Genomic DNA, 144,179 nt, shown 5'->3' with positions numbered 1-144,179 from the left:
GGGAGAGCTAATTAGTCTCGAGTGATAAAAAAGCATGCATCTTTATATTGACAAGGGAAAAATGAATTTGTCCCCAATAGTTTGTTTTCCATCTATGCTCTGAGTAATGAACCCCTTTGAATATTATTAATCAGTCTTCCTTTCCTTGTCAAAAATGGAAATTCTTTGATTCAGTACTGGTAATTATGTTATTCTGGTATCTATTCATTGGGAGAGAATATCCAGAAAAACATTATTTGTAATACTTTTTGATGTTACATTGGAGCCATAAAACATCAAAACCAAATAACACCATGTCGCAAAGACCTAGGAGAAACAAATAATTATCAAAGATTATGATATGTGTTTCCCAACAATTACAACAATTAACCTTTCATTGTGCTTATTCTGAGTACTATTCCAATGAAAGGAATTATATTCATTTTACAAATCAATCAAATATTTTTGTTTAATGTAAAATGAACATTTCATGTACAAAGTCCATTAATTGGCTTAACAAACTATAAAATGACCTGTAACTCTAAGGCAGTTGTAATAATTATTAGCATGTATTGCATCCTAAAAACAAACAGCAAAGCTCCATGAATCATAGCTTTGACAGACAATGCTGTTGTCACGGTCCTCTATTATTAGGAAGGTAGTGGAAGAATATGGGAGTCCATCATTGAATAACATAAGTGATAATGTTAGGCAGATTTGTTATTCTGTGCCTAGCTTAACAGGAATTAAGTATAATGTAGAATAATAAAACTTTGGCCAGTGCTCCTTAAGACAGAGAATGGATTTGCTTACCTCTGCTTGACTGGATAATTAATAATTATAATAATATTATTAATAATATTAATAATAATAATAATTAATAATAATAATATTCCCAATTTACCCTCATTGGTCTTTTCTAATTCTAATAAAATATGTAAAATTAAATAAGATTTTAAGTATCCTTCTATACTCCAATACTGTCGTTATCTTGGCATAGGCATTCTTTGCACCAAACCATATTTCAACTTTTTTGATTTAGCATGTTGTCCAGAGAAGTTGTAAAAGACTGTTCCCATGCGTCCAACCTTTTATTTGAAACTCTGAATTCCAGAGTCTGGGATTTTCTCCAATAAATATAAACAACTATAATAATTGTCAACATCTCCTGAAATGAGTTGAGTTAAGATTCTGGTTTAAACCTAATATTTTGACACAAGTGTAGGGAAAATACTAAAGAAGAAGGTAGGAAATAAATGGAGATATAATATTATGATAAAGATTTTAGCTAGCATTTTGTTACAGTCATTCATTTTGATAGTATTTTATTTTTTCCCAGTTACATGTCACAACAATTTTTAGCATTCATTTTTACAAGATTTTAAGATCAAAAATTTTTCTCCCTCCATCCTTCCCCTCCCCTCTTCCTAAAAAAATGTAGGCAATTTGATAGACATGCTATCATGTAAAATATATTTCCATATTAGTTATAGTTGCGAAAGCAGAAATAGATCAAAAGAAAAAAATGAAGACAAATAAAGTAAATGAAAAAAGTATGCTTTGATCTTCATTCAGAGTCCATCAGTTCTTTATCTGGATGTGGATAGTGTTTAATAAGATATTTCTGGAACCAGTCTCCAACCTGCGAATGCTCAGAAGCACACAAAGTAGGCCTACAGATGCTAGTGCCAGTAATCAAGAAGTTTAATTAATCAGTTTCAGAGTGAGGAATGTTCTCATAGCTGAATTAAAAGCATAGGTTATATGCTTAAATTGCAAGTGCGGAAGGAAGGGGAAGGTGGATTACAAACAATTGTTTAGTTGTTTCTCATGAGAAACTCACAAATCCCACAACGCAATAATTCTAGAGTCAAGTCTTTAAGGGTTACGACCACCTCCCCTAGGGTACAGAACCAGAGTTCTGTGATGAAGATAGATTCTATAACCTTTGATTCCCTTAGCTTAAGGTCCAGTGATTGTGAGCATTGTTAATTTTGATTAAGCAGTTTAAACTGCATTGTAAACTCTTACTCCCAAGCTCTTGAGAAAACTAAATTATTAGTAAATTTGTTACCCATATCATATCAATTAATACATAAATTATGAATTCCAATTGGAATAGCAGTTTCTTTCATGAATGCTTTGTATAAAATATGCATTGAATAGGGTGAAATAGGCATTTAAATAATCCACCACTCAACTAAGGAAAGAAATCCCAAAATAAAAACTCCAAGGAACATTATACCAGATTACAGAAATATCAGGTCAAGGAAAAAAAAAAACTGCCAATCGTCAGAAAGGAACAATTCAAATACTGGGGAACCACAATCAGGATTACATGGGATTCAGCAGCTGCAAACATTAAGGGGTCAAAGTTCATAGAACATGATATTTCAGAAGGCAAAGGAGCTAGGACTACCACCAAGAATTATTTACCTGGTGGAATTAAGCATAATACTCTAAGCGGAAAAAGTGGTACTTCAATGAAATAGAAAGATTTCAAGGTTCATAAAGAGAATACCAGGATTGAACAAAAAGAAATTGATCTCCAATATCAAGACCCAAGAGAAGCCTAAAAAGGTATAAATGAAAAAGAAAACATAAGGGATTCAATGGAGTGAACTGATTACATCTCTACATGAAAAGATGGTACTTATAATTCATAAACATTGCACCAATAACCATACAGCTAGAAGGAATATGCATAAACAGAGGGTAGGTGTATAAGGCAAATTTGAGGGAATGACATAAAAAACAAAGGGAAGAGAAAGAGGAGTACACTGGGTGCAGAAGGAAGAGAGAGGATGAGATAGATTATTTGACATGAAGAGCAATGACAAACATTACCACGAAGGGAAGGATGGGATGATAAATGATGGGCGTCATTGGAGCCTTACTCTCATTGGTATTGGCTCAAATACTGAATAATATATATAATCAATTAAAGATAGAAATCTTTCTTACCCAATAGGAAAGTAGGAGGGAAAGAGATTACATAAAAACAGGGTTTGGGAGACAGATGAAAGGAGAAATGACAGAAAAGAGGGTAGACCAAGGGAGGCAATAGATAAAAGCAAAACACAGTTGAGGAGAAAAAGGGTGAAAAGAGAAAGAAGACAAACAGGAGGAAGAATAGGATGGAGGGAAATACATAGGTAGTGATCATAAATGTGAATGTGAATGGGATGAATTCTCCCATAAAATGGAAGTGGATAATATTGTGGATCAAAAACCTGAAATCCTACAATATGATGCTTACAAGAAATATCCTTGAAGAAGAGAGATACTTACAAAATGAAGGTAAGTGATTGGGAGACTATATTATGCTTCAGCTGAAGTAAAAAAAAATAAAACTAGCAAAGTAGCAATTCTCATATCAGACAAAGCAAAAGCAAAAATGCACCTAATAAAAGAGATATAAGGAAGGAAATTGCATCTTGCTGAAAGGTCCTGTAGACAATGATGTTATATCAATACTAAACATATATGCACCATGTGGTATAGTATCCAAATTCTTAAAGGAGAATTTAAATGAGTTGCAAGTTCACGAACAAACTTGAGATAGAGAACATTACAGAAGTTAAAAGAGATAATTTTCATTATATTAAATTAAAAAGCCTATGCAGAGGCAGAGCCAACATGATTGAGTAAAGGCAGGGACTTTCCTGAGCTCTTCCCAAAACTTCTCCAAATACCTTTAAAAAATGACTCTAAATAAATTCTAGAGCGGTAGGACCCATAAAAAGATGTACTAAAATAAATTTCCAGCCCCAGTCGACTTGGAAAGTCAGCAGGAAAGATCTATTTCACCAGGGGGAGAGAGGAGTACAGTCCAGCACAGGCTGTACCAGCACAGACCCAGCCCCAGCAAACCCAGAACAGGCCTCAGGGTGACTGAATCACCGGCAGTAGTGGCAGTCTCCAGACTTCTCAGCCTACAGAAGCCAAAGACAACTTAGAAGTTTGGCAGGAAAGGTCTGTAGCACATTGGTAAGAGTGGAATACAGTCCAGCTCAGGCCACACCAGCACAACCCTGGCTACAGCAAACCAGGAATAGGCCTTTGGAGCCACTAATCTGCAGCGACAGTTGCAGCTACTGTCACTGCTTCCAACACTCTCAGCGCACAGACAATAAGGCGGCTGAACAACTGGTCAGAAGGAGATTACCGAGGTCTTTTTGCTGAGGAAGGACTCAGTTTCCTAGCCCGTATTTGGATCTGGGTCTCAATCCTGGGTGGCAGTCCCAAGGCAAGGAGGAGAACTAGTTGAGCAGAGCTTGTGGCCATAGTGGAGAGGGACCCTCCTCACATTTCCAGGGCAGAACAGAGTGCTTGGGGTCACTCACAGACAAGGGCATAGGCCATGAGAGGAGTAAACCCTTCTGTTTAAATCATACTATCTTGGTAGAACTGAAAATTTACAAGTCCCTATAAGTATCTCTGAAAACAGCTGCACAAAATCCCTGAAGCTTGGGACAGTACACCCTCCACACCAGAAGCAGAGCCCTCCCTTAACAAAGAGTTAAAAGGCCTAAGGCCTGGGTGGGAAAATGAACAAAAAATGGGAAATAAAAAAAAAAAAACCTGACATTTGAAAGTTACTATGGTGACAAGGAAGATAAAAACATACACTCTGAAGAAGACAAAGTCCAAACCTCTATAACTAAAGCCTCCAGGAAAAGTATGAATTGGTCTCGGGCCATGGAAGAGCTCAAAAAGATTTTGAAAAGCAAGTAAGAGAAGTAGAGGAAAAATTGTGAAGAGAAATGAGAGTGATTCAAGAAAATAATGAAAAAAGAATTAACAGCTTGGTATAGGAGACACAAAAAATACTGAAGAGCAATTGGGAACTATGCCCAAAGGGCAACCAAATTGTGCATACCCTTGGATACAGCAAGACCACTACTTGGTCTGTATCTGAAAGAGATCATAAAAAAGGAAAAGAAGACTTACCTGTGCAAAAATATTTATGGCAGCCCTATTTGTGGTGGCACAATACTGGAAATCGAGGGGATGTCCATCAATTGGGGAGTGACTGAACAAATTGTGGTGGTTAGTTGTTTTGCTTCATCTTCAAAGAGGACCAAAATGACATCACTATGCTAGAGTCAAGTTTCAATGTGTCCAACTGTGGCTGATCAGACCAATATAATCTCAGAATGCTGTACCACAGACCTGGCACAAATAATTCATGTGAACATTTGGAGTGGATTCTTTAAATCTGAGTATCCTGTAGTTCTTTGAGCTGTTTCAATTCTGCTTCGATCATAGAGCACAGAACCTTTTCTGATGTGGGTACACCATTCTGAGCCATCCTGTGTCAGTGTCTCATATATCACACAATCAATTCCAAGGGTCTTAAGAGAGATATTAAGAGTGTCCTTTTATCACTTTTTCTGACCATCATGTGAACACTTGCCTTCTGTGAGCTCTCGATTGAAATAGTCTTTTTGGCAACATACATTTTGCATTCAAATAAAGTGGCCAGACAATTGGAGTTGCACTCTCTGATGCAGAATTTGAATGCTTGGCAGTTGAGTTCCAGTAAGGACCTCAGTGTCTGGTGTCTTATCCTGCTAAGTGATCTTCAGAATCTTCCTAAGACAATTCAAATGTAAGTGATTCAGTTTCCTGACATGGCACTGATATAGTATCCAAGTTTCACAGACATACAATAATGAGGTCAGCACAATGTCTCTGTAGCCCTTCAGTTTGGATGTCAGTCTAATACCTCTTCTCTCCCATACTTTTCTTCAAAGCCTCCCAAATATTGATCTAGCTCTGGCAATGCATGTGTCAACCTCATTATCAGTGTGCATATCCCTGGCTCAACAAGCTGTTGTAAATGAATGCAATGGAATATTATCGTGCAATAAAAAATGATGAACAGGAACATTTCAAGAAAATCTGCAAAGACTTGTACAAACTGATGCAAAGTAAAATGAGCAGAACCAAGAAAACATGGTATACAATATTAGCAACAATGAGTGATGATCAATTTAGAAAGACTCAATTTTTCTCAGCAACACAATGATCCAAGACAAGTACAAAGGATTCACAAAGTAAAATTCTATCCATATCTTGGTAAAGAACTGATGGACTTTGAATGCAGATTGAAGCATATTTTTTTTACTGACTTTATCCTTTCTTGTGTTTTTTTTTCCTTTTGATCTATTTCTTCTTCCACAACCATGATGAATATGGAAATAAGTTTTACATGAGAGCATATGTGTAAACTATATCCAACTGCCCCCCATTTTCAGAAGAGGGGAGGGGAGGAAGGGAGAAAAAATGGAATTCAAAATTTGTAAAAATGGATGCTAAAAATTTTCTTGATACGTAATTGTGGGAAAAAATAAACTACTATTTGAAGTGAGAAAATAAAATAAAAGTTCAACAGTAAGCAACACATCTGTGATCTCCTCAATGTGGGTACTTCCTCCAGAGATGCAGATTGCAAACCTTCCATGGCAGCCAAATGTTATTAATGACATTATTTTTGATCCAGAATACTACTGTGAAACACATCAAAGACATTCTTAAATGCTTTTGATCCTATTACAAGGAATTAAGCTCTTTTTTAAAAGCACAAAAAATGTTGAAATTGACAACTGGAAAAAAATATTACTTCTCTTCTAAAAGGAACCATTAATGTGGCATTGCAAACATCAAAACTTACTCTTTGATATTAAGTGCATTTTGGAAATATTTATTTATTGCAGGATTACTTTAAATCCATTTCTATTTCCAAATGGAGAATTATAAGATATTAAGATTTTTATTAAAACACTTTTCAAAATGACTTTTTCCAGTAACTGCATATGAACAAAGAAGCAAGAGAACACTGTATACATTAACAGAAATATTGTATGATGACTAACTGTAAATGACTTAGCTATTCTAAGTAATACAATCATCCAATGCAATTCTGAAGGACTTCTTTCCAGAGAAAGAACTGTTGGAGTCTGAATGCAGATGAAAGCATCATTTTTCTTTATTTTCCTGGCTTTTTATCCGTTTGTATTTCTTTCACAGCATCACTAATATGGAAATGTTTTGTATGACTACATATGTATAACCCATGTAAAATTGCTTGCCTTTTCATTGACAGTGGAAGGGAGGGAAAGAATTTGGAACTCAAAGTTTAAAAATGAGTGTTAATGATATTTTACAGTTGGGGAAAATAAAGTATTAAATGAAAGAAAAATTCTGCAAATACATGTTACAATACAGAGTGTTGTTATTGAGTTATGTATGACTTTCTGACCCTATCTGAGGTTTTCTTGGGAAAGAAACTGGAGTGGTTTTCCATTTCTTTGTCCACCTTATCTTATAAATATAAACTGAGGCAAACAGGGTAAAGTGACTTGCTCATTGTTACACATGTAACATCTGAGATCAGATTTAAACTCAGATCTTCCCTGACTCAAAGTTTGGCACTCTATCCACTGTACCACCTAGCTACTTACCTACAGAGTAGGTAAAGATATTTACTACAATCAAATTCATCACAGGTTTAAGAGATGTTTTCCAGGCTTATGGCAATGATGTATCACTCGATTCCAGGGATTTTCCCTAGGAGAGGCTCAGAAGAGTGATATTTTAAGTCACATCGGAAGACAATTTACAATGGTCATAGAACCAAAACTTTTTAGAACTGGATTGGAATGAATGAATAAATAAGTTCATGGATGGATTGGTGGATAAATGAATGAGCAAATGGATAAATGTTTGTACATATGAACAAATGAATGAACAAAATTTTCTGCATTTACTATTTGTGAAGCATTTTGCTAAGTATTTAGGATAATGATAGAAAAGGAAATCAAGTTTATGAGTTTGTGGAGCTCACTAACTGATGCAAAACATATATATGAGAGAATTCAGCTTCAGAATAGATAGAAAAATCCAAAAGTAAATAACAAGGTCCAGGAGACCCTAGGCTATATTAATTGGTCAGATGACAAAGTTTAGAGATTGCAATGATAGGGCAAATATCAAGGTCAGGAAATTTTAGAATACTGTGGTAGATCAAGTTGTAAGAAATGGATGCCTCCATCTTGATTAATTGAAAATGTTTTACCTATCCAACTGCTGTGAATAATCCTGTCCTCTATTCTTGGTGAAGGTTTATGGAAATCATTTATTCTCACTTCCTTTGAAGCAAATTAGGGAACATAACTTACTAAAGAGAAATAACTTACTGAAAGTCATGCAGGTAAGAAATAGTACAGCTGAGATTCAAACCTATATCCTCTGATTCATGACCATGCGGTCCTGGCACTTCCCTTCTGCGTCCATTGGCAGTGCATTATTCCACTATGAGTGAACTAGCATACCTTCCTAAGATCTAGGATAACTATGTCAAATGTTTGCTTTAGCAGCGGGATGCTACATAAGAGACTCTTTGGTCTAAGGTATTAGGGGCTACATTTTACTAAATATTTGAATTGAAAAATTGAGGAGAATAAGTGATAAATTTCTTCAATTATGATAAGAAATGATTTAAAACCCCTGCTACTTGCTAATTGCTTTATTCACTATAACACTGTGAGGCAAGGAATGAAAAATAACATTGTCCCCATTTTACAGATGAGGAAACTAATATGAAAAGAAATGTGCCCTTACAATAAAGAGATATTTAGGTATCACCGTATCTAAGGTCTCAATATAATCCCTTGACTCAAGGCTCGGGATTTTCTACCTATACAATCCTGGCTCATTAAGGGTTGTTTAGATGATTGGAGTTTGAGTCAGAAGACCTTTTATCTCATTAAAAATGAAATATGGCATGGGAGAGAAGCTATCCCCAGAGAGCTAAAAAGGACAGCTATCATATCTACTAAAGAGGAGTGCTCAATGATTTAATTTAAAATTTATTTTTACAGGGAAGTTTGGTCCTTTTCACAATTTGTTGCTGCTTTTTTGTGTGCTGTAATGCTTAAGGGAGAAGAATCATGGGCTCATAGAAAGAGTGATGAACTTGTAGTCATGCAAATCTTGGGTTCAAATTTTGACTTTGGCACCTAACACCTGTGAAATTTTGGGCAAAGTCATTCAGGTGGAGTCTCAGTCTCCTTATTTGTAAAATTAGAATGTCTGTGGTACCTACATTACAGTGCTGGTGCAAAAATGTACATTAAGTTTAGCAAGCATTAAAGTAGCTTGTTTATTTAAGTTATTATATGCCTTTATTATTTTTATTTTTATTATTGAAGAAGCAAGAAGTAAAATAATACTGAATTTTATCTAAGAAAGGTAAGTTTGAGCTCTTTTGCTGCCTCACTTTTAGTTTCCTTGATCTGAAGGGAATCATTATCTATGACTTTCACAATAATTTTTAATTTTATGGACATACTCAATAATAGAGATTCAGGAAAGAAACTACCCATGGAATAAAAGACTATGTTTACAGAATATCTCCTGACTCTTCTGCCAAGCAAGGTGTATGTGGACAATGATGTGGACTGCACCAGTATTCACTTAACTGGCTAAAACAGAAATTCATGTAGCTTGTTTTATAGTGTTTCCAATTTATTTTGCCTTTTATCTTTCAAAACAAAGTCATTTCTCAAAACACTCCATTCACCTCATTTCCCTTTCAAAAATGAAAAAAAAGTTAAGCAAAAGTATCAGGAAAACCAAACATAATAACTAGTGAAACTTTTCATACCTGAACTCCCCTCAACATATGTTAGACAGTAGAGAAAAGTGGGCTTTTTCATGTGTTCTCCAGGACCAAGATTTTTGAGTATAATTAATCTGAGCCCAGTTCCTGCTACTTTTTCCCAATTACAATATGGGAGACATTGAGGATATTCCTGTCCTGTTTCTGCTTTCTTTGCTATATCTCATTTCATTAAAAAAAGTCTTCCCAAAGTTCATTAGTTTCTCATATTCTTATTCCCTTATAAGACAATATTTGTCAAAATCCTGCAGCAAAAATATGTTTAGTTATTCCCTGATGATTATCCATTTTCCTTTAACATTTTTCTTTCTTTTTCAGCTATAGTCGTGCATTTGCCTATCTGGGCAAAATGGAGGACATGCTATTACAGGAGCATGTATTGAGCATATTGTAACTAAACATTATGAATATTTTTTGAATATGTGACATCCTTTTTTTCCTTTCTCTGATCTCCTTTCAGTACATTGCAGAGTAATCAAATTGCTGAGACAAAGCATGTAAAGAGTTTAGTGTCTTACTTTCCACAATTGCAAATTTTTTTCTAAAAATCTTAGATCAATTAACTGTTACACCAATCGGGCATGACTGTTCATACTATCTCACTGAAGCTCAATGATTGACTATTTCTAAACTTTTTTAAGTTTTAAAATATGCAGAGTATTAGATAAAAGCAGAATGTTATTCATCTTTATTTTTATTAACATTGCTGACTTATTTTGATGGTTACTGATAATTTATAATTCTTTAGATATTATTTGACATATTAACTATTGGAGAATATTAGTATTCTCTATTTTTGCCAGCCTTATGTATATACCTATGTTTAAAACCATACTTTTCAAAGAAATATAATACATATCTTCCACAGTGGGTAAGATTTTTTTATTTTTTTTAAATATTGTTGAACTAAATTTCTTTTTGTACTTTTAAACTATATTATTATGATTATTCATTCTGTGTTTCTGAGCTTTTTTATCATTATTTATGAAGAGATATTAAAGATAGGGGTAGGAGTTCTAGACTTGGGGTCGTTGAACTTAGGTTCAAATACTATTAAAATTCTTACGAAGTATGCAAATATCACCAAGTTAGTTAACCTCTTTGCCTCATCTATAAAATAAAGGTATTATATTTCACATTATATTAGATTATTTAGACTTACTTACCTTAATGCCACTCACCTCTATGTGAGCTTTTATTCTTAAGCTACAATGATGAAGTATTTGAATTTCCTGGCAAGTAAGAAATTGATAGAGGATCACAATATTCTTGTTGGAAAATGGGAAATAAAATATTGATCTATTTCTTTTGGTGGCTCTAAATAGAAATTTTCCAGTTACTGACTCACTTTACTACTTTAGAGAATCCTTCCTGATATCAATTCAATTTAACAACCTTTCATTAAATTAATACAGATTAATAGATAGTATACTCTGTATGTATTGTAGTACAGATGAACTTACTTAAACACACTTATGTCTCTATACATATACACATGCACATGCAAATCTGTATGTAAATACATGCACATAAATATGTGTGGATAGGTATATGCACAAATACGTACATGTATATATGTGCATGTGTGTATCTGTATGCATGTGTGTATATATGCATATACACAGTGAGAGAAAAACAGCTGAAAAGGTCAAAGTTGTCCATAAGAAATAAGAAAAATATTTAGCAATGTTTTCTGATAACTGCAAATGGAAATGTCTGAATTTTTCGAATGTTCTTTTTAAAATATTCTTTGCTATGGAGATTTACCATTGAAAAAGGCAGGAAAATGGCCAATTTATAGTTTAAACTAAATATAAATAGGTACATAGAAACTGAATAGCTTAGAGTAAATGATAAGTTAGACCTAGAAGTAACAGGTACATTGATTTCCCAGCTTACAACAAGTATTGCTTTATGTGATTAATAAGTATCCATATACATTATTTCTGAAGGATCTTGTAGACAAGGGGTAATGAAATACTTATGACAATCAAATGTTATCTCTATTTTGAAAGTAGAGAAGAGGATGGAAGTTGTATTCTAGATGCTGGTAAACTATAATTTCTGGGGAACTCGTGGGACATGGAATTATAGGTGCATGTATTGAGCATGTTGTAACTAAAGTTTCATTTTCCAACAGATGGAATAGTTTCATTTCAAATAGGTTCTAATAAACCAACCTATTTTAAAAGATGTGAACAGTAAATTAGTAAATGAAGGGCATGCCATAGGTAGAATTTACTCATATTTAACAAAGAATTTGAAAAAAAAAAATCTTTCAATGTGTCACTTACTTTTAGATATTTTCCCTAAGGAGGTAATAGATTTGCACAAGCCCAAAGCATTCAGTCTTTCCATAAAAGCCCTTTCACAAAGAGCTATTTTCTACAGTCACTAAATAATATATTATTACAGAATAATAACAATAGGATAGTGACTTGAGAAGGATGGTTTCTTCTGAAATTCATCTGATGATGATGACATTAATATTAATGATGTTGATACTGCCTTGCATATCTATTTCATTTTATGACTTTCAAAGTGTTTTTAGATATACTGTTTGAAATAATCTTGATGTTAACTTTTGGGGCAGCAGTTTTGGTAACATTCACACAGCACACAAAAGCAAGCTGAAGCACAAAAAATTAAATCTTTTTTGCCTGGCTATATAATTTCTCTGTGATAGAGCCAGAAGTAGAATTCAGGGAGAGTCAACTTCTGCTTCCAACATATTGCCTCCTCACTCATTTGTAGAGGAATAAAAAATATGATTATATGCAGAAAGACAGGAATATATTGGTATATTTGTTGGTCTAGGCTTACAAATCTAAACATGCAAGAGATATTAGAGATCACCCCTCACATTACAGATGAAGAAAGTGATGACCAGAAATGATAAGTTACTTGCTAATTGCAACATATGTAATAAGTGTTGAGATTTGAATCTATCTTCTGAATCTATAGCCCACATTTCCTCCATTGTAACATGTTTCCACACTGAAAAACCAAAGCTAGCTAGAGAGATAGTATATTGGGTTCAGGAGCTTTTTTAGGTTCATATAAATCTGCCTAGTATTTCAATCAATTGGAGCAATCTTCTTGGCACCTATCATTCTTAAAGACACTAGAACCTCCTAATACTGTCTTATCACCACCATCCCCGACCTGGAATAGTTATGCCTGGGGTATGTTCTAGTTCATGCTCAAATTTAAGTATATAAAATGCTATATTCACCAACTAGCCTGTCTCATTTTTCCAGTAAACAGATTTCAGCTTGCTGCTGCAGTGGGAAGGAGCTGATCGATATTCCGCAATGAAATGCGGAATGAAATGCGTGAAAGGAGAATGCGGCCTGGTGGATGAAAAGGCAATGAAATGGGTTACTTCTTACCACTACTAAATGACTCTCTAAATCTGGAATTTTAAGCATCAGTTAATTGAGGAGATATTTTAGGTAATACATATTCCTGAAGTTGTGTGATAGAGGAAATTTCTTGCACCTAACAAATTTAATTGAGCAGCTACTCTGTGTAGGACAGTTCAAGAAAGACAAAATTGGGTAACACATGACTTTTGCCCTTTTGATGCTTAGAACACAGGAGGAGGCAAAAGATATACATGTGGGAAATAAGAAAGGTTAAGCAGAAGACATTTGTTAATTGACGAATGTCTGGTATGGCTCCTGTAATATAATCATTCAAGAAATGGAGAAAATATAAAGGCTGATAATTGAGGGAAAGTTCTACACAGAAGAAAGAGAGGAAATAACCTGGCCCTCAAAAGAATAGTCAGAGTCTGATAAGCTGAGAAGAATGGAGAAAGTTTTGTAATGTGGGAAATGACACCCTGAGCAAAGATAGGCATACAGAAATGTGCCAAGAAGTAAGGAAGTCTCAGGTGGGATAATTTATAATGTCTGTTTTCTATCCCATATCTTCCCTGAAGGCTGCAATTCTACTGTTAGGAAATTATGATCAGAGAAAAAATAAATATTACATAAGGTGTTAAATATTGTTCCTATTGGCATTGAGAATAAGAATGATTTGATAGTTTTACCAGAAGTCTTTACCTGGTAACATATTTCCATCTAAATATCTAAGAAAAATAATCATAACATTTTAGTATGGTTCTTGGCAGATAGGAAGCACTTCATAATCACTTACTGAGTGATTTTGACTTTTTTCGCAAAAGAATAAAGACTATTTTGATAGATATATTAAAGAATGTTGGGGAGTGAAGTGAAAACATAAAATGTAAAATGTAGGAGGAATATGTCTGATCATGACATTCAAATTTTTCTTCTTTGCTGAAAGAGGAACTGAGACCATAGACGAAAAGTCATTGGCTCATTCTCAATTTATTGTTTCTGCAGGCAGAAGAAAGAACTAATGGCAAGGAACAATCTCACGGTTGTGGTGGAATTCATTCTTCTGGGATTTTCTGATCTTCCCAAACTCCAAGGTTTTCTCTTTGCAATTTTCTTAAGCATCTATATAAGTATACTGATAGGAAATGGTCTTCTCATTGTTATAACCAAGATTGACCCAGGTCTTCAAACCCCAATGTATTTTTTCCTTGGCAACTTTTCCTTCTTGGAAATATGTTATACATCAGTCACTCTCCCTAGAATGCTGGCAGATCTATGGACCCAAAAGAGAACTATTTCATTCCTAGCCTGTGCTGTACAAACTTGCTCCCTTTATATTCTGGGAGGGGCAGAGTGCTTGCTCCTGGCTGTGATGGCTTATGATCGTTATGTGGCCATCTGTAAGCCTCTCTACTATCCTCTCATCATGAATCGTAGGGTATGTATCCAACTGGTTATGGCGTCCTGGATGATTGGGATCCCAGTGTTGGTAGAGGAGACCTATCAGATTTTCTGTCTGAATTTTTGTGGTCCAAACAAACTAAATCATATTTTTTGTGATGCCCCACCATTACTGGAGTTGGCCTGTGGGGACACATATAGAAGAGAGGTCTCTGTCCATGTTGCTGCATTGGTGTTTGTCATAACACCCTTTCTGTTGATAGTAACATCCTATGTCAAAATCATAACCACCATTTTGAAATTGCCTTCTACCTCAGGGAGATCCAAAGCCTTTTCCACTTGCTCCTCCCACCTCACGGTTGTGGGCTTATTCTATGGGTCTGGAAGTATTGTGTATTTGCGGCCAAAATCCAGTCACTCAGCAGGATCAGTCAAAGTGTTTGCTCTTTTCTACACCACTGTGACCCCAGTGTTCAACCCCTTGATATACAGCTTGAGAAATAAAGATGTCATTGTTGCACTAAGAAAACTATTTCCTAAGTGAATTAGGTCATAAAGCCATGGGCAAAACATATAAACTTTGGTTTCCTTTTATTTTATTTCACAGTTCCTACAAAAAAAAATACACATCTGTTTGTTTTTTTTTCCATTGCAATGAAAATGCACATAATTTAGAATTAATAAGGAGACTCTATTTGAAAAAATGAGACACCTGCCTAAAATTTCCACTTTCTTTTGCTAGACTGTGAAGAAGTTGAACAAATCACTTTTTCCAAAATAATGACAAATATCAACAGACACCTTGAGTGCAATCATACTATGATTTCTACTACTTTCCCAATGTCTCATAAACTTTCCCAAAAAACAAAACAAACTTTTTTTAAAAAAGTTAAATTTAATTGTATTGTAGAAGGGGGGGGGGGAGAGAGAGAGAGAGAGAGAGAGAGAGAGAGAGAGAGAGGAAGAAGGAGAGAGAGATTCAGCTAGATACATAGGCAGAGCCAAAGAAAGATACAGTTAGATAAAAAAAGAAGATAGAGACAGAGAAAAGGAAACAGAAATAGAAACATGAATTTGCTTAGTAAAGTAAATCAAGGAACCTGGAAGCTTTTAAAATTTTACATATCTTCACCATATTGCTAATAAGTTGTTTTATTAGCCTAATTTGCTCTTCTAGAGCAAATCTCTCTCTCTCTCTCTCTCTCTCTCTCTCTCTCTCTCTCTCTCTCTCTCTCTCTCTCTCTCTCTGTCTCTCTCCATTTAAAAATGTTTTCTTTCCACATGGTTTAAAATATTCTGTAATAGTGGAAAGGTTTTCCTCCTATAAGTGCACTCTGGATCTCTTGACAGTCTATGTAACTCAGAAGACATAGAATTCAATGAAAAAACATTTTATACAAATGTTAAGAAATAAGAATGAATGACTCTATGAGTATGATTGATAGTATAACTGTTTCTTCATCTTTATAATAGAGATTCATGGCATACTAAATTTATAAGACACTTTGGAATCTGTTATAATTTGCACTGGAAAAAAACTCCACTGGCGATGAAACTTCCTTTATTCATAAATGTTTTACTAAAACAAGTTCAGTTTGTTGTTGCAGTAGGGTCTATGGTCCAGTGCAACTCAAGGTAATCCATTCCCCTTCTGAATGGCTCTTTTTATTAAGAGATTTCTTTCTTATATCAAGCTTAAAGTTGTTTCTCTGTAATTCTAACCCTTTCCTTATCCATAATGCTCTCTAGGGTCAAGCTGAATACATCTATAATCCTCCCTCCCTCATATATAAAACCTTTACATTCATGAAGACAACCATCATTCATCCTTTCAGTCTTCTGTATTTTAACCACTCCAAGTTTCTTAAATCTCTGATTCTGAATTCTGTGGCAGATTTTATGCAGTCAAAACTTTCAATAGTTTTTATTGCCATAATATTTCCTTATTGACAATGAAATGTGAAACAACAAAACTATTTAGATGTTTATCTCATTTTCTTAAACTAACCTGCTATCCAATCACACTTCAAAAAAATCTCAAATATTGTGCATATTTTTTTAACCAAAGTACAAGTTTTAAATGTATCTCTAACTTTTTTTTATTGGATCAAATTCTAGTCTGAATAAATTTTCTGCTTTTCCTATTGGATCTGCTGATTTCACCCACTGATTGGTAGGTCACTGTAAATTCTCTCATTGGGAAACAGAAGATGAGGTGATCTGACTCCTTCAGTGACTGAACTCCTCTTCTTAGCTTTGTTTGATCTAAGGAAACAATCCGAACAAATACCATCTCTGTTTTCATTATTGCCACAGAATGATTTTTGAGCTTATAGGCAAGATAGTGTTATAAGTTTTTTAAACATAATTCCTCTCTATCTATCTATATCTATCTATCTATCTATCTATCTATCTATCTATCTATCTATCTATCTATCTATCTATCTATCTATCTGTCTATCTATCTATGTATCTTCAACACGTATATATGTATTTATCTAACAAGTGAAAGAGATATGGACTGAGAAATGGAGATGGAGATAGAGAAAATATTTCTAACGTCAAATATGGAACCTTGAAGCTTTTCAAAATTTCTTATACCATCCCCACAATAGCAACTGAGTACTTTGATTTCTATGTTTTTTTTTAAATAGCAAATCAGTGTAACTATCTAATTATATATGTATATGTGTATGTACATACATGCATATATATATTCATAATATATGAATATATATGTATATGTGTTTACACACACACACACACACACACACACACACACACACACACACACACTCATACACAGCCTTTGTCTGTATAGGGGCAGTCAGGTGGTCCAGCGGCTAGAGTGCCAAGCCTGGAGTCAGATGACTCTTCTTCCATCATTCAAACCCAGCTTCAGACACTTACTAGCTGTGTGACCCTGGACAAGTCACTTAACCCAGTCTGCCTTGGCTTCCTCACCTGTAAAATGAGATGGAGAAAGAAATGTCAAAGCACTTCAGCATCTTTGCCAGGAAAACTCAAATGTGGTCACAGAAAGTTAGAATTGATTCAATTGAATAAATAATAAATTAAATAAATGTGTGTATTTATATACGTGTGTGTATGTATATGTGTGTATATGTATATATAAACACACATAAATATATATGTGTATACGAAGAAATGGATTTACTTTAAAAGGGCATAGCCATAAGTGTGTACATATATGTGAATCACGTGTGTGCACTTGTGTGTGTGTGTATGTTTGTACATATACACATATATACAACACAGAGCTATATACATACTGTTGTTGTTGTTCCATTATTCACTTGTGGCTGACTCTTTGTGACCTCATGGACTTGTTCATAGAGATTATTTGGGGAACAGGGCAATTGGGCTTAATTGACTTGTCGAAGTTCACACAGCTAGTACATGTGTTGTGTCTGAGGCTAGATTTGAACTCAGGTCCTCCTGAGTCCAGGGCCGGTGCTCCACTCACTGTGCCACCTAGCTGCCCCTCATTTCTTGACAAAGTTACTGGAGTGGTTTGACGTTTCTTTCTTCAGTGTGTCTGCATTTTACACATAGGGATCTGAGGCAAACGGGATTTAAGTGACTTGCCCAGGGCCACACAGTGAATAAGTACGTGAGGTCATATTTGAACTCAGATTTTCCCATCTCTGGGTTCAGGGTTCTAGGCACTGTCTTAACAAACTGACACTAATGTGCATAGATATGCACACATATACATACATTTGTCAACACACATGTCTATCTTAGATTCATATATAAATGTAAATATACCTTGTGTGTATTTGTGCTTATATATGAGTACATATAAAAATAACATACTTTGTGCATACAATCACATATACATTAGATATAACATATTTTGTGTATAGTATATTGCATAAACTATACATTTATATATACTATATATAATGTACTATGTGTATGTATATGCATACACATACACCCCTCTCTCTCTCTGGTGTGTGTATACAAACATATGTAAACACGCATAAAATATGTGTGTAACATACTATACTTAATATATCTATATCTAGATAGGTTAATTTTCTATGTATAAACTGTATATAATTACATATACCTAAATCGTTTGTATGTACACATGTATCTATATATGTACATAGATTCATGCATATATGTTATGCCATATTCAGAAAACAGAGTATAAAATATTTAATTCACTCTAAAAAACTATATGTTGTAATATATATCACTAGATAGATACATAGATACTATGGCATATATAGAGTAAACACTGAAATATATTCATGTATATGTCTATATACATATGTATATTTGTGCACATATATGCATATATAAACACATGCATACATGTGTTCATGTGTATATATGTGTGAATAAGATGTTTCTGGTATACAGTTGTGTGTATAAATATAAACGTGTGTGAGTATTTATTTTATACATACATATATAATATTATATATGTGTGTGTGCACACACACATCACCCTATTTACAGTATACTAAATATATTTCTTATATACATTAATGTTATAGATATGTGGAGGTATGAAAACACAGTATGCACTTATGCTAATGGACACAATGCATTTGTGTATAATGCTCATTCATAACATATATACAGTATCCAATGTGTAGGCAATAAACAAGAAGAACTTGAGGTCCTAATAAATAGAAGAAAATTTGTCCTATTGGTTTCTCAGACACTTAGTGAAATGTAACGCATATTTAACCAAGGTTCGATGAATAGGTTTGTTGTTCATCCTTTGTTCTCAAAGAGGACTAATGACATCAGGAGGGTGATGTCGTGATTTGCAAGTGAAATGAATTCCAGTAAGGCAGAGCTATGAAAAGTCCTCAGCATCATTTTCTCCTCCACAGTCAATAGAGTCTAGTGGCAAGACATTGGTCAGGATGATGGGCAATAGTCCCCTATGAATAGGCATGCCTTACTCAGAAGAAATAGAATTGATAAAATGTTACAAGCATATTAGGATATTTTGTAATCAGAAATCAGAAAAGGGTGAGCATCAGAGGATATGTACATATAGGTACATGAAGAAATATACATGAATTTGAAATGTACATGTAGGAATATGGAGAAATAAAGACATTATTGGACTGTACTCTAGATCACATAGACAGAAACAGGGACACTATAATACATTTGGAAACAGGTCACAATCCAGGAATGGAGATCTAATATATTAGTGGTAAAGGAATTTCAATTCTCCAGATATTGACTCTTTTCTCTGTCTGTCTGTCTATCTCTCTCTGTCTCTACGTCTTTATCTCTCACTGTTTCTCTCTCTACACCCCCCCCTTCTCTCTCTCTCTCTCTCTCTCTCTCTCTCTCTCTCTCTCTCTCTCTCTCTCTCTCTCTCTCACACTCTCTCTCTCTCTCTTCAGTAGCAGAGTGACACAGTCCAAGGGACTTTAGGATATATAAGTTGGTCAGATGTCAAAGGGCAAACAATAAGGCCAGAACATTTTAGAACATAGTGGAAGGTCAAGTGATAAGGCCTGGCATTCCTCCAACTTGACTAGTCAGTGATGCATTGCCCATCCAAGTGTTCTTTTTCTATTCTTGGTGGAGGACTATGGAGATCATTTACCCTGATCTGCCCCTTTAAAGCCAGTTGGGGGACAGAGAAGAGCAATATCTTACTGAAAATCACCCAGGAAAGAAAGAGTAGAATTGAGATTCAAACCCTTATCCTCTGATTCATAATCATGTGTTCCTAGCACTTCCCCTATTCTTCCACATGCTATAATGTGCCTTTCCAAGATATAGGATAATTATGCCAAAAGTTTCCTTTTGGAGTAGGAAGCTACAGAGGAGATAGTTTGGTCTAAGGTACTGGGGGCTGCATTTCTCCCAGTATTTTAATAACAAAAAATTAATGGAACAATTGCTTAATTCCCTCAATTATAACAATGAAAACAGCTAAGAAATAACACTCCTTGCTAACTGCTTTTCTCACTATAACACTACGATGTAAAGAATGAAAAATAACATTTCTATTTTATAAATGAGGAAAAAATATGAGGAAAAGAAGTAACCTTATAATAATCAGAAATTTAGGTATCACAAGAACTAGGGGGTCAATATATAGTCCCAATGGATAAGGGTTTGTCCTCATTAAGGGTGTTTAGATGATTGGACTTTGAGCCAGAAAACCTTCTCTCTCATTACAGAATAATACATGTCATGGGAAAGTAATGATCTCAAGGGAAGAGAGAAGGGCAGGAATCATTTCTTCTAAAAAGGAGGGCTAAATAACTTCACCTAAAAGATAATTTTTAGAAGGGAATTGGATCCCCAATGTGGAGTTTCTTGGTGCATTTCTGTATGTTGTAATGATTAAGGGAGATGAATTATGGAAAGACTGTTGAACTTGCAGTCATGAGAACCTCATTTTCAAATCTTGACTCTAGAACTGAACAGCTTTGGAATTTTGGGAAAAGCAATTGACATCATTTGAGTCTCAGTCTCTTCATCTAAAAAATCTGAATTTCTATGCTACCCATGTTACATTGTAAAGTGAATAGTTTTGTAAACATTAAAGTCCCTTATGGATGTAAGTTATATGCCTCTATTCTTTTCAATACAATCATTGAAGGAGGAAGGAGATGAATAATATGACTTAATTCCATTAAAAAAGGTAAGTGTGAACTCTTTTACTTTCTCATCCTCAAGTTCTTTGGTCTGAAGGGGATATGAAGGATCACTTATCTATGATCTTTGTGATAACTTTAATTTTATGATCCTACTCAGAGATAGAGATTCCAGAAAGAGATTACCCAGGGAATAAAAGATTCTGTATATGGAATATTCCAAATATCTTTACCAACAAAAGAATGTGTAGGGGAGGCGAGAGACTTCACCAGTACTCACCAAAGTGGCTAAGTATTGAAATTAATGTCGTTTATTTTATAACTGAATCATTTTTTGCCTTATATTTTTTAATCTGCAATCATTTCTCAGAATATTCTACTCATTTAATTTCTCATTTAACAAAGAAAAACAGTTAAGTGAAGGCAATCATCAAGGTAACCACACAAAATAACTAATTTAATATTCTACATTTGCACTCCTCTTAACCCACATTGGTCAAAGGAAGGAAGTAAGCTTCTGTTCTCCAGGACTCAACTCCTGTTAATGCTTCCTCCTCCCTCCCCTCACCCCCACAACTTACAATAGAATAGTTAAGGCTTAATAAGAAATGAGGCAGAGAATGGCTTCTTTCCTCTTTAGTTGGGCCAAAGTTTATGAAGAGTTTGGTGGCTTTTCATGCATAGTTCCAATTGCTTTGGCAGAATGCTTGGGTTACTTAAGAGCTTCACCGCTAGAATATCATTATTCTTATTGCCTCACTGAAGCTCTATATTTGACTGTTTCTAAACGTTTTCCTCTTAGACAATTTGTTGTGTATAAGGTAAAGACAGAGTTGTATTTATCTTTTTTCTTATTAGTGATTTATTTGGATGGTGATTGATATTTATAATACTCCTTTTCATATTATTTGACACATTAACTCTTAGGGCATAGATGCTAATATTCTTTATTTTTTTGCCAAATGTGTGTGTCTGTGTGTGTGCATGTGAATGTTTACACATATATACATATAGAAACATGTAAATATGTGTGTATATATGTGTGTATATATGTGTATATACGTATGTGTGTGTAATAGACTTTTATAGAAAATTACATTTTTTCTAGTGAATAGTTTATTTTTATTCAAATTTCACTGAATTTTTAACGTAGTCAAAATTGTAGATGTAATAGATGTTGTCTAGGTAGGAGTGGTCAGCTAGGTAGAGCAGTGGACAGAGTACTGGGCCTGAAGTTAGAAAAACCCATTTTGGAGAGTTCAGATCAAGCCTCAGACACGTACTAGCTGTGTGACTGGGGACAAGATACTCAGGTCTGTTTGCCTTAGTTTTCTCATCTGTAAAAATCAGGTAGTAGCAAATCACTCCAGTATCTTTGTCAAGAAAACCCCAAATGAGGTCACAAAGAGTTGGACATTACTGAAATGAATGAACAACATGTAGGAGTGCTAGTCTTGTTTTCAGGAGAATCTATGCTGAATTGCTCTGTCCAACTCTATAATATATGTGAAACCAGGCAAATAAATTAACCTTATTTCCTTATCTATATAATGAAGATATTTCATTTTATTATATTAATTTGATGTTACTCACATTATTATATTTTTGTATTGCTGACATGAGAATTGATATTAAATGAAAAGTCATGATATGAAATTTCTTTACAAATTTTAAAGAATTATGACAATGTTATTTCTTACCGCAATTTCTCCTGAACCTATAGATATGAACTATACTTCATTTTTTCTCTTCCTCCATTAATAATCTCAAACACTAGTATCCCCAAAAGTGATATTTTATGCTTAGGTATCAATTTGCATAATGCTTCTATTTAAATTATTGATTTTAATGATAGAGTATTTGAAATTCCTCACAAGGAGTTGATCAAAGGATTGCAAGATTCTTGTTGGAAAGTGGGAAGGAAAAATGTTGTGCCACATTTTTAATGGCTCTAAGTTAGAATTTTCAGGTTATTATCTCAATCTACCATTTCAGAGAATCACTCCTGGCTTCAACTCAATTGAATCAACATACAATAAGGACCCACATAGGCATGTGCGTTTATGAAAGTTGGAAAGGCCTTATTAGATTTATAAAAATTAGAACAATGTTTAGAAATATTTTGTGATAATAGAAAATTAAGATGCCTAAATTTTTCAATGTTCTTTTGCTTTTGTCCTTGGCTATGGAGACTTTGGAAAAGGCAGAAAAATGGCCATTTGAAGATTTAAATTCTCTAAAACTAGGAGTATAGAAATTTAAACTTTAGAGTTACTGATAATTTATTAGAATTAAAAGACCCATAGAGAATATCAAGATTATGAGAAAGAACTATCTTATATGATTAGTAAGTAATCAAATCCAATTATTTCTGAAGGATCTTGGAGACATTAGGAATAATAAAGGGCTTTAGAAAATCAAATGCTATCTCTATTTTGAAAGCAGAGAAGAATGTGGAGATTGTTTACTAGATGTTAGCAAACTCAACTTTGATTTCTGGGGAAAATGTGTGAAATACTATTATAGGAGCAGATATTGAATATATCAAAACTAAAGTGTCATTTTCAAACAGAAGGTGTGGTTTCATTGATAAACTAACTTATTTTTCTTTCTTTCATGTTTTCTTCTTGGAGATGCAATCAAGGTTAAGTGACTTACCCAGGGTCACATAGCTATTAAATATCAAGTGTCTGAGGCTGGATTTGAACTCAGGTCTTCCTGACTCCAGGGCCACTGCTCTATCCACTGTGCCCCCTAGTTTCCCCAAGCCTGTTTCTTTCTTGATACGATTACTAAACTAGTAGATGCAGGTAATGTTCTGGGTAACATTCACTTATATTTAGCAAAGCACGTGAAAAGTTTTCATTATGTAAATTACTCCTTGACAGACTCTCTAAGGAAATCAGGAATAGGAAAAGGCCCAATATATACAAGGATACTTATAAAAGCTCTTTCACAAAGAACTACTTTCTGTAATCACAAAATAATATACTGTTATCAGGGAACACTAACACAATTGTTATTTGAGTTTATAATTTCTTCTGAAGTCCATCTAATGATGATAAATGACAGTTCTGGTAATAGTCAAACATCACACAAAGGCAAGATGAAGCAAAGAAAATTACATATTTTAACCCGGCTACACAATTTCCATGTGATACAGCCAGAAGTAGCATTCAAGGTCAGTCAACTTCTTCCAACACATAAGTGTATACTGACTTCACAGAAATAAAGAGTATGACTAAATGCAGAAAGGCAGGGATGCCATTGATGTATTTGTTGATCTAGACTCAAAGATCTAAAGATGGAAAGGATCTCAGAGGTCACCCCTCAAATTACAGATGAAGAAAATGAGAATCAGAAATGGTAAGTTAATTGTTATTTGCACCATAAGTAAGAATATTAAATATTGGGATTTGAACCTATCTTCTTAATGCACAGCCAATGTCTCTTCCATTGTGATTTGTTTCCACATAGAATAATCCAAGCTGGCTAGAGAGGTAGCATATTGGGTTTAGAAGATTCTTTTTAAAAAGAAAAGTAGAAGATTTTTATAGGTTCCTAACTTCTCTCCATATTTCAATCAGTGGTATCAGTCATCTTGGCAACTACCACCCTTTAAACACATAGTATTTTTCTAATATTCCCTGATTACCCCTGCCTCCTACATGGAAGAGCTATGCCTGGGCTATGTCCAGTTCAGGCTCAAGTTGAAATATATGAAATATTATAATTTACCAATCTGCTGTTTCATTATTCCTGGAAACAGATTTCAAGTGCATGTGCAGTGCGAATGAGCTAACCAAGGTTCCATATAAAAGTGTTAAAGGAGACTATAGTCTGATAAATGAAAAGATATTAAAATAGGATAATTTATTGCTACTACTGCATAAATCTCTAAATCTATCATTTTAAGCATCTCTCAGTAAGGTAGACATTTTAGGTGACTACATATTCCTGAAATCATATCATAGAGGAAATTTGTTCCACCTAACAAATTTTTATTGAGAAGCTGTTATGAGTGAGATGCAGTTTAAGAGAGACAAAATTGTATGAGGCATGCTGTCTGCTTTTGAGACTTGGAATACAGTAGGAGGCTCAGGATACATATATGGAAAAGAACACAGGTTAAGTAGATGGCATTTACTAAATACCAAATATCTGGTGTGGATTCTATAAAACAGTAATTTCAAAAAGAGAAAATATATACAGCTGGATATGGCCACAAAATTTTATTCAAAAGAATAGAAGAAAGTAAAGTGGACTTTGAAAAAAATGATAGGATTGTGATAATATGAGAGAAAGACAGAGAGGGAGGAAGAGAGGGAGGAGGGAGGGAGAGAGAGAGAGAGAGACAGAGAGAGAGAGAGAGAGAGAGAGACAGAGAGAGAGAGAGAGAGAGAGAATAAAACTAAAGTTAGACAGGTTGAAAAGTACAAAGCAAAAAAGGAATATCCTACTTGGGATGATTCACAATACGTCCTTTTTGCTATATACCACATCTACATGGATGCTATAATTCCTGCTGTTTGGACATTACTATAAAAAAAAGTTAGGTATATGGTAGGATGGCTTTCCTGTTGGCATTGATGAAATTAAAATTTTACACATTTTTTTAGTTATTTTTCTCTGGTTCCAAATTTCCATCCAAATATCCATGGTTCTTGGTAGATAGGAAGCACTTTATAATCACTTATTGAATAATTTTTTACTTTTCCCCCAAAGAATAGACAAGGTCTTAAAGGATATAACAGATAATTTTGCGGAGGGAGATTAAACCATAATATATTAAACCCAGGAAGGAAGCTGACAGATCACATAATCTAAACTTCCCTTATTTGCTGAGAGAGAAACAGAGGACCAGAGAAAAAAAAGTGATTAGCTGGCTTTGAATTTATTATTTTCACAGGCCAAAGAAGGACACAATGGCAGAGGACAATGTCACAGTTGTGATGGAATTCATTCTCCTGGGATTTTCTGATCTTCCCAAACTCCAAGGGATTCTCTTTGTGATTTTCTTAGTCATCTACCTAAGTATACTGATAGGAAATAGCCTCCTGATTTTCTTAACCAAGATTGACTCAGGTCTCCAAACTCCCATGTATTTTTTCCTTGGAAACTTTTCTTTTTTGGAAATTTGTTACACATCAGTCACTCTCCCCAGAATGCTGGCAGATCTCTGGACACAGAAGAGAACCATTTCATTCCTAGCCTGTGCTGTACAAACTTGCTTCTTTTTTATTCTGGGTATTGCAGAATGCTTGCTCCTGGCTGTAATGGCTTATGATCGTTATGTGGCCATTTGTAAACCTCTCTACTATCCTCTCATCATGAATCACAAGGTATGTATCAAACTGGTTATAGCTTCCTGGATGATTGGGGTCCCAGTACTGATAGAGCAGACATACCAGATTTTCTCTCTAAACTTCTGTGGTCCTAACAAAATCAATCACATCTTCTGTGATGCCCCACCTTTATTCAAATTGGCCTGTGGAGACACATATAAGATAGAAGTCTCCGTGCATGTTGTTGCTCTGCTATTCATCCTAACTCCTTTTCTGTTGATACTTGCATCATATGTCAAAATCATAACTACCATTTTGAAATTGCCTTCTACCTCAGGAAGATCCAAAGCCTTCTCCACCTGTTTCTCCCACCTCATGGTTGTGGGCTTATTCTATGGGTCTGGAAGTATCGTGTATTTTCAGCCAAAATCTGGTCACTCAGCAGGATCAGTCAAAGTGTTTGCTCTTTTCTACACCACTGTTACCCCATTGTTTAATCCTCTGATATATAGCTTGAGAAATAAGGATGTCATTGCTGCACTGAGAAAACTACTTCCAAAATGAATCAAGTCATGAAGAAATTAGCTAACTATGAAAACAATGGTTTTCTCTTTTTTCATTCCATAATTCCTACAAAAGTGCACATTTACTTATTTTTCCATTATGGTTAAAATTCGCTGAAATGAGAGCCCTTCAAGGATTCTATTTGAACACCTCCCTAAAACTGCCTTTCTTTTGCTTGACTGATGTTGAACAATTTGCTGTTATTAAAATGATGACAAAAATCAACAAACACTTTTAGTTCAATCTCACTCTGATTTCTACAACTTTCTTAGTAACATAAATTTACCTCTTCAAAAAATAGCATTGTGTGATAGAAAATAAAGAGAGGGAGGCAGGGGGAGAGAGAGAGAGAGAGAGAGAGAGAGAGAGAGAGAGAGAGAGAGAGAGAGAGAGAGAGAGAGAGAGAGATACATACAGATGGACAGGGAGAGAGAAAAATAGAGAGAGAGGGAGGGAGAGAAAGAAAAAAATCAGTCAGATTTGTAGGAAGAGACAAGGAATGACAAGGCATTAGAGAAACAAAGCAAACCAAAAAACATAGACAGAAGTGGATACAAGAAAAAAATAGAAAGATCAATTTGCTTGCAAGGGTAAATTCAGGAATTTTGAAGCTTTTAAAGTTAATTTCCCTTCACCACAGTGTGGTTGGATTGTTTTGATTATTAGATCAATTGTGTGCTTTTAGAGCAAATCGCTGTATATTTTCATGTAAAGTGTTTTTTTTCTGCATGTTTTTTTTTAATTCTGAAATAATGGAAAAGTTTTCATCTTCTACATACATTATAGGTCACTATGTAGTCTATCAGAAGACAGAATTTAATGAGGAAATTGCATTTCATGCAATTATAAAGAAAGAAGTGAGTGACACTATGGTTATGATTGATAGTGATACATGTTCTCTATGATGTAAATTTATGGAATATTAAATATATAAAAGATTTTGGAGCCTATTTGTTAAAATTTGTACTGAAAAAAAAAAGAACTCCATAGGTTGCAAGAGACAGATTTTTCACAACAGTTTATTAAAAATTTCCAGTTAGTTGTTGCAATGTGTTATGAAATGCCTTTTTTACATCAAACCTTGAAATTGTCTCTGCAGTTCTAAACCTTTCCTTATTCATTATGCCCTCTTGACTCAAGCTGAAAATGTCTAATTTCATTCCTTCATACCAAAGGCTTTCAAATTCATGAAAACATCTATCATTTGTCCCTTCAGTCTTCTCTACATTAACTACCCCGGTTTCTTAAACCAAAACTTAAATTGTATCAGTGATGAGGTGATGGGACCTGGACCCTAAAAGGAAAAAAAAATATCTTTGAAAGCAACCAAGTCCCTAAACTTTCCCATATATTTCAGCAGCCCAAATCACTGAAGTGTCCCCCAAGGCAACTGTTCCAACCCAGCCCACATATATCATTTGCTTACTTGACAGTCCTTTCATAGTTGCCTTTTGCCCACCCCAGACCACTTCATGCCCTTCACTATTGCTCTTGGACCACCTAGGTCTGTGAACCACTCCTTCATCTCTTCCAGATCTTTTCATAATCCCCTTTTTTGTATATAGTTATCAGTCTCAATCCCATTAAGTTGCAGATTCCCTAAGAATTTCACCTGTTTCTATTGGCTTTACAATAAACCTAGTGATTTTTCATTCCAGGCAGATGCAGTCCCACACCCTGACATGTTGGGGTTCCCAGAACCCTCAAACTGCATCACCTTGAAACCCCACATTTCCCTGTTCACATTATTCTGGATACTTACTAGCTTACTAGAAGTTTTTTTTTTTTTTTCTCAGAAGTGGAATGCAAAATGGAACATCAATTTACAGTGATGGTCGGACAGAGTGTGCTCAGATATGAGTTCTGGGATCTATGACACATTTTATGCAGTCAAGGATTTCAGTTCCTTCTATTGCTATAATATTTCTCTATTGACAGTGAATTTTCAGGCAAAAAAAATTCTATTTGCCTTTTTCTTTCTTTCTCAATTTCTTAAACTAAGTTGCTACCTAGTCACAGATCAAAATACTTTTCAATATTGCAAATAAAAAAAATCTTTTTTTAATCCAAGCACAAGTTTTAAATATAGCTCTAACTAATCACACAAATTCTAATATGAATATATCCTTTGTTTTTCTCTTTGGATCTGCTGATTTATTCTACTATTTGTTAGCCTCTTGAATACTCTGTCATTTTGAACCAGAAGGTGAGATGACCTGATTCATTCAGCATGTGGGCTCTTCTGAATTGCTGTGGTTGCTTTAAGGATATAATCAAAATAAATGCCATTAATGCTTTCATTTTTGTCACTAAATGATATGTGAGATATTATAGGCAACATGAAAAATAATGTTTTAACTTCATTTTTGTAAAAACACACTCTCATTCTCTGTCTTTGTCTCTCTCTAGGTCTCTCTCTCTCTCTCTCTCTCTCTCTCTTTCTCTCTCTCTCTCTATCTGTATCTTTCTCTGTATTATATCAGGAGGAATATTTTTGTCACTTTCATAGCAAAATTTTAAATTACATTTGGGATAGTGGGGACAATTTATACATACAAAAGCAATGTTTTATCTCCTTTGCTATATTCAATCTGAGAAGATATGCCTGGCATTATTGATTTAAGTTGTAAGTGTGGATTTTGTTATTTTTTAATTTAATTTAAAGTTTTGTTTCATTCTGTTTATACTCTCCTTGGGTCATCTGTACTGAAGATGCTGTGGATCTTCCATGTCAAATGACATGCACAATTGAATGCTATTTTTTCAATGTTTCCAAATTGTTTCAGGAATTCTTTGAATATTTCACAACTACTCCAACACTATATTAGTATGCCCTTTTAAAGATAGTCTGCAAAGAGCAGAGAGGGAGAGCAAATGAATTTACCTACGAGGTAGTTTATCATTATTAGTAAAATATTAATTCATGCAAGTAAGAAATAAAAAGTACCTCAGGAGCTATATAGATTAATATATGTATGACTAGCAATTCATTCTACAGTATACTGCATAATAAAATATTTGTTTGAAATTATAACCCTGTAAACAAATAAAGATTGTTATCGTTTCTGCTCTATTTTTTTCCTCCAGGATATGAAACCCAATTTGCATCGACCAAATTATAATATTTATGTTCTTCACCCTCCTCGTTATGTTCATCAATTACCCTCCATATTTTCAGTGTCCTTTTAAAAATGTGGTTGTCAGAAATGTTAAAACATAGCAGATCAAACATGATGAGTATAATGTACAAAGACTTTTTATCCAATAGTCCTATGTTATATGCCCCCTCAACGAATCCTGTGTGTTAAAACCTAGGTTTTAAGCCATAAAGATGAGAGGTTATTTACATTCTTAAAGATCCCTCACTTGTTCCATTCATTCCAGCGTATTTTCATTCTATATCTCTCCTCCCTTGTGTAGCTGAAGTCTTTGAGAAATCCCTGTACAACTAGTGTCACCATTGTCTTTCTCACTCTCTTTTTAACTTTGCTGTCTGGCTTTCAATATCATCATTCCAAAATAATTATTTTCATCAAAATTATCAATAGTTTCTTAATTGTGAAATACAATGATCTTGTCTTTATCAAGATCTTTTCCCCCCAAGCTGCAGCCTTTGGCTAGTTGATCACCCTCTTCTCCTTGATACTTATTTCTCTCTGAATTTTTGTCACCACTATCTTCCCAGTCACTCAGCTGTCAAGCTAAGTTTCATCCTCAACTTTTCACTCTCCTCCCATATTGAAACTATTCCCAAATGATTTCAATTTTACCTTGGCAACATTTATTCTACATATCCCCCCTTTTTTTTTCTTCTGATACTGTCACCATGACTCCACTATTTCAATAATCTTCTGGCTGTTCTCCTTGCATCATTATCTCTCCCTACTGTAGGCCATCCTCCACTAGACTATCAAATTGACCTCCTTAAAGGGCAAATCTTTCTCTCTCTCTCTCTCTCTCTCTCTCTCTCTCTCTCTCTCTCTCTCATGCACATGTGCATGTGCTTGTGTACACACACACACACACACACACACACACACACACACACACACAAACATACCATTAAATAAACTTCAATGTTTCCCTAGAACCTAATGGGGAAAATACAAAATATTCTGTTTGACTTTAAAAACTAATCATAACTTGTAGGCAATATGGAGTCAGCCAGTAGCCAAGGAGAAAATGAAGTAAGGGAGAGAAACTAATAGAAGGGCCAATCTGTCAGAGAATATGGGAAGGAATTTAATCACTTGAGGAAATAGAAAGGTTTGCAAGATACGCCATCTCATTGTCTGAGAGAGGGGTGAAAGTTAAGATGGTTTCACAAAGCGTCTGTGAGATATAAGTTGAAGAGGAGAAAAGAAGAGGAAGATCTTGGTGAACAGTTTTAATTTTTTTCCAGGCAAACATAAAACAAAGTTTGCAGCTGAGGATCTATGGGTTGGGGCAAGGGGGAGGTTATGCAAGGTTTAGTGAGGGATGAAAATATTTTGAAAAGCAAATCTGGTGAGTGAGGAAGTGGGTTAATTAGGAGGTTTGATAGGATTACCTTTGTTGTTCACAAGAACAAACACCAAAATCTGAAATAGTTTTAGTAGGAGAGAGAGCCAGAAAGAAGATGTGACACATTGGACAAATCATTGTGAAATTATAATACATAGAGTTCAGAAGATGGTGCAAGAACATTTACCTATTTGGCTTCAAGTAGGCAGGAGGTAGTCTCTGAAAGAGAGGAAGTTTTTGATGTATATCGGCAGGTGAATTTAATTTGGGGAACCAAAATTCAGGTTTTCAGTGGACCCAAGACCAGATTTTAGGGCACCCAAAACAACCACTGGGTGGAGTTTCAACATTCCTTCCCTCCCTTCAGTTTTCCTCACCAGTCTCTGAGATCAACCTGATCACTCCAGTAAGCTTTTTAGTTTAAACATTTTCTAGCCACATTAAACTTGGTTCAAACAATAAATTTGCAATGGACTCAACATAATTTAATGATTTTGTCTAGCTTCATTTACATTAAGAGCAAAGGTAACATATTGTAGGTATAATCAAAGATTGGAGCTTGTTAGGATAAGATTTGCAATAAATTAAGGGAGCAAGGAATTCAAGTGAAGAGGCCAGTGTAGAGTTAAATTCCTTCAATAGAGGGTCATTATGGGTAAGGGGGAGAGATAGTAGCCATGGTAAGGGTACAGGCTGGGAAAATAAAATCTCAGAAAGAACTAAAGTGTTGAGACTTTGGACACCATGGTATATAGAAAGTATGTTTTTTTGTTTTGTTTTTTTGCGGGGTGTGGGTTCTAAGAAAAGGGAACAGGGAAATGAAAACTAATCATGATCAGGTAAAGGGATTCTAGAGTTCATAAACATACCAGTGAAATATTTGTGCATGATGATAAGATAAAGGGCCCTCTGTAGAGCTATGGTGGGGTGAAATAGTAAATCATAAGAAATGAATTGATCCTAAATGGTAGCCTTTCATGCAATGTTCCATGGGAAAGATATTTTAGTGTGGCAAATAATTATTGTAAATGTATTTGTTGAGGGGTGGAACCAAGGTGATGGAGAAAAGGCAGGAACTCACGAAATTCTCCCAAATTCCCTCCTAAGAAATATAAAATAATATTACAAAATAAATTCTGGAGTGGCAGAATCCACAAAATATGGGGTGAAACAATTTTCCAGTCCAAGACAACTTAGAAAACCTGTAGGAAAGGTCTATCTCACTGGGGGGAATGTAGAGGACAGTCCAGTGAAGGCTGTGCTAGCTCAGACCATATCCCAACAAACCAGCAGCAGGCCATGGTGGGGGAAGGGGAATGACTAACTACATGGCTGCAGCAGTAGTTTCTAGGGTTCTTGGCGCACAGATGGTAAGGGGGTATGAAAACTGGTCAGAGGAGATTACAGGGGTCCTTTCGTTACCAGTGGGGTCATGACTCTGTTGCATTACCCATATATGAAACTGGGTTGAAATCCTGGCTCTCAGTTCCAGGACAAGAACACCAAAACTTGTGGCCTCAGGGAGCAGGGAAAATAGTCACAGTTCCAGGGCAGAAAAGTGTGCTTGTTGTTACTCACAGACCAGAGCACAGTCCAGTAGAGTAGCAAAGACACTTTAGATTTTGTACTCTTTAGATCATACCACTCTGGAAAAAGTATATACTTACAAATGTTGACAATTAGCCCTGAAAGCAGCTGCACAAAAATCAAACAAACAAACAAAAAACATCTGAAACTTGGGGCAGTGACCACTGCGCCTTGGAAGCAGAGTCCTAATTTAGCATATAATTATAAGTGAACAAATAGGGTAGAAAAATGAGCAAACAATTAAAAAAATATTGACCAGAGAAAGTTGCTATTTAAGTGGGGAAGATGAAAATACAAACTCAGAAGAAGACAACAAAGTAAGAAATGGTACACCCAAGAATATAAGAAAGTCAAAATTGCTTCATCCAAACCCTCAAGAAAAAAACGTGAATTGGTCTCAAGCCTTGGAAGAGCTCAAAAATGATTTAAAAAATGAAATAAGAGAGGTAGAGGAAAATTGGGAAAAGAAATGGGAGTGATGAAAGAAAATCATGAAAAAAAGAGTCAACAGCTTGATAAAAGTGGCACAAGAATAATGAAGAAAATGTCACCTTAAAAATTAGAATATGCCAAATTGGAAAAAAATACAAAAATTCACTGAAGAAAAGAACTACTTAAAAAGTAAAACTGACCAAATGCAAAAGGAATTACAAAAGCTCATTGAAGAAAATAATTCCTTACAAATTGGAAATGGTCAAGAGAAGAAAATGAATTCAGGAAACAAAAAATAAAATAAAATAAAAGTAAAAGAATGGAAAAAAATAGAACATGTGAAATATCTCATTGGAAAAACAACTGATTTGGAAAATAGATTGAGGAGAGATAATTTAAGAATTCTTAGACTACCTGAAAACCATGATTACAGAAAGAGCCTAGATAACATGTTTCAAGAATTTATTAAGGGAAACTGCCTTGATATTCTAGAACTGAAGGGTAAAATAGAAATTGAAAGAATTCTCTGATCACTTCCTAAAAGAGATCTGAAAATGAGAAGTCATAGGAATATTAGAGCCAAGTTCCAGAGTCCCCAGGTCAAGGAGAAAATATTGCAAGCAGCTAGGAAAAAAATGAAAATTCATTCATATATCATGGAGCCATAGTCAGGATAATACAAGATTTAGCAGTTTCTACCTTAAAAGATTAGAGAGTTTGGATCGGGGGTGGAGCCAAGATGGCGGCTGGTAAGCAGGGACTAGAATGAGCTCCATACCGAGTCCCTCCAAAAACCTATAAAAAATGGCTCTGAACCAATTCTAGAATGGCAGAACCCACAGAACAGCAGAGGGAAGCAGGGCTCCAGCCCAGGACAGCCTGGATGGTCTCTGGGTGAGGTCTATTCCACAGGGAGCTGGGAGCTGGGAGCTGGGAACTGGGAGCTGGGAATGGGGTGGAGCAGAGCCCAGCCTGAGCAGCATGGAACAACCAAACTTGGAGTCGGGTGGATGGGGCCCCTAGTGCCCTGAATATGTGAGCTGCAGCAGTTACCAGACCCCTCGACCCACAAACACCAAAGACTGTGGAGAAGGTTAGTGGAAAAAGCTGCGGGAGTGGAAGGAGTTCTCAGTTTGGCTTCCAGCCCTGGGGGCAGTGGAGGTGGGGTAGCTACAGTTGCTGCTGCTTCTGGCCCCAGGCCCACCTGGTGGGAGGAATTAAGTGGCGAATCAGAGCAGGAGTGCAACAGCCTGCTGAAGATCTAAGCCCAACCTGGGCTGGGGGTTCTTGGGGAAGGAGTAGTGTGGGTCTGACAGAGCTGGCACCTCCCCCCCAAATGTGGAACATAGAACTCGTTAGTCTACAAGCAGTCATACCCCACTGAAAAACTCAAGGGTCAAGTTAGTTGGTTGGGAATATGGCCAGGCAGCAAAAATGTGCCCAGATTCAGTCTCAGACTTTGGATTCTTTCTTTGGTGACAAAGAAGACCAAAACATACAGCCTAAAGAAGACAACAAAGTCATAGAGCCTACAACAAAAGCCTCCAAGAAAAACATGAACTGGTCCCAGGCCATAGAAGAACTCAAAAAGGATTTGGAAAAGCAAGTTAGAGAAGTAGAGGAAAAATCGGGAAGAGAAATGAGAAGGATGCGAGAAAACCATGAAAAACAAGTCAATGACTTGCTAAAGGAGACCCAAAAAATACTGAAAAATACACTGAAGAAAACAACACCTTAAAAAACAGACCAACTCAAATGGCAAAAGAGCTCCAAAAAGCCAATGAGGAGAAGAATGCCTTGAAAGGCAGAATTAGCCAAATGGAAAAGGAGGTCCAAAGGACCACTGAAGAAAATACTACTTTAAAAATTAGATTGGAGCAAGTGGAAGCTAGTGACTTTATGAGAAATCAGGATATTATAAAACAGAACCAAAGGAATGAAAAAATGGAAGACAATGTGAAATAACTCATTGGAAAAACCACTGACCTGGAAAATAGATCCAGGAGAGATAATTTAAAAATTATTGGACTACCTGAAAGCCATGATCAAAAAAAGAGCCTAGTTACCATCTTTCAAGAAATTATCAAGAAGAACTGCCCTGATATTCTAGAGCCACAGGACAAAATAGAAATTGAAAGAATCCATCGATCGCCTCCTCAAATAGATCCCAAAAAGAAATCTCCTAGGAATATTGTCGCCAAATTCCAGACCTCCCAGATCAAGGAGAAAATACTGCAAGCAGCCAGAAAGAAACAATTTGAGTATTGTGGAAACCCAATCAGAATAACCCAAGATCTGGCAGCTTCTACATTAAGAGATCGAAGGGCTTGGAATGCGATATTCCGGAGGTCAATGGAGGTAGGATTAAAACCTAGAATCACCTACCCAGCAAAACTGAGTATCATCTTCCAAGGCAAAATATGGATTTTCAATAAAATAGAGGACTTTCAAGCTTTCTCAGTGAAAAGACCAGAACTGAATAGAAAATTTGACTTTCAAACACAAGAATCAAGAGAAGCATGTAAAGGTAATCAAGAAACGGAAATTGCAAGGGACTTACTAACGTTGAACTGTTTTGTTTACATTCCTACATGGAAAGATGATGTGTATGATTCATGAGACCTCAGTATTAGGGTAGTTGAAGGGAATATGCATATATATATATATATATGTTTATGCATATATATGTTTATGTATATATATATATATATGTTTATGCATATATATGTTTATGTATATATATGTTTATGTATATATATAGGTGAATGTGTATGTATGTATATATCTATGTGTATGTGTATGTATGTGTATGTATATATGTGTGTTTATATATATGTGTGTATATATACATACATACATACATACATACATACATACATACATACATACATATATATATATGTAAAAGAGAGAGAGCAGACACAGGGTGAGTTGAAGATGAAGGGAAGATATCTAAAAGAAATAAAATGAAATTAAGGGATGAGAGAGCAACATACTGAGAGAGGGAGAGAGGGAGAGATAGAATGCTGTGGATTATCTCACATAAAAGTGGCAAGAGGAAGCAGTTCTGTGGGAGGAGGGGAGAGGGCAGGTGAGGGGGGAATGAGTGAACCTTGCTCTCATCAGATTTGGCCTGAGGGGGAATACCATACATACTCAGGTGGGTATCTCACCCCACAGGAAAGAAGAGGAAGGAAGATTAAAAAAAAAATAAAAGGGGGGGGATGATGGAGGGGAGGGCAGATGGGGGTGGAGGTAATCAAAACAAACACTTTGGAAAGGGCACAGTGTCAAGGGAGAAAATTCAATAAAGCGGGATGGGATGGGAAGGAGCAAAATGTAGTTAGCCTTTCACAACATGAGTATTGTGGAAGGGTTATACATAATGATACATGTGTGGCATAGGTTGAATTGCTCGACTTCTTAGGGAGGGTGGGTGGGAAGGGAAGAGGGAAGAGAATTTGGAACTCAAAGTTTTAAAATCAGATGTTCAAAAAAAAAGTTTTTGCATGCAACTAAAAAATAAGATACACAGGCAATGGGGTGTAGAAATTTATCTTGCCCTACAAGAAAGGAAGGGAAAAGGGGATTAGAGGGGAGGGGAGTGATAGCGGGGAGGGCTGACTGGGGATCAGGGCAACCAGAATATATGCCATCTTGGAGTGGGGGGGGAGGGTAGAAATGGGGAGAAAATTTGTCATTCAAACTGTTGTGAAAATCAATGCTGAAAACTAAATATATTAAATAAATAAATTTAAATTAAAAAAATATTAGAGAGTTTGGAACATGGTATTGCAGAGGGCAAAGTAGGGTTAAAAGGAAGAATGGCATATTCAGGAAAACTGAAAAATATGGTCTTTCAAAAAATATAGGACTTTTGAACATTCCTGAGGAAAAGACCAGATTTCAATAGAAAATCTTATTGTCAGACACAAGACTGAAGAGAAACAAACAAAAAAAGTAAACAGGAAAGAGAAATCATAAGGAATTTCATAAGGTTAAATTGTTTACACTACTAGACAGGAAGATGATACTTGTAACTCCTAAAAACTTTCTCATTATTAGGACAGATAGAAGGAGCATACATAGAGAGAGGGCATAGGTGTGAGTTGAATATAATGAAATGATCATCTGAAAATAAAATTAAAAGATTTGAAAAATACTGTTATGGGAGAAGAGAAAAGAAATGTAAAAGAGGTAGAAAATCCTTTGACTTAGACGGCTCAACTTGGCAAACATGCATTTCCTTTTTCTATGTAAAACTTATGGTTGTATTCTCAGAAAACTACATTATTTAAAATGTCGATATCTATATGGTTGTATATATTTTGGCAATTATGATATTTAGAGGTATTTTACAGATATTTATAATGTATGGCTTTATATTTCAACTCAAAGTCAGAGAAATATAGTCATAAATGAAAACCAGTAGAGAAGTGACAATTGTTTAGTAAGTTGGAGCTTTAGTAGATAATAAACATAGAGAAGACTTTTTTGTTGCTTCTCTTGAGTCTTGAAACATATACTTTTACAAGTGAGTACCTTGGCCCAGAGAGTCGAATTTAACCATCTGGAACTCATAATTACTAGAAACAGAAGACATAGCAGAAAGGTTCAGTGCAAATAATACTGTTGTAGTTGAGTTTATTCTCCTGAGATTTTCTCACTCCAAGGGCTCCTGTTTTGTATTTTTTGGTCACCTACATTATCCTCATAGGAAATGTCCTCATCACTATAATTGCCAAGATTGAACCAGCTCTCCAAACTCCCAGGTATTTTTTTTCCCTTGAAACTTTTTCCTTCTTGGAAATTTGCTATACTTCAGTTACTCTATCCAGAAAGCTAGTGAGCTTTGGACATGAAACAAGGGATTTCTTTGCTGGGCTGTGCTTTGCCACTTTGTTTCTTTCTTATTTTGGAAGATACTGAAAGTTTCCTCCTGGCAGTTATGGCATATGACCACTGTGGTCATTTGTAGAGCTCTGTATTTTCCTTTCATCACAAACAGCAATGTATGTATCCAGTTGATGGCTGGCTACTGGATCATTGGAATGCCAGTTATGAAGAGCCCAGGTTTGCTAATTGTTTTTCTTGTGGTCCCAATAAACTCAATCATCTTTCTGTGACACCCCACCATTACTACAGTAGAATTGTGGGGACACCTCTCTGAATGAAGACTGTGCCTATGGTGATTCTGTGTAGCTTTGGTTTGGTTCCTGTTCCATCAATTTTCGCTTCTTATGTTAAAAATGCCAACACCATCCTGAAGCTGCCATCAAAGACAGGAGATTCAAAGCCTTTTCTGCTTGCTGTTCACCCCTGATAACTGTGATTTTATTCTTAAGATTGGACACAGTTGCATATTTTAGATCCAAGTCTGGTGATTCAGTACAAATAGAGAACATTCTTTCTCTTTTCTACACAATTCTGATCCCTATGTTTAATCCCATAATATATAGCTTGAGCAACTGGGATGCTGTTGCTACACTGAAAAACAATATCACCCAAAAGAATAGGGTTAGGAAAAATAGTTAGCTTTAAAAGTCTGGTTTTTTTAATCCCAAAATTAAGCAAAGAAAAAAAAGACCTCACTAGTGATTTGGGCAAGAACATATCCAAAAATACCTGTACTATTACACAAGTAAGAAGTGGTAATCCAGTTTCTGCTTGAAAACTCCCTGAAGAAATGGAACCTAATAAAAAAATTTACAGTGTATCAAAATATTGGATGAGTTAAGTATTAAATAAATAATTTTCCTCTTACAGTAAGCCTTTGTCTCTTACCAAGTTAAATTAATTATTCAATACACATTTTAAGCACCTCCTCTATGTGTGTCACTAAGGATGCAAAGATTAAATTACACAGTTCTGCCCTAAAACAGCTTATACTCCCTTAAGGAAAACAACATGTACACATACAAATATATTAAATATATGTGTATGTTCAACTAAATGCTACGTAATTTCAGGGGTGAGAGAAGTTGTGTCTCTAGAAATGCATTATGTGAGAAGTCATATGTCAGGTGAATTTTGAAAAAAGGTAAGGTTGCTAAAAGGAAGAAATGTGCAGTGGACACATTCAAGCCATAAATAAAGTCTCTTTAAAACGGGAATGGAAGATGTATTCCTCTGTGTGAGGAAATCCTGCCAATGTGGCCTCATTCGATATAATGTGACTAAACAAAAACAAATAAAAAAAACCATTTATCTTTATTGATAGTGTTATGTGAATTATCTAGGACAGGTAACCCTTTAAGAATTTTTCCGTTTTGTTATAGTATTGTATATTTACTTCTGACAATTCACTGACAACATTTGACTTTGAATGAATGAAAACAGATTTACCTAGTCGTTCCAGATTTAACTAGATCCCTATTTTAACTAGACTTGCTGGATTTTGTGACATGCACATGTGTTTCATTTCTTTCTTTTGTTGTGTATTTAATTCCATTGCTTCTAGAACAGATCTTCCTCTAAGAAAGTGAAAAAGGGGAGCAGAGCCAAGACAGAGGCTTGAAAACAGGGACTCACTTAAGCTCTCCACCAAATCTCTCAAAACACCTGTAAAAATGACTCAACAAATTCTAGAGCTACAGAACCCACAAAATAATAGAGAGAAACAAATCTCTATCCCAAGATAGTATGGATAGTTGCTGGGAAGGGACTGGGAGTAGAGAAGAACCCAATGTGAGCCATGCCAGGACAGACTAGGCATGGAATAGACTAGACTGAGCAGGTCTTGGATCCCTGAATCACTGAACTGTGGCAGTTACCAGACTTCTTAATCCACAAAGGCCAAACACCATGGAACATGTGAATGGGAAAAGTGCTGGATCTGGGTGATGGAACTGTGTGGTCCAGCCACAGTCTTGGGGTGGGGGAGTTGGCTGCAGTGGCAGTGGTGGCAGCAGTAGCAGCTACTTCCAGCCCCAGGTCCACATGGTGCAAGGACTCAAGAGGCTAATGAGAGCAGAGTGCAGAGATCACTTTGCTGGCTCTGAGGAAAGGTTCTTCTGCCTTGTCTTGCTTGGATCTGGGTCACAGTCGTGGTTGGTGGTTCTTGGGGGAGGAGGGACACTGGTGTGCCAGAGCTTTATGATGGCTGTGGGGAAGTCCTCCTGATGGTTACACAGCAGAAAAGAGTGCCTGCACTCACAGGCCAGAGCACAGACCAAGAAAGTAGCATCATACCACCTCAGCAGCTCAAAACCCCTGAAGCTTGGGACAAAACACTCTTCACTCTGAAAGCAGTTATGCCCTGACAAAAAGCTCAAAAGTCAAGTAATTCGGTGGGAAGATGAGCAAGCAGTGTAAAAGGACTCAGACTCTAGAATCTTTCTTTGGTGACAAAGAAGATCAAAATATGCAGCCAGAAGAAGTCAACAAAGTCAAAGATCCTACACCAAAAGCTTCAAGAAAAATATGAATTGGTCTCTGGCAATGGAAGAGCTCAAAAGGGATTTGGAAAATCAAGTAAGAGAAGTGAAGGAAAAATTGGAAACATAACCAAGAGCGATACAAGAAAATTATGAAAAACAAGTCAGCGACTTTCTAAAGAGACCCAAAAAGTACTAAAGAAATTAACACCTTAAAAAATGCACTAACCGAAGTGGCAAAAGAGCTCCAAAAATCCAGTGAAGTAAAGAATGCCGGGAAAGGCAGAATTAGCCAGATGGAAAAGTAGGTCCAAAAGACAACTGAAAATAATACTGCCTTAAAAATTAGAATGGAGCAACTGGAGGCTAGTGACTTCAGGTGAAATTCAGAAAATATCAAACAGAACAAAAGAATGAAAAAAAATAAAAGACAATGTGAAATATCTCATTGGAAAAATCACGGACTTGAAGAATAGATCCAGGAGAGTTAATTTAAAAAAAAATATTGGACTACCTGAAAGACATGATCAAAAAAAGATCCTAGACATCATCTTTCAAGAAATTATCGAGGAAAATTTCCCTGATATTCTGGAGCCAGAGGGTAAAATGGAATTTGAAGGAATCCACCCATCACCTCTTGAGAAAGATCCCCAGGAGATGGAGCCAAGATGGCAACTGGAAAGCAGGGACTTGCCTAAAGCTCCCCCCGAGGACCCTCCAAACACCTATAAAAATGGCTCTGAACAAATTCTAGAACTTCAGAACCCACAAAATAGCAGAGGGAAACAGGGCTCCAGAGTGAAAGGAGTTCACGGTTTGGCCAGTGCCCTGGGGTGGTGCAGCTACAGAAATACAACTGCAGTTGCTTCTGGCCTCAGGCCCACCTGGTGGGAGGAATTAAGTGGTGGCTCAGAGTAGGATTGCAGAACCTGTTTAGGTCTGAGTTGCAGTCTGGGTTGGCAGTTCCTGGGGTGGAATTTAGGTGTGGTAGAGCTTGCTGTGTAGAAATAACTCTGAAAACAACAGTGCAAACCCTCAAGCTTGGGACAGAGTACTCTCTTCTCTACATGCCATCATACCCCGATGAAAAACTCAAGTGTCAAGTGTCTGGCTGGAAACATGGCCAGGCATCTAAAACTGACTCATATTCAGACTCAGACTTTGGAAACTTTCTTTGGTTACAAGGAAGACCAAAATATACAGCCAGAAGAAGTCAACAAAGTCAAAGAGTGTACATTAAAACCCTCCAAGCAAAACACAAATTGGTCTCAGGTCACAGAAGAGCTCAAAAAGGATTTGAAAAAGCAATTTACAGAAGTAGAGGAAAAACTGGGAAGAGAAATGAGAAGGATATGAGAAAACCATGAAAAACAAGTCAATGACTTGCTAAAGGAGACCCAAAAAAATACTGAAGAAAACAACACCTTAAAAGATAGACTAACTCAAATGGCAAAAGAGCTCCAAAAAGCCAATGAGGAGAAGAATTCCTTGAAAGGCAGAATTATCCAAATGGAAAAGGAGGTCCAAAAGACCACTGAAGAAAATGCTACCTTAAAAATTAGATGGCAGGGGGGCGGAGCCAAGATGGCGGCTGGTAAGCACGGACTAGAGTGAGCTCCGTACCCGAGTCCCTCCAAAAACCTATAAAAAATGGCTCTGAACCAATTCTAGAACGGCAGAACCCACAGAACAGCAGAGGGAAGCAGGGCTCCAGCCCAGGACAGCCTGGATGGTCTCTGGGTGAGGTCTATTCCACACGGAGCTGGGAGCTGGGAACGGAGTGGAGCAGAGCCCAGCCTGAGCGGCGTGGACGATCCAGACCAGAAGCCGGGCGGAGGGGGCCCTAGCGCCCTGAATATGTGAGCTGCGGCAGTTACCAGTCCCCCCTCGACCCACAAACACCAAAGACTGCAGAGAAGGTTAGTGGGAAAAGCTGCGGGAGTGGAAGGAGTTCGCGGTTCGGCTTCCAGCCCCGGGGTCAACGGAGGTGGGGCAGCTACAGCTGTTGTTACTTCCGGCTCCAGGCCCACCTGGTGGGAGGAATTAAGTGGCAGATCAGAGCAGGAGTGCAATAGCCTGCTGAAGATCTAAGTCCAGCCTGGACTGGGGGTCCTTGGGGAAGGAGGAGTGCGACTCTGACAGAGCTGGCACCTCCCCCCCAAACGTAGAACATAGAACTCGTTAGTCTACAAGCAGTCATACCCCACTGAAAAACTCAAGGGTCAAGTTAGTTGGTTGGGAATATGGCCAGGCAGCAAAAACGCGCCCAGATTCAGTCTCAGACTTTGGATTCTTTCTTTGGTGACAAAGAAGACCAAAACATACAGCCTAAAGAAGACAACAAAGTCATAGAGCCTACAACCAAAGCCTCCAAGAAAAACATGAACTGGCCCCAGGCCATAGAAGAACTCAAAAAGGATTTGGAAAAGCAAGTTAGAGAAGTAGAGGAAAAATTGGGAAGAGAAATGAGAAGGATGTGAGAAAACCATGAAAAACAAGTCAATGACTTGCTAAAGGAGACCCAAAAAAATACTGAAAAATACACTGAAGAAAACAACACCTTAAAAAACAGACCAACTCAAATGGCAAAAGAGCTCCAAAAAGCCAATGAGGAGAAGAATGCCTTGAAAGGCAGAATTAGCCAAATGGAAAAGGAGGTCCAAAAGACCACTGAAGAAAATACTACTTTAAAAATTAGATTGGAGCAAGTGGAAGCTAGTGACTTTATGAGAAATCAGGATATTATAAAACAGAACCAGAGGAATGAAAAAATGGAAGACAATGTGAAATATCTCCTTGGAAAAACCACTGACCTGGAAAATAGATCCAGGAGAGATAATTTAAAAATTGTTGGACTACCTGAAAGCCATGATCAAAAAAAGAGCCTAGATGCCATCTTTCAGGAAATTATCAACGAGAACTGCCCTGATATTCTAGAGCCACAGGACAAAATAGAAATTGAAAGAATCCAACGATCGCCTCCTCAAATAGATCCCCAAAAGAAATCTCCTAGGAATATTGTTGCCAAACTCCAGAGCTCCCAGATCAAGGAGAAAATATTGCAAGCAGCCAGAAAGAAACAATTTGAGTATTGTGGAAACCCAATCAGAATAACCCAAGATCTGGCAGCTTCTACATTAAGAGATCGAAGGGCTTGGAATGCGATATTCCGGAGGTCAATGGAGCTAGGATTAAAACCTAGAATCACCTACCCAGCAAAACTGAGTATCATGTTCCAAGGCAAAATATGGATTTTCAATAAAATAGAGGACTTTCAAGCTTTCTCAGTGAAAAGACCAGAACTGAATAGAAAATTTGACTTTCAAACACAAGAATCAAGAGAAGCATGAAAAGGTAATCAAGAAACGGAAATTGCAAGGGACTTACTAAAGTTGAACTGTTTTGTTTACATTCCTACATGGAAAGATGATGAGTATGATTCATGAGACCTCAGTATTAGGGTAGTTGAAGGGAATATGCATGTATATATATATATATATATATATATATATATATATGTTTATGTATATATATAAGTGAATGTGTATGTATGTATGTATCTATGTGTATATGTATGTATGTGTATGTATGTGTATGTATATATGTGTTTATATATATATATATATATATATATGTAAAAGAGAGAGAGCAGACACAGGGTGAGTTGAAGATGAAGGGAAGATATCTAATAGAAATAAAATGAAATTAAGGGATGAGAGAGTAACATACTGAGAGAGGGAGACAGGGAGAGATAGAATGGGGTGGATTATCTCGCATAAAGGTGGCAAGAGGAAGCAGTTCTATGGGAGGAGGGGAGAGGGCAGGTGAGGGGGGAATGAGTGAACCTTGCTCTCATCAGATTTGGCCTGAGGGGGAATACCATACATACTCAGTTGGGTATCTTACCCCACAGGAAAGAAGAGGGAGGAAGATAAAAAAAAAAAAATAAAAGGCGGGGGGATGATGGAGGGGAGGGCAGATGGGGGTGGAGGTAATCAAAACAAACACTTTGGAAAGGGGACAGGGTCAAGGGAGAAAATTCAATAAAGTGGGATGGGTTGGGAAGGAGCAAAATGTAGTTAGCCTTTCACAACATGAGTATTGTGGAAGGGTTATACATAATGATATATGTGTGGCCTAGGTTGAATTGCTCAACTTCTTAGGGAGGGTGGGTGGGAAGGGAAGAGGGAAGAGAATTTGGAACTCAAAGTTTTAAAATCAGATGTTCAAAAACAAAAAAAGTTTTTGTATGCAACTAAAAAATAAGATACACAGGCAATGGGGCGTAGAAATTTATCTTGCCCTACAAGAAAGGAAGGGAAAAGGGGATGAGAGGGGAGGGGGGTGATAGAGGGGAGGGCTGACTGGGGAACAGGGCAACCAGAATATAAGCCATCTTGGAGTGGGGGGGAGGGTAGAAATGGGGAGAAAATTTGTAATTCAAAATGTTGTGAAAATCAATGCTGAAAACCAAATATGTTAAATAAATAAATTGCATTTAAAAAAAAATTAGATGGCAGCAAGTGGAAGCTAGTGACTTTATGAGAAATCAGGATATTATAAAACAGAACCAAAGGAATGAAAAAATGGAAGACAATGTGATATATCTCATTGGAAAAACCACCGACCTTGAAAATCAATCCAGGAGAGATAATTTAAAAATTATTGCACTACCTGAAAGTCATGATCAAAAAAGAGCCTAGATATCATCTTTCAAGAAATTATCAAGGAGAATTGCCCTGATATTCTAGAGGTAGAGGGTAAAATAGAAATTGAAAGAATCCACCAATCACTTCCTGAAAAAGATACCAAAAAGAAAACTCCTAGGAATATTGTTGCCAAACTCCAGAGGTCCCCGATCAAGGAGAAAATACTGAAAGCAGTGAGAAACAAACAATTTGAGTATTGTGGAAACACAATCAAAATAGTACAAGATCTAGCAGCTTCTACATTAAGGGATTGAGGGGCTTGGAATATGCTATTGCAGAGGTCAATGGAGCTAGGATTAAAACCAAGAATCACCTACCCAGAAAACCTGAATATCAGGCTCCAAGGCAGAATATGGATTTTCAACAAAATAGAGGACTTTCAAGCTTTCTCAGTGAAAAGACCAGAGATTAATAGAAAATTTGACTTTCAAATACAAGAATCAAGAGAATCATGAAAAGATAAAAAAGACAGAGAAATCATAAGGGACTTACTAAAGTGGAACTATTTTGTTTACATTCCCGCATGGAAAGATGATGTGTATAATTCATGAGACATATATATATATATATATATATACAGAGAGAGAGAGAGAGAGAGAGAGAGAGAGAGAGAGAGAGAGAGAGAGAGAGGGCACAGGGTGAGTTGAATATGAAGGGATATCTGAAAAATCAAATTAAGGAATGAGAGAAGAATATATTGAGAGAAGGAGAAAGGGAGATAGAGAATGGGGTAAATTATCTCACATGAAAGTGGAAAGAAAAAGCAGTTCTGTAGGAAAGGAAGAGGGGGCAGGTGAGGGGGGATGAGTGAATCTTGCTCTCATAGGATTTGACCTGAGAATGGAATAAAATACACACTCAATCAGTTACCTTACCCCCCAGGAAAGAAGGAAGAAAGTGATAAAAAAGGGGTGTGACAGAAGGGAGGGTGGATTGGGTGAGGTAATCAAAAGCAAACACTTTTGAAAAGGGACAGGGTCAAGGGAGAAAACTGAATAAAGGGGGATAGGATAGGAAGGAGCCACATAGTTAGTCTTTTACAACATGAGTATTGTGGAAGGGTTTTACATAATGATACACATGTGGCCTATGTTGAATTGCTTGCCTTCTTAGGGAGGCTGTGTGGGGAGGGAAGAGGGAGAGAATTTGGATTTCAAAGTTTTAAAAGCAGATGTTCAAAAAAAAAGGTTTTGCATGCTACTGGGAAATAAGATATACAAGCAATGGGGCATAGGAGTCTATTTTGACCTTCAGGAAAGTAAGGGAAAAGGGGATGGAGGGAGTGGGGTGACAGAAGGGAGGGCTGATTGGGGAATGGAGTAATCAGAATATATGCCATCTTGGAGTGGGGGAGGGTAGAAATGGAGCAAAAATTTGTAATTCAAACTCTTCTGAAAATCAATGCTGAAAACTAAAAATATTAAATAAATAAGAAATCTGGGGAAAAAAAGAAAAAAAATCCCAAAAGAAAACTCTTAGGAATAATGTCATCAAATTCCAGAGTTCCCAGGTCCAGGAGAAAATATTGCAAGCAGCCAGAAAGAAACAATTTGAGTACTGTGGAAACACAATCAGGAAAACACAAAATCTAGCAGCTTCTACATTAAGGGATCAAAGGGCTTGGAATATGATATTTTGGAGGTAAAAGGAGCTAGAATCACCTACACAGAAAAACTGAGTATAATATACCAGGGCAAAATATGGATTTTCAATAAATTAGGGGAATTTCAAAGATTCTCAATGAAAATACCAGAGCTGATAGAAATTTTGACTTTCAAACATGAAAATCAAGGGAAGCAAGAAAAGGTAAACAGGAAAAGGTACTTACTAAGGTTGAATAATTTTGTTTACATTCCTACATGGAAATATGATATTTGTAACTTATGAGACATTTCTCAGTATTACGGTAGTTGAAGGGAATATACATATACATACATACATATATATATGTGTGTGTGTATATATATATATATATACACACACACATTGTATATACATATACAGAAGGCACAGAGTGAGGTGAATATGAAGGGATGATATCTAAAAAATAAAATTAAGGGGTGAGAGAGGAATATATTGAGAGGAGAAAGGCAGAGATAGAATGGATAAATTATCTCAAATAAAAGTGGCAAGAAAAAAAAATTATAACGGAACAAAAGAGGGGGCAGGTGAAAGCGAATGATCGAATCTTGTACTCACTGTATTTGACTTAAAGAGGGAATAAAATACAAATTCAATTTGGTATCTTACCCTAAAGGAAAGCAGGGGGGAAGGGGATGTGGGTTGATAAAAGGGGGGCAGTTTGAGTGGGAGGAAGTCAAAAGCAAACACTTTTGACAAGGGACAGGGTCAAGGGAGAAAAGTGAATAAAGTGGGACAGGATAGGATGGAGGGAAATATAGTTAAATTTTTCACTACATGATTATTATGGAAGTGTTTTGCTTAATGATAAATCTATGGCCTGTGTTGAATTGCTTGCTTTCTCACAGAGGGTGTGTGGGGAGGGAAGAAGAGAGAGAATTTGGAACTCAAAATTCCAAAAATAAATGTTTAAAATAAAGTTGTTTTTTAACATGCAACTGGGAAATAAGATATACAGGCAATGGGGTATAGAAATCTATCTTGCCCTATAAGAAAGTAAGGGGCAAGGGGATGGGGGGCTGTGGAGTGAGGTGATAGAAGGGAAGACAGACTGGGGAAAGGGGCAATAAAAATTTATGCCATCTTAGGGTTGGGGGATGGTAAAAATGGGGACAAAATTTGTAACTTGAAATCTTTTGGAAGTCTGTGTTGAAAAGTAAAAATATTAAATACTTGTTGACTGACAAAAAAAATCTTTCTTCTTCCTTGGCTATGATTACATTTGCATTTCATCATTTCATCATTAAATCATCCTACCTTATTGGTTACTTTTTGCTGGTTGCACATGTACAATATCATAATTGCATGTGTACATAAAAATATTTTTTTTAAAAAAAGATGAATCCAAGTCAGATATCCAATCACTTTGAAAACAAAGAGCAAAATCTAGCCAGGTAGCCATTTCCCAATTGATGGGCATTCGCTTGATTTCCAATTCTTAGCTACTACAAAAAGAGCCGCTATAAATATTTTTGTGCATATGGGTCCTTTTCCCACTTGTGTGATCTCTTTGGGATACAACCTCAGAAGTGGTATTGCTGGGTCAAAGGTTATGAACATTTTTATAGCCTTTGGGCATAGTTCCAAATTGCTCTCCAGAATGGCTGGATCAGTTCACAACTCCATCAGCAATGTAACAATGTTCCAATTTTCCCACATCCTCTCCAGCATTTGTCATTTTCCTGTTTTGTCATTTTAGCCAATCTGACAGGAGAGATGTGGTACCTAAGAGTTGTTTTGATTTGCATTTTTCTAATCAGTAGTGATTTTGAGCATTTTATATGCCTATAGATATTTTTAATTTCTTTCTCTGAAAACTGCCTGTGCATATCCTTTGACCATTTCTCAATTGGGGAATGACTGGTATTCCAATAAATTTCGCTCAGTTCCCTGTATATTTTAGAGATGAGGCCTTTATCAGAGACACTGGTTGGAAAGATGTTCTCCCAGTTTTCTGCTTCCCTCCTAATCTTTGTTGCATTGATTTTTCATGCAAAAAAAATTCCATTTAACATAATCAAAATTATCCATTTTGTATTTTGTCATGCTCTCTATCTCTTGTTATGTCATGAATCCTCAGCATTCCTATACATTACTAACAAAGCCCAACAGCAAGAGATAGAAAGAGAAATTCCATTCAAATGTACTGTGGACACTATAAAAATAGTGCATATTTTTGAACATAAGGAAAATAGATGATTTTCATGTGAAACTAAGATATTATTTATTAGAGCAATAGCCTCTAGTAGATTATTGCCTTGAGGTTGAAATAATTGAAGTTTACTGTTCACTCATCTTTAGGATTCTGTAGTTTAACTTTGATCTTTTTAAGTCTTTCATTGTGATTGGTGAATCATTTCAACATTTCATTGAATTCAAAGACCCTCAGTAAAAGATGAAATTAAAAAAAAAAAAGAAAGCGGAAAAAAACATATAGTTCTAAGAGCACATTTCAATGACTATCAATGACAAGCAAGATAACTTAGTCCAGGGGCTAGTGTGGGAAAAGTCAAGAATTTCAAATATCATGCAAGTCCAAAATGAAACAAGATCACTTCCAATAAAGCACATCTATAAGTATCTTTGAAAAAGAAAACAAGAAAAGTATTCCTGGAACTAATAAAACATTGTTCAAGTAGTTTAATTAATCATAATTTAAAAATAAGCAAGCTAAGAAACAAAAACAATGAGTTCAGAAGGACATAGCAGCTAGAGAGCTTATTAATAATTTATTTATAATATGAGTTAGACTTCTTGAAGTTGGAAGAACAGCAATAAGAAATGTTGTGTCTCTGTTTTAGCCACTAACTGTGGCAATGAAAAAAATCCTTGTAATAGGCAAGACAGTGAATAAAATGACTGAAGAACTTAAAATGCTATATACATATATGGAATATTGTATTAGCTATGAAACTCACTTTTTTTCAAAGATATTCCAAAGCTATTGTCACATGAAGTCCAGAAAAGCTTAAAGGATCTCAATATTCTTCAGACCCCAAAACATACATCCCAGAACATTTTTAAATTGTTTCCTTATATTTTTTATAGTTTATAGTTAAATAGTTTACTTATAGCATTTCTAGAAACTTTATTCTCATCACAGGGATTGTCATGCTTATATTTATTAGTATACTAATAAGTAGAATTGTTATAGAATTATATAAATTCCAAAATGGAAATGGAATGCTGCAGGATGACCCATCGTCGTACATCATCATAAGTATTCTTAAGAAATAATTACAAGTAATAGAGGTAAACATGCTAAAGCAGCTGTCAATCTTTAATAAATATCTATGGACTCTAATCAAGGCTGGATGTGGATAAATTAAACAGGTATTGAAATTTATGCTTTATCACATGATCCCATCTGATAAAAATGTGTTTTTATAATTTAAAGTGTTAATAACATACATTAAAACCTTATGTGATCAGTGACAAATAAAATACATCAAGTAGGTGGAAAAAAATGAAGACCTTTTTTATTTAAACATTTTGAGAAATATAGGTTTTTTAAAGATTTATAACATATAAATACCTCTATTTTGTTTTGCCACCATTAGTTTCAATCTTTTTTATTTGGCTGTCATTCAGATACTTGGGTAGCTGACCTTTTCCCCCTACGACTTCATTCATCAGCCTAAATATCTGTGATTCCTTAGGAAAATCCTCATATGACATTGACTCCAGGGCTTTTCTCTGTTGGCTGCTCTTTTCTATAGTCAAGGAATATTTTCTCTACATTTTGAATGCGTATGTTAATGAATTAATAAATGTGTAACTAAAAAATATTATATATTCACTATGGTGAATGTTAGAGCTGTGAATAGTAAAATATATATGTATGAGACAGAGGGAGAGAGAGAAAAAAGAAAAGAGAAGAGAGGAGAAGAGAAGAGATGAGAAATGGAGAGAGGTGAGTAGAAAGATAGAAGGAGAGGTTGCTCCAATACACATTGTTAAATATAACCCCAAATGTTTCAGGTCAGCTTTGATAATCTTTCTAGTTTTTTTCCCAATATGCTGTTCTCTGTTTAGAGAAGAACAAGGCTTCCTGAATTCTGCATTTTATACCTTCTCCAATGTCTCATTAAGTTCTATTTCTACTTCCTCCTGGATGCAAATCATAACTTAAGAGTTTGGGATGGTTGGACTTACAGGGGAAATTGTCAGGGGAAATATATTTTGTTTTACTATGAATATTTGTTTCTGTTTTTTTTTTCACCTAATTTGGAGGGGAGAAGAGGGAAAGTAAATCCCTGTTGATTGAAAAGTGTCATAAAATGAAACAGAAAATGAGCCCACCACCAACAACAACCAAAAAAAAAAACCAAACTAGATTTTGTAACTCAGTAAAAAGTTCAGTGAGGTTTCCATAAATATTTTCTGAAGTGTAGACAGTAAATATCTTGGACAGAAAGATAAACAAGTTGATTTTAAAAAAAGCACTTGATAAGTGCGAAGGCTTTAGACTACAAGTACTGCCTAGAAGCTGTTTTGGTACAGTGAAACACATTTAAAGTCACATACTGGTAGAGACAAGGATGATGAAATATAAAAGTGAAGAAGGAAAGAATTCTGAGTCTTCCTGAAGTTTTACAATTGATATGTCAGCCCCATCAGGCATTACATAATGCAGGTTATTATCGTAGCTGTTATTCATTATTATTACACCTCGGACAGCTTTGAATCTTCTGTGTGAATTTGGGTTGCTCAGCCTTTATCTGACACCTTCATCATCAGAGGATCTTTCTATGATGTGGATCTGCTTAGAATTGAAGTACAGAACCTTTCGTACATCTACTTGTGCAATGGTCCTCAGGACATTAAATCTAAAGGAATAGTAATTGCAATGATATCCCATTTAGTTCACTGAAAAAAATCCAGAATATAATTGATCATCCACTCTTCCTTTTTTGATCTTAAAAATAAAAGTAAAATTCTGCCCTCAGGATTAGGAAGGATGAGGCATTGCATTTACAACATAATGTGATGTCAAAACAACTGTTTTTGAGACTGATTAACTGAATTAGATACACAGATCTACTGTTCCCTACTTCTGAGGTTGATGACATACCAATTCCCTACTTTGGGATCAACCTTGATACTTTCTAAAATCATAGGTTTTCAGAAAATATTCTGAATGGGATAGTCATCATTAGAATTATTATTTTATATTTCATATAGGAATCCCAATGAAATGGTTTATTCTTTTTTATGTAATGTCTTATGAACTTTTGAAAAATAGATTTATAGTTTAATGAAAGCAATAGTGTATAAACTCATCCTATGGAGGTATACATGACATCATTAGCACCTTTAGCAGAGTGGATAGAAGAAAGTGTATGACAAATGACATTGCATATGAACTAATTGCTGTAAACAAGTTCTTCCCTGTAAACTTTGATTTCTGGAGGCCATCTTGAAATATTGAATTATCATCATCTTCATCTTCATTAAAATATAGCAATAATAAAATGTTTTTAAAAGATCATATTATTAATTATACCTCATGTAATTAATAATATAATATTTAAAACTCTTTTTAAACAATAAACCTATGAGACAGGGAGTGCAAGTACCATCATGCAAATCATGTACACAATGAAACTGAGACATATAAAGCAATGAGTGCCTTAACAACATTTTAGTTGGTCCCAGTAAGTGGCCAATCCAAGACTAGGTCTATGGTCCCCAGACTCAAAACCCAAGAGTATTTGGCTATGGTGTGCTACCTCATTAAGAATATATAGTGAAATGGACTTGTTCATAAGTCCTGGCACGTTACTAAAAACCAAGATGGGGCATAAGAAAGGAACTGTCCCCACAGAGCAGAAAAAAGGGTTTATTTCTAAATAAAGATCTAAAATTTTTTTGAGAGAGGTCTGGCTCCTGATGTGGATGTATAGTTCTTGAGAATCGACATGGCATATTATAATTTGAGTGGAGGTCTAATTCAAGTTCTCCTAACAGAATTTTTGTGGCATTGAGACAGTTAATTTACTGCCAACGAGTCACGTATTCCTCATCTGTAAAATGGGGATATTTATACTTTTAAATTTGTGCCATGGAACTTTTGTGAGGAACAAACCTCAGATAATATTTAAAATGCCTTCTCTGGTGCTGTTTGTATGCCAATGTGTATTAAAAACATAATTTAATCTTTGTAAGAAGCCCCTGAATGTTATTGGACCTGAACTGAGAAAGGTAAGTCTGGCCTTTTTTAGTTATAGCCTCAGGATCTCTCACGTGTGGGTTATCTATCAATAGAGGGTCTTGATGTCAAGATCCTGCCTGGCCATTGAGATTCAGCCAAGTCAAGAGGAGCATGAATTTGAGTTGTGATAAATTTCTCATGAACATGAGAGCAATGTTGTTTAAAGATAACTTGTAGTTTTCAGACATGAAACCAATAAGATCCTAATTTGAAAGCATTTTGAAAAGTGTAGAACTTTATTTTAAAATAAAATATTGCTTTGCTAATACTCACATTGAAAAGTATCACAATTAATCACAAGAAATATAATAAGGCAAATATGTTGTGTGTGGAATATAAAGGACAAAAATATTGGTCGTTCTTGTCTCATTTGTGCCAAAGGAAAATATATCCATTGGAGAAAAAGAAAATATCCAAAGTCATTAAGTATGATTCTGCATTTATGATACAAATCTAGGAATATTCCATTTACTTAACATGACAGTCTAATTAAAAAGTTAATTGACAACTGTATTTTCTTGTATGGATACTCATTTTTGTCAAGATATTTCAAATATGAGACATCTGATTCCCTTAAAACTTCCCTGTAACAAAGGAAACAAAGTCATGAAAATCCTATTTGGAGTGCTCCTATTGACTATATGCACTATAGCAAAAGATCCCTTTGTAGCTTGATTTAATCAGAAAAGGTCAATGTTGGTCTTTTTTTCTTTCCCTGTGAAACTATGACCAGCATCTCATTGACAGGGAAATTTCTGGTACAGGACTGGGTGATACCCTACTGAGGGATGACCTTTGGCTTTTCTTTGCCAACCAAAGCAAAACAAAAACCCTTCCCCAAGAAATATAAAAATAATTAACATTTATCTGAGAGTGCTTTCATTACTTTTCATATTTTAGTTTCATAATTGTGTTCAAGGAATAGAAAATTAAATTACGAAGTATTGATTATAGAGTGGGACAAATAAAATGATTAATCTTTTTGGTTAATATAAATTCTATCCCTTTCTGTTTATCTCCTCTCTCCCATGCCTTCAAATTATTCAACCAATGAACTGCTTTGGAAGCTTTCCTTTAGTTAATCTCAATTTAGAAATACTCATTAGAAATATTTTAAGAAAAGCTTACTAGACCAGTGCTAGAAGAGGCTTTAAAGAATTAGAGTAATGAAGAACACTATCAGTAGACTGTGTCATGGTAACATAATGTTCTGGCTGCTCAGGCTTCATTTTGCTTTCGTGTTTCTTAACAAGGAAAATGATCTTTGAAGGAAAGACAGAAAACTGTTAACTAATAGAGAAGAGATAAAAGATAAATAAAGAGATTATAAGATAAGAATTAGTTAACATGCATGAGTTCGGACCCCCAGGTACATTTTTCTATTACCCTATGATATTAAGATTAGAGACTTAAAGGATGGCTACATTAATGTTACATTAAGCTACATTAATGTTACCTTATTGCTTAATTAATTAAATTAATGTTACATTAAGCAATATTTGGAAGATTTTGAAGCATACCAAGTATACCACAGGATGAGATTAAGCACAACTGCCCTTCATCTTTTCTAAACAAAGGAAAGAGATTTGAATGTAGGAAATAATACCCAATGAGCATAAATTTGTTACTCAACAGAATGCTGAAAGTTATGTAGTTGACATAACATCTGACACTATTGACCAGTATCTCTTAAAACAGATTTCATCTGTGTTCTTTAGGATTATAAGATTGTTGGTGTAAATGAATCAGTTATAGAAACCCACTTTACAACATAATTTTCCCACACATTTAAAAGTCTCAAAATTTTTAGTAGGCTTTGAATCCATTCAGTAAAACTATATAAACCTAAGAATTTCATTAAATTTGCAAGAGCAATTAACTGACATTAGGGAAGATACAAATTTACTAGCCAATTTGACTGAAAATTAACAACATGGTTTAAAGTGAAGCTAATGATGTATCTCTTCTATTTGGATCTGAAGTATCTTTATTCAATCTTAAAATCCATTAAAATGAATATCTAAATACACTCATATTAGAATCAGACCCATAACCCATGATATCATAGGGTTTTACATAAATATTTGGGAAAATTCTAATGCACAGTCAATCTTACTGTTGCCACTAAAACATTATTTTAAGCATAAAATTTTGTTGAGAGGAAAAATTATTTTTACCATCAACAAATTCTCATCCACTAATTTTTCATTCATTTTAAATTTCTAATTTGGGAGAAATTTTACAATGTATACAGTAATTAGTATACTAGAACATGTATATGACATCAATAAAATATGGATTTTATAACATCAGCTGATTGTGTTCATGATAAAAATTTTTGAGATCTCTTTTAGAGACAGTGGATAGTGAAAAACTTCAGAAGTTAGCACCAGAAAACAACTTCAAAATATTTGCTTCATCCCCCTCATTACACGTGGATAAAAAATTGATTAAAATTAAAATTTACTATGAATTTGAAAAGAGAATTTTATTTAGATTTTGGGTATAATTTGAATAGGAAGTCTTTCTCATTAACTTTGAAATCATACTCTAAATTCTATTTCACTTTCTAACAAATATTTATGGAGCGTATTCTATATTCATATCACAAATTTAAGACAAGTAAAATTACAACGTAGTTAAAGAAATAGGACATTGATGATGAGGATAATGATGAACCCTCAGATTTAATTCTTTCTTCAAACATTACTCACAAACATATATGAACACACATATATTCCACACATTTTAAATATGCATATAATATGGAAAAAATACATGTATATGTTATTGTTCAGTTGTTTCAGTATTGACCAACTCTTCATGGCCTCATATGAGGTTTTCTTGGCAAAAACACTGAAATAGTTTGCCATTTCCTTCTCTAGTTCATTTTTCAGATGAGTAATGAAGCAAACAGGGTTAAGTGACTTGCCCTGGGTCACAGAGTTTACTAGCTGTGTTTGAGGCTGGATTTTAATTCGAGTCCTTCTGATTTCAGGGCCAGCATTCTATCCATTGAGCAATCTAACCATTTTTGTATACAGGGTGTCCCTAAAGTCTGGACACATAGGCAAAAATGCATATCATGAAATATTTGGAATATTAACAGACCATATCCCCATAGATTTCTTATTCTGGAGAATGCTAATGGAGAAAGTGTATTCAATGAAAATCACAGGTGCAACACACTTGATTGAACATATAAAGAATGAATGTGCTAAAATTGATGGCAATGTGGAGTTACTGCATGGTGTTCATGTGAATCTTGCAAAGCGCATCAACTTTTGCATCACAATGATGGAAATCATATTGAAGATGTTTTTGTTAATTTTCCAATTCAATAAAATGTTGTTGAAAATTTCATTCATTTCATTTCTTGAAAATGCATTTTTTTCCTATGTGTCCAGACCTTAGGAACACCCGGTATATGTGTGTACGTGTATTCCTGTTTCCTCTAATGTCTATATAGACATATGCACACATACACATACATGTATACATTATACACACATATTAGCTGCACACATACATATATTGGGAAAAACAGGAATACACACACATATACATAGATGCTTTTATATGTCATACTTATGTATGTGTGTGTGTGTGTGTAGAGAGAGAGAAAGAGACAGACAGACAGACAGACAGAGAGACAGAGAGAAAGAGTATGTTCTTCATTAGAATGTATGCTCCTTGAAGGGAGAGACTTTTTTTTAAATTTTTATCCTTGTATCTTCAGTGATTAGAATATGTTTTTTTTTTACATATAGTAGGGACTTGATGAATTCAATTAATCAATAATAAAGCACCTATCATTTTCTAGGCACCACACTAACTATTGGAGATGCAAATTTTAAAAAGAGAGAGAAGCAGTCTCAGTTCTCAAAATATCTACACCCTAAGAGAAGATATAACAAGGTTATAGACATTCATTTGATACCCATAATCGCAAATAATATGTACAATCAAATAGTCTCATAATTCAAATTTTCATTGTCTATTCATATTTGGCTGGAGCCACTTACAATATTTTACATACAAATATAATTTAAAATGATGAAAATTCAAATATCTATTGAATTTACATAAATCCATGTTTATAAGTGCACATACATATATGCATGTATGTGTGTGTGTATATATATATATGGATATATATGATTATTAACTACCTCATCAAGAATAAAAAGATAAATTGGAATATAAGGAGAATGGACAGACAAATCTCATTAAGTGCCAAATGTGCAGTACCCAAATCAAGGGTTCTTAGGATTCAAAGGAAACAAAATTTGTTCAGGGAAGACTGAACCACAAGATGGGGCATCAATACTGATCTGGAACATGGAGAAAGGCAAGAATGCTGTTAAGCAACAAAGATTGAGAAAAGCTTAACAAGGAGAAAATAGAGTATGAGCAAAGTGTGGTGGGCTGCCAAAGTACAACATATGAATGGCCAATATTGCTTAGGAGTAGCAATTATGTCTGTTTTCTACTTCAAATTTTGTTAAAAATAATGTCTCATATTAAAATTAATTTATTCATTGGAAACATAATCATCATTTTTGGAATATTATTCTTATTTATGGAATATTATTCTTGTTTTAGATTCTGTTTCTAGCATTTTATTTAAATCCATTTTCTAGAAGCCTAGAATAATGGAATTTTGAGATGACAGTGAGTGTATAGCATGAAACATAGAATGTTAGCAATCGAATAGTAGATATTGGTAGATAGTTAGATATTGGATTGTATCACAGATGCAAAATGTTCTCATTGGAAAAGAGCTTACAACATAGTGGGCAGGATGTCAGAATTTGATGCATCTTCAAATATAGAACATAATATGTTATCAAGAAAGAACCGTAAACCATGGAATAAATAACAGCAGAGATAAATTGACCATATCTCATGTTTTGAAATAGTTAAGGAAGAGATTAAAGCTTAGCATCTGAGATTTGGAAGATAATTTGCAGATCATTTAATCTCCCATCCTTATTTTACAGAGAAAGGAAACAGAAGACCAAGAGAGAAGTAATTTATTTGACCCATAGTCAATATTCCCATACAACAGTTAAAAAACATGGTAGGAAGAAATCTCACAATTGTGGTGGAATTTATTCTTCTGGGATTTTCTGACCTACCCAAACTCCAAGAGGTTCTGTTTGGAGTTTTCTTAATCACATACATGAGTATTCTGTTGGGGAATGGTCTCATCATCCTAATAACCAAGATTGATCCAAGTCTTCAAACACCCATGTATTTTTTCCTTGGAAACTTTTCCTTCTTGGAAATTTGCTACACATCAGTTACTCTCCCAAGAATGATGATGAATATTTGGACCAAGAAAAGACATATTTCTTTCTTGGACTGTGCTCTACAACTTTGTTTCCTGCTTATGTTAGGAGGCACTGAGTGTTTGCTCCTGGCTGTGATGGCATATGACCGCTATGTGGCCATTTGTAAGCCTCTCTATTACTCTCTCATCATGAATTACAAAGTCTGCATCCAATTGGTTGTTGGCTCATGGATCAGTGCAATGCCAGTTGTGATAGGGCAGACATACCAGATTTTCTCTCTGCCCCTCTGTGGATCTAATAAACTCAATCATCTTTTCTGTGATATGCCCCCATTACTGAAGCTAGTATGTGGTAACAAATTTATGAATGAGTTCTTTATCTATGCTGATGCTGTGGTGTTTGCTATGGTTCCATTTCTTTTGATCCTTGGATCCTATATCAAAATCATCACTACCATTCTGGAGATGCCCTCAGCCACTGGGAGATATAAAGCCTTCTCCACCTGCTCTTCCCACCTCATAGTTGTAATCTTATTCTTTGGTTCTGCTATCATTACATATTCAATACCCAAATCCAACAGTTTGTCAGGTATGGACAAAGTACTCTCTCTTTTCTACACCATTGTGACACCAGTGTTTAATCCCATGATATATAGTTTAAGGAACAAAGATGTCATTGCTGCCCTCAAGCATTTATTACCTAAATGGCTTGTATCGTGAATCCTGCATTTCTTCTTTTTCTTCATTCTCAAAATTCATATGTTTTTCTCTTCCTAATTACTTCTCTGGTCTGTATTTGAAAACTTTATTATTCATTCCATATACTCACAAATTAAAAAAATACACACATTTCGATTCTCAACCTGTTTTCAATGGTACTTATAAGACAAGAAAAGAAATAATCCACACTTCATCATTACCAAAGTATTTTTGGAACTGTCTTCCATCTTGAAGTGAATAAGAAAAGTAATTCAATTATCAAAATAATGCATAATAAGAAAATGCTCTGGAGTCAGTCTAAACAAAATGGGACCAATTCAAAAATCTTATAAGTATATTAAAGAAGTATGTAACAATTCCTTATAACAACTATAAAATTTTACTTGTAGTATGAGTAACATAGGTACAAATTTGAAATACATTTATATGTGTGGATGTGTGTCAACATCTGTATATCATAGAGGATAAAATGCTAGGCTTAGAATGAGGAAAATTTGGATTCAATTCCTGTCTCAAGCATATACTAGTGTGTAAAACTGGGCAAATCACTTAACCTCATTCAGCCTCTGATTCTTATCTGTAAAATGAGGATTCTAATAGCATATACTTCATAGGGTATTGTGAGGATAAAATAGCTTAATGTGCAAAACAGTTTGAAAACTTTAAAGTTCTAGAGGAGATAGATAAGGTGTTGGAGTGAAGAAGACCTATTTTCATCATAATGCTCATTGTGAAATGTTTTTTGATACTAGGCAAACAAGTTAACCTATCAGTAACAAAGATAACTTTCAAATTTTTATTTGTGAACCTCCATTAGTAGAGAGATGTTCCTTATATAAGACATCATATTATCAGTAAAATAGCAGATCAAATCTTTATTCATATACATAGTTTCATTGGGACTAAGAAAAAAGCAAAAATGATGCAGAATGAGATTTCTCAATGCTTGATAGTTTTTAGAAAGGTGGGTGCTTTAAAACAATGTTGCTAGAGGTGTATATTATTAAAGGCATTCTGGAAATCAATTTGTATCTTTGCACTAAGTAAAATGCCTACGTCCTTTGGCATCAACATAAAATTTCTCATTTATTAGCTTAAATGGGTTAGAGAAAGATTTCCTATATTACAAAAGAATTATAATAACTAGATATATAGAGTAAATTAAGGTTTTTTACTAAAAATCTTTATATATAACAACATATTTGTTCCTCCCATTAACCCACTGAGAGTGGTTCAATTATGATACCATATCCCAATTTTATAAGTATAATAACTGTGGTTGAGAGGTTTTCCATACAGTTCACATTCACAAATACACACATATTCACACATACATGTTCATACATATGCATACATATATGGGCAGCTAGGTGGCAGAGTGGATAGAGTGCAGAGCCTGGAGTCAGGAAGATTCATCTTCCTGAGTCCAAATCTGGCCTCAGACACTCACTCTCTGTGTAACCCTGGGCAAGCAACTTCAACCTGTTTGCCTCAAATTCCTCATGTATGAAATGAGTTGGAAAAGGAAATGGCAAATCACTTCAGTATCTTTGCTGAGAAACTTCCAAAATGGGTCACTAAGCCTCAGATATGATTGCAAAATGACTGAAAAAATATAAATGATATATGTATATATATAATTCATATATCTTATTGGAATGTTGCAGCAATGGGTAGATTATTAGTTTTCCAGAGTCATATCTTCCGGATTTCTTTATCATGGACTGAAATGCTTTTTTTTTTCTTTTGAGGTCCATTCTATCCATTTACACTAAAGATCCTTTTATCCTTATTGACATTTATCCATCTTCTCATGATTATAACTATTTTTTAAAAAAGCTATTAATATCCATCATGACATTTTCTATTCCATTCTTTGCCATTAATCAATCAATAAATATTTATTAAGCTATTGTATGACAGGCACTGTGCAAAGCACTGCAGATACAAAAAAAGAAGCAAAAGACAGTCCCTATCTTCATGGATTTTACAATCTAATTAATAAGACAACATGCAAACAGATGAGAGAGAGAAGTATATACATACACATGCATAAAAATATATACACACATACACATACATATACCATATAATTTAATAAACATACATGTATATGAATATATAAATCAAAGCAGGGATATACATACATAATACACGTGTGGGTTTATGTGTATAAGTATATGTGTGTACATGTACACATATGTGGAGTTTGGAAAGTCCTCTTGTAAATATGAGATTTTAGTTGGGATTTAAGGAAGAAAGGGAAGGCAGTCTAGAGGAAGGACATATATCATATTTAGGCAAGGGGACAACCAGAGAGAAAGCTTGGAGTTGAGAGTTGGAGTATCTTATTGGTAGAACAGCCAGGAGACCAATATAACTGGTACATGATAGGAAATGAGGTGTAAGAAGACAAGAAAATAAGAAGAAACTAAATAAGAAGGGCTTTGAAAACTAAAGAGAACATTGTACATTGTGAAGATGATAGAGAACCATTGAAGTTGAATAAGCATGGGAATGACATGGTCTGACTGTAATACAAGGAAAATTAGGAACCCCTGAGAAACCCCTAGCTACTGACAAGCACCCCCAGAAAGAATGGACTCAGATATCTTTGGCATTTAGCAAACCCCCTGGGACTCCATGACTCCACCAAGGAATCTCAATAGATAGGACCATCCCACTGAAGGATAACCTGGCAGACCCTGTCTAGCAGATATCCCTGGGGCTCTGTGACTCCACCAAGGAATGTAAATGAGATTATCCCACTAGTACGATAACCTGACTGAATCTTTTGATCAGCCAGGACCTTTGTTCCTGTTCCCCCCCACTCTGTACCCACATATCTTATATAAACTACCCTTTTGCTTCAACACATTGCCATTGATTTGTGGTGCCGTACCCCAATGGCCGCCGGCTAATAAATTCTCCACTTAAAACTTATGATCTGTGGTGTGTCTCGCTTGCTTCCGGTACAACATTTCCTTTACTTCAAAATATCATTTCAGTCTTGAATGGAGAATGGATTGGGGTGGGAAAAAGACTAAAAGCAGGCTAACTCACAAGAAAGTTATTGCAACAGCATGAGGATGATATTATTTGGGCCTGAATTAGAGTGGTTCCACTGTTAGAAGAGAGAAAAGAACATATTCATGAGAAATTGTGGGGGTGAAATCAACAGGACTTAGCAATGCCTCGGATAGAGGGATGAAAGATAGTGAGGAGTAGACCATAAATTCTGGGTTGTGAGCCTGAGGGATTAGGAGGGTGGAATGAAATGCAACTCCATGTCATATGATGATTAATCCATTTCTCTGACATTGATCTAATAAATATAAGACTGTGATGAATGTAATTGGAGTTTTCATTCTAAAGAATTGATGACACTTCTTTATTTAGGGCAAGAATGATGCTAGATGTTCTTTATTTTATTTTTAATTTATGGACTAAAACAAGCATTTCCATGACATAGTATAATAAGAAAGATGATTGCCATCTTTCTTCATATGTCCTTTATCATTAATGTGGTCATTTATATTAGTCAAAATAATTTATTCACTCAAAATTATTCTTAAAAACAATATTACTGTTACTATATACAATATTCTGTTGGTACTGCTCATTACACTCTTCATTATTTTGTGATATCCTTCCATTTCTCCAAAATCACTGAGCTCATCTCCCACAGTAAAACACACCACAATCATACATCATAACCCATTCAGTCTCTCTCCAATCTATGGGCATCCCTGAAACTTCTGGTTGTTTTCCACCACAAAGAGAGCTGCTATAAATATTCTGGGACATATAGGTGCTTTTCTCCTTTTTCTAATTCCCTTCAGAAATAGATGAAGAAGTGTTATTACTGAATCAAAGAGCACAGATAGTTTAATAACTCTGGGCATACTTCCAGACTGTTCTCCAAAATAGTTGGATCATTTCACAATCCACTGACAATGAATTAGTATACCAATTTTTCCACATGTCCTCTGATATTTGTCACTTTCCCCTTCTATCATTCTAGCCAATTCAGCAGGTAAAACGTGACATCCCAAAACTGCTTCAATCTGCACCCCTTCAATCAAAATGATCCAGAGCATTTCCTGACATGATTACAGATGATCTCAATTTCTCCATTAGAAAACTGCCCACCTACAGCCCCTGACCATCCATTAACCCACACTCTCATAGACATGACAAACTTATTCATACATTTTAGACACTTGACCTCTACCTGATAAACCATCCACAAAAATTCCTTACCAATTTTCTGCCCTCCCTCCACTTCCAACCATATCTGTTCTGTTTTCCAAAAACTTTCTAATTTCATATAATCAAAAGTATCTATTCTACATCCAACTCTGCCCTTCATCTCTTGTTTATACACAAATTGTTTTCCAATCATAAGCCTAACAAGGAATATGCTTGATGCTCCTCCAACCCCCTTGTAAAATTTCTATCTATATTGTGAGAGATGGGTAAAAGTTAGGAAAGTTAGGTTTCCACAGAAGAGTTAATTAAGTTCCACAGAATAATTAATGAAGTGTTAGCTTGAACAAAGAAGGGAATAAAAATTAACCAGGATGAGGGCTCCCAGTCAATCAGAATAATGTTTGCAGTTTTGCAGAAACCACATATTCAGGATGTTATTCAGGATGTTAGGAAAAGTGGTCTAAACCAGCCAGAAGATGGTCAGGGTTGAAGAGAAAACTGGGTCAAATGGCTACCACACATGCTTAATTGGCCAATTGAATATTACCTTACACCCCCACAGGGAGGAGTTTTCCACTATTTTTAACATGGGATGTATGTTGGAGTGGGAACATACCAAGGAGTTGCATGTGGGGGTCGTGTAGGGAAGATTGTAACCCAGAATTTAGGGGACCAATACGTTCTCTGAAGGGAGGTACTGAGCTGATGGCACATCAAACTTCTTCAGTCTAGCAGAACAAAATTGGTCTCACTCCTATATACCCAATCTGTCTTCCTAAAGAAGGGTGGAGTCCGTTCCTGCCCAGGAAAGTTTACCAATTCCTTTGGATTCCTCAATAATAATAAATTTCCCTTGATACCTGAATTTCAGTGTCAAGCATATTTCTAACGATATCTAAGTCATACACCCACAGTGAGCAAGACACTGACCTCCAGGCAGTTATTTTTACTCACTATTTTCCTTCTCAGCCTCTCTTTTAATGCTCTCCCAGTTACTTTATCTCTCCCTTTGCCCTCTTATTTTATCTGACCCACCCTTCTAAAAATCTGTCCCCCACTCTACCTCCCATTTTCTCACCTCTCTAGAAGTCAAAATGACTTCTAACCTCTTCAGATGTAAATGCAGTTTTTTTCTACAGCCCAGATGAAAGTAAGGTTCCAATATTAATAGCCCTCCACCCCAACTACTGACTTTCTACTAGTTCTTCCTTTCACTCCCTGTTTTCATGAGATAATTGCTCCTTTTTATATTTTCTTGCCCAATTCTGTTATTTTTTAGAATCACTCTATCATATACAACTCAGCCCTAACCTTTCTTTCAAACTACCTTAGTAATGACAGTTTTAAGAATACTGATAGCATTTTCATACATACATGCCTATATTAAACAGTTTGATTTTAATAAGTGCCTTATAATTAGTTTTAATGTTTTCCTCACATTTCTTCTGGATATGATAGAGTGATGGGACCTGGACCCCTAAAGAAAAGACCATGTCTTTGAAAGTATCCCAGTCCCCCAATTTTCCCACAAAACCCAGATTACTGGCATTTGCCCTAGGCATCTGGCCCAGCCCAGCCTACCTAGATACTCACTCTGGTTCTCCAACCACTTAACCCTTTTCATTGTTTGCACCTGGCCCATTCAAGCCTATTTGCCATTCCTTAATCCCATCAAGATGCTTTCCCAGACCTCTTTAAATTTACTGATTTGCTAGGAATCTCAAAGGCTCCTATTGACATTGCAATAAGCCTTCCTACCTAGACTAAATGAAGGTTTGAACACTTGAATTCTTTCCAGTCAAACTCACCTGGTACTCTTATATTTTGGGATTCCCAGCAATCCCAAACCACATCCTACCTTTTAAATCAAATTTTCCATTGAATTCTGGTCTTTTTGTTAAAAATACCTGGAAGTCTTTCAATTTGTCAAATGTAATTTTTTTTTATTGAATATGGTACTCAACTTTGCTTGGTAAGTTATTCTTGTACACAACGCTAGCTCTTTTGCTCTTTCAAATATAATGTTCTAAGACGTGTAGACTTTTGGTGTAGAAGCTGCTAGGTCTTGTGAAATCCTGGCTGGTTTCCTGAATTTCTTTTGTGCTTGCAATATTTTCTCTTTAAATTGGGAATTTTGAAATAGCTATAACATTCCTGCTAATTTTCTTCCTAAAATCACTTTGAGGTGATGAGTGATGAGGGCACAGTCTCTGGGAACCCCCTTGAATCTGGAATACAGTCTCTGGGAGCCCCCCTTGAACTGTCCTTGAATCTTCCAACTGGATCTGGCCTTCCTCTAAGGCCACAAGCCTCACATTATCATTAGGCCCAAATCTCTACCTAGCCTTGCCTTTTATTGTCCAGCTACTTCCCCACCCTTGATATATCAGTATCCATGCCTTCCCCTACTTCCCATCATTAATTCCATTCTCTAGGTTCCTGGACTCTGACCTCACCTGGTCCTCCTTAGACTCCTCCCCAAGACCCTCCCTAAACCCCTCCTCTAGTCACCCCAGACCACCCTCAATCCCTCCTACAGTCTTTGTGTATATAATCTCCATCTTGCCTCCATGGAGGTGCTCAGATTCAATCTAATTCAGTAGGTTGAATCTGTCCCGCTTGTGGAAACAGGAGTCACAACGTGGGGGGATTTCTTAAGACAGCCCACTATGGTGAATCTCTAATAAACTTTGTCTTTTCCCTTGGCTGAGAAGGTTTGAGTTGAATTCTTTAGGCAGGACCCGGCGTGTAGGTATTTTGGGGTCTCGAGCACCCCTAGAAACCTATGGTTCCCTACAATCATCATTTTTGCCAATAACCTCTTCAATAAGCAGTGGATTCTTTCTATTTCTCCTTTGCTTTCTTGTTCTAGAATATTGGGGCATTTTTTTCTTAATGATTTCTTGTAATATTGCATCCAGATTCTTTTCAAAAGGGAGATTATACAGAGAGCAGAAAAAAGGAGAAAAAAAGATTAGTCCAAGAGAATTGAGTTTTTCATTCCAAAAAATTGATGTTAAATATTGAATATCAGTATTTTGATGAATTTGAACTAACACTGATATACTTTTCTATTCATAAAAGTACATATTGTACCAAAAACCTGTGGCACAAATTCAGCAAGAACTGTTCTCATTTTGCATATGAGGAAACTGAGACTTCTGTAGATTCAGTAATTTGCCAAATGTGAAGTAACTAGGCAGAAACAGTGTCCAGGATCATGATGATGCATCCGTACTCAAAATTTAAGACTCTTTTTGTTACAATACATATCCTCATTAACAATATTTAGAGCCCTGGATTTGCAATCAGAAGACTTTGCTTTTAATTAAAAATTGAAAAGTGGCCTGGGAGACGAGCCATCTCAAAAGAGTAGAGGAGAGCAGGAATTCTACTTATTTAATTATCTATAATTCCTTTGAAAACACAGAATAAATTTTAAAAGGAATAGTGGCCTATCTGGCATGGTGTGAGGTAGGACACTGAAATTTTTAATCCTTAATTGAGAGTCAGCAAAATATAGTGGGATGATGTGAAATAAGAATAAGGAGAAATCTCACTTTCAATTCCCCATTTGATATAAGCGATGTAATCATGAACAATCAAGTAAGGTGCTTGAAACTCTTGTTTCTTCTTCTATAAAAGGGCAATGCAAATTCAAAACCCTCTGTCTTGGCTATTTTTTGATTTTAATGAAATTATGTATTTCAAATGCTTTCTTAAGCTAAATTTAAAGCACACTATAAATGTCAATTAGTAATGCAGAGTATGTACATAGTTTAAAAATATTCATTGTAGAAAAACAGATGAATATCATTTAATGTTGTTTGAGAAAAGTAAGTTTAATTTATTTTCCTTTTTTTTTTTTTCCTCACTGAAATTATAGCTGTCATTTTAACTTAGCTCCCTGAGGTAAGTTTTAAGACCTATGTTCCTATTAAGGAATTAACATTTATCCAAGAGAATGGCATTTATTTTCTTTATACTGTGATGAGGAAGCTCCTTCTCCTAAAAGTTCTAGTTTTGCTCAACAACATTTGAAGTTTTCAGCTTTGAATCATAAGTACATCCTACAGGGTCATGTCCAGGAGAACACTTGCAAAAGCTGAAAATCCTTGTGATATAATGGACTCTTGTGCTAAAATTATTTTAAGAATTCATAATAATTACATGTGATAGAAAAAAAGGTGCAAATAATAGTGAAAGAGGTAAAAGGGCAGGCACTTAAAATGTGAAATGGAATGAATATATATTTTTTAAAAATGTGTAAAGTTATTGTGGGTTAATCTCAGTATTTCATATTTTTGTTGTTGAAAAAGTTTCTCTTAAATCTATATGTCATAAGGAATTTGAATATCATGATAATTATCAACTCAAATTTGGCAAAGGATCACAAAGCATTAAATAATGGTGTATGTGTTTGTGTGTGTGTGCGTGTGTGTGTGTTTTATGAGGAAAGAAAAAGGAGGGTAGTACCAGTGCCCCCATTCTTTTGACTACTTTCTAAATTGCATTAAAGAGTATTTTCTTCCTTAATTCAACAAGTATTTCTTAGATATTTAGAGAATGTTGGAATCTTGGACAATAAGATATCAGAGCTAGAAAGGACCTTAGGAAATGTGCCATAGAATGACAACTTCTGAAATGACTTCATAGATCACCTAGTGGAAATGTATCATTTTATGAAAGAGAAAATGATGCCTCAGAATTAAGAAATGATTTATAAGATTTACTTAGGGATTAAAACATGCATGTTTGGGATATTTTTTAATTTATATTTTCAAAGTGTTTTTCAGTGTCTCATTTGAGTAGTCAGTCCAAATTTTGTTTTTGGCCTTTTTTTGGATAAAGAAACTAAGATATAGTGAAGTGAAAATTTCACATATTCTGCTTCTCACAGCAACAATTTTTGATTATATCCCTTGATTTCCAATGAAGTGTTCCTTGCACACAATATTCAAAACTTCTCCCACTACAGAAGTTCAGATAATTTGATATCAGGGAAATAAAATATGAAATAGTAAATAAAGCAGGAAAATCATTTCAAAATCAAGAATAGATACTAGCTGTTGTGACATCCATAAATGGATAAGATAAACTATCAAGAAATTACATTGGGGAGAAGACCAATTTTTTTATGAATTATTAATGTTGGTACTATGTTTATTGTTTCCTCTCACTTTCATTCACAGTGGTCATGTCACACAATGTAGCCTCCCTCCATGGACCTTAATCCAGCCCCCACCTGCACTACCTGTGACATTTTCTTTCTGTTATTTTCCTTTACAGTTTATTCAAGGATAATTCATTTGGACTTGTTCTTCCTTGTCTGTGACAAGGAAAATCAAAAGGAGATAAATCCTAACCCCATGCCCCCCCCCAAAAAAAGATATCTAATGGTGGATTCAGAGGAAATAGACTGTCAGGGAGATTTTTGGTAGTAGGTGGTTTCTTCTAGAACCCTAAGGTCATACCACTAAGACTACTAGTTCTATGGAGTAACAATGAAGAAAATGTTGAGTGATTATTTTCAAAGCAGACAAAGAGATATGAAAGATCTTTTCTATCAGATATCTATATTATAATAAAAGGATGGTTATAATTTAGACAGAAATGTTAAGTAGATGGTACAATCAATGATATAGAAATTCATATAAACTAGGGATTATTGGGGATTTGGACAATTAAAGAGTATGTTTAAGAAAAGTAAACATCTGAACTTTGTCTTATTGAAAATTGACTAGTTTTCTGATTAATGGAGAGGAGACTTGGCTATGTTGACCAAGGTGAAAAAAAAGAATGTTAAGAGATGAAAATAGCTACATGTATGGTAGAAGTGAACTGTGGCTAGCTGAAATAAATTCATTTACCTTTTTCCTATCTCATAGGGAATCAGTAACTCCCCTTTTCTTGGGAGTTTCAATAACAGTGAAAAGAATGGCATAATGAAATGAGAATGTTATCTGATATTAGAAGCATTGGATTCACTTATGGTGTCTTAGCCTCAGGTGTGAGTTAGTAGATAAGACATTGTAGGACCCTTCCAGTCCTCAAAAAAAAAAAAAAGGTTTTGTATGACCTTGAAATATAGAACAGTGTATTAAATTATGATATCTTGAGTATTGTTTTTTCTATATAGTATTATTTCTCAGTTTTTACTAGAGGCCAATTCCTAGCTATATTTTTATTTGAAATATTCTAAACTATTGATTTAAGAAGAAAAAAAAACTTAGGAGCTGCAATAGGTTATTAGAAGATATAAACAAAAAGAACAATAATGGAATTCCAATACATTGTTCTTCGAAACTTTATAGTAGTTTATTGAGATACACAATATGGTAATCTAATAAATGTTTATTGAATTGTTGAATTGAAAATATATTAGAATCTAGAACGGATATTATAAATCAAAGTGATCTGATATATCTGATTCAAAACATTTCTTTTAGAGGTTTGCTTTAAGTTCTAAAGGAGTGAAGTAACTCATCCTATCTGATTTCACTTTTTCAAAAAAAAAACAACAGAAAATGGGAGAACAAAATCTCACTATTGTGGAAGAATTTGTTATCCAGGGATTTTATGACCTACCCAACCTCCAAGACCTCCTGTTTGGGATTTTCACAGTCGTATACATGAGTATTCTTATGGGAAATGGCCTCATCATTACAATAATCAAGACTGATCCAGCTCTCCATACACCCATGTATTTTTTCCTAGGAAATTTTTCCTTTTTGGAAATCTGTTACACATCAGTTATTCTTCCCAGAATGTTAATGAACTTTTGGACTCAGAACAGAAATATTTCTTTGATAGCTTGTGCTGTACAACTTTGTTTTTTGCTTATTCTGGGAGCCACTGAATGCTTCCTCTTGGCTGTGATGGCATATGACCGCTATGTAGCCATTTGTAAGCCTCTTTACTATCCTGTCATAATGAACCAAAAAGTGTGTATCCAGGTGGTGGTTGGGTCCTGGATATGTGGGATCCCAGTGCAGATAGGGCAGACATGCCAGATTTTCTCTCTGCCTTTTTGTGGTTCTAACAAACTGAATAACATTTTCTGTGATGTTCTTCCATTACTGAAGTTGGCTTGTGGGGACACCTCTGTAAATGAATTATTTGTCTATGCTGGGGCTCTGCTGTTTGTTACAGTACCTTTTGTCTTGATAATTTGGTCTTATGTCAATATCATTGCCACCATTCTGAATCTACCAGTGGGCATGGGGAGAACAAAAGCCTTTTCCACATGTTCATCCCATCTCATTGTTGTGGCTTTATTTTTTGGGTCGGCTATCATAACATATTTAAGACCTAAGTCCATGCACTCCCCAGGAATAGACAAAGTGCTCTCACTTTTCTATACCATTGTAACCCCAATGTTTAACCCTTTGATATATGGTCTAAGGAATAAGGATGTCATTGCTGCATTGAAGAAAATTTTATCTAAATTAATATAGTAATAGAGAAAATAAAGGCTGCTTTTGTTTTTATCTTACAGTTTCAGTTTCTATAGAAATCTTATCCATAACTGAAATCTTTACCACTTCTAAGTAATAATATCAATTCTTAAGAAAAAATTTCCTGTTTTCAGCCTGAAATTTACTATACTTATGCACCACTAAGGAACAAATTTAGTGAGTATTGAGTGAAATTCCAAATGAACTGTCATAAGCCGGTACTGATTTGATGAACTAGTGCAATTATGTCAATATTTCAGAATCAGCTCCAGTAATATTTATGTGCAATGTAAAGCTGAAGTTTCAGGATATATTACTTAAAGGTAAAAGAGAATTTCCTGTACTTCTTACAGGAAATTCCCAGACCCAGGACTTTTCTCAAACAACTTTTCTTCTCTTTCTAAGATGCCACCATACCAGGAAAGTTGTTTCTTCTCAACTCTTTACCTTAGGATCTATATTTCCCTTTGATTCTTGACTCAGACAGCACTTCTGTACTAATGTCCATACCATAAATACTCCATATTGTTAGTGAGTTATCTTACTCTACTCAAATTCTTTTTTTCTTATAATGTACATTGTGTCTCCTGAATAGAATGTAAGCTCCTTGAGGGAAGAAAATGTTTGATTTTTGTCTTTTTATCTACCAGATCTAAATATTCACTTGTCCAAAGTAGGTCTTTCATTCCTATTAATTGATGTCTTTATTTATACCAATTTGTCAATTTTTTAAAAAGTTGATTATTCTAACCTTTATTTTTAGTATCTTAAAGGCAAGGATCCTGTTTTGCCTGAAATTTACATTTCCCTTAGAACTTAACACTTTTCCTCCTCTTAACTGTACTATCAAAATAAAACTTCAGTCATACTTTTAGTCCAAAAATATATTCATGGAAAAAATTTATATGCAGCCCACAATGAAAAAAAAATGTTCATGTCAACATGAATGTCTTTCTGTTCACTCTGTTTATTTTGTGACTTGACAAAGAATTCAATGTTACTTTGTGAAACTTTCCACATGTCATCTGAACTGAATATATAAGTTTATAACACTGAAGTATACTAATACAAGGTTTGCATTCTGGCAGCTAGATATTTGGTATGAAAAGGCTGTTCTTCCAAATGATGGGGGAAGAAAAAGTAGCTGGAATTTCTTGGGCTTATACCTACTTGAATTAATTCAGGGAAGGCTATGTGGGGGGGTCAAATTCCCATCAAAGGTCAGAAACCAGAAACATGCAAGACATGTTTACAAACATCTTTGTAAAGTGTAGTGAAACAAGAAAAAATAAGCTATTCAGACATCCACTATCCTCATGCTTTAGCTCTTTCCACTTCGGTGAGGACCATGAAGAGTGACAGTTGTATCTGTGGTAAGGTTAGTCTGTTTTGATGTATTCTTAATGTTGAGGGTAAATGTCTTAGACATCATTATTTATTTTTCTAAATAATCACAATACTTCAGCCCTTTTGGGGAGGGGGACACTTTGGTATTCATTAATAGTGCCCAAACCTAGCTTCATGTGTCTATGTAATGTTTTACCTAGAAGGTGAAATGTGTATCATACAGACCACAGAAATTCTTTAAGGGAGATGAGAGTTGCTGCAAGGAATGCTTGATTCCAACAAAGTCTTATTTTGGGTCCACCCAGATCATGTTTTTGGTTGACCCACAGAGACTTGAGAACAAGGTGCAACTCTTTCTAACTCTCCCCTCTTCAGAACTGACTTAATAAGATTATTTCTAAAAAAAAAAAATAAGTTTTCAGGCTTTTGTTCAAAACCAATGCCCTAAAATGATGTAAATTTTAACTCCTTTGGACATTCATATATTATATCTTAGGATTATTTTTGTTAGGTTTTGTCATTAAACACCACTACTATCCATAACAACAAACAGCAACAAAACAACACTCCAATCATGCTGAAGTCAATTTATATATTAGTCTTCAAATTTTTCCACTAAGTCCCATAGATGACAGAAATATACTGCTGGGTCTTTATTTTTTTTAAATCTAACCTTTATACTCCTTTACAGTATTCTAAAATGTCATTTAAAATTCAAGATGTATTCTATGTAAAATGGCATATTAAAATAAAAAAAAATAAAACTAACAACTATTCTCAAATTACAAAAAATATAAATTGAACTCAGCAAAATGCAAATGGCAAATATTAATAAAGAGGCCTGCTGTTTTTCTTAGTAGTGCTTATTAAAACATTTTTAAAAAGAATCCCAAAATTTCTGTTGAATAATATTACAATACATGATACTCAGAGAATTAATCATTGATAAATATTGTAAATTGCTAGACATGAAATTTATTTTTTAGAAGGACACTTGTTTTTAATTATTTCTTTTGACAATGAGAAAATCTGCATTACAGTGGTGATTATTTAGAGATTGAACAGCTGAACAAGATATGATCATGGATAAAATCTAGTAATGAAAAGATTCTGAGTTAGGATATATATATAGCTATGCAGATATAGATAACTCCTGACTCAGAATCTTTTCTACATATCTATACAATGTTTAAAATTGTTATGGCTAATATTTTTTTTCAAAACAAAACAAAAGGGCATCAAACTGAAAAAGGAGGAAAGGGTATTGTGGGAAGATGACAATATTTTAGGATTTATAGGAGCTCAGGCCCCTCGTAAAAAATGAAATGAAGTGTTAAATGCACCCATGAGGGGAAAAAGAAAGGAAAATCACATGCATATTTCTCCACCAAGACTTGAGATGCACAAAAGGAAAGTTGCAGTATTGCAGAAACACTGAAGTAGAGACTTGGGAGGTAACTACTGCTTCAAAAAACATGATGCAAAGATGCTCCAGAACATTTGGAGAGTTGCTTTCTAGAGTTCAGGAAAGCCTCAGAGTCCAGCAATGACCAATTGAATGTGGTTGAAATAAACCCAGTGGCAAGAGAAAGATCCCAGATAAAGTCAAGATTAAGCTGCCTAGCAACAGAACAGCAATTCAGCTGGAAGTGTGGTATCAGAAGGTTCTAAGCAGAAAGTTATGTATATGGCCAGCTTTTCTACAGGAAAGAGGGAGGCTCTAGCTACAGACCACAGATGCAGCAGCCATGGAATGCCTAAAAGAAAGGGTCTACTCCTGGCAAACATCATTAGGAGAAGTGAAAGACTTTACAAACCATCCAGGGGTTAGGGAGTGGAGCTGGACTGAAGCATACCCCTACAACCCTGACAATGAGGCTGCTTAGATGAACAAACCAGGGAAATAAACAAATTCTATGATGAAATATTTTGGACTGATACTTATTCAGAGGGTAAAATCAAAGGGAAAGAGCTGTGTCATAATACGTCCAAGTAGAGACTCAGAAAAAAAAAATCTCCCAAACAATTATCACAAGGGTATCTAGAAGTAACAAAATGAGATACAGGATGCATTAGCTAGGAAAGAATTATAATAAAAGCTTAAGTCTTAGACAAAAGGTACACATCTTATCTAAGAACTAAATACTCTGCAATGTAGAATGGACCAATTAAAAATAAATAATCCATGAAAAAGAGAAATTTTAAAACAAAATCAAATAATTGGAAAAATTAAGAAGTAAAACATTTTTATAATCATCTGAAGAAGAGTTCTTGCCAAGATATAAGTATTATCTTTTTTAAAAAATTCTAAAAACAGAAGCAATAACAACTAGACACGATATTCCACAAAATTATAAATTAGATCTGTACAGGAATTTTTTAAAAAAAGGGTGGGAGCCTCATAGACAAATTTCAGAACTTAGTAATTCTCAGCTCAGCTTTCATATAGTTCAACTCTCACAGATGTACCTAAGAAAAACAAAACAAAACAAGGAAAAAACATAGATTTGACTATAAGGACCTTTGTCACAAAGAGAATGTTTTCATTTTTTAGTATGTCACCCAGAGTTATCATAGCTTTCCTTCCAAGGAGTGAGTATCTTTTAATTTTCATTATCCAGTTGCCATCTGTAGTGATCTTTGAGCCCGAGAACATAAAATCTGACACTGCTTCCATTTGTCTTTATTTGCCAAGAAGTGATGGGATCAGATGCCAAAATCTCAAGGGCATTTTTTGTTATATTTTATATCTTTTTTTACATTAAACTTCCCACGAATACACATGCATAAATGACATGGCAACTATGAGAATTTATTTTTCCTGTACATTTTTATTAAAGGGTTTTTTCTCTTTTTCTTCTTTCCCTTTCTTTTTCCTTTTGTGGATGGGTGGGAAAGAGAAAACAAAATGATTTTATATATATACATATACTTATATATATACATATATATGTGTGTTTGTGTGTGTATGTGTCTATGTATGTATACACACACATATATACATACATATATGCATGCGTATTTGAGTTCATTGAATTGAGTAATTCTTTTATAGTCACATTCTTCTACAAGAGACTAGAGATTGACTTGTGCATCATATAAAGGTCAAAGGCAAATCATGGCAATTTATGTACTGCACTATGAGCTGCTACAGATGAGGGCAAAATCTTTGATTAAAGATATCCTCATTTGAAGGATGTCCATTATCACTACTGTTAATCCATATGGTACTAGAAACATTAGCTTTAGCAATAAAGGAAGAAAAAAAAATTGAAGGAATTAGAATAGGCAAAGAAGAAACTAAGTTATGATATCATGATGTACTCAGAAAATCCTAGAGAACCAAGTTAAAAAACAAAACTTCTTGGAATACTAAAAAACTTTAGCAAAGTTGCAGGATATAAAACAAACCCAGATAAATCATCAGCATTTCTATATATTATTAACAAAGGCCAAAAGCAAGAGATAGAAAGTGAAATTTGTTTAAAGTTACTGTAGATATTATAAAATGGTTCCTGCCAAAACAAACCCAAGAACTATATGAACACAATTACAAAACACTTTTCACACAAATAAAGTCAGATATAAATAATGGGAAAAACATCAGTTGCTCATGAGTAGGCCAAGTTAATATAATAAAAATTACAATTCTACTTACACTAATTTACTTAGTCAATTCCATACCAAACTATCAAAAACTATTTCATAGAGTGAGAAAAAATAATAAAAATATTTATCTGCAAGAACAAAATGTCCAGAATATCAATGGAATTAATGAAAAGAAATGCTAGGAAAGGTGGCCTAGCCATAGCAGAACTTTAATTGTATTATAAAGCAGCAATAATCAAAAGTACTTGATATTGGCTAATGAATTGAGTGGTAGATCAATGGTATAGGTTAGGTACACAAGACACAGTAGTCAATGACTATAAAATCCATTGTTTGATAAACCCAAAGACCCCTTGGAAGGAAGAAATGAAGGAAGGAAGAAAGGAAGGAAGAAAGGGAGGAAGGAAGGAAAGAAGAAAAAAAGTCCCTGTTACTGTGGAATGCATACATTTCAAAACTGCATCATAATCAGTTAAAATATCAATGAAAAGGATGCATTGGGGGGGAATCTAAATTTTTAGGAATAGAAATAGGCATTGTGTTAAAGTTCACATTAATTAAAATAATCTTTAGTTATGATGAGAGAGAAAAAGGAAGACATAAAAAAGAGATGTATGCAAAGTGCAAAAGCATTTAAATAATTCTTGTCTTGGTCAGAATGATGGAAAATGTATCCCATTTAAAAAAAATGAAGAAAGACTCTGTATTTAACAGAGAAACAAAGGCAGAGTTTCTTCTGTTGTATAGTATCTGATCAAAGTAGATAAAGAGCCCAAGTTTTTTTTCACAAATTTGTTTTAGTGTTACTACCAATCTAATTCATACATGACTGAAATATTATGATAACATTTATCTTCAGTTTCCAGCCTGTCTCTAGATTGGCCCTAGAAAATCTAAAGCTAGGTGATATGTGTTTCCTTCTGTACAGCATTCTTTGGAAATATATAATCAGTATCCACCTTCCATTCTTTGTGATCTGTTTCCTATTTCTTCTCAGACCAGTAAGAACCTCAGATAGGACTTGATGGAAGCTACACTTTTACTCTATATTTGCATCTCCCCCCAAAAAAAGAGTGGAAAAAAGGAAAGAGGAAAAGGAAGTAAGAAAGAAAGGGAGAGAGGAAGCAAGGAAGGGAAAGAGTGAGAGGGAAAGAGGAAGAAAGAGAAAGAGATAAGAAAAGGAACAGAGAGAGGAGCTTAAAAAGAAATCTGAAGAAAGCACTTTCCAGTACATTTAACATTGATAATCTTTTGAAGCAGTTTTTAGGGGGAAAATTAAAAGATTCCACTAATTTCATGTTAGAATTATTTTATTACAGTTTTATAATAATCATTAAAAAGGAATGAGGCTGATGATTACAACATTACACTTTTGGGGAAGCTGCTTTATTTCTTGTGGTGTCTTCCAATGTCACTGATCATACTACTTTTTAAAGTATTTCAACCTTTTAATTCATAATTCATTTATCAGAATAACCAATTATTAGAATAACCAATTTAATTCATAATTCATTTATCAGAACTTAGAGTATAATTAAAAGAATGAGTCTTAGAATAAGAACAAAGAATGTTAGAATTTGGAGGGAAATTGTATAATAGAACATAGATTATGATATAAGAAAATTGATATATAGAAAGGAAGAATGAGAATGGACCTTGCTGACCATTTAGTCCATTGAATTTTTGTATGGTTGGAGAATGTGAGTCCAAATTTCCTTAATGGCAATAAGCAATGTAAGCACGCAGAGCTTAGGCTAAGCATGAGGGTTGATAACCAGGGATATTTTGTGATAATTGCAATTTTATACTTTTCACTTTTCCAATAATTTCCATCTGTATATTACATTTGATATTAGGACATTGAGAGTAATATCACTGCTCACATTTCAAAGATGCAAACTAAGAAGCATATCATGAGGCATATTTAATGTATGCAGTATACTTTTTTTTGACAGAGTAAGGACTAAAATTCAGGACTGATCATTGAGGCCAGTGATCTTTCCACCCCAAGATACTGCCAATATTGTTTTCCAATTCCACAAGGAAGTTGAGGGTATACAGGTAGAAAAGAGGTCTAGATTATGAGCTATTGTTTAGAATGCAGGAAAAGTCAAGTTTATCTTATATCACCATGCAAAATAAGTTGAATGGAGAAGAAGCATGTAAGGGGTAGTATATCTAAGCACAATTCTGGTCTTGAAACTCAGTATTTCATCTTGCTACCTTTGAGACTTGGGTAAGAGTTAACCACTATGGACTTTTGTAACCTTATTTGTAAAATGAATAGATATTACTACTAATCCGAAAGATCTTTTCCAAATCTATTATATGACCCTATGAACCTAGTAAGCAATAACATAAAGTGATGCAAGCATAATTTCATGCCTTAAACAGTGAAAGTTATTTTGGATCAGAAAGTCTTCCTAATACTTCTAAAATTATATATAAAAAACTATTTCATGTTATAATTAAAATATTTATCAATTATTGATATTAAATTATATGCAAGATGGAGAAAGATAGCACTTTCAAAGTGGTTAGAACCTAATAGGTGGTCTAGGATACATATATGTACATACCAAAAAAAAAAAAACAATGAATTTTGTAAGACATCACATGCAAAACATCAGACTGTGCTGCAAATTAAGTGTTGTAGGAATTCTTAGAAGGTGAGTTCAACTGAATTTATTTGATCAGAGAAAGCTTCACAGAAAACAGGGAACATTGAATGGGGCCTTACTGGAGTGACAGAATTCAGATAAGAGGACATCAGGTTCAAAAACATCATGGAAGTAGAATAGCAGAATCTGAAATATAATGAAAGAAACCATCAGTTGTACTTTGGGAAATAAAATTTTTGATCCTGTTTATTTGTTTGCATTTTAAATCTCTCCATGCTCTCAATCAGAAACTAAGCATTTATTAAGCATCTACTAAATTATTCAATGTGTCAAGAACTGGTTGTACATTTAAAAATGGGCTGCATAAAAAAAATCATGAAATGGAAAGGTCCCTTCTAATGAAAGAGAACTACTGATGTACAATAGAAAGAACACTGAATTGCAGACCAGTAGAACTTGTTGGATTTTTACCGCTCTGAGCATCAGATTCTTCTATTGAATCCATGAGGGATTCAGCCAAGTGGTCTGGAAGAAATATTCCTGTTTTATTAGCAGTGATCCTGATACCCTGTAATGAAGATACAGGTGTCATAGAGTGAAAATATTTCATGTACTGTTTTCCATATTAGAATTCTTGGTTTGCTTTCAAAAAAGTAAATGTAGTCTAAATGTCCCAGAACTTTGTAATTCTAGAAACATTGAACTGTCAGATATACAAAGGACTTTTAAAAATAATGTGGCTTTTCTAGTGAATAAGGCATCTTGGTCTACATAATGTGAGAGTAAGAAGATATCTCCACCACAGGATTTTTTTATTAATGAATTTATTTTCAGGAGATTAAAATGTATTTTCCTCTTATCTGAGTTCTGTTGGGGGAAGTACTTTGTAATAAATATATAATCAAGGAATATACCATCTTACTTATGTGTATGTGTAGATAGATATAACTTTTAAATAGCTTAGACTCTAGTAGGTGGTCTAGTACACACATATAGGACTAGTACAAACATATATGTGTTTGTATATGTATATATGTGTATATCTGTATATTTATATATGTGTGTATAACACACACCTATGTTTTATTTCTATTCTATTTCTTGCTGTCACTATCTGAAAATATGTACATGTAGGTATATGCACATACATATACATATGGATATACTATATATATAGTGTGTATGTGTACATATACATAAACATATATGTATATATCTTAATTTATATTGTGTGTTCCTCTTATGTTTGTCAGAAGATAGATAATATGCTTCAAACATGGTCCTTTGAAATCATGGTTTATTTCATAATTGATCAGAAGAATATAACTGTTAAGATAGGAATAGTTGTACCATTTATATTATAGGCCATGTTCATTATTCATTATATTGTTCTAACATATTTGGCTAATCATACAGAGCAATTGTCTGAGATAGGTGCCTGTCGTGCCCCTTAATATTTGGCAATCTATTGTAGAGTTGCATAAGCTAACTTTTTAAACTGAATAAAATATGAAGATCCAAGATAGTCTTCTACAGAATGGAGGAAGGGGGCACAGCCAAGATGGCAGCTAGAAAGCAGGGAGTTGCTTAAGACCTCCCCCAAATCCCCCCAAACACATGGAAAATGGCTCTGAACAAACTCTAGATTTGCAGAACCCAGGAAATAGTAGAGGGAAACAGGTGCCCAGCCCAGGACAGCCTGGATGGTCACTGGGAAGGTTATATCACATGGTGCTGAGAGCAGAGGGCAGCCCAGCATGGGACATGCTGTGACAGACCAGATCTGTAATCAGCCAGCTGGAACAGGCCTTGGGGTCATGAAACAGTGAGCTGTGGCAGGTAACAGACTTCTTAACCCACAAATGCCAAAGAGCAGGTTAGGGGGAAACTGCAGGATCAAGTTCAGAATAGTCAGGCTGCCAGCTCTAGGGGTGGAGGAGATGCTGCAATGGTGCTGGTAGCAGCAGCAGGAAGCTCCTGAGGCTGCTTCCAGAACTCCAGCATCTGCTGCTTCCCAAATCCCTGGCTTACATGGTGGGGGGAATCTAGCTGTGGATCAGAGGAGGAGTGCAAGGAGTGCTTTGTGGCCACAAAGGCAGATACTCTTGTTGTGTTCTGCTTGGATCTGTACTGCAGTCCTGGTTGGTGGTTCTTGGGGGAGGAAGAGTGCTTCTGGGACAGAGAATGGGCTGATGGTGGAGTAGAAGTAGCTCTGAAAACTGCTGTGCTTGGAAGAAAGTACTCTCTACTCTACAAGCAGTCATATTCTGACAAAAAGCTCAAGGGTCAAGTAGTTGGCTGGCAACATGAACAGGCAGTGAAAATGAACTCAGACTCAAACTCAAACTCTAGATTCCTTTTTTGGTGACAAAGAAGATCAAAACATACAGCCGGAAGAAGTCAACAAAGTCAGAGTCTTCGTCAAAAGCCTGCAAGAAAAATATGAATTGGGCTCAGGCCATGGAAGAGCTCAAAAAGGATTTGGAAAAGCAAGTAAGAGAACTAGAGGAAAAATTGGGAAGAGAAATGAGAATGATGCAAAAAAACCATGAAAAACAAGTCAAAGGAGACCCCCCAAAATACTGAAGAAAACAACACCTTAACGAAAAGACTAACCCAAATGGCAAAAGAGCTCCAAAAAGCCAATGAGGAGAAGAATGCCTTGAAAGGCACAATTAGCCAAATGGAAAAGGAGGTCCAAAAGACCACTGAAGAAAATACTACCTAAAAAATTAGATTGGAGCAAGTGGAAGCTAGTGACTTGATGAGAAACCAAGATATTATAAAACAGAATGAAAGAAATGAAAAAATGGAATACAATGTGAAATATGTCATTGGAAAAACCACTGACCTGGAGAATAGATCCAGGAGAGATCATTTAGAAATTATTGGACTACCTGAAATGCATGATAAAAAAAGAGCCTAGACATTATCCTTCAAGAAATTATCAAGCAAAACTGCCCTTATATTCTAGAACCAGAAGGTAAAATAGAAATTGAAAGATTGATTGCCTCTTGAAAAAGATCCCAAAAAGAAAACTCCTAGGAATATTGTCACCAAATTCCGAGTTTCCAGGTCAAGGAGAAAATCCTGCAAGCAGCCAGAAAGAAACAATTTGAATATTTTGGAAACACAATCAGGATATCACAAGATCTTGAGACTTCTACATTAAGGGATTGAAAGGCTTGGAATATGATATTCTGGAGGTTAAAGGACCAAGGATTAAAACCAAAAATCACCTACCCAGCAAAACTGAGTATAATGTTCCAAGTCAAAATATGGATTTCCAATAAAATAGAGAACTTTTAACCTTTCTCAGTGAAAAGGCCACAGCTGAATAGAAAATTTGACTTTCAAATACAAGAATCAAGAGAAACATGAAAAAGTAAACAAGAAAGAGAATTCACAAGGGAGTTACTAAAGTTGAACTATTATGTTTACATTCCTACATGGAAAAATGATGTGTATAATTCATGAGACTTTTCTCAGTATTAGGGGAGTTGAAGAGAATATAGACAGAGGGCAGAGGATGAGTTGAATATGAAGGGATGATATCTAAAAAAATGAAATAAATTTAAGGTGTAAGAGAGGAATATACTGAGAGAGGGAGAAAGTGAGAGATAGAATGGTGTAAATTATCTCACATAAAAGTGGCACAAGAAAAGCAGTTCTGTTGGAAGGAAAGAGGGGGCAGGTGAAGGGGAATGAGTGAATCATACTCTCATTGTATCCAACTTCAGGAGGGAATAACAGACCTACTCAATTGGGTATCTTACTCCACAGGAAAGTAAGGGGAAGGGAATAAAAGAGGGGGGATGATAGAAGGGAGGGCAGATAGGGGAGGAAGTAATCAAAAGCAAACACCTTTGAAAAGGGACAAGGTCAAGGGAAAAAAACTGAATAAAGGGGGACAGGATAGGATGGAAGGAAATATAGTTAGTCTTTCGCAACATGAGCATTGTGGAAGTGTCTTACATAATGATACATGTGTGAACTATGTTGAATTGTTTGCCTTCCTCGGGAGGGTGGGTGGGAAGTGAAGAGGGGAGAGAATTTGGAACTCAAAGTTTTAAAAGCAGATGCTTAAAAAAAATGCATGCAGCTGGAAAAGAAGACATATAGGGAATGTGGTATAGAAATTTATCCTGCCCTACAAGAAAGTAAGGGGAAAGGGTACAGGGGGGAGTGGGGCTAAAGAGGGGTGGGCTAACTGTGAAATGAGGCAATCAGGATATGTGCCATCTTGGGATGGGGTGAGAGTAGAAATGGGAAGAAAATTTATAACTCAAAATCTTGTGGAAATCAATGTTGAATTAAAAAAAAAAGATAAAAAAGAAAAATAACTAATATATGAAGTGTATACCCTGATGAAGAATATATAATCTTAAGAGTAATTAGGAATGAATAACATAAGGCTTCTAGTTTATAAGTATGATCTTTAAATAATGAAATTACTCTTGTCTATGGCGAAAAAAGAATAGATGAAGGCACTTTAACTCTGGTAGCGTCAGAGATGATGATGATATTGATAATTATGAGAATGATGACAATGAGGAAGGTGAAAGTGATGAAGTTCACAATGATATTCTTGTTTTAATTTAATTTAATGGAATTAGAACGTAAAGATTCCAGGGACAATTTGCTATGCTAACATTTAAATTTGTTGTGATTTCTATTGTTCTTGATGCTCTTGTGTAAATCCCATCTTTTTATCTTAGATAGAACTCAGATTAACAAAACGAGAAAAGGTTACTCTGCCACTATAACAGAGAAATTTAATTTTCTCTGGTCTCTTGCACAGGTAAATATAATTACTGGTTTTGTGTTTTATTATTATGCTCATTATCATCATTATTGTGCTTATTGTAAAGGTTAAATTGAATAGTGAGAACTTAATATTTTTGAGTTGTTTAACTAAAGGGTTCTTAAATATTTAAAAGAAAATATTAAAGAGCTGAAAAGAAACTATCATTTAATCTAAACTCATTAATTACAGAGGACAAATTAAGGCCCAGAGTAAGGACCTCTTTGGCACATCATCACTTCACTATTTCTTAATTTGAAAGCTACAGAAAAATGGCAGGAGAAAATCTCGCCGGCAAAAAAGGAATTAGTTCTCCTTCTATTGTCTGATGTTCCAAATCTCCAAGGACTCTTATTTGAGATTTTTATTATCATCTATGTAAGTATCCTGACACGAAATGGACTCATCATTGTGATAACCAAGTCTGACCCTGCTCTCCAGACCCCCATGTATTTTTTCCTTGGAAATTTTTCCTTTTTGGAAATTTGTTATACCTCAGTGACTCTCCCCAGAATGCTGACAGACCTTTGGACACAAAGGAGAAACATTTGTCTTTCATTGTGTGCCATACAACTTGGCTTCTTTCTTATTCTTGGGGGTACTGAGGCCTTCCTCCTGGCAGTGTTGGCTTATGACCATTATGTGGCTCTCTGTAGGCCACTATACTACCCTTTAATCATGAACTACAAAATGTGTGTCTAGTTGGTGATTGGCTTCTGGGTCAGTGCAATTCCAGTCAAAGCAGGGTTGACATATGAGATTTTTCTCTTGTCTCTTCTGTGGTTCTAGCAAGCTCAATCACATTTTCTGTGACGCTCCTCCCTTAATGAAACTAGCATGTGTGGACAACTCATTTAATGAATTTCCAGTCTCCGTTAATGCTGTGCTGTTTGGTATGTTTCCTTGGCTATTGATACTTGCATCCTCCATTAAAATAATCACCACCATCCTTAAGCTCCCCTCACCCACAGGTAGATCCAAAGCCTTCTCTACATGTTCCTCTCACTTCATTGTTGTGGGCTTATTCTTTGGGTCTGCTATCATTACATATTTGCTTCCCAAGTCCAAAGCATCAGGAGGAACAGATAAAGTGCTCTCTCTTTTCTATACCACTGTGACACCACTGTTTAATCCCCTAATATATAGTCTGAGGGAGAAAGATGTTATTGTGGCAATAAAGAAATTGCTACCTAAGTGGCTTGGGGCATCCAGCAAATAGCAAAACTTGACCACCATGAGTTCCGTCCTTTTAAGCCACACTTCCTAGAAGAATCTCCTCTCTGTCAAGAGTTCCATCTACCTGGGAAAATGTAAGAATGCCACTGAAAATTATTAATAATAATTGTCATAATGGTATCAACATTTAGAAAGAGCAGTAATTTTTAAAGTGTTTGAAAAATATATGGATATATTTATGGATATATAAACATATATGCATATACATACATGCAAACCTACATTTGTGAATTTTAGAGCTAGAAATCTCTATTATACTCACACACACCACACACATGCAATTAGGTGAACAGTGAAGAGAGTTCTGATTCCTGGAGTCAAAAAGATTTGACTTTACATCCCACCTTAGACATTTATTACTTTGTGACCCTGGGCAAGTCACTTTACCTCTATTTGCCTCATCTGTAAAATGAGGAAAATGACAATATCTGCCTCCCAGGTTCTTGTAAGGATCAAATAAAATAATATTGGACAGCTTTTAGCATCATCCATAATATATAGTTGTGTTGGCAATCAAAATGGGCTTTTATCACTCAGTTCAACCAAGTGCCCTTGAAGAGTTTGGCCTTCCTTTCCTTGATTAGATTGGGAGTCCTTGGTGACTTCCTTGCCTCTGGGGAGGGCCTAGTTCACATGAGTTTGAGTGGCGTGTTTGGGACATCAGAGGCTTTTAGACCACGTAGGTTTAAGTCACCTCTTTGTGATGATTTTAGGTCACATGGGTGAGTGGCATGTGTGACTCACCCTTCACCCTGAAAAAGATATAAAACCGGGGGTTGTCTTTCTCTTTTTTGGAGCTCTGACCCACAAGCAGCGGTGGCACATGTGACTGAACTTTGGTGTTGGCAACTATGAATTGAGTTTGGTCTGTCTGTTGATGTTTGTAATTTGTTTGCATTTGCTCTAAAGTTCAGGGTGCTGACTTTTTCCCCTGACCTAAGTGAATGGTATTTGTATGCTGAATTAAAGTAAGCTTGTTAGCCCCTTGATGTTGCTTTCATTAGTAAAGCAGATCAAAAGAATCTGGGCTTTCTCAGCATTCTGTGAGCTGGTTGTTGTTGATTTTACACTCCCCACAGCAGCTGCTAGCTGGATTGTTGAAACAATGGTGGACTTTATATAAACCTTCATTACTTCCTCCCTATAATGTCTCTAATATATTAATATAGATAACAGAATAGGGATAAATAAAATGAAGCAACCATTATATGTAATATGTGTATTAGATAATAGGAAAAAATCATATAACAATATTTATCTGTCACTCCGTATTTTGCAAAGTATATTGTGACAAATATTATCTCTATTGAACTTGGCATCATCCTCAAATAGTCAATATATCATTTCTATTTCACCAATAGACAAACACAGAAAATTGTATATATTGATCCAAATCATACAGATAATTGTGGGAAAAAAGTAGGAAGGATACAGATCTAGTCCAATATTCTTTCTAAGAGAAAATACTAAATTTCCTCCTTTCTAGGTAGGTAGATAGATTTGGAGGTAGAGCAATGTGATTAAAGACAGAGAGAAATTAGGAGTGAGGTAAAGGGAATTATCAATAGTGATGCCAAAATAAGGTCATCGAAACATTTTTCTTCTTGATCTCATCCTCTCTCCTTCTGTCTGTTTCTGTCTCTCTCTTTGTCTGTCTCTGTCTGTCTCTCTCCCTCCCTCTCTGTCTCTATTTATGTCTCTCTCTCTCTGTCTCTCTCCTCCTTCCCTCCTTCCCCCTCTCCTCCCCTCTCTGCCACCCCCCTCTCTGATTCTGTCCCTGTTTCTATCTCTGCCTCTGTCTTTTTCTCATGTTTAAATTAAGAATCAGAGAGAAAAAACAGAAAATCAGTATAGAGGGTGGCATAGATTAGATTTTCTAAAAATTTTACTGTCTAGAGTGGAAGCATTTTTTGGAAGCATTTCTTTTTGCCAGGTATAGTCTTTTGTTAAATGGAAAATTAAACAGTGTTATTTCATTTCGTTCATTTATTTATCTTTCCCTTGCATTCATTTTTCACTTCTCTTGGTGACTCTTCCATTTTATAAGAACCAAGTAGACTGCTGTTACTTCCTGACTCTCTAATGTCATTCTAGAGTTCCAGAGTCAATTTTCTTTGGTTAATGATCTCGCTTTTTTAAAGGGTAGTAACAAAAAATAAAGTAATGCAATCCATATAATTTTCCATTTTCTCAGTATGAAACTTTTCAATATTTGCCATTATATAGAGGAGTTAACAACAGATTCACATCAAAGTTACTAGTGAAGAAGTGTTTATTGTTTTACCACTCCCAAAGGGAATTAAAAGGAAAAAAAATAATTAAGTGAAAGAATAAAACTTTAATGATGGAGACTCATGAATTGGTCAGTGGGAGAATTATTTTGTAGTAGGAGGTGTGCTGCCTGACCCTAAAATCATCTATGAAATCCAACCTTCCTCATTTATTAAATATTATAAAAAACATTGAATGTCCACCAGGTGTAGGGCACAAAAGAAGGCAGAACATAAGATATATGAGGACCAAGTCTTCAAAGAACATGCAAATTTTATGATTTTATTTACTATTTTTTCTTATTTCTATGTCAATTTTATTATTATTACTTCATTGGAATGATAGGCATATGCTGGTTAAAATGAAATCAGAACAACCAGTTCTTAAAATAAAAATGTCAGTGTATTCATAACCACATAACAGAATGACCGAAATTATTAATAAGAGAAATGCAAATCAAAATTAAACTGAGGCTTCATCTTACACATTACAAACTGGAAAACTACAAATTGACATGTTACAAAAAATCTCAACAATCAATGTTGAAGGTATTGTGGAAGGATAGGCACAGTAATACATTTTTCGTGAAAATGTGAAACTGTACAACAACCTTCAAAACCATTCAAGAATTTTGTAAACAAAGCAACAAAAGTATCCATATGCTTTGAAATAGAAGCTCCATTATAGAGCTTGTACTTCAAGGACACAATTGATAATAAAGAAGTCCACATATCCTCAAAAACATTCAAAGGAGCACTTTTTGACAATTAAAAATTGAAAATAATACAGATGTCCATTGATTGAGGAATGGCTGAACAAATTGTGGTACATGAATGCAATGAATTTCTACTCTGCTATAAGAAATGATGTATAAATACAGAAAAGCACGGAAAGATCTGTAAGAACTGAAAGACAATGAAGTAAGCTGAACCAAGAAAATACTGTGCACAGTGACTACAACAATATAAATCAAGCAGAACTGAAATGAAGAGATATAAAAAGACATCACCAACATATGGTGGTAGGAAGTCCAAATCTGGTACACATTGCAAGTTTTTGGACATTTCCAGTGTATCAATCAGTTTTGCTGATATTTTCCTCTTTAAAAATATTATTGGTCAAATAGGATAACCATCTTGGAGGGTTGTTGGATACTTAATTACAGGGAGGTAAGAAACAGAAAATGTTAGTAAGACCTTATTTTTAAAAAGAAAAAAATCTAAGATTATGAGTTAATATGTGGTACATGTCATATGTAGATTAAAAACATGCTGGTTTGGTCAGAGAAGCCTTCATAGAAGATGGAGAAATTTAAATAGGATCTTGAAAGAATGACAGAAAGCTATTAAGAAGAAAGAATGGGGAAAGTAACATTAAGTTTTTTTTTTTAAATTCAGTATGGGTAATGTTATAACCTTACTCAACAATAAAATATTATTTCACCTTAATCTTGTCTTCGAAAGTTTATAACTTTGCTTTATAACTTGTATTTGTACACTGGCAAACATACACATATATCTGAGATTCATTTTTGTTTTAAACTGATAGATATGTATGGTCAAAAAAATCTATAGATTTTGCTTTTATATATATATATATATATATATATATATATGTATATATATATATATATATATATATATATATATATATATATTTGCTTTAGAGGAGGGAATTTAAAACATGGAATGTTGGGTATACAAAGGACATTACTGATTTTCTTACACAAATGTCAGATTTCACAGAACATGAAACTTTCATAGATATTTGAAAGGATTTACTATTTTGAAGTTAACATTTCTATACTAAATAGAAAGAATGTTAGCAACAAACCACACAGATGAAGGAGAGTTTATTGTTCTGAGATTTTCTGACCTTTTTAAGCTCCAAGAGGATCTGTTTGGGATTTTCTTAGTCCCGTGCATGATTATTCTGTTGGGAAATGTTTTCATCACTGTCCTCATTAAATAAAATCTAGCTCCTCATAGTATCATGTGTTTTCCCCCAATGGGAACTTTTCATTCTTGGATATCTAAGTGTCAATCACTCTTCTCATACTTGTGAGAGATGTTTGGAGCTTAAAGGGAATAATTTTCTTGTAACTATTTTTATGCAGCTTTTGTTGCCTCTGTATTGTGGAAGTCACTAAAAGCTTCTTCTCACCTCTGATGGTTTATTACAAATATGTGGCTATTTAAGCCTTTACACTGTATTTTCATCATGAACTGAAATATGTATGGCCACCTGGTAATTGGTTCTTAGATTTTTGGGTTCTCATTCATGCCTAATGGGGGAAGAAAGAGCATCTCTTTCTCATATAATCACATTAAGCAAATAACTCAAAAAATATTCTTAATGGAACACAAGAGTGGTGGAATTCAGGGTGTGGGGGAGACACCAATATAGATAACTAGTGTCAACCTCCACAGAGTTTATTCTAAGAGACAAATGAAATTAGGTTGTGTTCATGTTTTAATTTCTCTCAACATGGTGACATACATGCATTGCATGGGAGTTAGTTCCAGAACTGGGCCAGTTCAGAAGCAGCTGAATTTGGGAGCTGGAGTGCCCAGTTTATATAGCTTTTCAACAGGGGCTGATATCACCTGCCATCATTCTACTCCCAGATATAAGAAATATTTGTTCTATCAGACCACCCCAGGCATACCAGACTATTCCTAACCTTGGGTTATTTAGGCAGAAGAATGTGTTTCCTCTCAAGCTTGAACAGAACACAATGGAGCTTTCATACCTTTGATTAAACCAATTCAGGCTTGGGTTGGGGTTTGACCAGGATAAGACTCAATGCAATCTCATTATCAGTAATGTTTTTCTGAAGAACTTTAGAGAAGGGCAGTGGGAGGGTTGGGGAGGAACTCTGAGTCTCCAAGATACTGACCACTAAGAAAAATTATTTTTCACACTAAGTACATACAAAGGGTAGACGTGAAGAAGTCTCAAAAAAAAATCACTAGAATACTTAAGTACTTAAGTGTTAATACTCAGATTTGACCATTTAAATGAGTCCTTTCATAACCTTTAATACCTGTTTCCCCAAGAGGGGATCACATAGTAACAGGTGATGTTTTCACATGTAATATTTGATTTGCATCACTATCCAGTTCTTAGCATCCCTGCACTTGATTTCTAATAAAAGTTTTCTTTGCTTTTTGGTAATCAAAACAATTGCAGCACACTTTGTGATATCATATATCATCAAAGTCCATTTCACATTGTACTTGTATTTTTTTGTCTATGACTTTTGCCCCTTCCTGTTGGCCTAGGGCAAGGGTGGGGAACCTAAAGCCTTGAGGCCACATGTGACCCTCTAGATCCTCAAGAGCAGCCCTGAATTCAAAAGTTGTGTTTAATAAAAAAAAATTCATGTAATTATATATACAAACTTAATTTTGATATCTGGATTTCGAATATAAAAACGTTTGACATATGTCACTTAACATCTGACATAATCTTCCATCTGCTTCCATACCAAGTTTATTTTTGTATTTTGATTTAAAATATGTATAAAATGAAAATGGTTGCTCACACAAATACATGATGGAACATGGTAGGAAAATATTACAAGCTATCTTTGTTAAAAAAGGAAATAACTAAACAAAAGATTATTCAATCAACAAATGAGCGAGTGAATGAACAAAACTTTTAGTCAAATGTTTACTAAATGTTCTTTTTAGAGTCATGTATATAGTCCAAAATTGATATAAAGATGTTCCGTATGAATACATTCTCTATTCCAATGTAATTTGGAACTACTTTTTTTAATCTTATAATCTTAGAAAATTTCTAGAGGCTTGAGAGATTATCAGTCAACACACACAAATATATACACATAGATACATATACACACATATATCTACACATCCATACACACATGTATACATAGATATTATTATTGTTAAAACATACTTATTCTTATTTTTGGCTCTTATCAATTACTTTTTACTCTATGTTATCCTTCTTTCTTGTTTAGACACCTGGAACTTCTACCCAAAAAATTTTTTGCATGTCATGGTCATTTATACTCTGGATAATATCTCACATTGCCAAAACCTTTATCTGTTGTATAAGTTTTTTATAATGCTCTCATGATACAGGAAGTGTGAGCATCATTAACCTCACATTATTCAAGCATCCAGAATCTTAGATGTACAATAGGACTTTCCAGTACTCACAGAGGTAGTGTTCAGTAGACATGCATGTGGGAACCAGAGTCTCCTGATTCTATTCCCAGAGGTTTAACATCACCAGTGAATCCCTGGGCTCTAAATGACTAGTACATAATGTAATGATCTTTGACTCTTGATCTTATTCTTGGAAACTGATGAACTGTTTTTTCATTGAAAATAAAAAGTGACATGGAGGAAAGCTGTTTTTACAGACCAGAACTGAAGAGGAAACATTTGTACCTAACAAGTCCTAGGGGATTTGAAAAGAATCAGCATTGTAGACAGAAGCTGACATTATTACCAGGATTAGATTATGGTGCAGTGGTTAATATTATAAATACATATATCTATTCACTTTGATTTGTTGTTTCACTAATTTTGACAAAAGAAATGTGATTAATTTGTTTTCCTCCAGTTGTGAAAGGTAAGCATGTAATATATCACTATTCCAATATTAACTTCTCTGACACGAAGAATGTTTCTTTGAGATCCAAGTGATCTCTTTGATCTTTTTCATTTCTGAAATCTGTGATTCTCTCAAGGGTTCAAAATTCAGAAAAGAGAAGATAAACATTCATATAGCACCATGGCTTCAAACTCCTTCATATGAAAAAAAAAAACCTGCCTTGAGTGGCTCTTGTAGATTTCTAATTTGAATCACTATCATGTACATTACCAGATCTACAAAGCTCTATGAAAAGTAGAATATTGTTTATGCATGCCTGCAATTATTGTATTTATATAACTATTGATTAAAGTATATAGTTAATAACTGAGAATTTTTAAAAATCTTTCTCATCTTGTTGAGTCTAAAGGACAATGTTTAAATGTAAAATTAATGAAGCAAAAATAAATCACTATTTACTATGGAAACTTAGACACACTTTTTTTCTTTGAGTTTATAGCTTCCTAGTATAGGAGATGGCATTCCTAACTATTTTCCATTTTGATTTTAATAATTCTTCTAATATAATTAAATTCTAAGAGATCAACTGCCTAAGTCTCACATGTAAAAGTGTGCCCTAACAGCCTATTCCTAAATGTTTTTTCCTAGCTCTACATTGATTCTCAAAAATCTCAAAGCAATAAAATCAAAGCATTTTTATTGATTCATTTCCATAGCCTTTTGATTATGAATCTCTTACCAGCTTGCAATATCTCCATTTGTCTATCTGTCTATCTATCTATCTATCTATCTATCTATCTATCTATCTATCTATCTATCCATCTTAGATTTAAAGGGGACCATAGAACAAAGAATATTAAAACTAGATGGTAATTCAAGATTATCAGCTCCAATGTCCTAAATTTTTTTATGAATGTAGAAACAGGCTCAGATTAAAGAAGTTGGAAAAGCTGAGACATAAAAATTAAATATATAATGGATAAAAATAAGTCTAAAACTTTACAATTAATACTTTTAGAAATCTATTGATGCACTCTTTATTTGAGCTGAGAAAATCAGGACAAGGGACTTTCCCCACCCCCCCATATTTCACTAATGAAGAAGCTGTGGCACAGAGAAATTATGAAATAAATCTAGGTTTCACATATTGTTACAGAGATAGCATTAGAACTCAGGACTACAGTATTCTGTCCACAGTTCAGAAGACATTGTATATAGAGAGGTGATTGGGTACAAATGACTGAAAACAGGGACAAAGGACCTCTGTAAAATCAGTCATTAATGCAAAATCATGCTGAAGTGATCCTATATTTTAACCTTGATGGACTTTGTTTTTGAGCAGCCAGCTTTTGTAAAATACTCAGGGGAGGAGATCCTGCTGGAATCCACATGTGCTTTAATTATATCTCCTTAGCAACTAATTCCATCTCCTCATAATGGCTACATGGAGTACCTGATAGCAGCTATCAAGCATGATCACTAACCTGTTGCCTCATTTGAATTGTGAACAAATCACAATACTTAGAAGGAGGGGAGAGGACAAGGCCCCATCTCTCTTTGGAAAAACCTATTAGGATTGTCTTTTCTTACAAAAACATCAACAAAAGCTTTTTCCACTTCGAATACTGTGATGATTTCAATGATCAGCCCACCAATGTGTTTCTACCGTGGCATTTTAAAAATAACTTCTTTGAATAATTTTCCCTGAGTTTTGCTCTTTAATCAGGATGAAGGCCTAAACATAGAATTTTCCATTTAACAGACTTAAAAAAACATAAGAGGGGAAAGATGGTTTGGAGATATTAGGTTGAAGACGAGGAAACAAATAATTTTTGATGAAAATGAAAAATTTACATAGGATTTTCTTCCCTCAAAGCACTCTTGGTGCTTTATCATGCATTCAGAGGATTAGGAGACCCTCTCGCCACTCAACTTCTTGGGTCGTTTCACTAACAATATATCAATGGATTCCCGCACACAGAAATATTCCAGCTGTTACCCTCACCTTCCAAATTTCTGCTTATAAGAATCTACTTACTTAGTGTCCCATTATCCCAGTGAGATTTGGCAGCCCAATTTGGGCTTTCCCAAATGAGAACCACTCTCATTTAAATATTCTATGGGGTAAAAAGAAGGAAAATTAATCCAAATGGAATTATTAATAGTGTCTTTTCAGTTATGGTGAAATAAAGTGATATTTTTAAATAGGCAAACAGGCTAAATAATTTTTTAGGGTCACAAAGCTAGAAAATATCTGAATCTAGATTTGAATTAAGGTTTTCCTGAGTCCACAGTTAGCATGGTGTTATTTGGCTGTTTCTATACAATATTAATGTTAAACGTGAATTTTTATGTTAATGGGCATATTACCATAAATTGTTTATATTTATATCTATATATATACATCTACCTATATATAGATGTAAATATAGATATGCACATATGTGTATATGTATATGTGTATGTGTGTATACATATAGTATATACACATATATACACATACATATCTACACATGTGTACATGAATATATGTTAATATTTGTATGTATGTGTGTACATATATACACACAAACGCACATGCTCACACACATATAATTGCTGGGTGAAAGATGGCTGAGACTTATGCTACTGGGTTCCAGGGAACTGAACTGTACTACATTGAAAGGATAGCAATGGCATATCCAAGATGACACAATGAATACAAAAACTGTAGGAGAGATGAGCCACATTTGTCCTTATATTATATTTGAGCGACAGGCTGCCTTAGGAGTTAATAGGTTCTCCTTCACTTAAGGATTCTAAATGAACTGTATTTTCTAGAATAGACATTTGCTAAAGCACAGATTGAGATTGTGTGAATCTATAACCATTCTTATTTTCAGAACATTCTCTATCTCAGTCTTTCTTTGGCTTCTTCAATGCTGCATGATTTTCTCTTAATCTAAGTCTATAGGATTTGACAAAATAAGTTAACTCCATAGTAAATATAACAATAATAATCTCTAATTCATACTTTGCCACAATCTTCTGTTCCTCAATTTCATTTATGTTTTGCTTCTCATGATCTATCTCTAAAACTCTCCAACAGGAATCATGGTGATCCCTGACAGGAATCAGAGTAGTGATGTCATGTTCATCCTCTTAGGATTCTCTGAATACCCAGAGCTCCAGGTGCCCCTCTTTCTACTGTTCTTCACCATCTATGCAGTCACTGTGGTGGGGAATGTGGGCATGATTGTGATCATCAGGATCAATACCAAACTGCACACCCCCATGTACTTTTTCCTCAAGCACTTGTCCTTCGTGGATTTCTGTTACTCCACTATAGCCACACCAAAACTATTAGAAAACCTAGTTGTAGAAGACAGAAGTATCTCTATCAAAGGCTGCATCACACAGTTTTCCATTGGCATCACCTGTGTGATAACAGAGATGATCATGTTGGCAGCGATGGGCTATGACCGCTTTGTTGCTATAGGTTATCCTTTGCTATATACAGTTTTCATGTCCCCAAAACGCTGTGCCCTGCTAGTGACTGTGGCTTATTCATGGGGCATAACTTCTTCTGTTGTACTCACCTACTCACTTCTTGTATTGTCGTTTTGTGAAACCAAAATTATTAATAACTTTGTATGTGAATATTCTGTCTTCCTGTCTGCTTCCTGCTCTGATACACACTTCAGTGAGATAATGGTTTTTATCTTTGCAAATCTCATTGCATTTTGCACCTTCATCAGTATCCTTATATCCTATCTTTTTATTTTTGTCACCATCTTCAAAATGCATTCAGCCAGTGGGAGATATAAAGCTTTCTCCACTTGTGCCTCTCACTTAACAGCTGTTACCATCTTCTATGGGACCATCGTTTTCCTCTATTCTATTCCCAATTCCAAAAACTCATGGCTTGTAGTCAAAGTAGGATCTGTTTTTTATATTGTAGTGATTCCTATGCTAAATCCCTTAATATACAGTCTAAGGAACAATGATGTGAAGGAAACCTTCAGGAAAATAATGGATCACAAAATTATTTCTCATTAAGTTCATTTATATGCATTCTATGACTACTGGCTAAACTCCTATGATGGAATGGTGATTTATACCTAATTCTCTGAGTCCTATTTAGTTAGTTCCTTCTCTGATGGTCATGCCTTCAGTTTTTACAACCATCTAAAAGGTAGTCAGATAATTCTTAAACAAAAGAAACTAGAATATTGGAAATGAGAAAAATCACTGCCATAAAATTGTTGCTATGTACTCCATGATATAGCATCAATGTCAGAACCTTTTATTAAAGCTCCTTGACACTTTATTGTAAAAATAAACCTATTGATTCTACAAGAGTGAATGTATGTTTTCTTTTTTCTTTTTTAATCTTCACATTTCCATTACTTCATAGAAAAGAATGGAACAATAATTTAAGGTGTGAGCTAATGGGATGAGCAGGTGGCTTTTGGAGGCCTGACAGAAACAAACACCTTGATGAGTGACCATATTCACTGCTGGAAGAGAATAACAGTCACCCACACCTGGAGTAACTCAATGGGATAATGGAATTTTTATAAAGCCAATTTTTGTCCTACAAAGTGCTTAATACAGTTCTTGTAATGTAGTGAAGGCTTAATAAGTTTTGGTTTATTGATTCATTTTTAGTTTGAAGACAAAGATTCCTGGCTCTCCCCTCTTTCAACATGAATAAATCTGTCATAGAATTTGGTTCCAATTTATTTTTTTATTTTTAATTAATGGAATAAAACAAGCATTTCCATAACATAGTATAACAAAAACACAATTGCACATGAAACTAGAAATCTATTATATGCAACTTGTTATTCCTTTTAAACATATATTCAATTACCACATAAATTTCTTTTTTTCCTTCTTTTCCCTCTGAACCCCTGTCCTAGAGATAGCTACCAATAGACATGAATATGTATACAGACATATACACACATATATACACACACATATAATGTATGTGTATATGAAGAATCATTCTATACATACTTCTAGTTATTTCTTCCTCTGATTATAGATAGTACCTTCTTTCATATGTTGTTTGCAATTAATTTTGTCATTTATAATAATCAACATTACTTAATCACTAAATGTTTTTATATTGTAAATATTGTTATATTGTTATTACTGAATACAATGTTTTCTTGGTTCTGCTCATTTTAATTTTCATTATTTTATGCAATCCTCTCCATGGTAGAACTGCAAATTCATCAACCTGAGTTTCTCCTCCAGAGTCACCAAAATCCAGTGGCAAGAAAAAATGTCAGGATAACTAGTGATAACTACCTTAGTGCATCTGAAGGGCTAACAAGTCAATCAACTAAAATTATGATTTGCCTACTAAGTAGTAGGTTCTTGGTTACATATTGGTTGTACTAAAACTCATAAAAAAGGCATTCCATGTCTTCACAAATGTTACCTTTGCTTTTGGAATCAACATTGGAGATATTTTGGAGTCAACAAGTAAGCACATGTATAATGTAACTTCTAGATTTGTGAGAGGTGATTTTGTGGAGGGAAGGTGTCATTTGAGCTGACCTTATAAGGAAACTAGAACTCTTAAGATGTGAAGTAGAAAAGAGAGTGCATCGTTGAACTCTAGATTGCAGGACAACTTATGCCCAGGCTCTGAGATAAGCAATGAAGGGATATATGTGGGAAATAGCAACAAGGCCAATTTTCTAGGCCACAAAGTTCATAATGGGGAATAATGCACAGTAAGTCCAAAAAGTAGGATTAAGGTGTACTACGAAGGTTGTCAGATTTCAAATACTGCTGTTTCTTTTTCATCCTGAAGATAATAAAGAATCACTAGAATTCTGGAGTAAAATATCCCGTGGTAGGATTATGCTTGAGAAAAATACTATGGCAATTATGGAGGAGTTATTGGCTCCACAAAGGAAGACAAAAAGCAATGGGCAGAAATTACAAATAAGAAAATTTAGAATTAATGTATATTTGAGTTTCATCTTAATTAGAGCTATCCATGACAAATGGGTTTTCCTGAAACCTCATTGGTTCACCTTCTTGAAGGTCTTCAACCAAAAGGCTAGGTGACCAATTATCTATCTCTTCTAGACAGAGATTTTTTTTAAGGCTAGGACTATAGTATGTAGCCACTGAAATCATCAGGATCAACCACAAACTCCACACCCCATGCACTTTTTCCCTCAGTCACTTGTCTTTTGTGGATTTCTGTTACTCCATTGGAGTTACACCCAAGCTCTTAGAAAACCTAGTAGTTGAAGTCAGAAAGATTTCTTTTGGAAGCTGCATCACACAGTACTTCTTTTTTTACTGCTACCAACATGCTGACCGAAGCTTTCTTTTGGCAGAAATGGCCTATGACTATTCTTTCTGACAATTTTTGATCCCCCTTTGTGCATGGTTATTGTGTCCCAGAAACAATGTATGCTGCTAGTGACTGGGGCATACGTATGGGGAATAACTTCTTCCCTCGTATTTACCTAGTCTCTCATTAGGTTGTCTTTTTGTGGGACTAACATCATTAATAATTTTCTCTGTCATCCCCTCTGCCTCCTGTTCAAACAGTCACTTAAGTGAAATGACACTTTTCATCCTTTCTAATTTTAATGTCCTGAGCACCCTCATAACCATCCTTATATCCCGTATTTAATTTTTGTCATCATCATAAAGATGCAGTCTGCCAGTGGGAGAAGAAAGCCTTCGCCACATGACTATCTCTCTCTCTCCCTCTCTCTCTACCTATCTTTAACTAAATTCTTTCATGCTCCCTCATCACTAGTGCCCTCTGAGATTACCTTTCATTTATAATACATACTTCACTCTGTGTGTGTGTGTGTGTGTGTGTACATACGAGGCAGCAAGGTGGCACAGCGGATAGAGTGATGGCCCTGGAGTCAGGAAGACTCATCTTTCTGAGTTCAAATATGACTGAAAACAGTTACTAGCTGTGTGACCCTAAGCAAGTCGTTTAACTCTACATCAGTTTCCTCATTCACAAAATGACTGGAGAAAAAAATAGCAAAACACTCCAGCACCTTTGCCAAGAGGATGCCAAATGTGGTAGGAAAGTATTGTACATTACTGAAATCACTCAACAACGACAAAAATCACACACACACACACACACACACACACACACATATATATATATATACACACACACACACATACACACATACATATATATGTGTATATATACACTTATATCCATATATACACACATATGTTGTTTGTATGCATATCTTTATGAGTCTGTGAATATACATATATGTATATGTGTGTGTATTCACACTTACATACTTGATATGTACATAATTATTTTCATTCTGTCTTCCAGGTAAATGTAAGTTCCTTCAGAGAACTGACTGCATTTTTGCCTTTATTTGCATCCTCAGTACTGAACATGGGTTCAGCACATTGTAAGAACTTAAATAGTTGTAGATGGACAACAATTTAAATTCTGAATGACAAAGATGGAAATGTATAAAAATTTGGAGGTGAAAGAACAATGGAAGCATAAGTGTCAACATGCAGGATTTTGGAAAACTCTCCTCTCCTCTCCCCTTCCCTCATCTCCTCTCCCCTCCGCTCATCTCTTATCCTCTCTTCTCCAGAATGAGTCCCTCTTATTTGCTGTTTTCATCATCTATTCCTTAACAATTTCTCACAAAACTTTGTTTGAATTGCATTTTACATGAATATTCACTTCACACATAAATTATTATTATTAATATTATTTTGTCTAGATCTCTAACTTCTTTGCTATAAATGGCTTTCATGGAGCAATCAATTCTTTTGAAGTATATTGGTGTCTGAGTTTTCTAGGACACCAAGAGGTTCAGTGCTTAATCCAGGGTCACGAGATAGTATGTGTTAGAGACAGGATACTCTTTCTGACTTCAAGGCTGACCTTTTATCCACTAAGAAGCATTGCCTTTCATTGAGGGAATGTTCAATTCCTTTAAATAGCCTTTAATTTTTATTTATTTCAGCCTACCTTTGTCTCATTACCAATGTCCTTCTCACTGTACTATTCTATTTTTCAGGATTTACTTTTAAAGTTCTATTTTTTTTCTGCTTTAGCCAGGATCAACTGTGATAGAAATCAAGAGTTCTGAAGTCATCTTAATTCTCTTGGGATTCTCTGACTACCCAGAATTTCGGTTTTTTTTTCTTTCTGGTTTTCTTGGTCATCTATATGATCACTGTGATGGGAAATCTTAGAACGATTGCAATAATTATTGTGAACCCCAAATTACACAATCCAATATATATATATATATATATATATATATATATATATATATATATATATATATATATATATATATATATATATTTTCCTTAAGCAATTGTCGTTTGTGGATTTCTGATATTCCACTGCTGTTACACCAAAGCTGTTGGAAAACTTAGTTTTAGGAGACAGGACAATGTCTGTCACTACTTGCATCACACAATTCTTCTTTACTGCTAAATGTGCTTTGTTTGACTGACACATTTATATTGGCAGTGAAAGAATATGACCACTTTGTGTGGCCATCTGTAATTCCCTTCTATACATCGTTATCATGTTCAAGAAACATGTACCCTGCTGATGGCTGGAGGGTACTTTTGGGGCATATTCTTCTCTCTGCTCTTCACCTACTCTATCCTTGTATTATCTTTTTGTGGGACTAATATCATTAAAAATTTTGTCTATGAGTATTCTGGCATACTCTCTGTGTCCTACTCTGATGAGCATTTTAGTCAGCTGATACTTTTTACAGGAACAAATTCAATGTGTTGAGCACAGTCATGGTCACATTCGCTTCTTTTATTTCATTTTATAACTGTCATGAAGATTCATTCAGTTAAGGCAAGGCATATGACTTTTTCCTTTTCTGCCTCTCACCTGATAGCTGTTGTAATCTTCTACAGAATAGTCCTTTTCCTCTACTGTACACCCAATAGTAAAAGCTCCTGGTTCACCATCAAAGTGGGCTCTGTTTTCTATACAGTGGTCATAACCAGGTTGAATACACTAATATACAGCCTAAGGAACAACAATGTGAAGGAAACACTCAGAATGTTAATGGACAAAATGAATTCTCATTAAATTATTACTATCATTCTCATCATCATCTCCTCCTCCTCCTCACCACCACCACCACCACTACCACCATCACTATCAACAAAAACTACAACTGCAACAGCAACAACTAAACAACAACAGTAAGATCTGTTGCCTAATATTATGCTGGGATTGGTGGTTCCATTTCCTTAAATGAACAATAGATACATTCAAAAGCTCCAATACATGTGCTGTCTTGTGTTTAAACTTTTGTCATGTTTCTTTTTTTCGCACTGTTGTAAATCCATGTTTAAGTGAAACAGGGATGTTAAAAGTGAAAAAAGTATAAGCCTAAATGCCCTTACTCTTTACTTTGTAGAATGGATTGGCCTCCATCCCATCACCATAAAGCTTATCTCCTTAAAATAACAGGCAAAATACAATGATGTTATTAATTTACATTCTTGAATATCTGGTTTCCCTTGGTGCCCTCTCTTAAGATCTACCTAAATTATATCTAGTAGTTGGGGAATGTCATGGAGTGGGGAGAGGATCTGCTAGAAAATAAGATACTGAGAAGTAACCATTGATGTTCAGTAAGGAAGAGAGTGCTCACTAAACACTCAGACACACCATGAGATTGATGTCATTCAATACAATGGTAAACTACCAAATAAAAATGCAATATTCTCCCATAATATTGGTTGCTTTCCTTTTTCTTAAATGTACTACTTCCTCATCTCTCAACTTTAATTCTTGTAGCTTCCCTTAAAGATCAGTAAAAATGATGAGCTTTGGGCGTGCTGGGTCCCCAAAAATGCCAAGGCAGAGTTGCATGGAATGAATTCACACACTCAAGCCTTTTCTCAGTCAAATAGCAAAAAGTTTATTGTAATGCTTTAGCAAAAGAGGAGAAGGGTCCTTAGGGAACCTGCAAGAGAGTTTCTGGGGATCATACAGAAAAGGGACTTGGAAAGGAATGCCAGGGATACTAGTTAGTAATCTAGGGGTACAGGTGTCTTTGGGAGCTATGGATGGGAAAGTATAGGGAGTATACTAGACATTGAGGGAATTGTGAGAGGCATGGACCTTGAGGATTTGGTAGGGGACAAAAATTCTTGGGCTTGCACCCCTCTGTTCTGATAAGAGAATGTGTTCTGCAAAAATTTCCTCACAGTACAGGGGCCTACTGAGAAATTGGGAGGATTCCAGAGACATGGTCTTTGGGCTGGGGCACAAGCACCCCATCAGAACCACCACTTTCTAAAGATGAGACATTTTCTCTGCTTTCCCTTCAATACTATGTATTCATTACACACAGATACTATGTGCATATTGATATTCATACATATGTGTATATACATATATACATATACATATACATACATGCATATTCATGGATGTACAGATATGTTCAGAAATATTGTTGTTGAAGTTATAATATGCTACAGGAATTAATGGATGTTTCCAATGATGACTGCAAAGCAATAAAAAAGGCCAAATTATCTTCCATATGATCATTTCATCAAGGCAAGGAAGATTTCCCAAGCAGGAATTCTCAATCAAAATTCTTTTTCAGTAAGAATCCATTACTTTCCAAACCCCAATTTAATACTTACACCACCAATATTTGCTGAATGAGAAAAAAATCATGATAAAATGCTGCTTTGAATCTAATACCGCTTTTAAATGGATTTGCATTCAGTCCATCAGAATATTGTATCCATTTGGAAAAGAATAATGTACATTTGTGAAACAATATCCTATCTCAAGTTGTATGTCTACTTAATTGTTAGGGTAAGTTAAATTTGATCTTTTTTGGAGCTGAATAAAGATCAAAGTGATAATGTATAGTGTACATTTGAATTTCCATATGCCTAAAAACCTAACAAAGAATTAAAAATATTCTTATTCTGCCCTTTTTAAAATGTCTTGACTGTCCTATGCAAGGTGAAGTCAAGAAGTATTTATTAAGTTCTCTCAATAAGCATTAAGGTGATGTTGGCCAAATCATATTGCAAGATCTCTGAGGGTAAATTACTCTATTACGTGACAAATTGTACCTAATTAGGCATTTTATAATTGTATGGAAAGTCTATGTTAATATTTGTTGAGGCAGAAAAAAAATTCTAACTGTAAGACCAATTTAATTTCTAGAAAATTCCATTATCTAAAAGTGACATAGCAGAGGCATTTTTTTTAAAGTTGCATGTTTAGAGATGACACTTGTAGGGTCAGTAGAGAGTTTCTGGGGCCTAGGTCCCAAAGGACATAGAGGCAAATGTAAGATCTTCATCATAAGTGATATACATGGGTTTCAGATAGAGTAAGAGGGCATGTCTCTGACTCTCAGATTTGCTGCAAAATGGAGAGAACCACATCTTCCTTTTCTAGTCAATGAAAAAGACTGTGATTTTCTGTTAATAATGAATACCAGTGGATTAATTCTGAAATTGATCATTAGGAAGGGATCTAATCATGATATTAGTATGTCATGACATATACCCTTTATAGTATAGATCAAAGAACTGAAACATCCAGGAGAGTCTATGTTCTGGTGAGTACATATGTCTGCCATTTGCCTCCTCCAGACTTTTTTTCCTGGTCTATTGACTGGAAACTAGAATATTCCTTTCATAAGTTCCCCAAAAGACAAATAAGAACGGAACTGCCAAAAAAAGGGAGAGGGAGGGCTTATCTCAGGTTACTTTCATCATCTTCATCATCATCATTCACCTTTTGGTGACCATTTTTGTAAATGGAATCTAATACCCATGAATATTAGGAAGTATCACACAGAATCTCTTCCCATAAGAGATTTCAGTACACATGGAAAGATGACACAGGTACATACAAACACCAAGCCTAATAACATGTAACTATTATTAAAGGTCCATTGGCATATACTATAAGAAGTTGAGAGGAATGAAGAATGTGTGTATGTGGGGGAGAGTAGGATGGTCAGCAAAAACACAACTTGAGAAAGCTATGCATGAAGGGCTAGACTTAGGGATCAAAAGAAAAGGCATCACACATTGGGGAAAATGCAATGTACAAAGGCATGAAGGCAGGATTGCATATATTATCTTCAGAGAATAATAAACAGAGTGATTCAGCTGCAACTGTGGCTTCATTTAAGAAAACTGTTGGGAGGTGACATTGGAGATGAGCCAAGTTATGTGTCTTGCAAAAGTCAAAGGAAAAAGAAATCCTGGAATTAGTAAAGAGTCATAGAGAAGAATGGTAATATGGTCTATGTAATGCTAGATTAGGAATAAGTACAAAATGGGTTCACATTCTGCCTGTGAAACATGCTAGCTGAGCAAAAATGGGCCAAAGAAGGTGAGTTAACTCTCTATTCCTAAGGAATTATCTGAAGTTATGAATTGCAAAAGATGCCTGAAGATGTACCAGTGGTGGTGTTTTATATGTCTGAAGCTCCTTGTAACTACGCAATCAAAGTTCCAGACCAGGCACTAAAATTTGTCATTTAATTAAAAAAGGAGTAATCACACTTTTTGACACTTAATTATCATTATTGAGATTGTATTCTAAAAATGATAATTATTTTAGAACTTTCTTTTCAAAAAAATGTTCAGAGCAATATGAGATTATAAAACCTAAACAAACACAAGCCTGAAATCAACTTAAACTTTTGATAATAAAGCAATAGTTTTTTTGATTGAGATACATTACTCTATTAAAAGACTACAATCCCACCAGAATGGACAAGTATGAGGGATGTAATAAATCCTGAAAGGAAATATGGATGGGAAAGGGAGAATCATGACTATGTTGAGTAGGAGAGTATAATACCAGGAGTAGTGGGGTGGAAATTCCAAAGAAGGAAATTTAGGCTTAATCTCAGGCAGATCATCTGAATAATTAAAATTTCCTAAAAGTAGGACAGACTAACTCAGTAGGTGTAGTGACCTGAAAGTTTCAAGGACATTTCTCTTTCTCCTTCTTAATATCTATTTTACTCAGTGTGTGTGTCTTCTTTCAACATGTAGAAAGACTAAAGCTATAACAAAAACATTTGCTGACATCTGAGGGTTCGTAGTTCACATCAGGGAGGTGGACATCTGCAAACAAAGATCATTACTAGTACTAAAAACATGAGAGCCAGATGTGTCTTACAAATGTCTTACAGCTTTGAGAGGAGAGGGTGGACAATGAACAGAGAATGGTCAAGGAATGGTTTGAAAATTGAGAGATTTGTTTGATGTTTAAGGAAAATTTACCATTTCTACAATTAGAATAGCAGAACAAGGTCACAGAGGCAAAGAGTATGGTGAGCGCAGAGGTATGGAGACAAAAATACATATTGTGAGAGTATAAGGAATATACAGTTTTGGTTGAAACTGGTACTAGCTGTTACAATTGGGATGGAAAATGAGAGTTCGTGAGAGTAAGTTTATGGAAAGATTTGAACGACTGGCTAATAGTCTATTTAGTTTAGACCATAATTTCAAACAGAAGTATTTCCATTTTGCAGTTCATTGCATTTGAAGATAAGACGTAGTGTAGTAAAAGATGGACAAGGAGGAGCCATGTCAGAATCACAAAATTCCTGTTTAATATCAGTATAATCTTGAACAGCTCATTTAACCTCTCTTTTTCTATTAAATGAGGGACTAGACTAGATGGCTGATAAATCTTTAAGATGTAAATCTATGATAATCAATCATAAATCTGTAGGTATATGTTAGGACCACTGAGTCCACAAATCCATTGAAGAAACCAGAAATGTGGGAAAGGGAAAGGTGAGAATGAAAGGGTGTGTGAAAATCTAGATGGATAAGTAGAAAGATATACTAAAAAAAATTTTTTATTTTGGTCTCACATTGGGCTGGCCACATTTTTATTTTTGATTCGCTATTTCTTAACTTACCTATGAGTATGTGTATGCACCTATATACATATACAAACTCTCTCTCTCTCTCTCACTCTCTCTCTTTCTCTCTCTCTCTCTCTCACACACACACACACACACACACAGGCACATGTGCACACACACAATACAAATCCAGGAAGAACAATTTTGTCCAGTGGAGACAATGAGAGAATGAGAAGGGAGATCCTTGTTCTAGCTCTACCTGTGAAAAAACTGCTAGGGAATGTTTAAATTAAATGGCCTTGGACAAGTCATTTTACCACCTTATGCCTCAAGAAATGAGACTGGGGAAAAATAAGCTGACTGATCAAGGGGCATCTTGGTGGTGGAGTGTTTAGAGCACTGGCCTGGAGTCAGTGACTTCAGATAGCCTCAGACAAGCTCTATGACTGGGGACAAGTCACTTCACCCTGTTTGCCTCAGTTTCCTCATCTGTAAAATGAACTGCATCAGGAAGCGGTAAACCACTCCAGTGTCTTTGCCAAGAAAACTTCAATGGGTTACAAGGGGTCAGACACTGCTGAAAGCCTCAGACAACTTTTTTTATAAATTTATTTTTTTAATTTTCAGTTTAAACATTCAGTTTCACAGGTTTATGGGTTTGAATTTTTTCTCCCTCCCTCTCCTCCCCCCTCCCCCAGAGACACCACATAATCTGGTGTAGGTTCTACATTTACCTTCACATTGAAATTATTTACATAATAGTCCAGTTGTAAAGAATTATAAGAAATGGAATGATGAATGAGAAAGGAGAAATGAAACCAATAAAGAAGGGGAAAAAAAGAGAGCAAATACTTTGCCTCAATCTGCATTCAGACTCCATAGTTCTGTCTCAGGATGCACATACCTTTTTATGTTGTAAGTCTTTTGGAGCTGTCTTTGAACCTTGTATTGATGAGAGGAGTTAAGACTATCGAAGTTGGTCCTTACAGATGCCATATTTCTGACATTGTGATGATGATCTCTTGGTTCTGCTCCTGTCATTCAGCATCAGTTCATATAAGTCTTTCCAGGTTTTAATGAAGTCTGTCTGTTCATCATTTCTTATTGCACAATAGTATTCCATTACATTCATGTACCACAATTTGTTTAGCTATGCCCCAATTGATGGGTATCCCCTTGATTCGCAGTTCTTAGCCACTACAAAAAGATCTGCTATAAATATTTTTGTACATCCAGGTTCATTTTCCACTTATATGATCTCTTTGGGATTGTTTCAACAATCCAGCTAGCAGCTTCGGTGGGGGTGTAAGATCCACCCACAGCCGGCACCCAGAAAGCTGCCAACAGCACAGGTTCTTTTGATCTGCTTAACTAAGGAAAGCAAGGTGAAGGGATTGACAAGCTTACTTTAATTCAGCATACAAATATCATTCACTTAGTTCAAGGGAAGAGACCAGCACACTGAACTTCAGAGCAAATTACAAACAAATTACAAACATCAACAGATAGACCAAATACAGATTCATAGTTACCAACATCTAGGTTCAGCCCAGGAGCTCAGAACAAGGGCTGACCCAGAGTCACGCGTGCCACCACAGCTGTGGGTAAGAGCTCCAAGGAATAAAAGGCCAACCCCTGGTTTTATATCTTTTTCAGTGTCAGGGGTGAGTCACACATGCGACTCATCCACGTGACCTAAAATTGTCACAAAGAGGCAACTTAAACACATGTGGTCTAAGCCTCTGATGTCCCGAACCTATCACTCAAACTCATTTGTAAACTAGGCCCTCCCCTGAGTTAGCCCTACCTTGGACTCCACCTTAGTTACCAATCCACGCCCACATAGGTTTTACACCTAAGAGGGGTTTGGGCCTGGGGCTTAGCACCTAGTAAGGCTCAGTGAAATACACTGAATTACTCAAAGGAAACAAAACAACTCTTCAAGGGCACTTCTTGAACTAAGTGCTAAGGAACCCATTTTGCTTACCAACACAGGGATATAGACCTAGAACTGGTATTGCTGGGTGAAAGTGTATGCACATTTTTATAGCCCTTTGGGCATAGTTCCAACTTGCTCTTCAGGATGACTGGATCAGTTCACAACTCTACCAACAATGGAGCAATGTTTCAATTGTCCCACCTACTCTTCAGCATTTATCATTTTCCTCTTTTCTCAAGTTAGCCAGTCTGACAGGAGAGTTGCGGTACCTAAGAGTTGTTTTGATTCGCATTTCTCTAAACAACAGCAATTTAGAGCATTTCTTCATATGACTATAGATATTTTTAATTTCTTCCTCTGAAAAATGGCCATTCATATCCTTTGATCATTTCTCAATTGGAAAATGACTTGCACTCCTATAATTTGGCTCAGTTCCCTGTTTATTTTAGATATGAGGCCTTTATCAGAGAAAATGGTTGTAAAGATTTTTTTCCCGATTTTCTTCTTCCCTCCTAATCTTTGTTGAATTGGCGTTATTTATATAAAAAAACTTTTCAATTTACCATAGTCAAAATTATCCATTTTGCATTTTGTAATGCTCTCTGCCTCTTATAGAGGAATGAATTCTTCCCCCTCCCATAAATCTGACAGGTAAACTATTCCCTGCTCTCCCCAATTGCTTATACTATCAGCCTTTATTTCTAAATCATGAACCCATTTTGACTTTATTTTGGTATATGGTGTAAGATATTGGTCTATACCCAGTTTCTGCCATACTATTTTCCAGTTTTCCTAGCAGTTTTTGTGAAATAGTGAATTCTTTACCCAGAAGCTGGGTTCTTTGGGTTTACTAAAGAGTAGATTGCTATAGTCATTGACTATTGTTTCTTGTGTACCTAACCTATTCCACTGATCCACCACTCTGTTTCCTAGCCAGTGCCAAGTAGTTGTGATGACTGCTGCTTTATAATACAGTTTAATATCTGGTATGGCTAGGCAATCTATCCTAGCATTTCTTTTCATTAATTCTCTTGATATTCTGGACATTTTATTCTTCCAGATGAATTCTGTTATTGTTTTTTACAGTTCTATAACATAAGTTTTAGTAGTTTGATTGGTATGGGACTGAATAAGTAAATTAATTTAGGTAAAATTGTCATTTTTAATATATTAGCTCAGTCTAATCACGAGCAGCTGATGTTTTTCCATTTATTTAGATCTGACTTTCTTTGTGTGAAAAGTGTTTTGTAATTGTCATATAGGCCTTGGGTTTGTTTTGGCAGGTAGACTCCCAAATACTTTATGGTGTCTACCATAACTTTAGATGGAATTTCTCTTTCTATCTTTTGCTGTCAGGCTTTCTTAGTGATATATAGGAATGCCGAGTATTTATGGGGTTTTATTTCATATTCTGCAACTTTGCTAAAGTTTTTTTTTATTTATTTCAAGTAGTTTTTTTTTTATTTTTTTAGGATTTTTTAAGTAAGTCATCACATCATCTTCAAAGAGTGATAACTTAGTTTTTTCTTTGCCTATTCTAATTCCTTCAATTTCTTTTTCTTCTCTTATTGTTAAAGCTAATGTTTCTAGTATCAAATTGAATAACAGGGGTGATAATGGACATCCTTGTTTCACCCCTGATCTTACTGGGAATGCAAATAGCTTATCCCCATTATGTATAATGCTTGCTGATGGTTTTAGGTAGATGCTACTTATAATTTTAAGGAATATTCTGTTTATTCCTGTGCTTTCTAGTGTTTTTAATAGGAATGGGTGTTGCATTTTGACAAAACATTTTTTTACCCACACTCTTACAGATACGACAAACTTCTTCACACATTTTAGAAACTAGACTCTTACCTGATAAATCATTCAAAAATTTCCTACCAATCCTCAGCCCTCCCTCCAATCCCAGCCATATTTGTTACATTTTCAGAAAACTTTCTAATTTCACGTGATCAAAATTATCCATTCTACATCCAACTCTGTCCTCTATCTCTTGTTTATCCACAAATTGTTTGCTCCTGGTAAGTCTGATAAGGAATATGCTGTTCCAACCCTCTTGCATTTTTTTTTCTTTATATCAGAGTCATGCACCCACTTTGACCCCATCCTGGTTAGTGGGGCAAGACACTGACCTACACCCAGTTATTTTTACTCACTATTTTCCTTTTCAGCCTCTCTTTTCACCCTATCCCAGGTAGCTTATATCTCCCCTTGCCCTCTTTTTCCTTATCTTACCCACCAAATCTTTCTAAAAGTCTGTCCCCCACTCTATTCCCCAGTTTTCTTGCCTCTCTAGAAGTGCACAAGACTTATAAAACTCTTCAGATGTGTTTCTTCTTCAACCCAGATGAGAGTAAGTTTCCAGTATTAACAGGACTCTACTCCATCTACTTACTATATATTAGTTCTTCCTTTCACCCCTTGTTTTCATGAGATAATTGCTCCTGTTTACATTTTGCTTTCCAATTTTTTTTTTTTTAAGAATCACCCTCATACACAACTCAGCCCCAACCCTTCTTTAAAGCAACCTTAAGTTAACAGTTTGACTTTAATGAGTGCCTTATAATTAGTCTTAATGTTTTCTTTATATTTCTTCTGGATATGATGGATGGTGGGACTTGGACTCCTAAAAGGAAAAGACTATGTTTCTAAAAGCATCCCAGGCCTTGAACTTTCCCACACAGCCCAGATCACTGGCATTTGCCCTAGACATCTGGCCCAGCCCAGCCCACCTAGATAATCTATAATCCTTTTAATGGCCCTTTAACCGTGGCCCTCCAACCACTTAAATCCTTACATTGTCTACACCTGGCCCACTTCAGGTCACTAATCATTCCTTAGTCACATTAAGATAGTTTCACTGATCCTTTTAAATTCACAGAATTGAGTAGGAATTTTACCAGATCCTATTGACATTACAATAAATCTTCCTTCCTAGACTAAATGAAGGCTTGAGTGCTTGAATGAATGCTTTCCAGTTAGAGTCACCCTGTACCCTTACATTTTGAGGTGCCCAGCAACCCCAAATCACATCATATCTTTTTATATGAAATTTTCTATTGAATTCTGGCCTTTTTGTTGCAAATACCTGAACATCTTTCAGTTTTTCACATGCCCATTTTTTTTGAGGATTTCTACTCTGCTTGGTAAGTTATTTTTGGACACAGTCTCAGCTGTTTTGCACTTTAAAATTTAATGATCAGAGACTTATGATGTTTTTAGAAGCTGCTAGATCTTGTGAAGTCCTGGCTGTTTTCTGCATGTTTTTTGGATTGCAATACTTTCTCTTTAATCTGGGAATTTTGAAACAGCTATAACATTCCTATACATTTTCTTCCTAGTATCTCTTTGAGATGATGATCAGTGAATTCTTTCTATTTCTACTTAACTTTCCTGTTCTAGAAATTTGGGGCAACATTTTCTTAATAATTTCTTGTAATATTGTATTCAGATTCTTTTCAAAATGGAGATCCTACAGAGAGCAGAAAAAAGAGAAAAAAAAACAGTTGGTACAAGACAATCTGAGTTTTCATTCCAAAGAATTGATGTTGAATACTGAACATCAGTATTCTCATAAATCTGCACTAAAATGAACAGACTTTTCTATTCACAAAGTGCTTATCATACTAGAAACCTATGGCACAAGTTCAGCAAGAACTGTTTTCATTGTGTTGATGAGGAAATTGAGACTGATGTACATTCAGTCATTTGCCAAATGGGAAGTACTTGGAAAGTGACAGTGCCTAGGATGGTAATGATGCATCCTTACTCAAAACCCAAGACTCTTTTTATTATAATACATATCCTTATTAACAATATATGGAGCCTTGGACTTGCAATTAGAAGACTTGACCTCTAATTAAGAATTGAAAAGGTGCCTGGGAGAGCAGCTTTCCCAAAAGAGTAGAGAACAGTAATTCTACCTATTTAATCATTTGTGATTTCTTTAAAAACACTGAATAATTTTTAAAAGTTATAGTGGTTTGTCTGGCATGGCTTGTGGTGGGAGACTGACATTTTTAATCCTTGATTGAGAGTCTGCAAACTGCAGTGGGATGAGTTTTGTAGTTGGAATAAAGAGAAATCTCACTTTCAATTCATCATCTCATATTAGCTATGCAATTATGAACAATAAAGTAAGCTGCTTGAAACTCTGTTTCTTCTATAAAAAGGGAATGATAATAACCTTCAAACCTCTCTCACTTGGCTGATCTTAGATTTAAATGAAATTATGTATTTCAGATTCTTTCCTAAGCTAATTTTAAAGCACTATGTAAATACTGATTATTTTTGCATAGTGTGTACATAGTTTAAAAATACTCATTGAAGAAAAACAGATGAATATCATTTAATGTTTTTTGAGAAAGGTAAGCTTGACTTATTTTCCTGTCTTTTTTTCCCCAGTGAAATTCAAAGCTTGCATCTCATCTTAGCTCCTTGAGGTAAGCTTTAAGATGTATGTTCCTATTAATGAATTACAATTTATCAAAGAGAATGGCAACATTTTATAATACCATGATTTGGAAGCTCCTGGTCCTAAAAGTCCTAGTTTTACTTGGCAACATTAGGAGTATTCAACTTTGAATCATAATTATATCCTACAGGGTCATGTCCAGGAGAAAACTTGCAAAAGCTGAAAATCCTTGTCATATAACAGACTGTTGTGCTAATATTATTACAGGAATTCATAGCAATCATATAGGATAGAAAAAGTTGTAAATAATAGTGGAAGATATAAAAAGGTATGCACTTTCTTTAAAAAAAATGTGAAATGAGATGATAATATGCTTTCAAAAAATAATGTGTAAAGTTATTTTGAAAACACGTGAATATTTCCTTATTCAAACATATTAGTTTTCTGAGTCAACAGAAGCAGAACCACATTTTTCATGGTAATTTTGTGCATTTTTGTCAACACAATCCAATTCAAAGTTTAACTAACTTCTTTTGAGCTTATTTATGAGGAGAATCAGAGCCTTGAGACTTGGCCTGTAGAGCTTACAGCAAATGTACACTTATACTTGAAAACTCTAAAAATGAAGGCAAAGATTCCTTTTAATTTTATTTTATTTAAAAAAAATATAGGCATTAGTGGTCAACTTCCCTTGGTATGTGAAAATGTGTTCATCACAGAGAGAGAAATGGGAATCTTGGGTAAAACCCAACAGAGGTATAGAAAAGAGATTCTTTGTTAGATGTGGCAGTGATTAATCTGAGCATTTCATATTTTTGTTGTTTAAAAAGTTTTTCTTGAATCTATGTGTCATATGGAATTTGAATTTCATGATAACCATTAACTCAAATTTGGCCAAAGAATCACAAAGCATTAAGTAAGTTTTTTGCTGTTGTTTTTTTGTTTGTTTGTTTGTTTTATAATTTTTTTTTTCTCATGAGGGAAGGGAAAGGAGAGGAATACCACTGACCTCATTCTTTGGCTACTTTCTAAATTGCATTAAAGAGTTTTTTCTACCTTAACTCCACAAGTATATCTTAGATTGTTAGAAAATGTTGGAAGCTTAGACAATAAAAGATCAGAGCTAGAAAGGACGTTAAGAGATGTTTCATAGAATGTCATCTTTGGAAGCGACTTCAGAGTTAATAAATGATATATAAGATTTTAGTTAAGGATAGAAACATGCATGTTTGAGATAGTTTAAATTTATATTTTCAAAGTATTTTTCAGTGTTTCATTTGTGTAGAGCAAGTCAGTTTAGGTTTATTTTTCCCATTTTTTAGACGAAGGACCTAAGATATAGTGACCTTAAAATTTCACATCATTATGCTTCTAAGTGACAGCAAAAACTTCAATTATGTCCCTTGATTGCCAACCCCTTGCTCCTTGCAACACAATATTCAAAACTTCTTCCCCTAGGGAAGTCCAGACAATTTAATATCAAGAAAATAAAATTTGAAGTAGGAAATAAAGCAGGGAAATTATTTCAAAATGAAGAATGGAGACTGAATGTTGTGATATCCATAAATAGATAAGATTAACTCTCAGAAATTACATTAGGAAGATCAAATTTCTATGAATTATTGATGTTGGTACTATGTTTATTATTGCTTCTCACTTTCATTTCCAGTACTCACATCACCCAAATTATCGTGCCTTCACAGACTTTCATCCAGCACCCCACAACTGCACCACCTGTGACATATTTCTTTTGGTCACTTCTCTTAACACTTTATTCAATGATAACCCAATTGGATCTGTCCTTCCTTGTAGATAACAAGGGAAGTCAAAAGGAGATAAATCCTAACCCCTGCCCCCCCCCAAAAAAGTGATTTCTAATGGTGGAATTAGAGGCATTATCCTGTCAGGGAGTTATTTTGTATTAGGTGGTTTCTTATAAAACCCTAAGATTATATCACCGAGACTACCAGTTCTAGGCAGTAATAATCAAGATAAATTTGAGTGCTTATATGCAAAGTAGATAAAGAGATATAGAAGATCTTTTTCTATCAGATAGCTATATTATAATAAAAGGGGGGTTATACATTAGACTTATATGTTAAGTAGTTGGTACAATCAATGCTCTAGAAATTCATGTAAACTAAAGATTTTATAAGAACAGTAAGCATTTGAACTTTGTTCTATTAAAAATAGAGTAGTTTTCTTACTGATGGAGAAGAGTCTTGGCTATGCTAATCAAGGGTGGAAAGAATGTTAAAAGATGAAAACAGCTATGTGCAAGGGAGAAGTGAACTGTAGCTAGTTAAGTAAATTCATTTACATTTTTCCAATCCCATAAGGAATAAGTAACTCCTTTTTCTGACAGTCTATAACTATAACAGTGGAAAGAATGATATGATGAAATGAGAATGTTATCTGGTGTTAGAAACACTGGCCACAGTTCTTTTATCATTCTCCTTTGGGAATTAGGAGATGAGATATTGCAGGTCCCTTCCAGTCCTAAAAATATTTTGTACGACCTTGAAATACAGAACAGTATGTTAAATTGGGATATTTTGAAGGTTTTTTCTATGTAGTGTTATGTCCAGTTTTCAACAGAGGCTGAGTTTTTTCTCCACTTTTCATTTGAAATATTTCAAAATGTTGTGTTTTTTTTTTAATTCAGGAGCTGTAATGAGTTCTTGAAACCTGCAAAACAAAATAAGAATAATGGAATTCTGAAGCATTGTTCATCTTAGAAACTTTATAATAATTTTATTGAGCTGTATAATATGGTAATCTAATAAATGTTTATTGAATTTTTGAATTGAAAATACATTAGAACCTAGAACAGATACTAGAAATTAAAGTGACCTTGTATATATCTAATTCAAAATACTCCTTTTAGAGGGGGTTTTAAGTTTGAAGGAGTGAAGTAACTCATCCTATCAGTATTCACTTTTTCCAAAAGAGAAAAACAGAGAAAATGGAAGAAGGAAATCTCACTATTGTGGAAGAATTTGTTATCCAGGGATTTTATGACCTACCTAACTTCCAAGGCTTTCTGTTTGGGATTTTCACAGTCATCTACATGAGTATTCTGATAGGAAATGGCCTCATCATTGTCATAACCAAGATTGATCCAGCTCTCCATACACCCATGTATTTTTTCCTAGGGAATTTTTCCTTTTTGGAAATCTGTTACACATCGGTTATTCTTCCCAGAATGTTGATGAACTTGTGGACTCAGAACAGAAACATTTCTTTAGTGGCCTGTGCTGTACAACTTTGCTTTTTTCTTATTCTGGGAGCCACTGAATGCTTCCTCTTGGCTACTATGGCATATGATCGCTATGTGGCCATTTGTAAGCCTCTTTACTATCATGTCATAATGAACCAAAAAGTATGTGTCCAGCTGGTGGTTGTATCCTGGATATGTGGGATCCCAGTACAGATAGGGCAGACATATCAGATTTTCTCTCTGCCTTTTTGTGGTTCTAACAAACTCAATCATGTTTTCTGTGACATTCCTCCATTACTGAAAGTGGCCTGTGGGGACACCTCTATAAATGAATTATTTGTCTATGCTGTGGCTTTGCTGTTTGTTACAGTACCTTTTCTGTTGATAATTTGGTCCTATGTCAAGATCATTGCCACCATTCTGAATCTGCCTATGGGCATGGGGAGATCCAAAGCTTTTTCCACATGCTCATCCCACCTCATTGTTGTGGCCTTATTCTTTGGTTCTGCTATCATAACATATTTAAGACCTAAGTCCATACACTCCCCAGGAATAGACAAAGTGCTCTCACTTTTCTATACCATTGTGACCCCAATGTTTAACCCATTGATATATGGCCTGAGGAACAAGGACATCATTGCTACATTGAAGAAAATTTTATCGAAGTGGATAAGAAGAAGAGAAAATAAAGCCTGGTTTCATGTTTTACCTTGCAGTCTCACTTTCTATAGAAATTTCCTTCTTCCTACCTGAAATTTTTATTATTTCTAAGTAATAATATCAAATCTTAAAAATAACGTTTCTCTTTTCAACCTGATATTCACTATACTTACATAGCAGCAAGGAATGAATTTAGTGAGTATTGAATAATGTTCCAAATTGACTGTCATAAGCACGGACTAATTTGATGAACTAATGCAATTATCTCAATATTTCAGAATAAGATCCAGTAATATTTATGTGCAATGTAAAGCTGAAGTGCCAGGATATACTATCTAAAGATAAATGAGAATTTACTATTCTTCTTATGTGAAATTTCCAGACCCAGGACTCTCCTCAAATAGCTTTTCTTCTCCTTCTAAGAAGCCATGATATTGGGAATGTGTTTTGTTCTTAACTCTGTATCTTAGGATTTTTATTTTCCTTTGGTTCTTGACTCAGATAACACCTCTCTCCAGATGTCCACACCCGTTGGCAAACAAAATGGGCTTTTAGCACTCAGTTCAATCAAGTGCCCTTGAAGAGTTTGGCCTTTGTTTCCTTGATTAGACTGGGAGTCCTTGGTGACCTCCTTGCCTCAGGGGAGGGCCTAGTTTACAGATGAGTTTCAGTGACATGTTTGGGAGGCTTTTAGACCAAGTGGGTTTAAGTCACCTCTTTGGGGTGATTTTAGGTCATGTGGTGAGTCTCATGTGTCACCCTTGACCTTGAAAAAGATATAAAACCAGGGGTTGGCTTTCTGTTTTTCAGAGCTCTTACCCACAGCCATGGTGGCATGCATGCCTCTGGGCCAGCCCTTGTTATGAGTTCCCAGGCTGAACTTTGATGTCGATAACTATGAATTGCATTTGGTCTGTCTGTCAATGTTTGTAATTTGTTTGTATTTGCTCCAAAGTTCAGGGTGCTGGCTTTTCCCCTGAACTAATTGAATGGTATTTGTATGCTGAATTAAAGTAAGCTTGTTAACGCTTTAATGTTGCTTTCCTTAGTAAAGCAGATCAAAAGACCCTGGGCATATGCAGCTGGTAGCATGCTTGTTGTTGAGCTTGTGTTGATCTTTCACCCCCAGAACACCTGCTAGCCAGATTGTTGAAACAATATTCCATATTGTTTGTGAGTTATCTCACCTTCCTCAAATTAACTTTTTTCTTCTTATTGTGTACATTGTATCTCCCCAACAGAATGTAAGCTCCTTGAGGGCAGAAAATTTTTGATTTTTGTCATTTTATCTACCAGACCTAAAGTATTCCCTTCTCCAAAGCAAGTGCTTTGTTCCTATTAATGGATGTCTTGGTTTATGCAATTAATCAAATTTTATAAAAGTGATTATTCTAACCTTTATTCTTAGCATCTTAAAACCAGGGATTCTGTTTTGCCTGAAATTTATATCTCTCTAAGAACTAAGTATTCCCCCTTAACTGTACTACCAAAATAAAATTTCAGTGACACTTTTAGTCCAAAAATAAATTTATATATACATATAGATAACTTTTACATGCACCCCATAATAAAAAAAAAAGGTTCATGTCAACATGATTTTCTTTTCTTTTCATGGTGTTTATTCTATGACTTGACAAAAAATTCAATGTTACTTTGTGATATCTGTGTCATCTGTGCTGTATCAGTAAATGTACAATGCTGGTATAACACTGAAGCATATTAACCCTGGGTTTCCACTCTAGCAGCTAGACCTTTAATAAACAGATGCTGTTCTCCCAAATGATGGGGGAAGATAAAATGGGTGGAGTTTCTTAGGCTTACAGCTACATAAGATAATTCTGAGAAAGTTATGTTGGGGTCACATTCTCATCAAAGATCAGAAACCAGAAATATGCAAGAATGAGATGGTTTATATTTGTCAAGCATAGTTAAACAAGAAAAATAAGCTATTCAGACATCCACCATGCTCATGCTTTAGATTTTTACCACTTCATTGAGGACCACCCAGAGAGGCAGTTGTGTCTGTGGTAAAGTCAGTCTATCTTGACCTATTCTTGATGCTTAGAGTAAATGTATTAGACATCAATGGTTCATTTTTTTTAAATGATCCCAATACTTCTACACTTTTGTGGGAAGATGCAATATTATTTATTAATAGTGTCCAAACCTAGCTTCATGTGGCTATGATGTAATGCTTAACCCAGAAGGTGAGGTGTGTGTCATGTAGAACACAGAGACTCTTTAAGGGAGCTGGGGATTGCTGCAAGGAATGCTTAGTCCCATAAAATTCTTGTTTTGTCCACCCAAGTCATGTTTTTTGTTGACCCACAGAAACATGAGAAGGAGCCACAATTCTTTCCAGCTCTCCCCTCTTCAGAACTGACTTAATAAAACTCCACATAAAAACTTCTTTAAGCAATTTTTAACTCCTTTGTACATTCATAGATTACATCTTAGGATAACCTTTGTGACTTGCTGTTGCCAAACATCAGCACCGTCCACAATGACAACAACAACAACAAGAACAGCACTCTTCAATCATCCTAAAGTCAATTAAAAAAAATAGTCTTCAAAGTGTTCAACTGAGGCCTGAAGATGACAGAAATATATTGCTGGCCCATCCTTTAAAAAAATCTAGCCTTCACACTCCTTTGCACTATTCTAATAACCTTCAAACTTCAAGATTCATTTTATGAAAAAATGGCATGCCCAAATTGGAGTTAAAATAAACTCTACTAGCTATTCTAAATTATTCCAAAATAATTCTTAATTGAACTTACTGATATGTACATGGAAAATATTAATAAATAGTTGTGCTATTTTTCTGAGTTATGTTTATTAAAGATTTGTGGAAAAAATCCAAAAATTTCTGTTGACTAGTATTCTGAGATATGATACTTAGAGGATTAATCATTGACAAATATCATAAAGTTTGGACATGAAATTGCTTTTTTTAGGAGTACAGTTAGTTTTTTTTTTAGTTTCTTGTCTCTGTTGACAATAAGGAAGGGTGTGTTATAGAGGCAAATATTTAGAAATTTAACAGCAAAACAAGACTTTTTAATGATAGATGAATTTCACGATCATGCATGAAAATCTAGGAATGGAAAGATTCTGAGTCAGGTCAAAATACATTAAAAATGTTGAGAATTGCTCTGCCTAGCATTTTTCAAACCAAATCAAAAGGGCTTCAAATGGAAAAAAAGTAGGTGCAGGGATTGTGGACAAATGAATATATTTTAGGATTTATAGGAGCTCAGGTGCCTCACAAAAATTGAAATGAAGTTTTAATGCAGCCATGAAGGAAAAAAAAATACGAAAGGAAAATCATGTGTATAATCCTCCACCAAGACTTGAGATTCACAAGAGGTAAGTTGGAGTATTTCAGAAATCCTGAAGCAGACACTTTGGCGGTATCTACTCCTCCATAAACCACAATGCAAAGATGCACTAGAACATTTGGAGAGGTCATCTGTAAAGTTCAAGATCAAGTTCAAGTTTCAGTGCTCAATTGGAGGAGTCAATATAAACCCAGTGGGAAAAGAAAGATCCCATGCAAAGCCAAGAGCTTGATGTGATCCCAACTCCCAGTGGCAGGTGCCTAGCCATAGCAGAGTAATTCAGCCTTGCAACATGGTGTGTGAAAGGTTCTAAGCAGAAACTTGTGCATGGGACCAGCTTTTCCACAGGAAAGAGGGAGGACCTAGCTAAAGCCCAGAGCTGGAGCAGCCCTGGAGTGCCTAGAAGGAAGGGTCTAATCCTGGCAATCATCTTCAGGAAAAGCGAACTACTTCACATACCATCTAGAGGTTAAAGAGTAGTGCTTGACTCAAGCATATCATTAAAATCCTGACACTAAGACTGCTTAGATGAGCAAACCATGGAAATATCCAAATACTGTGATGAAATATTTTGGCCTAATACATATGCCAAAGAAAAATCAAAGTAAAAGAGCTATGCCATAATATATCCAAGTAGAGATTCAGGAAGAAAGGTGTCCTCCACACAATTATCACAAGGGTATCTAGAAGAAATGAAATGAGATGCAGAATGCATTAGGTAGGAAAGAGTGGCAACGGAAACTGATGTCTTCTAGATACTTCAATGTGGCCTTTTCTCTGAGTCCAAGTTTTACAGAAGAAATCTTTTGATTAAAGGGATTTTTTCTGTGAAGTTTGGATTCAGTCAAAGGTCTGCACTTGAGGACCTAGAGAGACACATGGGGTCTCAAGGCTGCAGGTTTCCCCACCCTTGTCTTAGACAAATGGTACAAAGCCTTATCTAAGAAGTAAATACTCTGAAAATTAGAATGGGTCAATTAAAAATAAAATCCATAAAAAAGTAATACTGAAACAAAGTCAAATAATTGGAAAAATAGAAATATAATGTTTTAATAATCATCTGAATAGAGGTCTAGTTTAGGATTATAGGTATTATTAAAATGTAAAAAATATTGCAAAAACATCAACTGGACACTATATTCCATGAAATTACACATTAAATATGTGCAGGAATCTAAGAGAAAAGAAAAAGCCAGGGGAAAGAAATTCAGAAATTAAAATTCTCTGAAACCTCATAGACAAAATTCAGAATTTGAAAATTATCAGCACAGCTTTCCTTATAGTCCAACTCTCAGAGACATACATTGCTACCAGAAAAATCCAAAAACAAAATCAAAAACATAGCTTGGACTCTAACAACCTTTCTTGCCAAGAGAATGTCTCTGCTTTTTAGCATATAGTCCATATTTTTCATAGCTTTCCTTCCAAGGAGTTTCTTTTAATTTTGCTTCTTTCAATTTCATGGACACAGTTGTAATTTGCAATGATCTTTGAACCCAAGAATATAAAATCTGACACTGCTTCCATTTGTTATCCTCCTATTTTCCAAGAAGTGATGGGACCTCATGCCCAGGAGTAAGGATTGTTTTTTTTATTATTATTTTTATTTTTTTTTTGTTTTCTATTTGTTTCTATATTAAGCTTCACACACATACACTGGCATTAATTACAGAGCAGATATAGGAATTTGTTTTATTTGACTCTCACATTTTATTACAAGTTCTTTTTTTTTCTTTTTCTTTTTTGTTCCTTTCCTTTTCCATTCGTGGATGGATGGGAAAGAGAAGAAGATTTTTTGTTTAAAAATATATTTGAATTAACTCAATTTAATTACAGTTCTTTTATCACAACTCTCCTCTTCTCTACTAGACAATAGATTCACTTGTGCATCCTATAAAGGTCAAAGGGAAACATCATGCCTGTTTATGCACTACACAATGAGCTGCCACATATGAGGACAAAAGCTTTGGTTAAAGATATCCCTGATATTTTTCCTTCTAAATGATCAAATGTGATGAGACTTTGCACTTCTATTATTCAAGGACATATCTCACTTTTTTAGGAAAATTCCTGCTAACAGAACTATTTCCTTGCCAGGACCTCATTAATCGGTGAGTTTTAGTATCATAAGTAATCCTTTGATTTATGATCATAGATCAACCATTTTAAGGGACTTCAGGAGTCATCTCATCCACCATTATGTTGCAGGGTAAGAAACTAGGGATTTGTTATGTGAAACTACTTCCCACCAATTTTACAGTCAGTAATCAGCACAAACAAGTCTGGAACCATGGTCTCCTAACTCTAATCCCAGGGCTCTCTCCAGGGTATCATCTTTTTAATGATACTCAGAATGCTGGACTTGGTGTCAAAAATAAAAGATTGGGCATCTCATTAAAAAGTGACAAGTAGTGTATGAGAGGCCTTTTCCCTTAAGATCACAGAAGAGGAGGAATCATTTCTACTTAAAGTGGTCTCAGGGCTTTAAATAAAATAGCATTCTTAGAAGAACATAAGTCCCTGTTTATTGTTTCACATGCAGGACAAAAGATTTAAAGATCAAATGTCATATGCATTTAGTTAATTTTGTATCTTTAAGTCTGTATATACTAGATCCTCTGTGGTCTTCAAAAAAAGAAGTGGAGGATTATTGTTTTATGCCAATCAAGAAAGGTATGTTTGTCAAAACTCCAGGTTCTTTCTCTTGAGGAATATATCTATATCTAGGTAATCTGTAAATATGATTACACACTCATGAAGTTTAGTAACTAGAAAGAATCCTTAGGGATGAAGATTTAGATTTAGCAAAGGAAAAAGAAGCATGAACATTTGATAGAAGTCGCCTAAACTAAGCAAAAGAGAGAAAGGGAAAGAAAGAAATGGGACAAGGTAGGAAGAGAGAAAAATAAGGAAGGAAGGAAAAAAGAAAGGAAGGAAGGAATGAAGGAAAGAAGGAAGGAAGGAAGGAAGGCAAGAAGGAAGGAAAGAAGCAAGCAAGAAAATCCTTGCTACGGTAGAATGTACACATTTTAAAATTGCATCATAATCAAATATAAATGGCATGGATATGTTTGGAAAAAAATATAAACTATTTAGGAATATAAATAGCCATTGTGTTAATGTTCACATTACCTTAAATTGCATTTAGTCATAGTAAGAGATTTTTGTTTAAAGAAAGCCATAAGTATTGAGAAGCATCTAAAATGCAAAAGCATTTAAATTATTCTTGTCTTGCTTAGAAGGATGGAAAATGTACCTAATCTAAAAAAAATGAAGAAATACTCTACCATAGAAATAAAGGCAGAATTTCTTCTTCTATTGTATAATATGCTATCCAAGTAGAAAAAGAAATCATTTTTTTCACAGTCTTGTGTTAGTGATACTGCCGATCTAACTCATAGATGGCTAAACAACACACTAATCTTTAGTTTTCAGCCAATTTCTAGATTGGCCCTAGAAAAGCTGGGTGATATTTGTTTCCTTCTGTATAAAATTCATTGTAAATAACTAATCAATATCCACTTTCCATTCTTTGTGACCTATGTCTTGTTTCCTCTCAGACCAATAAGAATTTCAGACAGGACTTGATGGAAGCTATCTCAAAAATGTACCTTTATTCCATATGTGCACCCCCAAGAAGAGTGGAAAACTGTAACAGGAGAAGGAATCAATAAAGAAAGGGTGGGAGGAAGACAGGAAATAATAGAAATTGAGAGGGAAAGGAGAAGAAAGAGAAAGAGATAAGAAAAGTAACAGAGAGAGGGAGAAAAATAGAAGAAAAAATTGGTGAAGTAAACAATTGCCAGTATATTTAACATTGATAATGTTTTGAGGTATTGTTTAGAGGGAAAAATTGAAAGATTACACAGATTGCATGTTAGAATTATGGTATTTCACTTTCTGATACTCATTAAAAATGCGAGACTGATGAGCAGAATATTAAACTATTGGAAAAGCTGCTTTACTTATTGTTATGTCTGCCAATGTCACTGATCATATGATTTTTAAAGTATGTCAACCTTAAATTTAATTCATAATTTTTTATTAGAATGTAGAATTTAATTAAAAGAATGAGTCAGAATAAGAATAAAGATTGTTGGAATTTGGAGGGAAATGGTATCATATAACATAGACTATGATATAAGAAATCTGATATTTTTATTTTTAGTTTACAACACACGGTTCTACATAAAAAAAAAGAAATCTGATACATAGAATGAACGAGGAGAATGGACATTTTAAACCACTTAGTCCCTTTAACTTTTCTTCTCTATAGTTGGAGAAAGTGAGTCCCAATTTCATGGCACCCAGAGCTGTGGCTAAATATGAGGCTTGAAAACAAGTGATGTTTTAGGATAATAACAATTTTATGCTTTTCACTTTTCAAATACTTTTCATCCATGTATTACCATTTGATATGAGACCATCAGGGTGGATATTATTGCTCAGGTTTCAAAGATGCAGAGTAAGAAGGCTGTAACAAGACACATTTCAGGTTATACAGTATATTTATTTTTTGACAAAGGACTAAAATTCAATACTGATCACTGAGGCCAGTGATCTTTCCACCCCAAGACACTGCCCCTACTCTTGTCTAATTTTACAGGAAAGTTGAGAGTATGAGAGTGGAAGAGGAATCTGAATTATGAGCCTTTGTTTGGAAGGCAGAAAGAAGCAAGTTTATCTTAGATCATTATGCAGAATAAGCTGACTAGGGAAGAAACACATGAGGGGCAATATACCTAAAGTGAAATGTTATTCTTAATTGAAATTATAAAATGTATGTAATATTTTTATTGATTCTTCATTATCTGCTTGTATCATGTATTCTTGCTATGTTCTAAGGTCTCTTAAGCTCCCTTGAGACTCCCTGACTTGCCAATACATCTCTTAAGGGAAATTCACCTTTACCTTTTTCCAGTGGCCTTTGCCTAAGCTTATTTTTTTTTACTGCCCCTTAGAACCTACTTAGTAAATGTCTGTTTCTTTCAAAGGTCCATTCTTAACTTTTGATTTGGTAAGATAACAAAAATTAATTAACTCAAATTGCAAGAATATCAAGATGCCAGGTGCTTGTGAAGTGGTTAGAAAATGTCAAATATGGTAGAATAAGTTATTGCCTTGAAACTCAGTATTTCATCTTATTGCCTTTGAGACCTTGGGTAAGTCTTAACCTCTATCGACTTTTGTTACTTTATTTGTAATATGAATAGATTTGACTAGTAACCTGTAAGATCTCTTCCAAATCTATTATATGACCCTATGAACCTAGTAACTAATAATATAAAATGATGCAAGTGGAAGCTCAGTCCTTAAACAGTCAGAGATATCTTGGATCAGAACATCTTCCTAATACCTCCGGCATTATAAAACAAACTGAATCTATTTTACTTTATTATTGAAAAATAATGATTGATTATTGATGACTAATTTTATACAAAATAAAGATACTACCTTCAAAGAGTTGAGAACCTAATAGGTGGTCTAGGATATAGATACATAGACACATAGATACATAGATAGACAGAGAGAGAGCAGATTGTGGTGCAAATTACGTGTTTAAGAATTCTTAGGAGGTAAGTTCACTGGCTTTGTTTGGTCAGAGAAAGCTTCACAGAGAACAGGGAACATTGAAAGGGGCCAGTCTGGAGTAACAGAATTCAGATAAGAGGACATCAAGTTTGAAAACATTATGGAGGCAGAATAGTAGAATCTGAAATATGATGAAAGAAAAAAGAATGACTTAGTTATGCTTTGGGAAGTAAAGTTTTTGCAGCTTTTTATTTGTTTTCATTTTAAATCTCTCCACCCTATCAATCAAACAATAAGCATTTATTAAGCATCTACTACATCATTCAATATGTCAAGAATTGGTCATAAATTTTAAAATGGCCTGTATAAAAAAAAATTCATGGAATGGAAACTTCCCTTATAATGAAAGAGAACTACTCTTGTGCAATAGAAAGAATGCTGAATTGCAGACCAGTAGAACTTGGTGGATTTTTACCACTCTGAGCTTCAGATTACTCTCTCAAAGACATCAGGGGTTCAGCTAAGTGGTCTGGAAGATATGTTCCCTCTTTTTATATGTTACTGCATTAGCAGTCATCCTCATAACCTGTAATGAAGGTACAAGTGTCTCAGAGTGAATAAATTTCATGTACTGTTTTCCATATTAGAATTCATGATTTGTTTTCTTTTTCCCCCTGTATTTCTTTTTTTATTTGCTATTGTAATTGTTATTTTTTATTTATTTTTTTAAAATTTATTTTTTGTTTTCAATATTCATTTCCACAAGATTTTGAGTTACAAATTTCCTCTCCATCTCTACCCTCCCTCCCATTGCAAAATGGCATGTATCTTGGTTGCCCCTTTCCTTAGTCTGCCCTCACTTCTATTATCCCACTCCCCCCTCTTAGTTCCTTTCTCCTTACTTTATTGTAGGACAATATAGATTTCTATACCCCATTCCCTGTATATCTTATTTCCCAGTTGCATGAAAAAAGAATTTTTTTGAACATTTGTTTTTAGAACTTTGAGTTCCCAATTCTCTCCCTTCTTCCCTCCCTATGCACCCTCTTGAGAAGGCAAGTAATTCAATATATGATATACATGTATCATTATGCAAAACACGCCCATAATAGTCATGTTGTGAGAAACCAACTATATTTCATGCCATCCTATCCTGTCCTCCTTTATTCAATTTTCTCCTTTAACCCTGTCCCTTTTCAAAAGTGTTTGCTTCTGACTACGTCCTCCTCCAATTTGCCCTCACCTGTATCATCCCCTCTCTTTTCCCTTTCCCTCCACTTTCATGTAGGGTAAGATACCCAAATAAGTGTGTATGTTTTTTATGTTTTTAACCAAATCTGATGAGAGCAACATTCACTCATTCACTTTCACCTACCCCCTCTTCCCTTCCATTACAACAGCAATTTCTTGGAACTTTTATGTGTGATAACTTACCACATTCTATCTCTCTCTCCTTCTCCCAATATATTCCTCTCTCATCACTTAATTTTATTTTTTTAGTTATGATCTCTTCATATTGAACTTACCCTGTGCCCTCTGTGTATGTGTCTGTGTCTGTGTATGTGTATGTGTATATGTATGTGTATATGTATGTGTATATATGCACACACATATATATACACAGAAATATATACATGCATACACATATATATACATATGCATAGGTATATACGTGTATGTATATATGTGTATCTATGTATACATATGTGTATACATGTATAGGTATATATGCATATATGTGTGTATATTCCATTCAACTACCCTAAAAACTGAAAAACATCTCATGAGTTACAAATATCATCTTTCCATGTAGAAATGTAAACAGTTCAACTTTTGTAAGTCTTTTATGATTTCTCTTTCCTGTTTACCTTTTCATGCTTTTCTTGATTCTTGTATTTGATAGTCGAATTTTCTATAGAGCTCTGGTTTTTTCATTGAGAATGCTTTAAATTCCTCTATTTCACTGAAAATCCATGTTTCACACTGAAGTATTATGCTCAGTTTTGCTGGGTAGGTGATGCTTGGTTTTAATCCTAGCTCCTTTGACCTCTGGAATATGATACTACAAGCCCTTAGATCCCTTAATATAGAAGCTGCTAAATCTTGTATTATCCTTATTGTGTTTCCACAATACTAGAATTGTTTCTTTCTGGCTGCTTGTAATATTTTTCCTTGACTTGTAAGCTATGATATTTGGCTACAATATTCATAGGAGTTTTCTTTTTGGGATCTTTTTCAAGAGGCAATTGGTGGATTCTTTCAGTTTCTATTTTATCCTCTGGTTCTAAAATGTCAGAGAAGTTTTCCTTGAAAGTTTCTTGAAAGATGATGTCTTGGCTCTTTTTGTGGTCGTGGCTTTCGAGTAGTCCAATAATTTTTAAATTATCTCTCGTGGATCTATTCTCCATGTCAGTGGTTTTTTCCAATGAGATATTTCACTTTGTCTTCCATTTTTTTCATTCTTTTGGTTCTATTTTATAATTTCTTGATTTCTCATAAACTTACTATCTTCCACTTGCTCCATTCTAATTTTTAAGACTTTATTTTCTTCAGTGATCTTTTGGACCTCTTTTTCCATTTAGCTAATTCTCCCTTTTAAGTCATTATTCTCCTCTGGCTTTTTGGAGTTCTCTTGCCATTTGGGTTACTCTCTTTTTAAGGTGTTACTTTCTTTAGCATTTTTTGAGTTTCCTTTAGCAAACTGTTGACTCATTTTTTATGATTTTCTTGCATCACTCTCATTTCTCTTCCTAATTTTTCTTCTATTTCTCTTACTTGATTTTCCAAATTCTTTTTGAGTTCCTCCATGGCCTGAGAAAAATTTATATTTTTCTTGGAGGCTTTTGATGTAGGATCTTTGACTTTGTTGATTTCTTCTGGCTATATATTTTCATCCTCTGTGTCTCCAAAGTCTATAGTCTGAGTCCTTTTATGCTGTTTACTCATTTTCCCATTCAATTACTTGACTTTTGAGCTCTTTGTCAGGTTATGACTGCTCCCAGAGTAGAGAATGTTCTGTTCCAAGCTTCAGGGTTTTTGTTCTGCTGTTTTCTGAGCTACTTCTATTCTGAAGCAGTATGATACTCCTCTTCTGTCCTGTGCTCTCTTCTGTGAGGGTATGCACTCCTTTCTGCCATGTAACTACAAGGACGACTCCTTCTCCACAACCATCACAAGTTCTGACACCCCAGGACTCCTCCTCCCCCAAAGACTGACAACTAGGACCACAACCCAGATACAAGCAGGGCAAAGTAAGAGAATCCTGCCTCAGAGGTAGCAAAGAGATCCCTGCATTCCCACTGTGATCAGCCCATTTATTCTCCCTATTGTCTGTGGTCCTGGAGCTCCAGAAGCAGCTGCTTCAGCCACCTTCACCACCCCGGGCCTGGGGCCAGACTGCGCACTTCTCTCACCCAGGTCCAACAGTTTTCCCACTGACCTGCTATGTTGTCTTTGGCATTTATGAGTTGAGAAGTCTAGTACCTGCCACAGGTCAGTGATTCAGGGCCCTGAGGTGTGCCCTGCCCAGTCTGCTTCAACCTGGTCTGTCCCAGGACAGTCCATGCTGGGCTGCGCTCTGCTCCCAGCAAAGGTGTGATAAACCCTTCCCAGACACCATCCAGGTCATCTTGGTCTAGAGTCTTGTTTCACTCTGTCATTTCATGGGTTCTATAGCTCTAGAATTTGTTTAGAATTATTTTTTACAGGTGTTTGGATGGATTTGGAGGAGAGCTCAAGTGAGTCCCTGTTTTCAAGCCATCATCTTGGCTCTGCCCCTCCTGGTTTGTTTTCACAGAATGTTAATGAAATCTAGATATCCCAAAACAATTTTATCCTAGAAACATTGAATGAGAAGGGACTTGAATGTCAGATATGTAAAGGACTTTTAAAAGGAATGTAGCTTTTTAATGAATAAGGCATTTTGGTGAATATAATGTGAGAGGAAGAAGATATCTCTACTGTAGGACTTTTTATAAGTTAATTCATTTCTAGGAGATTAAAATGAATTTTCCTCTTTCCTGACTTCTATTGGGGGAAGCACTTTGTAATAACTATATAGTAAAAAACATAACTCCTTATTTTTATGTATATGTATGTATGTATAGACAGATAGAGCTTTCAAATACCTTAGACTCTAGTAGGTGCTATATTAAGTAGGAGATCTATATATGTGTGTTTATGTGTATGTATATATGTGTCTGCATTTGTATGTATATATGTATGTATAACATATATGTTTTATTTCTCTTATTCTTGGTGTCACTATCTGAAATTATGCATATGTAGGTATATACACGTACATATACACAATATATGCATTTGTGTGTATCTGTGCATAGACAAATATACACACATATGTATATATATACACATATATATGTATATATCTTATTTTGCATTGTGAGTTCATCTTATCTGTGAGAAAATAGACAGCACACTTCTTAATTGGTCCTCTGAAATCAGAAGAATATAAATGTTGAGATAAGAAGAGTTATACCATTGAAATTATAGTCCATGTTCATTATATTATTCTAACTTTTTTGGTTAATCATATAGAGCAAGGGTCTGAGATAAGTGACTATAATGCCCTTAATATTTGGCAGTCTATTGTAGAGTTGCATAAACTAACTTTTTGAACTAATTAAAATACAAAGATTCAAGTTAATCTTCTATAGAATTGTGGAAGGCACTTTAACTCTAGTAGTATTAAAGATGATGATGATATTGATAATTTTGAGAATGATGACAATGAGGAAGGCAATAATGATGAAGTTCATGATGATATTCTTCTTGTGATTTTGTTTAATGGAATTAAAATATAAAGATTCCAGGAACAATTTGCTATACTGATATTTTAATTTGTTGTGATTACTATTGTTCTTGTTGCTCTTGTGTGAATCCCATCTTCCTATCCTAGGTGGAACTCAGCTTTAAAGAAATGAGAAAAGGTCACTACACCACAATAATATAGAAACTTAATTTTCACCGGACTCTTGCACAGGTAAATATAATTCTTGGGTTTGCGGCTTATTATTATGTTCATTATCATCATTATTATGTTTATTGTAAATGTTGAATATAATAGTGAGAACAATATTTTTGAATTGTTTAGTTAAAAGATTTTTTTAGATATTTAGAACAAAATATTAAAGAGCTGAAAAGAAACTATAATTTAATCTAAACTTATTAATTATTGAGGAGAAATTAAGGTCCAGAGCAAGGACCTCCCTGGAACATCCTCAGTTCACTATTTCTTCATTTGGAAGCTACAGAATAAATGGCAGGAGAAAATCTCACTGGCATAAAAGAATTCATTCTCCTTGGATTTTCCGATGTTCCAAATCTCCAAGGACTCTTATTTGGGATTTTTATTATCATCTATGTGAGTATCCTGACAGGAAATGGACTCATCATTGTGGTAACCAAGTGTGACCCTGCTCTCCAGACTCCCATGTATTTTTTCCTTGGAAATTTTTCCTTTTTGGAAATCTGTTACACCTCAGTGACTCTCCCCAGAATGCTGGCAGACCTTTGGACACAAAGGAGAATCATTTCTCTTTCAATGTGTGCCGTACAACTTGGCTTCTTTCTTATTATTGGGTGTACTGAGTGCTTCCTCCTAGCAGTGATGGCTTATGACCGTTATGTGGCTATCTGTAGGCCACTATACTACCCTTTAATCATGAACTACAAAATGTGTGTCCAGTTGGTGATTGGCTCCTGGACCAGTGCAATTCTCCTTGAGGCAGGGTTGACATACGAGATTTTCTCTCTTCCCTTCTGTGGTTCTAACAAGCTCAATCACATTTTTTGTGATGCTCCTCCATTAGTGAAACTAACATGTGGGGACAATCCATTTAATGAATTCCCAGTCTATGTTAATGCTCTGCTGTTTGGTATGTTTCCTTTTCTATTGATACTTGTCTCCTACATTAAAATAATCACCACTATCCTTAAGCTCCCCTCAGCTACAGGAAGATCCAAAGCCTTCTCTACATGTTCCTCCCACCTTATTGTTGTGGGCTTATTCTTTGGGTCTGCTATCATTACATATTTGCTCCCCAAGTCCAAAGAGTCAGGAAGAACAGATAAAGTGCTTTCTCTTTTCTATACCACTCTGACACCATTGTTTAATCCCCTAATATATAGTCTGAGGAACAAGGATGTTATTGTGGCAATGAAGAAATTGTTACCTGAGTGGCTTGACTCATCCTGCAAATAGCAAAACTTGACAGCCATGATTTCTGTCTTTTAACTCAGGCTTCCTATAAGAATCTTTTCTCTGTCAAGAGTTCCATTTACCTTTGAAAAGGTAATGATGCCACTGAAAATTTTTAATAGTAATTGTCATAAGGATATCAACATTTAGAAATAACAGTAAAGTTTTAAAGCACTTGAAATATATATATGGATATATAAATATATGTATATACAAACATATATCTGTGAATTACAGAACTAAAATTTTCTGTTATAACCACATGCACACACACAAATTTCATGGCACCCACACATAAACGCACACACACACACACACACACACACACACGCACACACACACACAGAGTTAGGTGAACAGTGAGGAGAGTTCTGATTCCTGGAGTGAAAAAGATTTGACTCTACATCTGGCCTCAGGTAGTTATTAATTGAGTGACTGTGTTCAAGTCACTTAACCTCTATTTGTCTCATCTGTAAATTGAGGAAAATGACAATACCTGCTTCACAGGTTCTTGTAAGGATCAAATAAAATAATATTGGACAGCTTTTAGCACCATGCATATGGTATAGTAGACTTTATATAAATCTTCATTTCCTCAGTAGAGAGGGTGCCATATGTTAGAGTTTCTAAAAATTCTACTGTGTAGAGTGGAAACATTTCTTTTTACCAGGCATAGTCTTTTCTTAAATGGAAATGTAAACCATATTACCTCATTCCTTTCATTTATTTATTTTTACCATTCATTCATTCTTCACTTCTCTTGGTGATTCTTCCATTTTATAAGAACCACATAGAATGCTGTTACTTCCCTACTTTCTAATGTCACTCTAGAGTTCCAGGGTCCATTTTATCTGGTTAGTGTTCTGGATTTTTTAAAAGGGTAGGAATAAAAAATAAAGTAAGGCAATCCATATAATTGTCCAGTTTCTCAGTATGAAACTCTTCAATATTTGCCATGACACAGAGGACTTGATAACAGATTCCCATTAAAGTTAAAACTGAAGAAGTGTTTATTGTATTACCCTTCCCAAAGGGAATTAAAAGGAACAAAAATAATTAAGCAAATGAATGAAACTCTAATGATTGGAGTCTCAAGAACTGGTCAGTGGGAGGATTATTTTGTAGTAGGAGGTGTGCTGTCTGACCCTGAAATCATCTATTAAATGCAACTTTCCTTATTTATTAAATCTTCTAATAAACATTGAGTGCCCAGTAGGTGTAGGGCATAAAAGAAGGCAGAACACAAGGCATTAAATGAGAACTGAATCTTCAAAATACATGCAAATTTTATGATTTTATTTATTAGTTTCTTATATGTTCATCATTTTAATTATCATTACCTCATTGGAATGCTAGGCATATGCTGGTAAAACAAAATCTGAAAAAAAAAACAGTTCTTAAAAGAAAAATGTCAAAGTATTCATAAGCACATGATAGAATGCCCAAAATTATTAATAATAAGAGAAATGCAAATCAAAATTAAACAGACTTCATCTCACACACCAAAAACTGGCAAAACTACAAATTGGCATGCTACAAAAAGTGGCAACAATCAATTTTGAAGGGATTGTGGCAGGATAGGCACACTAAAACATTTTTGGTGGAATTTTGAAACCATTTAACAATTTTGTAAACAAAATGACAAAATATATATTTTAGATGTCCTTTGAACTAGAAGTTCTGTCTCTGGGCTTATACTTCAAGAACACTGTTGATAATAAAGAAGTTCACATACATTCCAAAATATTTCAAGGAGCAATTTTTTGAAAATTAAGAATTGAAAATAACATAGATGTCCATGGATTGAGGAAGGGCTGAACAAATTGTGGTACATAAATGCAATGAATTACTACTGTGCTGCATGAAATGATGTATGTGTGATGAATACAGAAAAGCATGGAAAGATCTGTAAGAACTGAAACACAAAGAGGTAAGCAGAACCAAGAAAATACTGCACGCAGTGACTATAACAATATAAATGGAAAAAGATGAGATATAAATAATTCAAAAATAAATAAAACAATAACAAATAGAAATGAAGCAAATGTTATGAATTTACCAAAATCAAGCAGAACTGAAATGAAGAGATATGAGAAGATACCACCAGTATACTCCAATGTGGTGGTGAGAAGTCTAAAGCTGTTACACATCGCAAATTTTTGGACATTTCCATTGCATCAATCAGTTTTGCTGATATTTTCTTCTATGAAAACATTATTTGTCAAATGGGATAACTCTCTTGCAGGAATGTTCAATACTTAACATAATTACAGAGAGAAAATAAATAGAAAATATTAGTAAGAAATTATTAAAGAAACCTAAGATTATGATATAATATATGGTACATGTCTTATCTAGGTTAAAAATATATGCTTGGTTTGTCAGAGAAGCCTTCACAGAAGATCGATAAATTAGATCTTGAAAGAATGTCAGAAAGCTAATAAGAAGAAAGAGTGGGGAAAGTAATATGAAGCAGATTAACTCATATTATTTTCAGATTCTGAAATATATATATATATATATACACACATATATATATACACTATATATACACCTACATATACATACACATATACACACATACACACATACATATACACATACACATGCATATATACATATACACACATTATACATAAATACATACATATGCACAAATTATAGATAGATGGATAGATAGGCAGATAGAATGTAAAGCTGCACTTTTGAAAAAAGTTAATAATTTCTATTTTGTTTCCTGTCCAAAGCAACTGGAAGGTAATGTCCTCTACTCAGAGTCACAAATGTAATTTAGGCTCTCATTGCCTCTTTTTTATATTGTCATAGTGATATCTTGATTACTAACCCTGGTTCAAGCTTTTAAATATTTTGTTACAATCTTATCTCCATGAAGGGTTTTGTTGTTCTTTTCAAGTTCAGTATGGGCAATGTCATAACCTTACTCAACAATAAAGTATTATTTCACCTTAATCTTATTTTTGAAAGTTTTTGCTTTGTTTTATAACTTCTGTTAGTACATTCTCAAATATTCACATATATTTGAGATTCACTTTTGTTTTAAACCGATAGATATGTATGATCAAAAAAAAAATCAATAGACCACTATTTTAGGTGAGGAAAATTAAAACACAAGTGTTGGATATAGAAGGGAAATTACTGATTGTCTTATACAAACACCAAATTTTAGAGGAGAGGAAACTGGTCCAGATATTTGAAAAGACTTCCTACTCTGAAGTTAATATTTCTATAATAATTGTAAACAATGCTAGAAGTAAACCACACAGAGGAAGGAAAGTTTATTTTCCTGGGATTTTCTGAACTTTTTAACCTCCAAGAGGATCTGTTTGGGATTTTCTTAATCTCCTACATAATTACTCTGTTGGGAAATTTTTCATCACTGTCCTCATTAAATAAAATCTAGCTCTTCATAGCACTATGTGCTTTCCCTCAATGGGAACTTTTCATTCTTGGACATCTGTTATGTGTCAATCATTCTTCTCAAACTTCTGAGAGATGTTTGGAGCTTAAAGGGAATAATTTCCTCATCACTGTTTTTTATGTAGCTTTTGTTGCCTCTTTATTTTGGAAGTCACTAAAAGCTTCTTCTCACCTCTGATGGCTTATTACAAATATGTGGCTATTTAAGCCTTTACACTGTATTTTCATCATGAACTATAAGATGTGTGGCCAGCTGGTAATTGGTTCCTAAATTGTTGGGTTCCTATTCCTGTCTAATGGGGGAGGAAAGGCCATCTCTTTCACATACAATCACATTAAGCAAATAACTCAAAAAATTTATTCTTAATGGAACAAAAAATGGTGGGATTATACCAGTAAGGCAAGATTCAGGATCTCAAGGATGACCATGAATATGCCTGAATGGCTCGGTATCCCAAAGTATGAAAAACTCTCTATGTAGAAGGCAGAGGAAAAATAGCAATTATTTAGACTGCAGAAGATCAAATCCAAGAACCAATAACCCCAATTCAATATAGTAGCTGTTATATTCCAAACACAGTAAGCCCACCTCAAGGTAGTAACAAGGAAATTATAACACAGTATTATAGCAAGGAAACAAGTCATCCTGTAACCTCCCCCCGACACCACTAGAGCCTTCCTGTAAACAATCACTCACAAATCCTAACTCTTAGCTCAGCACTGTCTTCTGCAGCTCTGCCAATGCTGGTTCTCTCAATGTCTGCTGCCTCAATGTCTTCCTCTCAGTTCTGGTCCTCTTCAATTCTGTGCTCTCCTTTTGTACAGTGCTAGGTGGCATCTGATTAGCTAGAACTCAGGTCTCTGATTGGCTGAATTTATGATTGACTAGAACTCAGTACACATACCATTGGCTCTGATCTTGGCAACTCCCCTTAGGGTTTTGAGGGCTTCATGCCCACATAGGTTTAGCACCTAGTAAGTAGGGGCTTTAGGCCTACTTACAAACAAAGATAAAACTTTCACCTAGGCCCACCTGATGCCTATTGAATGGGTGGGGAAGACCTTTGATCACATCAATATTACATCAATTTAGGATGATGGCAAGACAAGACACCAATGTAGATAACAAGTGTCAGCCTCCACAGAGTTTGTTCTAAGAAAAAAAAAAACAAATGAAATTAGGTTGTGTCCATGTTTAAATTTCTCTCAAGATGGTAACATACATGCATTGCATAGGAGTTACATCCAGAAGTTGGCCAGTTCAGACCTGGCTAGTTTGGGGGTTGGAATGACCAGTTTATAAATCCTTTTCAACAGGGGTTGATATCAGTTCCTCATCATTCTTCTCCAGGACAGAGGAAATACCTGTTCTATCAAGCCACCACCCAACTATACAAGACCACTCCTAGGCTTGGGGTATCTAGACAGAAGAATCTGTCTCCACCCAAGCTTGAGCAGAACACAAAGGAGCTCCCATACCTTTAATTAAATTATGTTAGGCTTGGGTTGGAGTTTGATCAGGATAAGACTCAATGAAATCTCATTTTCAGTAATATCCTTCTGAAGAACTTTAGAGAAGAGAGATGAAAGAGGAGAGGAGGTATAAATATCCAAGATACTGATCACTGAGGAAAATCATTTTTCACACTAGGCACATACAAAGGGTAGAAGTGAAAAAATCTCATAAAGTTAGTAGAATCATTAAGTCCTTAGGGGTGAATATTCAAATTTGACAATTTAAACAGAGTGCTATCATAACCTTTATGACGTGTTTCTCCAAGATGGGACCATATAGTACCAAGTGATGTTTTCACATGTAGTGTTTGATTGATATCAATATCCAGTTTTTAGCAACACCTGCACTTGATTTCTAATAAAAATTTTCTTTGCATTTTGATAATCAGAAGAATTGAAGAACACTTGCTGCAGTCATGCATCATCAAAATCCATCTCACACTGTAACTGTATATTTTTTGCCTGTGACCTTTGCCCCCTCCTGTTGGCCTAGGGCAGGGGTGAGGAACCTGCAGCCTTGAGACCACATGTGGTCCTGTAGATGCTCAAGTGTAGCCTGGATTTTGAAAATTTTATGAAATAAAAAATTAATGTTTCATGTCATAACTACATATAAACTATATTTTGAATATAAAAAAATTGCCATATGTCATTTGACATCTGACAAACATAGTCTTCAATCTGCTTCCGTATCAAGTTTATTTTTGTATTTTTCTTTAAAATATGTATAAAATGAAAATGCTTGCTCATGCAAATATGTGATGGAAAATGGTAGGAAAATATTATGAGCTATCTTTGTTAAAGATGGAAATAGCTAAATGATAGAATATTCAATCAACAAATTCAATCATCAAATTCACTTATGAATGAATAGAACTTTTAGTTTAACATTTATGAAATTTTCATCTGAGTCACGTTTGTAGTCCAAAATTTATTCACACATCGATTAAATTTCCTTTTTACTTCATTGTCAAGTTTTTTGCAAGTGATAAAAAAGACATCAAATATCTGATATGAATTGGATGAGAATCCATTTTTTCTTGAAAATTTCCAGAAAATATTTATTGAAAGTCACTTCTATAATTTTAATAATTTATTCATATCTTTTGTGGAAGCATGATCCAATGATAATTAATTTCCTAATAAAATATGTAATATCATGAAGCACTTAATAGTTTTTTTCTCAATTGTGCAATTTACAATTTTAGCATCTTAGTCACTCTTTACTTTGTGTTGAACATGGAATGTATTTATATTAAAGGAATATATATCCCTTAATGATGTAGTCAATTTATTAATTTATGCAAATATCTGCTAAGTATACTAATCTGTCTATCCATATCATAACCCTTATACATTCACTCAGGGTGAAAGAATAAAAGAAGGAAAAGGCTGATTAAAGAAAAATTAAATATTACTTCTCTCAGTTAAAATAGATGAGTAATAACTGTGCTTTAAGAAAACCACCTCGCAGTGAGTAGAGCACTGACCCTGGAGTCAGGAGGACCTGAGTTCAAATCCAGCCTCTGACACTTGACACATGCACTAGCTGTGTGACCTTGGGCAAGTCACTTAACCCCAATTGCCCTGCCAAAAATAAACAAACAAAAAAAAAACAACAAAAAAAGAAAACTACCTAACATCTATGTGGGTTAGAAAGATAACACACTCACTGACCCTCTCTGCATAAAAAGGGAAACAATGAAAAGATAATTGGTCTCAATTTCATATAATTAATGATATTCACAGCATGTTCTGATGCAGTTGCAAATTGCTTTGAAATTCTCTTTGGTGCTGAAACATGTTTATGCATAAGACAGTACATTTATTTTTTTTCTTTAATATGAAAAAATCATGCAAAAATTTCTGTCATCAATTTTTCTCTATTTATACAAATTCCACACAAGAAAATGATGTTTTCCTTTCATTTTAGGTTACAAATATCACCCCAACTGTACGATCTCTTAACTGATGGTAAAAAAGAAAAAAATATTCTCCCTGAATGAGTCTGGTGGCACAGCAGGTAGAGCACCAGGGCTAGATTCAGGAAGACCTGTATTCAAATGTGCCCTCAGACACTTACTAACTGTGTGACCTTGGGCAAGTCACTTTGTCTCCCTTTACCTCAGTTTCCTCTGCTGCAAGATGGAGACAATAATAGCACTTATCTCCCAGGGTTTTGGTGAGGATCAAATAGATAATACTTGTAAAGTGTTTTGCACATTCCTGACAAAGTAAGCTCTCTCCTTTTACTTCAAAGCCTATCAGAACTACAAACGTCTCATTCTCTCATGAACATACCTCTTCTTGGTGTAGTTAGGGACAAAAATGAAGAAATTTGTTAAAGCAGATGTGGTCGCTAATCATGGAATTTTAGTCAAGATGAAATAGGGAAAGACTTTAGGAAGGAAGGACTTCCAACTATAAGATCAGAGTCTGAGAGCTGGAATGACAATAAAGGGAACAGACATTAAAGACATCTCATACAGCTAGCTTATCTTTGAAATGAGGGAACAAACTCAGAGTGGATAAGTGACTTGCTTTAGTCTCATAGATGGTAAGTGACACAGACCTGGTTCAGATCTACTTGCCTTTACTCTAAATTTGATGTGCTTTGACTGCAGCATGCTTATTAGAGCCACTGAAGAAATGAAGTTGAATTGTTAATAATAAAGAAACAAACATTGAACATTGACTTCAATCAAGATAGATGAAAGTATAGGCATGGTTCTTGTATTTAGTGACTTCAATGACTCTGGAAGAGAGAGAGTGAGGCAAATGACTTTGTGCAACTCTACCTCAATTAAGTCCAATTCACACACAAATCAAGACATCAGGCAATGATGCCACTGGTCCTCTTCAAAAACCAAGGATGAATAACAGGTGATATATATGTGTATGTATATCTAGATAGATAAATAGATACAAACACGTAAAAATGTGTATATATGTAAGCATATGTATATGTACACATGTGTGTATGGATATATGTAGATATATACATACATGCATACATATAGGTGTATATATATATACATATACATATATGTATTTATATGTTTGTAGACTGATAACCTCTCAAGCCTCTAGAAATTTTCTAAGATTATAATATTTTTAAAAGTTCCAACTTACATGGGAATAGAGAAAACCTTCATATGGAACTTCCATACATCAATGATATGATGGTACTTTTTTTCCTTGTCTTTGAATTAAATAGTAGTCACTTAATAAATGTTGATGAAATCATTTAATTAAGAAAACTAGAACATAAATCAGAGAATCTTGTAGCTAGAAGGGAACTCAGAGATCAATTAGATCTCTGAGATTTCTTTCATTTAAATGAAAGTAAACTGAGTTACATGAATTGAAGAAACAATGACCATTCTGAATTTATTGTTCCAACAGATGAAGGGAAAACACAGTAAAAAGAAATGTCAGTGTTGTGGTTCAATTCATTCTTTTGGGATTTGATGACCTTCCTGACCATTACAGATTTCTATTTGGTATTTTCTTGGTCATGTACATGAATGTTTTATGGGAAATGGCTCCATCACTGTAATTATCTAAATAGATCAATCTCTCAAAATCCCCATGTACCTTTTTGTTTCCTCATTCACTTTTCCTTCCTAGAAATCTATTACACATCAGTGACTCTCCCCAGAAAGCTGAGAAACCTTCTAACCCAGAAAGGAAAGTTCTTTTCTGGCTTTTGCTGTACAACTTTGCTTCTTTCTTATTCTGGGAAGCATTCAAAGTTTGATCCTAGCCAGGATGTTTTATGACTGTTATATAGCCATTTTAAATCCTCTGAACTATTATCTTATCATGAATCACATCACATTGTATCACGTTGGTAGTTGGCTCCTGGATCAATGCTATGCCACTTGAGATAGCAGAAAGATACCATTTTTTTTCTTTTCTTTCTATCATTCTAACAAAGGCAATCATGTTTTTTGTCACATCCCTCCATTACTAAAACAGTCTTGTGGGGACATTTTTTGTAAATGAAATGTATTCCTATGTGAGCACTATATCATTTGCTATAGTTTTTCTAATGATAATTGTGACCAATCCAGAAGCTTCCACCAGCCATGGGGAGATGAAAAAGTTTCTCCACTTGGTCTTCCCACCTTGTGGTGCTTGGCTTATTTTTGGGTCCAGTATTTCTTATTTGCTACTAATCCCTCCTCAAAAAATCATAAAGTGTAGGCAAAATTCTGTCCCTTTTTATTCTGCTGTATCCCCAATATTTAACCATCTGCTATTATTCCTGAAGGATAAGGACATCATTGTGGCATTAGTCATACTCTATTATTTCTAGGATCAAACAAATTCCTCAGTTAAGACATTTATGTTATGATTGCAGAATACAAAAAGATAATGTGACTGTGTTTTTTGGATTTTGTTCAATATTTTCACACAGTTACAAGGAAAAATTCAGCAGATAGGCAAAGTAGAAAGATTGTCACTTTGAACAAAGCTTGCTCAAAGAAAAAGAAATTTTATTACTGGAAAATATAATATTTTCTTTAATAATCTATCATAAAAGTATGATATTCAAAATAAACCAAGGATTGACAAATCCCTAAATAGACAAGAAGCAAAGGGATGTGAAGTGTTTTTAAGAATAGAAGCCAAAAAAGAATAAAGGAAATGAAATATATAGAATCTCTTTATGCTTACCAAAACATTAAAGATTTCATAGGATGTGGAAATTTAAAGCTGGAGGCATTGCAGGAAGGAAAATGCATTGATTTAGCTGTGAAATTTTTCATCCCTTCTGTGAAACATTTTGAATTAATGCAACAAAGGTTCGATTGTTGATATACCTTGAGAAAGTTATCCCAGTAATGGATTATGCACTGAAAATTTAAAAGTCAGGATGAACATTTGCACAAAAAAGCATGGGTATTATCATTAAAAATGTGTTTATTCTTATGTTTGGCTCTACATGCTTATCAATTACTTTTCAGTCTGCATTATCCTTCTTGCTTGTTTAGATTCCTGGGACTTCTACTTCAAATCCTCTTTGTATGTTATGGTCATTGGCACTCTGGATAATATCCCACTTAGCCAAAACCTTTATCTGTTATGTAACTTTTCTATAACGGTCACATGATACAGGAAATGTAAGCACCACTAACTTCGATTTGCTGAAACATCCAGTCTCTTAGACTTACAATAAGATTTTCGAGTATTCCTCAAGGTGCTATTCAGTAGAGGCACATCTGGGAAAGAAGTCCCCTGATTCTATTCCTGGAGTTCTAACAACATCACCAGTGAATCCCAGGACTCTAAATGACTACATAATGTAATAATCTTTGACTCTTGAACTCATTCTTGGAAACAGATGAACTATTTTCTCATTAAAAATGAAAAGTGGCCTGGAGGACAGCTGTTCTTTCAGATCAGAACAGATCAGGAATCATTTGTACCTAAAGAGTTCTAGTGGATTTGAAAAGAGTCAGCATTGTAGACAGAAGCTGACATTATTACCAGGGTCAGGTTATTGTGCAGAGGTTACTTTTATAAGTGCATATACATATTCATTTTGATTTGTTGTTTCAACAATCTTCACAAAGAAATGTGACTAATTTATTTCCTCCCACCTGAGAAAGGTAAGCATGAAATATTTTACTGTTACAATCTGAAATTCTCTGACATAGAGAATGTTTATTGGAGGTCCAAGTGTTCTCAGATCTTCAGCATTTCTAAAATCTATGATTCTCTCAAGAGTTGAAAATTCACAAAAGTGAAGACAAGCAATCATGCACCCTGACTTCAATCTCCTTTATATGAAAAAAATACCTTTCTTAAGTCACTCTTTTAGATATCAAATTTAAATCTCTGTCATATATGTTAACATATTTACAAAACTCTCTGAAAAGTGGGAAGTCCTTTAGGCTTGTCTGTGATTACTGTATTGACATGACTCTTGATTAAAGTTCACAGTTAATTATTGAGACTTGATTTAAACCATTCTTATCTTATGGACTTCATAGGAAAATGTTTAAATGCAAAATTAATGAAGGAAATGAAGTCAGTGTTTACTATGGAAACTTAGAAACACACTTTCTTTAAGTTTATAGTTTTCTGGTTGAGAAGATCACATTCCTAATTATTTTCCATTTTGGTTTTAATGTTTTTTCTAATATAATTAAATTCTAAGAGATCAGCTCTCTAAATCTCACATATAAATTTGTGTCCTAAGAGCCTATTCCTATGGGTTTTGACTGCTCTGCATTAACCCTCAAAAACCTCAAAGCAATAAGACCAAAGAGTTCTTATTGCTTCAATTCCACAGCCCAGTTCCTTTTGACTATGAATCTCTTGACAACATGCAATATCTACATCTGTCTGTCCATCTATCTGTCTGTCTACCTACCTATCTATCTATCTATCCAAGTAGATAAATCAATAATCAGACAAACAGATCAATTCATAGATAGATAGATAGATAGATAGATAGATAGATAGATAGATAGATAGATAGATAGATAGATGCTATATCAGATTTAGAGGGGCCACAGAACACAGAATATTAAAACTAGATGGGAATTTAGAGATTATTAGCTCCAATGACTTAAGTTTTTTGAAAGTAGAAACAGACCCAGATTTCAGAAGTTGGAAAAGCTGAGACTTCACAATAGATATATTTTGGATAAAAATGAGTATAAAACTTTACTCCTAATACTTTTTTAAAATATATTGACATGCTCTTAACTTGATCTGAGAAAATTAGGACAGGGGACTCCCTCCCCCCAATTTCATGAATGAGGAAACTGTGGCACAGAGAAGTTATGAAATAAAGTCTAGGCTTCACAGATTGTTACAGTGATAGTATTAGAACTCAGGTCTACTGATTCCTGGGTCAGCAGTTCAGTGTTCCATCCACAGTACAGGGGACCTTGTATACATAGAGGCGATTAGGGATAGATGATGATGAGCATAAGAAAAGCATTGCTGTAAAATCAGTCATTAGTGCAAAATCACGCTGAAAAGAATCTACATTTTGACCTTGCTTGACTTTTGATTTGAGCAGCCAGCTTTCAGAGAAGTACTCAAGGAAGGGCATCCTGCAGAAATCTCCATGTGCTCTAATCATATCTCCTTAGCACTAATTCCATCTCCTCGTGATGGATACATGGAGTGCCTGATAACAGCTACCAGGCATGCTCAGTTACCTTTTGCCTGATTTGAACTGTGAGCCAATCACAATATTTAGGGAGGAGGGGAGACAACAATGTCCCTCTCCCTTTGGAAATACCTGTTGGGACAGTCTTTCTCTTATTACAAAAATTCCAATAAAATTTTCTCCATTTTGAATCCCGTGCTGATCATCAGTGATTATCTGACCACTGAGTCTTTACATTGGCATTGTAAAAATTTTGAATTACTTTCCCTGAGTTTTGCCTCTTAAACGAGGGTGAAGTCCTAAACATAGAATTTTCCTTTCAATGGACTAAAAGAAAGAAGGGGGAAAAGATGGTATCGAAATACTAGGTTGAACACAAGGAAACAATTTTTTATGAAAATGAAAAATTTATATAGGATTTTGTTCCTCATTTTCTTTCCCTTGGTGCCTTGTCATGCATTCAGGGACTTAGGAGACCCTCCTGCCACTCAAACTTCTTGGGTCATTTCACTGACAGGATATATCAATGGTTTCCTTCACAAAGAAATATTCCAGCTATTACTCTCACCATCCAAATTACGGCTTATCAGAACCTACCTACTTCTCCCAGTGAGATTTGGCTGCCCAATTTGGACTTTCCCAAGTGAGGAACAATCTCACTTAAATACTCTATGGGGTAAAAAGAAGGAAAATTAATCCAAATGTAATTGCTAATAGTACACTTTCAGTTATGATGAAATTAAGTGATATTTTTGAATGGGCAAACAGAGGTTCATTTTTTTTTCTTTAGGGTTATAAAGCTAGTTTTGAGCACAGATTTTCCTGAGTCCGCAGCTAGCACTCTGTCACTTGTCTGCCTCTATAGAATACTAATGCTAAATGTGAATTTTTATGACAATAGGCACAAGACTTCAAATTGTTATATATATATATATATATATATATATATATATATATATATGTATATGTATGTGTGTATGTATATATATGTACACAGAGACACATACATATATGATTGTATGTATTTTCTACGGGAAAGATAGGTGACATTTCTTCTACTGGGTTCCAGCAATATGAACTGGACTACATCAAAAGGGTAAAAATAACATATTCAGGATGACACAATGAATACACAAAGTGGAGGGGTCATGAACCACCTTTGTCCTAATATTTTGTTTGAACAAATGAAACAGGCAGCCACAGGAGTTGGTGGGTTCTCCTTCATATAAGGGTTTCTAATGAGCTCTAGTTGCTAAAAGGAACATTTGCTAAAGGACAGATTGAGATGGGGTGAATCAATATGCATTCATATGTTCAGACCATTCTCCATTTCACTC

General features: G+C 35.0%; 7 protein-coding genes and 1 pseudogene across 7 annotated transcripts; all 8 read left to right on the top strand.

Moving 5' to 3' along the window:
- The first annotated feature begins 14,050 nt into the window (after positions 1-14,050).
- On the top strand, positions 14,051-14,980 carry LOC118853993 (olfactory receptor 10AG1-like). Its single transcript, XM_036764283.1, has one exon. It carries the CDS (start codon positions 14,057-14,059, stop codon positions 14,978-14,980), a length of 924 nt encoding a protein of 307 aa, XP_036620178.1. The 5' UTR covers positions 14,051-14,056.
- Positions 14,981-25,969: 10,989 nt separating this feature from the next.
- LOC118853943 (olfactory receptor 10AG1-like) lies at positions 25,970-26,902 on the top strand. The gene has a single exon (XM_036764194.1). The coding sequence runs from the start codon at positions 25,979-25,981 to the stop codon at positions 26,900-26,902; it is 924 nt and encodes a 307-aa protein (XP_036620089.1). The 5' UTR covers positions 25,970-25,978.
- A 31,524-nt stretch (positions 26,903-58,426) lies between these two features.
- LOC118855056 (olfactory receptor 10AG1-like) lies at positions 58,427-59,380 on the top strand. The gene has a single exon (XM_036765183.1). The coding sequence runs from the start codon at positions 58,445-58,447 to the stop codon at positions 59,378-59,380; it is 936 nt and encodes a 311-aa protein (XP_036621078.1). The 5' UTR covers positions 58,427-58,444.
- Positions 59,381-70,113: 10,733 nt separating this feature from the next.
- LOC118854037 (olfactory receptor 10AG1-like) lies at positions 70,114-71,049 on the top strand. The gene has a single exon (XM_036764341.1). The coding sequence runs from the start codon at positions 70,120-70,122 to the stop codon at positions 71,047-71,049; it is 930 nt and encodes a 309-aa protein (XP_036620236.1). The 5' UTR covers positions 70,114-70,119.
- Positions 71,050-78,136: 7,087 nt separating this feature from the next.
- LOC118855055 lies at positions 78,137-84,649 on the top strand (annotated as a pseudogene).
- A 9,974-nt stretch (positions 84,650-94,623) lies between these two features.
- LOC118854275 (olfactory receptor 5D13-like) lies at positions 94,624-95,568 on the top strand. The gene has a single exon (XM_036764631.1). It carries the CDS (start codon positions 94,624-94,626, stop codon positions 95,566-95,568), a length of 945 nt encoding a protein of 314 aa, XP_036620526.1.
- Positions 95,569-114,746: 19,178 nt separating this feature from the next.
- Positions 114,747-115,754, top strand: LOC118855054 (olfactory receptor 10AG1-like). The gene has a single exon (XM_036765182.1). The coding sequence runs from the start codon at positions 114,747-114,749 to the stop codon at positions 115,752-115,754; it is 1,008 nt and encodes a 335-aa protein (XP_036621077.1).
- A 14,046-nt stretch (positions 115,755-129,800) lies between these two features.
- LOC118855052 (olfactory receptor 10AG1-like) lies at positions 129,801-130,757 on the top strand. Its single transcript, XM_036765181.1, has one exon. The coding sequence runs from the start codon at positions 129,813-129,815 to the stop codon at positions 130,755-130,757; it is 945 nt and encodes a 314-aa protein (XP_036621076.1). The 5' UTR covers positions 129,801-129,812.
- The last annotated feature ends 13,422 nt before the right edge of the window (positions 130,758-144,179 follow it).

Source organism: Trichosurus vulpecula, chromosome 6 (assembly GCF_011100635.1).
Source record: "Trichosurus vulpecula isolate mTriVul1 chromosome 6, mTriVul1.pri, whole genome shotgun sequence".
Taxonomy (NCBI): Eukaryota; Metazoa; Chordata; class Mammalia; order Diprotodontia; family Phalangeridae; genus Trichosurus; species Trichosurus vulpecula.
The sequence above is the reverse complement of the archived record's forward strand: the minus strand, read 5'-3'. Positions and strand labels throughout refer to the sequence as shown.

Bases quoted from the DNA above. Each gene is read 5' to 3' on its own strand.
- LOC118855056 (XM_036765183.1), top strand. From the start codon at position 58,445: ATGGTAGGAAGAAATCTCACAATTGTGGTGGAATTTATTCTTCTGGGA.
- LOC118853943 (XM_036764194.1), top strand. From the start codon at position 25,979: ATGGCAGAGGACAATGTCACAGTTGTGATGGAATTCATTCTCCTGGGA.
- LOC118855054 (XM_036765182.1), top strand. From the start codon at position 114,747: ATGGAAGAAGGAAATCTCACTATTGTGGAAGAATTTGTTATCCAGGGA.
- LOC118854275 (XM_036764631.1), top strand. From the start codon at position 94,624: ATGGTGATCCCTGACAGGAATCAGAGTAGTGATGTCATGTTCATCCTC.
- LOC118853993 (XM_036764283.1), top strand. From the start codon at position 14,057: ATGGCAAGGAACAATCTCACGGTTGTGGTGGAATTCATTCTTCTGGGA.
- LOC118855052 (XM_036765181.1), top strand. From the start codon at position 129,813: ATGGCAGGAGAAAATCTCACTGGCATAAAAGAATTCATTCTCCTTGGA.
- LOC118854037 (XM_036764341.1), top strand. From the start codon at position 70,120: ATGGGAGAACAAAATCTCACTATTGTGGAAGAATTTGTTATCCAGGGA.